Raw genomic sequence first — 144,179 nt, 5'->3', positions numbered from 1 at the left:
GTCCCTTTGCCTATTGGCTGACTTTGGTGACCCAATCATAAACTTTTGTTGTGGTCTATTGGTCATGAGAATTATTGGGTCAGTTTAATAAAATAAATATAGATTATAGTCCACAGTAGAAGGTAGAGTGATCCAACAATTTTATAATTCCTAGACCTTGTCGGATCCAATTCTCATCAAAATTATTTGGTTTTAATTATTTTGATGATATATGATTTTTAGATTGATTATTTGAATTTTTGTGAATCTCTAGATATTTTATTTTTACAAATTGAATTTATAAATCTAGAGATAATCTTTTTTTTGTATTTAAATATTCAAAAGAAAATAAAGCTTATTTCTAATATTCTAAAAATCATTTTAATAATTCATAAATATTTGAGAGGGCCCAGAGGGTCCCACCAAGTCCACCATTATGATGTGTGGGGCCCATGTAAGAGCTACATGGGTGGCACACCCTACTTAGTGGGGGTACTTTTTTATTTTCTAACCTTGTAAATCAAGGCAATCAAACAAGAGAAAATTTATAGAAAGTATTGTGTAGAGATTTTGATTGAAACAAGAAAAGAAAGTTTTCAAGATTAAGAGATTTGATTTTCAAGTTAAAATATGTGTAAAACGATTATGAAAAATAAGAAAAAGTATCATATTAGTTTTCATGTTTTATTATTTGGTGGGAATTAGGTTTAAGAAGCTGGATGATAAAGTTCTAGTACTTTCTTTTCAATCATGATGGCTTATTTAAGTAATAGATGTCTCATATCTCTCACCCCATAAGTCTTTTATGATCAATGGTCTGGATCAAATTGCATTAAAGGTGGCTAACCCCAAGGAAACCTTAGTCTTAGAGAAAGTCTATAAAATATATTTTCATCTTTGTGATAGCTTTAAAATATATTTTCATATTAATTTATAAAGTTTAAAGCTTCAAAAATAGTTAATATCGACAGATCTATAAAAGCTTGAAAAAATTGAAAATTGATGGTCAAAAACTGCATTACAAAATACACTATTTTCAAAACTTGAAATCTTTTTTTTTTTTTTTTTCCTCATGCCCATGCATCTTGATGTCGAGATGATCAATTTGAGGATATTTGGGCATCAAAACATACTCTTCTAGTGAAGTTTTCGAGGTAAGCTCCAATTTGATTGTTTAGAGCCTCGGCTCTATATAAATTGTTCCCATAAAATAAAAATTTACTATTTCAAAAAATTGGGTTGGATCCGGATCCGGATCCAGATATGTTCGGATTCAGCCCCGATCCGACCCGTTCTCACCCCTAGATATAATTTCTTGATGAGGGTATTTAAAGTCATTTTGATGTTCACACCCTATTCTTAACGTCACCATTGGGTTTTTATGGGTGTTAACAATAGAATAACCCAATAAAAAAATAAAATAAATAACTTTGTTATTTTAGTATTGCCCCCTTTTTCGCTTCACCATCCTACGACCCTTGGTAGCCCTGCCACAAACAATTGGTGGTGCTTGGACTTGGTTGCATCAATATCAAATGACATGTAGTTGTGTTCTAGTTTTGTTTCTCCTCTTATAATCAATTGGATATCGTTATGGTTTATCATTTACTGAGGTTCATTCTTTAAATATAATGTTACTTGATTTGTTATTTGGTAAGCTGATTCTTTTTCTTGATGTCATTCAGTGGTAGTATATATATTAAAGAAGAAAAAAAAAGGAATATAATTTATACGGTATAAGTAAAAGGGAAAAGTTTATTTAAGATTTCAACCTTAAAATGTAGAATCACAGATGTACCTCAAAAATATATCGAAAATATTGTTTTAATGTTGAAAAACACCTTAGTCGATCATCTCGACATCGAGATGTATGATTATGAAAAAAAAACGTTTTTGAGTCCTAGAAATAGTGCATCTTACAACAATTATATGGACCATCCATTTCAATATTTTCACATATTTATAGATCTATTTGATTTTAACTATTTTTGAGATTTAAAATTTTTTAATTAGGTATGAAAATAGATTTTAAGATAATACTAAGAATTTTTTACAACAAAATTACATGTTATGATAAAATTTTAAGATGCGCCGTAATTGGATTGTTTAAGGTTGCAACCTTATAGAAACTACACCTCATATATTGAGTACGTAGCATTAACAAAGTTTCGAGTACACAGAGAGAGGTTTTTTTTGGGTGGCGGGGTAGAGAAGGCTACCAAGATAATTGAGAGTTCTCCCCCACATAAATGGACGGCAATGCAGCCTCATATTACTAGCAAAAAATAAACAAATATCTAAACTACCCTAAATTACCCTCCTTTACTATGCAAGTACCAAATAAAAAATAAAAAATTACCTAAATTACCCTCTCTTACTTTTTACCTTATCTACGTCTCTCTCCTCTATCCTACTAATATAGGAGTTTCGATACTGTGTAAATGCAGTCCAATAGTAAGGCTACGACACTATGCAAATTATGGTTTAAGGCTCCGGTAATGTATAAAGTATGGTCTAGGGCTCCAGCAATGTGTAGAGTGTAGTCCGGTAGTAGAGCTCCGGCACTATATAAAGTGTAATCCGGGTGATTTGGCAGTACTCAGTTTCAATCTGGTAGTTGTCTTATGGCGGTCCAACACTTATGCCCTCCGACAATGTGATGGTGCATTGCTACTGGGTCCAAAATTCAATGTCAAATTTGATCAAAATGATTTTTGTGTATGGAAAAAGCATTTCGGTTTAAAAAAATTATCTTTTTCCCTTGGGGTATTTGCATAGAAAGTTTGTTTTGGTAAAAAAGTGAGAAAAAGTTATTTAAGTGTGTAAGGCATATGAATTTTTTTTTGGGCATATAAACTTACCAAACGTTTTATGTGCTTTCGATTCTTAACTTTGAATCACATACTTTTAATATGAGAGGCTTTGGAATATTTGGAATAACGTACTTTTATTGTGATAAGTTTAATTTTTTTTCTTTTTTTATGTTGTAAACCGTTCAAGCATTTCTTTATATAACTTCAGTTAATTTGTGAGTCTAACATTCAAAACCTAAAGATTGAATATTAATTTGTTTAACAAAGAAAGATTGTTCTTATGTTCGGATATTGGAGGAGACTAAAGAGGTATATTTAAGTGCTTTTTTTCTTTTTACAATATTAGTTAATATCATAATAGTTTAAATTCGATTGATCTGATAATATTTGAAAATTTTGAAGAAACAAATATCATATTCTCAATATAAAAGTAGCCTCAATTAAGCATTTTAATTTAGTTAATTACACAATACTTACAAGTTGAAAAGGTTTCAATTTATTTTTTATATGTTAATTATTTATAATTTTTTAGCAATATTTTAATAAATTTAGAATCTTAATATGAAAAATAATATTTTTTAATTATAAATATTCCAAGAAAAAGACCCGCTTGCGGATGTAACTTTTGGGTAAAATATAATCATAATGTAATATATGGGTGAGAAAAATATGTATATGTAATTTTTTCTAAAAAAATAAATTTTTTTCTCAAGTTTAATAATTATCATGTGATTTAAACCCACCCTAATAAAATTAAAAAAGAATAGGTATAGAAAAAAAAAAAAAAAAATACAATCATCCATTCATTCATCCAAGAGAAAAAGTAAAAATTGTAGAGTGAATAAAATAAAAAAAAAAAAATAGAAGAACAAACTTTTTTTTTGGTAATTAAAGAAAAAAAAAAAACTCATGATTCAAATAGGTGTCTTTCACTTATAGAATAAAATAGATGCTGCATCTTCACGTTTTTTACTTGCTTCATCGGAAAATTCACCTCTTCTACTTGCTTTTTGGCTTCTTCGGAAAAATCCACGTCTTCTATTTGGGTTCTTCGGAAACTAGATAGGGATTAGTTTATTCGGAAAATTCTATTTGGCTTCTTCAGAAAAATAGATAGGGATTAGTTTATTCGAAAAATAGATAGGGATGCCAAAGAAAATTCACGTCTTCTATTTGGCTTCTTATTAGTTTATTGGTAAAATAGATAGGGATGTCAATGAAGAGGGTAAGGTATTGAATATTGTAGGCAACCAGTAAGCCACTCGCCATTTCATCAGTAAAAGTAGGTGCTCACTCTCAGCGATTTCATTAGTAAAAATGGGCGCTCATTAATTTGATTTTCTTAACACGAGTGGTACTCGGGAGAGTTACTCGACTTGTTCGAGTAAATCGCCTGGGCCCTCTCCGAAACCGAATACTTTGGTTGAGCTGATTTTATGAACATTGATCTTATTAATAATTTTAATTTTTTTATTTTATAAATAACTTTAGTTATAAACCAATTTAATTAAATTGCAACAATAAGACAAGAGCATGTCATTCCCCATTCTTTGTACAAAAACCTTGAACTTGTTTGTCTCTTATAAACACATTTTAGCTATCAATGCCCCTCTCTTTGAAAACACTCCAAGAAACCCTATTTCCACTTCTCTGAAAACGAGCTTAATTGTTTCGAGAGGTATGAAATCTCCATCGTCTATGAATTATTTTTATTTTGATATTAGTGATTTTAATTTTTTCCTTGCATCATGACATTGCTAACGAACCGAACATATACATTACTTTGTAAACACTAAATGAATTCGATGCATTAAGATAAGAAGACTCATTTTAGTAAAATTTATAGTTATAATGCAAGAAACATGGAAAATATAAACAATTTTAAGACCATCTACTCTAAATTATCATGAACAAAAGTCTATGTAAAGCCGAGGCTCTAAACAACCAAATTAAAACCGGTAGACGGATGCCACAATACCGGAACAATCCACGTCTCAATTAGTGTAACAATATCATACTAGCCCGTGACTCAACCAAATAGAAAGAAGAAGAACAACCAAGAGGTGGAAGAAAAAATATTCATTAAAGAAAAAACATACAATACACAAATGCAGTACATCTTGACACCTAAGATTAACCTTGACATATGTGCCCCGGGGTACACAAAGGTGTTATAATCTTGACACCCAAGATTAACATTAATACATGTGACCCTGCCCAAGATTAACCTTAATACATGTGACCCAATTTTTTCTCCACACATGTCTCTTTAAATAGAGGTTTTTACAACCATACTTCCTATAATAACTACCCACTTGCAACAATAACTACTAACCACCTAGTTACCACCTCCTACTACACAAACTTACAAGTGCAACCTTAGAAAATATACTTTAATAATTTTAACTCACTCTCTTAAAGGGATTTTCTAAAAAGGAGACCATGCATACGTGATCATCTCCATCATTTCCCAAAATTGAAATCCAGCCATTTAGCATGCCACCAAAGAGATTCTCAAATTCCACCTAGTAAGGCTTCATAGCTCACCTTTGAATAGATGTAACATTGATAATATACTCCCTCTTTAACGTATGAATGATAAGTCACTTCATTCATGCATCCGAAGAGGTTCTTCCAGATCATCGAAAGATCTCCAAACAAAGCTTCTAGATCTTTTAAGAAAAATTGGGAAATAGAAAAACCTTGAGTTCCTAACTCAACATTAAAACCATTAAACCTTCTACCAAATCCATCTTCAAAAAGAAAATTGATCTTCTTAGCTCAACATTAAAACCATTAGACCTTCTACCGAATCCATCTTCAATAATCCATTTTCAAAAAGACAATTGATCTTCTTCACTAAGGGAGTCAATACCACATAAACATGACCCTTGTATCTCTGATACCATGTAGAGAAAGGCAGATGCCATAATATCGGAATAATTCACTTCTTAATTAGTGTAATAATGTCACACTAGCCCAAAACTCACAACCAAATAGAAAGAAGAAGAATAACCAAGATGAGGTAGAAGAAAAAACATTAATTAAAGAAAAAAACATAGAGTACATAAAGGCATTTCAATCTTGGCACCCAAGATTAACCTTAACACATGCGACCCCAGGGTACACAAAGGCATTACAATTTTGACACCCAAGATTAACTTTAATACATGTGACCCCGGGGTACACAATGGCATTACAATCTTGACACCCAAGATTAACCTTAATACATATAGCCCAATTTTCTCACACAGACCTCTATTTAAATAGAGATTTTTACAACCATATTTTCGACAATAACTATCCACTTGCAAGAATAACTACTAACCACATAGTAGTTTTACAACTTCCTACTACATAAACTTACAGGTGGTGCAACCTTACTACATCACTCATAATAAAACAACATAAAAACTAATATACTTTCTAGAAAATACGCTTCAACAACTTTAAAAGAGCCCACCTAAATTTTTTTACTATAACTGGTTGATTTGATGCCTAAATATCTTCGAATTGATTATCTCGACATTTAGATGCGTCGACATGAGGAAAGAAAAAGATTTAAAGATTTGGAAATAGTGCATCTTGTAACGCATTTATGGACCGTTAATTTTCAAGTTTTCATAGATCTGCTCGATCTACACTATTTTTGTAAGCTTTAAATTTTATAATCAAAGATGAAAATATCTTTTAAGGTTATCACAAAGATTTTCAGTACTGAAACCACATTTCTCAATACTATTTGAAGGTGTGCTCTACTTTGATTGTTCAGAGCCGCGGCTCTATAAAAACTGCACCCAATAATCATTAGTAGAAACCGATTGGAGGAAATTAACTATGTGGTAAACCTTCGGCCAATGCATAGTTGCAAAAAGGTGATATATCACGAGATAATATAATACGTCTTATAAAAAAGAAAAAATAGGAGAAAATAACTTGCACAATTTTTTTGTCAAAAGCCAAAAAGATATCCTACTCCCTCATGAGTATACCATCTATTTACTCTCCACCTAGGATTAATTTTAGATCCCCAAAATTTCCTTCAGAAATTCTCCAATGTTTATTTACTTAGGTGAATAAAACAAGTACTTTTAGGGGAAATGAATAGTAGTTTTCTTGAGGAATCTTTTAAATGTTAATGGTATACTTGCTAGTATACTAACTACGGTACAAATTTAACCAATTTCCCTAGCTCCCTAACACACAAAATTAACCAAGACTCATCTCTCTAGACTCTCTATGTCACATTAGTTGGAACTTCATCTCTATTAGGTCTTGTTTTTCTCTTTCGGGATAGTATACACTGATATCAATAACCTTTGGGGATATAACTATCCGATATGAAATCAGATAGCTTGCGGTCTGACAAAGTTCGAAAAAAAAAAAAATTGAGCGTTGAGCTTGGTTGATGGAATAAATGAAGTTACCCAATTTCACATTTAATAGTCAAGATTAATTGTGATCATTTTGTACCAAAGATAAATGGTCTCACTGTATACTTTTCCTTTTTTAAATTTATTTTACTTGGGTTCAATTCTTATTACAGGTAAATAAAAAGGAACCTCTTTTTTTCTTTTCTTTTTTTTTGTTTTTTAGATAACAATTTAATTACTGTGATGAACAAATGTTGTACATTGAGAGAGGTGTACAAAATTGTATTGACAAAATTAAAAAAGATGACTCTGTATACATTCTCAAGTGTGTAACTGCAGCATATACCCTAAACTTGCATTCATACACCCCCCATGTTCTGAACCATTAGGTTTAACTGTTCTAAGCTTTTGTGTCTCCACATAATAATTTGTTTCATGAGTCTCCATACTGTGAACCACCATGGTTGAGTACAATTGACTCCAAATCAAGCCCTTTTTAACCAGTAGCTAATCAGCTTCTTGATTTGTTTCTGTATTTGTATGCTACACTTTACTCCCTCTTATTCAAGGGTAGCTTTATCTCATAAAGAACCGCAATCAAACCCTGGTCATGTTTTTCACCAATTGATCACAAGGAGTAACCTCTTCTCACATTAATATTTTTTTTTAATGCTTTTGCAGGATTATTAATTTTGTGTGACCATGAAAACTCTCCCCAGGTGCCACCGCTTTAGCTAGGTTCAGATGGAAAAATTTTCCTTTCCACATAATGCTGATATCAAACCAAACATATTAATGGAAATTAAACTATCATAATTGTTGACAATTAAGTGTGAGGAATTAGAGGTGCAGCAAAATAGGAGTTTATCAAACTATCATAATGGTTGGCAACTAAGTGTGAGGACTTCAAGGTACAGCAAAATAGGAGTTTAGGGCCTCGATGTGAAGAATTAGAGATGCACCAAAATAAGGATTTAGAGCATAAAGATCCAGCAAAATAGAGGTTTAGGGCCTCTACAAGCAGTTGATCCTGTAGCATCCTGATGAATATTTTAGAAGAAATATATGATGAAATCTTAATAGTTCAAACTGTCTATCTCCTTGAGGCCAGTGACTTTGGAAAAGAATGGAATAATTCAGGAGGAAGTGATATGGAAGAGTAGTAACCTTTGTAGTATTTCTATATAGGATGTGGATGAGGAAAAGGATTATACCATGTTCTCACAAACCCTCTTTTATTATTTATTCATTGGAGAATCTTTGAATTATCTTATAAATTTATTGTTGACAAAAAAAAAATGATACCAGTTAAAATTAATTATTTTTTATTTTTTTAAAAAAAAATAAAAACACGATAATTGAACAGAAATAATTAACCAGACATGCGCTCGAAAGGGGTTCAACCAGCTTAATTTGTAAACCAGCAAATTCAACCAGCTTAATTGGTAAACCAGCAAATTCAATCATTCTAATTGGGCAAGTCCCTAGCGGTCAAAAAAGTGTTAAAATTATTTTTTAAAAAAATTTAAAATAAAATCTAATAAAATATGGAAAGTATATTTAAAGAATGATTATACAAAATGCATCCAAATGAAGTTTAAAATTAATGAATATATATATATATATATATATATATATTAAACAATTGATTTGTGCCTAGGGTTATTTTTGAAGTTTTCAAAAAAAGATGGAAAAACATAAAAGTAAATATTAATGACCAAAACAATTGTTAATCTTTGCCATTATATTAAAAAATATATTACAAACAAAAATTCTTATTTTTGATATTATATATATATATATATATATATATATATATGGGAAAAGATTATATATATGGAAAAAGATTTTGTACGCCCATGTGCGTACTGCTACAGTAAATGTCCAACGGCCCAGATTGAATATGGACCGATCTGAATGTCGCGACCTCATTTCATGTTTGAATTTTTTTTCTACAAACTCAATAAAATTAGAGCCTACTTCAAAATTTTCACTAGAAGATGTTTTGATACCAAAATATCCTCAAATTAATCATCTCGATATCAAGATGTATGGACTTGAAAAAAAATGGATTTCAAGTTTTGGAAATAGTGCATCTTGTAACGCATGTTTGAACCGTCAATTTTTAAGTTATTCAAGTTTTCATAGATCTACTCGATATACACTATTGTTTAAGCTTTAAATTTTATAATTAAATATAAAAATATAGTTTAAGGCTAGTAAAAGATTTCCAATATCGAAACCACATTTATCTACACTATCTAAAGGTGGGCTCTAAAATGATTGTTTAGATCCTCAGCTCTATACAAACCGCACTATATTAGACTAATCATCTTATAAGACCCTGCCACACTTGGTGGCGTGGGAACCCCAACAATCACCGTTAGATCTTGTACTCATGTCTCAAGAATAAAATTGAGAGGCAGGCGGGAGGACACTCTCTGTACATGATGAACTCTCTCTCTCTACAAAAGCGGAAACACCGGAGTTTGCTCTAAAAACTAGGGCAAAGGATAAAGAAAATCTGTGTGTGTAAAATTGGGCAAAGAAGGAAGGGGAATCTCCCTCTCTAAAAACCATGGGAAATGAGAAAAGGAAATCTCTCTCTTTCTCTAAACAGTAGCACGGCAGTTTTAAGGGAGCCTGTCTCTCTCTCTAAAACCAAATCTTGGTGAATTTGAATTGTCCATGTCTTTTCTATGGAAAAGGTTAATAATGTAGGGTTTCTCAAATATTGCTGAAAATTGTTGCTTTAAATTGGTCATTGGAAAAGGATTTCAAGCTTTAAAAATAGTAATTTTTTTTGGATTTTATTGAAATTCAATTACAAATAAAGATAAATTGCTGAAAATTGGATTTTTATGGAATTCAAAGCTTTAGTGATTATGTATTTGTATTTTGCTCGGTGATGATTATTTTACTCTTTAAATGCAGTTTGATGCAACCACAACATTTTGTTCCGGCCCTAATTTGAAAGGCGTCGTATGTGTGGATGGGTCCCTCTTTTGTTATAACGCTACATCATGTTAAGTTACTCTCAGTTGGATGCTCTTCCAGAAGAATTGTTGGTGAGAGTTCTTATTTAGAGAGACCTAGTTAATGGGAATGTGGTTCGTACTGGTATTGTGAAGCATTATAAAGTGTTTTATTCATGGCGAATCTATGCTCAATCACATTGGATCTCAAATATCATGAATGATAACCATTACTTCATCTTCATTCTTTTCTCTCAGACACAAACATATGTTTATTCATGGCGAATCTATGCTCAATCACATTGGATCTCAAATATCATGAATGATAACCATTACTTCATCTTCATTCTTTTCTCTCAGACACAAACATATTCACATACTGACGAAGAAATAACCAAGTTCTCTTCTCTTTATTTAAGACGCATTAAACTCATATTCTTTTTGCAATATTCTGATACAAGTCAAGGTTTTAATGGCAAATTTATAAACAGATACAACCTCCGATAACTGAAACTTTGATACCAAGAAGATACATTACTATTATTAGGGAGCCCTTTCTTTCAAACACTTTATACTTCATCCATGCCAAACACTGAGATCATTGTATACCCACTTTAAAATTTAAATAGACAGAACAGGAGCAAGATTTCCTTAAAGAAATCTTCAAGTGTTTCACTTAGAAGATCTTGGACCGAGGATTTGGAAGTGGAATCACTGATGAAAGCTGCATCAGAGGGCAAGTGTGCCTCTTCACTTGATAACTAAAGAGATGGTATCCATGATCAAAGGTCCTAAAGCTCCCTAGATTCAGGTCAACATGAGTTGTTTTCGCAATTCCTCTACTTACGGTAGAACAATAGAATATATCCATTGAAGGGTCTTGATCTCTGACCCTGATGAGATTGCAGAGGCTGCTGCAAAATGAGATGCAATGAGACAAAACAACCCTGTGTGCACCTTAAAAAAAAAAAAAAAAAAAAAAGAAGAAGAAGAAGAAGAAGAAGAAGAAGAGATTCTTGTTTGTTTGAAGAATCAAGAAAGAGGCGCTAAGAAATAAAACATATCGAAGCACCAACCCTTATAGAGCAATCCTAATAAAAGAGACTTAAAAGGAGGTAACATAGTAAGTAGCATAGAGCCACATCAATAGAACGTCGCATAAAACTAAACAAGGACAAAAGGTGTGTGGCCCACAGTAAGATGAAGAGATATGAATATAAAGGAAAAAGATGATGGTCCATAGAGATCACTAAATTAAAGTGGACCATCAAGCAAAAAGAATATAATAAATATTTTGAAACTAAAAACTTAAATTATCAATTAATTTAACAATCTCCACTAGTTTCAAAACAATTAAAGCTTAAAAAAAGATAATGAGCAAGGTCAAGAGAAAAAATGCATAAGTGAAAGTGTCCTACAGACTTGAACCTTCACATAGCGTTATGATATAACGCTTGTCAGGACATTGAGTGGACGAACCTTGAACTATATACATAAATGATAAGCCTCTCACGTACCATACATTTTTTTTCATAGACTGGCTGTGATTTTCTAAAAAGATTGCGCTTTAAAGGCTCTGCACATATCCTAGTTTTCATGAGCGTTCTAGGAAATCCTCAGTTTTCATAAGAAGCGGCCTCCACTTCCACACTCATATAGGTGAGTCCATGGAAGAAGACCTACAGTGCGACACCCCAGATTTTTAGATTTTACATCTAATGGCTAAAGGCGATTATGTACCGAAAGCTTGCAGCCCCTTAATAATATGTTATGCATGAAAATTGTTACATCTTCAGGAAAAAAAAAGAAAAAAAAAATGCAATCGTGTTTGTGTACGATTACGTATATCAAATATTGGCACATATGCAATTAACAAAAACAAGGAAAGTAATAATATCAATTCATTGATTAATATCAAGTCAGTCATTAAAAAGCCATCCCAAAATTAGGCAATTCCTCAAGTCTTTATTATTTCGAGAGACTAAATATATCTGGGATCTGGAAGCACAAGAAGAGTTTGCTCTCTTTGAAGTGTTCGACGCTCCCAACTTGATTAGAAAATCAATAAATGGTACCAGCTAGAACATTCCCACGATACAGTCAGATCAAGAATAAATTCATGAATCTCTGAATTGCATATTCAAAGACTCACACAAAATCACAGTACTATTGATCTTTCTCCCTAACCGTCGAATACGGTCTCCTTTCTCTTATTTTACTAAAGCTACTCTCTCTGGTTTTTCGCAGGAAAAATTATTTGTACTGACTCTTCTCTTTTTAATTTAAAAGCATCCTTTTTCAACTCTATGTTCCCTGTTCTTCACCTCTTCTCTTTTATATGAAAGGGAGAATAAACAATATAATCATAAATGAGACGAGGTGCTAGAAGAGAGTTAGCTATCATGTGAAGGAGGTAAAAGAGTAAGTAGCATAAGCCATATCAATAGAACGTGGCATAAAACCAAACAAGGATAAAAGGTGTGGGGCCCGCAATAAGATGAATAGATATGAATGTAAAGAAAAAAGATGATGGTCCATAGAGATCACTACATTAAAGTGGACCATCAAGCAAAAGGAATAAATAAATGTTTTGAAACTAAGAACTTAAATTATCAAGTATTCCCCAAAATAATGAAAAAAAAGAAGAAGTAACTTCCTTTTTCCTTCTTGTGGCGTTCTTTTATTGAGAATTGTGAGACGAGTTTTTAAAAAATAGAGACAAACTTTATTAACCAATGCTCCGGTTGTCTTGTCTAGCTGGCACCTCTTCATTCCTCTTGTGAAGAATTTCAGGTTTTTTCGAATAGACACAGTGTCCATTAATCGTATGAATATATAGACTTGTTTTTTATAGACAAATTACAATGAGAAAATATAGAAATAAAGCACAATTTTCTATATTATACCCAAACTTCCCATAAATACAAGATATTGTATCTACCCTTTCTAAATATACATATTATAATATATACCTTCCATATTAACCAGGTATATAATATATACTTTCTTTTCACACTCCCCCTCAAACTCAAAATGCTATGAAAGAGAGCAATTGGAGTTTGAACATCGAGCCACAGAAATGAGCAGTTGGATCTTCAGATGCATACTCAGAGCGCTTGATGAACAAGCACATAATGCAATGGTGAATCAACAAGCCTCGAGAATAGTGGCTTCAGGAATTCTTGGAAAAGATTAAACAGATCAGAGAGTCGAAACACGACTCGATAGAGAGGATAAATTAGATACTTGAAACACGACTTGACAGAAGCTGCACTGATTGTGTGAGCAACAGACTCTTCTTGAAAAATGGTGACAATCCTTCAGGGATGATGAAAGGACACAGCTAAGATGAACCTTGCTTTGATACCATATGAAGAGTCTCAGGTTTTTCAGAAGAAACTCAGTGTCCATTAGTCATATGAATATACAGACTCGTCTTTTATAGACAAATTACATATGAAAAACTATAAAAATAAATCACAGATTCCTATACTATACCCGGACTTATTATAAATATAATATATTGTATCTACCATTCCCTAATATACATATTACAATATACACCTTTCATATTAATCAAATATACAATATATACTTTCCTTTAACATGTAAAGAGTCTCATGTTTTTCAAAAGAGACTCAATGTTCATTAATCATATGAATATACAAACTTGTCTTTTATATACAAATTACAAATGATAAAATATAGAAATAAATTATATATTTCTATACTATACCCAAACTTACCATAAATATCAGATATTGTATCTACCATTCTCAAATATACAAATTACAATATACACCAAACTCAAGATACTATGAAAGAGAGCAGCTGGAGTTTGAACACTAATTACGGAAACGAGCAGTAGATCTTCAATGTCATGTTCAGATTGCTCGATCAATAAGCACAGAGAACATCGACAGATCAACAAGCCTCGGGTACATATGGCCTCAGGAACTGGGGAACATATCAGAGTAGGCTCAATCAATCAGACTAAAATTCTAGAGAGAAAAACAGATCAGAGAGACGAAAAAGACTCTACAGAGAAACATATCTGAGATTCGAAACACGACTCAGCAGATAGTTGAAACATGACTCGATAGAAGTTACATCCACTAGGTGAGCAACAGACTCGTCTTGAAAATTGGTGACAATGCTTCAAAGACGAGGAATAGACACAACTAAGATGAATTTGGCTTTGCTATCATATGAATAGTCTCGGTTTCTCTGAGGAGATTCAGTATCCATTAATCGTATAAATATACAGATTTGTTTTTTATAGACAAATTACATATGAGAAAATATATAAATAAATCAAAGTTTCTTATACTATACCCAAACTTACTATAAATACAAGATATTATATCTACCCTTCATAAATATGCAGATTACAATAAATACCTTTCATATTAACCATGTATATAATATATACTTTCATTGCACACCTTTCACTATTCAATTGCTAAAAGAACTGATGACTGACTTGGAAGGCCCTTGTATATGTTTATGTCTATCATTGCTTAGCAAAAGCACACTATTGCAATTGTACTTCTTGCCATGGCTTAGAAGCATGCCTTGTCAATATTGCTCTTGATCATACAATCTCTTAATCAGTATATTTCTCTCCCCAATCTGATCTATACCTTGAAAATGTTTCTTTCTCTCTCTCTCTCTCTCTCTCACTCTCATTGTTTACCTAATCTGGAACCATGAGATCACTTTTAAAAGGGACACAATTCAAAGTTGGTGTGAGCAAATTATTTTCAAGATTGGCATTGGTTTATGGAGAATTTTCTTAAGAACAATTCTTTGAATCGTTTGGAAGGAAAGGAACCTTCGAACTTTTGAGTGTAAGGCAAGAGGAGAGTGTTGGATTTGGTGCTATCCAAAATCACCAACATACGCAAATCCCATATTTTGTGGGATTGAAATATTATCATATTTTGTGGGATTAAGATTTATATTGATAAGTTTCCTAAAAGAAATAGAAATCTAAAAAGATTAGGACTCTTGGATTTATCTCGTGGTTTTGAGATATATATAGCATCAATATGAAGTTTCTTATTTACTATAGACTCCTAATCTTATATATATAGGATGAAAGTGTAGAAAATTGGTGCGCCCTATTTTAATCACCATATGAGAATGGTGGTTCCTCTAGAGAGAGAGAGGTAGATAGAATCTCCTGTGCATACATAAGATGCAATTTCCTCTTAGAGAGAAGAAAGCTTCATATTGAAGATAAACATTGATGATGCCTCATGAAGACTCCTGCAAAGTGAAATGTTGGTTTCTTGTAGAGAAGTGGTTCCAATGAAAATTTTGGGTTGTTTTATCTCTTAGTGAGATAAAGTCTCGTTTGCTCATAAAGTTGTTCTCTTCGTAGACAGTGGTGTAATTATGGATACTTATGGAATAAAAATGAGAGATCAACATAGTACCGTTTGATATAGCAAGTTTAAAAGGGTTTGCTTGATTTGAGTTTTTGTCAAGGTTTATTCACAAATCTTTGATGTAACTTTCATTGGTGTAATGGATTTCAATTTGCGGTGCCCATGGATGTAGCATTTTTTGGGTGAACCATGTAAATCTTTGTGTTCTTGTGTTATATGTATTATGATTTATTTCTCAATTTGCCAAAAATCAACACGTCGGGTTTAGAGCTTCCGCGTACAACAAGTGGTATCAGAGCACAACAAGTGGTATCAAAAACCTGGTTTAGGGTTTTCGGTAAGCTAATAAAGATTTCGAATACAAAGTTCGAGGTGGAGAAGTTTGATCGCAAACACTATTTTTCAGTAAGAATGATGAAGTAATTTATTTGGCAAAGATGAAGAATTCATGAAGCTATCTAATGGATGTTGGTATGGTGAGCAGGTGATTTTGATATCAAGGTGGAGATTGTTAGATTTTGTAATATCCAAAATCACCAACATAAGAATATCCCATATTTTGTGGGATTGAGATTTATATTGATAAGTTTCTTAAAGGAAATATAAATCCAAAAAGATTAGGAACCTTGGATTTATCTCGTGGTTTTGAGATATATGTAACATCAATAGGAAGTTTCCTATTTACTATAGACTCCTAATCTTACATATATGAGATGAAAGTGCAGAGAATTGATGTACTCTATTTGGATCACTCTATGGGAATAGTAATTCATCTAGAGAGAGAGGAGATAAAGCCTCTGGTGCATAAGACACAATTTCTTCTTAGAGAGAAGAGAGCTTCCTATTGAAGAGAAATATTGATGATGCCTCCTGAAGACTCTTGCAAAGTGAGATGTTGATTCCTTGTAGAAAAACGGTTCCCATGGAGATTCTGGATTATTTCCTCTTTTAGTGAGATAAAGTCTCGTTTGCTCTTAAAGTTGTTCTCTTCCTAGACAATGGTCTACTTATGGATACTTATGGAATAGAAGTGAGAGATTGGCATGGTACCGTTTGGGAGAGCAGGTTTAAAAAGGTTTTGCTCGATTTGGGTTTTTGTCGATGTTGGTTCTACAATCTCTGATGTAACTTTCATTGGTACAGTGGATTTCAGTTTACCGCACCCATGGATGTAGCCCTTTTGGGGTTAACCACGTAAATATTTGTGTTCTTGTGTTACATGTTTTATGATTTATTTCTCATACTTTATTTGCCAAAAGTCAACCCATCGGGTTTAGAGCTTCCGCACACAACTGAGAAGCCCTGTTACAAGTGGTTATCTTTAAGACCATCACATCTTGGGCACATGCCCAATAAGCATACATGTTTGTGCCAAAGGAACTTTTTAGTATTAATCTCAGTGATCGTTTAGTGTAACGAAAGGGAAGGTAATAAGAGCCAGTGGTGAGATTCCTCCAAGTGCAAGTTGGGTCAAACTAAACTTTGAAGATAGTGTCCGAGTGAATGGACATGTGGCTGGATATGGGGATTCCCTATGGGATTGTGCTAGGACGGTTTTATGGACCTATAATAAAAATTTGCACTTTGTTGATGACGCAGAATTGTGGGCCTTGCATTTTGGTGTTATGAGATTGACATATGTTAACACACAAGTGAACATTAAAGGAGATTCTTTAAGGGCGTATTTGATAACAGGAAGTGTCTTTTTGGAAGTTTAGAATTTCTTAATACTGTTCAAGTTTCGTGTTTGATAAAAAAATTGAACTTCAAACAAAACTTCAAAGAACTGTTCAAATTCCAATCTTGTTTTAAAAAAAAAGTTCCAACTCAAGGGTTGGAACTTAAACTTGGATATTTTTTTTTTAGGAACCCCCCATATATAAAATGTATATATTTTATTGTACAATATATAATATAATTTATTGTATAATATATAAGATATTTTATTATATATTATATTTTATTTATATAATAGATATTTATAATATTATATAATAAAAATATATACAATGTATAATATAATAATATATATATATATTATATAATAAAATAAATAAAAAATTATAATATTATATTATACATACATACATACATATATATATATATTATAATATTATTTTATGTATATTATATAATAAAAATAAAAATTAATAAAATAATTCACTATATAATATATCTTATATAATACAAATATATATCAATAAAATAAATATAAAATACACTATATTATATATTATACTATGTTATATAAATTATATAAAATATATATTCATATATTATATATTATATATTAATGTAATATAAGATACTTTCATATATATATATATATGAAATACAATATATTATATACTATAGTATGTTATAAATATTATAAAGTATAATAGATATTTATAATATTATATAACAAAAATATATTTTAATAGAATAAATATAAAATACAATGTACAATATACTATAATATTTTATGTAAATATATAATAGTAAAATAAATAAAAATAACATTATTATGTTATATATATTATAAATTTATGTAAGATAATATATTTTATTATATAATATATATTATATAATAAAATAAATAGAAAATACACTATATTATATATTATTCTATATTATATCTTAAATAAAATATATATTTATGCAATATAAGATATTTACCATATATCCCAAGAGTTATCAAACACATAAACTACGAACTTCTTAACTTCCCAGAGAAGTTATCAAACACATAAACCATAAACTTCTTAAGTAACTTTTAATATATAACTCTTCAAGAACTTCCAACTTACAGTGCATGAACTTGTTTCCAGTTATCAAACAAGCCTTAAATGTCATAGGGTGGTGCAAATCTCCAAAAACAACTTTGTGGTGGTGGACTCAAATTATAGATGATGTCATGATTAAGCTTGAAGGCCAAGAAATACTTTTCACTCACATCAATAAGGAAATGAATGGCTGACTCTTTGGCCAAACAGAGCATGATGCAATTGATGTCTAGGCTTTAGGCTTCAACCCCCTCTTCTTTGTTTTCAGTTTCTTTTGCTGTCCCTTTCACCTCAACACCTTTGTTGTTTTCTTTTCTGTCAGTTCTTTTTCCCTATATCTATCTATTTTCCTCTTTTTTTTCTATTTTTTTTCCATTTCTCTTGCTCACTTTATTGTACTTTTTATATATTCTCAATGAAAAGCTCGTTAACATTAACTAATAGTGATAATAAGACTATTTACCATTTGTTCAACAAGTCATAAGTAACCATTATGTGAAATAAATGCTTTTTTCAAAAAAAAAAAATAAATAAATAAATAAAAATAAAGGGACTTTGAGTGGAATTCGATTGCTTGGAGGGTACTATTGACCTTGGTTGGAGTCGAAGAATATTTCTTTTAATCATTGCATGAAGAAATGAGACATCCCAACCACTCATTTTTTACATACCATAGAGTTACTTGATATTTTATACAAGAGGGAGGTTTGCGTAAGGTGCCCACTGTACACCATATAAATCAGACGTGCCTTTAAATTTGTCGGAAGTTATGGTTTTGGTGTTAGAAACCTTATCATAACTTGAAAATTTTGAGCTCAATTATAAAATTTAAAATTTAAAAAAAGATGCAGATCGAGTGTATTTGTAAATATTTGAAAAAACTTGAAAATAGACTATCCAAATAATTTGTTATGATATGCACTATTTTTAGGATTCGAGATTTTGTTTTTTTCTTTATTTTTACACATCGCAAGGCCAAGAAGAGAAGGTTTCCAACTTTGGAACACTCTTTTATATTAGATTTTTGAGATTGCACCTTACTTTTATAGTATAAGGTTGCAATCTTGTATAAACTTGCTCCTTTATAGAATGCTAGAACGAGTTTAAATTCTCAAATCATTTGCAATTAAATACTTTATCTTAAAGATAAGCAGGCGAAATTGCATTGGTCACTATCCACTCTACCCATTTTGAGGGCCTAAGCGGCATTTTTTTTTCTCTCAAAAGTTGACACCCACTTCCTCTTGGTCATGGTGAAGAGATCCTAAAAAAAATAATAAGAAAGGCGATTTTTAAGAAAAATTGATCTGAATATAAATAGTTCGTTTTATAAATGAAACAATGATTTTAGATTGAGTCATTAGGGGAACTTGTTTAACCTCAAAATCTACAAGTGGCTTTATCTTTAGCAGATGAACTTTTATTTATTTGTCTTTAAAACAGTGATCTTGAGTTCATAAAAGCAAACCAAATAGGTGGCTTGTTCGATTTACCCCAAAAAAATAGGTGGTTTGCATTTATTGGGCACAAACAGTATTCAAAAAATCGAACCAGCCTAAAAAACCGGTCAAGGGCCGGTTCCGAGTAATTGGTAAACTGTGTTAATCGGACAAGTCCTATCTGGTCAAAAAAGTGTAAAAACAATTTAAAACAAATATAAAATATATGAAGTCAGATTGACTTAGGATTCTTTATGTCATGTTGGGTTATCTTTTTACCCAAAAAATTGGTTGATTAATAATATGTAGATGACGGTCGATATTGAAAATCCAAAGTCACTTTGATTTTTCAATTTTGAAAATCTAAAATCACAGCTACTTCAAATTTTTAAATCCAAAAGAACTTCGGGTTTTCAATATCTAAATTCACTTCAAGTTTTTCTTTTCACCCAAGGTATTAACTTTTAAAAAATATAGAGATGGTATTGAAAACCGAAGTCCTCAATTCGCTTTGGGACTTCAAATTTTCAGTATGAAGAGTGAGGGCAAAATTGGAACAAAAAAGACGTCAAAAAGATAATTCACATAATATGCTAATATTAAGAGAGATTTGCATAATTTCAAAAAGTTAATATGCTAATATTAAGAGAGATTTGCATAATTTTAAAAAGTTAATATGCTAATATTAAGAGAGATTTGCATAATTTAAAAAAGTTTATATAAAGTGTCAACCTTAGAAACAAGCAAACCTCAAAAACTCATTGGAAAAGGCTTTTTGGATGCCGAAAGACCCTTCAATTCGTCATCTCAACCTCGAGATATATAGATGTTAAAAAAAAAAAAAACAATTTTTAGTATTGAAAATAATGCATCTTGTAATGTATTATTTGCACTTTCTATTTCTAAAACTTTCAAGTATTTATAGATTTGTTCGATCTATACTATTTCAAAAACTTTAAATTTTATAATTAGATATAAAATTATATTTACTGAGCATTATAATTATTTTCGACACTTGAATTGCCTATTTTAGCATCATTTCAGGTGTGCCCACAAGAATTTTACAACATTTATATGAAGATCTAGGGGTAAATTTATCGAAGGACAAAGTTTATATAGGATGCAACCTTAGAAAAAGGTAATGTATAAAAAATCCATAAAAAAAAATTATTTAATTGTTAGTGATGGTGAAAACCTATTTAATTGATTATATCAACTTCAAGATATACATATGTGAAAAAAATAATTTAAAATATTAAAAATAATACATCTTATAATAAATGAGTAATGATCCTATAGAACTTTTTTTTATCCATGTGTACAGGACTTCAAATGATCATCATTAAAATTGGTACAAATCTATAAAAAATTATCACATGGGTATAAAACTTAACTTTTCTATAAATTTGTATGATGATTCTTTGAGATCTATCGGGGCAAGAAAGCATCATTTCTCGTAATAAATTATGTGAAGATTTTTTTATTTTTGTAAATACGCTTTTGTCTACACCGTGTTTGGAGTTGTCAAACCACAACACCCTTTTGTCAAATTTCAAACACACAGTTTTTAAGCGCCAAAGGCGAACACGTAAGAAGAAAACAAAGAACTCAGATCTCCAAAAACCAGAGTCATCTCATTAATGGAGAAGGGCTCTTCAAAGTTGCAGAGACCCCCAAATGATGCCATTTCTAGGGTTCGATTTGCACCAGAATCCAACAATCTCCTCGTCTCTTCTTGGGATTGTGTACGTTCCTCCTTTTCTTTAAAATTACTTTCGAAGTTCTTCTCTATCTTAAAGTCTTACCCAAATTCGTCTTTTTTATTTTTCTGAAACTATTGTTGATGTATTCATGACATTTCATTTGCATCCAATTTACCTTTTATTTTTTAGAGATTTTTTACCCTTTTTCCTTAATTTATGCAGACTCTGAGCTTGTATGATGCCAATAATTCATGTCTCAGAAATAGATTTAGCTCCGGATTCCCTATCCTTGATTGTTGCTTTGAGAGCGAAACTGTTGCCTTAAGTGTTGGGTCTGATTGCTTTGTTCACAGGTAATGTGTTCTTAATCCTAACATATACCTTTAGCAAATGTCCATTTGTTTTTATCTGCTCTAATTTTATACTTCCTTGATTTATCAATTATTATAAGCTGTTCGCCTTTAATTTTTGGTGTATTTCTTGTCTGATATGCCTTTATTTATTTATTCTTTTTGTTGGTTTTTTCTTGTATTGACATTAAAATGTATTCTCTCAATTGACCATGTTGGGCTATGTGGTTATGCACTTGCATAAGATGTTTAATTTGTTTTAAGGTATATTTTTTTGCTTTGTATACACTTTATATGACAGAATGATGTTTGATTTTGCCTAGTGTTCTTGGTGAATGAGTTAAAGTGAACTATGCATCAAGCCACACTAATTTAAATGGAGGAATTGTGCATTTCTGTGACTCCACAAATCTCCAAGTGCTCAATGGTGGTGTAGCTGCGTGGGCTCCAAAATTAAACTGCCACAGTGAACCACAAAATTCACATACTCTATGAATGAGTGTATTAAAGGTAATCGAAATCAATTGGTAAATTACAACCCAGAGCTGCTGGGAAGTATTGGTTTCCTGGATGGGAGACAGTCTGAGATGTTGTCCTATGCATACTCGGAGAATTAAAGAAAAGGATATTAATGCTAAGTTAAATGTATACAAATATGTTAGAGGAAACTACAGAACCCATTATAATTCTTATTGTTGGCTACCTTGCCACTATACCCCAAGAACAAGAAGCCCAACTAGTCCAGTTAAAACTCACAAAAAAGAATAGAAGAATAAACCTAATCTAAAATGATCACAAGATAACAATAAGAATACCAAAAGCAAAACAAAAAGTTAAATGGCAGGGGAAGTATTAGATCAAGCTAAGAATCGAATCCTCACATACACATACACATGAGTGCGCACAAACACTATATACACACACACAAACACACACGCACACTTATGTAGGTGCCACATAACACAACGACTTTTTGCTTTAATATGATATGACTATCTAGTACGTCATGTAGTTTTTGTATCCACGACTAATTGTTGTTCATATAATCACTAATCAGTATTTTATTCACTACAATGCGTTGCTAGCGGACACTGTGTCAAACATGCTGGCATGTCCTTAAGAGGTACTGAAAATTTCATTTTCCAAATTTGCTCCATAATTTCCATTTGGAAGGTACAAACACTTATTTCGGTCTTAATGATGGATTTCACAGTGTTTGCCTGTAGAAGAGAGTTTTGTTTTTCCTTCTTTTTTTTGTGTGTTACTGTGTTGATTACAGCAATTAAGGGTGGGTATGTGGGATAACATTGGTTAGCATGTCCATGTGTTATTTATTATTCATAGTACAAACATATTTTATATATTTCATCTAGTTTACTGCCGACTATGTTTTAAAAATCGAGTAATTTTTGTTTTGTACAAGTGATACTTTTGTTGATGACTAACCACTTGTGGAATTGTAATCCTGCATCTCAATATGTCTTTTTCTCCACCTCGAGAAAATCTTAATTTTGTCATAACATCTTCTTCATAGTCAGTTTTTTGTCAGCTTCCGTACTTTCATCAATCTAAGTTGTTAGCTAACTTCTTTTTAGGTATGACTTCCATATGGGAAATGAAAGCACCCTGGGGAATCATGATGATTTGGCCATTTGTGTCGAGTATTCCAAGGAAACTTGTATGTATTCCATTTCCATCTTTTGTCAAAATTTCATCCATTGAGGTTCTAGTTCAATTTCGCAAAATTGCATGTTTTTGAATGATTCTTGCCTCATGACCATTTGGTAAGTTGTTTAATATGTATAATATTGTAGATTTGTATCGTAAGTGTTTAGAATACTTTGCACTTTTTGTTTGTTTTAAGTGAAACTACTTTATGTTTTTATGAGGTGTATGTCACAATGTATGCCATATAAAAATATGTCTAAAAATGATGTGCACTGTGCTTCAACGTGATCATTATCAGATTGGATGATTATGGAAGCATATACATTACATTCTATGGCAGAACCTTCTTGAGGAATAGACGGCCATTCAAATTACATGGCTTATGATGATCCTTTTGTATCTAGACATTTTGATGGATTGAGGCAAAATACATTCATGTAGAAAATAATAGAAACATATTTGTGAGGCTAGAGTGTTAGATTTGCTATTTGATTCATGATATCTTGTTGATTGTGAAGCATGACACTCACAACTATAGTTACTAGAATTGTCCACCCTCCGTAGCGATTGCGGTTTGGAATTGCTATCCTACATTTCTGCGAAGGAATCACCACAGATCCCGTTTCCTGGAAATTAAGAATCACAATTCCACATTTTTTGGATCTTGTTCCGATTTTTTTGGAATCTAGATTACACCTCACCAAATTTTGCGATTCATAGGTGCACAAGACTGTGATTCAACCAATATGAGACCTTGCTTCTAATTTTTATTTAAGGGTACACGACCTTGTTTCTAATACTTGTGGAGAATTGTGATAAATAGCACTCAATACAACGACTCCAATGATAGGGGACCGATGTCAAAGACATTGATTCCAACAACAAGAGAGCTCTGAGTAAGCGTACTCCATTTATTGAATCCAATACTAGTGTATTTGTTCTTAGTGATAATCTAAAACCTTAAATATTTTGCCATTTTGAACTTGTTTCTTGATAATTTTTGACCTAGTTCCAAGTTATTTGGTGGTGATTCCTGTAAGTCAGGAATTTTGATCCCAAGTTGATGGGACCGCAATTCTAATGGGGTTGGAATCTCAATTCCTGTTAGATCCAAGCAAGATCCCTAAATGATAGGAATCCCGCTTCATGTGATATGCCTTGTGCAGATGGCAATTTCTAGCTATAGTAATCATTTGGCCACCAGTGATTCCATGTTTGCAATTCTTGAAACGATTCGGAATCACAAGATTTTCTAACGACTATACTCACAACTTGTTATTAGAAAGTGGAAACCACGCTAGTCAGAAAACAGCCATGGGGATAGGATTTACAAATGAACATTGGGAAACTCCAAAAAAAAAAAAAAGAGAGAGAGAGAGAGAGTGACCCTAGACTTGGTTGTGAAACCTTTCATCACTTCCACTTGGAGGCTATCCATTAATTTTTTTAAAAAAAGAATAAGAAAGTAGCTGTGAATTTTGTTGCATGCACTCTAACATGAATTCGTATGATGACAATTGAGCGTGTACATGGTAGTAACAAAAGAAGTGTAAAAAGAAATAGTTTTATGGATTTTATTGCCTTTTTCAGGAGATGAGGATCACCTGAAAGTTGTGTTCTTGGTCTACTTCGGAACATAAAGAGTTGAGGGAAATCTTCCAGAAGGTTTATTAACAGTTCTTTGGTTAAACTTTGCCCATGGCTAACTTCACTGGCTTGAGCTATGTGTGGCCAAAACTTCCCAGTTTGTGTCTAATTGCTGTAAACTTCTGCAGATCTATTTTCCTCTGTGCTCAACTTCACCAGGCCCTTATCTAGCCAGCCTCCAATCCCGTAAATCTCTCTGCTATCTGTGGTCAAAATCGTAGATGTTCTCTGCTATCTGTTGTTAACTTCAAGTTGCACTTTGCTTTTCCATTTGTGGGAGCTGAGCATGAATCTCCCTTAAGACTTACTCAGCTTTTAACTGCGGTCAAAACTAGTAACTGAAAATTAAACCAAGTCCGATTTTTGATCTCGATGGTGAACCAAAGTTTGAACGAAAGAGACAGAGTAGAAGCAAAGGGTAGGTGGAATCAGGTCTTTGACAATAGTGATAAAACTAGGTTCTCAGTTATCTTTAGTCAACTTCAACATGAGTTAGGTGTGATTTCTACTCAGGGCAAACTACAAGAGCCATTCCATACAATTTTATTCGACTTCTCCCACCCCTGCAATGCTCAAACTGACTACAAACACATTAACAACAAGAAGTGGTGTTAAAGTTTAAAAAATTGTTCTGTTAGTGCTTCCCAATGACTCACAGGCATGCCAATCCTTTTCCTTCAAGGTATTCGATACCCTTGTCTTGGTAACTCTGAGATGCATCTGACACTGTATACAACTGAGCTCAGGGAAGCACTCGATAGAATTTCCTTTGAGTTGCACTCTCTGGAGAAACTTCTGGGAAGTATGGGAATCCTGCTGACTTGCCACAATGTGGTTTGGTTTGGGTTATCAAGATGATTTCTAAATTATAAACAAGCTTCTCCGGGAAAGATCGAAGAATGAAGGAGAAATGGGCACAAAACAGCCAATTGCAGTTAAAAGTCCCAGAAATGTTAGAAATGAACTCGAAATGGGTAAGGTCATTAATTGTCTATCTACTATGGTTGGCATGAATTAGGTGAGTTTAGGTAAGAGTACTACAAAAGTACAAGAGTGGTTCAATGCAGAAGTTGAGTGTTGATCTAGTTCTCAAGATCGAAGTTCATCGTATTGTAGCTCTCTCAAATGGGAACTCACTCTGGTAAATGTTTTAAAGTTGGTTTGAAACACCATTAAAATTAACGATCTATAGTGCAATATCTCGTGCATGTGTCCATATGATCTTGTGTAGAATGCACAATTTGAATAATTTAACACAATTTTAATGTTATGATTGTTAGTTGAATTTTTCATTGGTCCACTCGTATGGATTTGGATGCCTCTAGCACTCCATTCTTTATTTGATTAATAACAAAGTAAAAAATGTCTAATTTAGTCCACTCTTGTACATGTCTTCTGACTTGTTGCATTGTGTCGTCTATCTTGTTGTCTGTCACAGTTCGGACCACAAGAGGAGCTTTCAACATTCCATTTCCTATTTTCCTCATGGTTTTAATTTTAAAGTTGTCAAAAACTAGTTACCTCTTGGATTATTATGTGGGGTACCCCATTCCCTACTCTAATATATCAGTTACAAAAAGCACTTTCTGAGTCTGAGATTATATCAAATTTTAAGCTCTAGTTTGAGCCTATATTGGTTATATTGGGCATTTCATGTTTTACCTAAACTTTTTATGGACCGTACTGTTTTCTGAAAAGAGTTAACAGAGTCTGCCTGATTGTTCTGTTTGTAGTAACTTCTGATTTCAATATTTCATTTGCGCGAAATGGATCTGGAAAGAGTTCACTGAGTGCCTTTCTACTAGTTTAGCTTATGGGTTCAGTGGACAAGTGTATTAACTTATGGGTTCAGTGGACAAGTGTATTAACTTATGGGTTCAGTGGACAAGTGTATTCTATCTTCCTTATTGTCTGTTGCATATTACATTAGAGTTGTAAATGGGTGTACTTTTTGAAGAAATAATTTATATGATTTATGAGTTGTTTTTTTATATCAACCTTGTGCGAAGCTTATTTTTGAAGAATTATCATTATTAAAGTAGTTTTGAACTTCTAAAGCTTTCTTTTACAGGTCAAGCTATTAGTGGTGGTCTGGATAACAAACTAAGGTTTTGGGATACTCGTATGGGATATGGTTGTGTTGGACATTTGCAAATAGCGGATGCTCAAGTGGAATGCATGTCCCTCATTGGGTTACATCTAACAGTTGCTGCTGGGGTTTCTGTACATATGTACGATCTGAGAAGCTTGAATGATCCAATTCAAATTAGAGAATCTTGTTCTATATATCATAAAAAGTGTATCCGAACATTCCCTAATGGACAAGGTAATTGCGTTCATTTTGAAGAATATTCGTTTCTTCCATGCAAATTGTTATGGGAGTTATTTTGGAAGTGCCTACATGTAACTGTTAGTTATCGAACCAGAAACACCTATATAGTTTGTGATATGCTTGGCATTTTTGTCCATTCCACTTTTTCCCCGTTCTTTTTCCAGTTGCATCATTGCTTCCTTTAGATATGGTTGCAATTCCTTTACTTGAAATAACCTGTATTATTCGTGGGTTTTTTTATCTCAACAAACATATTCCCCAAACATCATGAAATCTACAACCTTGATCTACCAAGCTACTTTTTGACAGTCACACTTCATGAGCTAATGTGAACAAGGCTTGAGAAGAACTCCCATAGAGGGTATTATTGTTTGCTACCTCCAGATGGTAATTCCTGCACTGACCATAGGTGTTTCTTGACAGGGACTGACCTTGTTTTCTCTAAAAATACCACGTAAAATTATTGCTCTTTGTGTAGCCTTTGAAGTTTGAAATGCCATCAATTTCATATTCCAATGTCCCTTTGAGAGAGATCCACTGTGATAAAGTCTCTCGAACTCAACCTCGTTAAAGTTGTGAATATCACACCAGCAATTATGTCTCGAACACCCTCCATCATTTGATGGACCTCAAGAAAGATGCCATACTTAGGCAATCCAACAAAACACCTAAGTTGAGGGGTGCTATTAGTGTAGACTTGGATTGGGGGTAAATGGCATAGAGTTCAAGACTTCAGGTTTACCAAACATTTTTAGAGCTCTTTATAAGAGGATCAACCAAACAAAAATACATGAAAACCTAAGGACTGCTGAAAAAAACTATCTTAAATACTGGATGTCATGGGTTTGAGCATATATGTTTGGAAAAGGAAAGAAGTTTTTTCTATATGCAATGTTAAAAAATTTGGCCGCCCAGCCACCTAGGCGTCATATGTCTAGGCTCCTGCCTAGGAGGCCAAGCCTCGATGCAAGCAGGCTGAGGGCGGAAAATAGGCCCTTGGCCAAGGGTATTTCGGGGATTTCCCCCCAAAAAAGTGGGGAAGGGTTTTGGGGAGCATTCTAGTCCCCCAAAGCCCCTTTTTTGTATTTTAGAGAGAGAAAAACTCTCCAAATACTTAGATTTTGAGATTTTAACTCAAGATAGAAAAAAAATTCGACATTTTTTATTTCTTGCAAAATCGAAGGATATAGTTCCTGATACTTTTTGGCACTTGGAGTGGCCCTATAAGAGGACTTTTGGCAACTAAAGATCACTGGTTTGGCCTGATATCGGTTTCATTTTAAAAAGGTTAGCATTACAATATTTGAATTAGGGCTTGGTTTTTTTTTTGTATAATTTGATATTCTTTTATTTTTTTCTTTTGTGATATTTTTACATGTTTGTAATTGAAAACTTGAAATATTTGGTAACTATTTCCTAGTTTGGTCCTATACTGAATTTTTTTTTGAAAAGGTTAGTGCATTACAATATTTGAATTAAGTTGGACATTGTTTTTGGGTATAATGTATTAATTTGATATTCTTTTTTTTTTTTTTTTCTTTTTTGATATTTTCACATGTTTGTAATTTTTTTTTTTTCATGGTTTTGGGGTCCTAAAGCTGCCCTAAGAACTCCCTTGCGGCCTAAACCGCTGCCCTAAGGACTCTTTAGGGGCCTAGCCTGTCCTTGTTCCTAGGTGCCTTCCTAGGCAGGCGCATCCGACTTTTTTAACATTGCCTATATGTATGGATATGTGTGTGTGTGCAATGCGCATACGTGCAAATGCGCACACACATATACATAAATGAATGATTTGTCACCCTCCTTGAGGACCAGTAACTACTTATTGGGTGAGAAGTTTGCTTTCCTTGAGTAGTTTCTTCTTCTTTTTTTATTTGCCACTTTCTTTTATTTTTTATTTCTTTACCTCTGTCATCTTATTACTTGTTGTTACAATGAAAATGTACAGTTTTAATATCTTATATATATATATATTGAAATGGCTTGAATCTTTGAACAATTATGTCAAAAATGTTTCAGATTTGAGTTTTAGGTGTCCTAGGACTCTTTACCAGGCACCTTGTTTTCTTTGTCTAATTAGGTGTCCAAAAAAAATCTGCCATGGTGGGACAATAAAATGAACTGATCTTATGGAAGTTGGAACTAAGAATGTTAATGATCTTGTTTGGTCATGATCGTACTGCATTTTGTAGACTTTGCAGCCCACATCAACTAAGACATGCATTGGCATCCTTAATGTAACTTTTGTTTTTGCTCATATGAGTACTCAGGCAGCTATAATGGAGGTTGTGGAGTTTAATGTGATAAGAGAAAACGATGCAATGACTGTATTTTATGTCGTCTGCAGATTATTCTTAACTGCTACTCTCTGACTGTATCTATTGGTGAAACTATCATGAGCGTTAATGATCTAACTGTTCTCAGGGAAATATATCGAACCACTTATGATTTGAACTATTTAACATATTACCCATATTTCTTTCTCTAATTTCAAATTGACATGACATTCTTTTGATCAATTTTCAAATATCCCATCAAATAACACATCAAAATTGTTTTTAAAATTTATCAAAATACACCTAGGGTAAAATGTTAAATATTTCATATGTTAGGTGTATTTTGATAATTCCCTAAAGTTTATGTATCATGCATTACCAGTGAAATGTTACATACTACATTAACCTAAAAAAGTGACAAATATGCGACAAACTTTCAAATTAATCATTTAAATCATGCTTTCATGTTAATCCTTCACTGAAATCAGGGATGTTTTTGCTTTGCCTTTATTTAATGAAAAAATTATTCCGTGCTTCAGTTCCAACATTCTGTATCCTTAATTCCATTGCCGGTGGGAGGTGAGTTGTTAATTTGCTTTTAGGTCTGCCCTTGTTTTAAATAGGAAGTTATCATCTCCACAATTTGGGGATAAGTATGGATATTGAATGTTGGGTACGAGTACCCAATATCAGACTCTTATGAGGTACAGTATATCATCCCTTTTCTTTCTCTCCTTTTAGTGTGTAGCAAAGTTATTGTTGAATAAAGTCATAACTGAATTCTTTTGTCAATATATTTTACTAATTGCTCACTTTATTCTGTAGGGTACATTCTTGGGTCAGTAGAAGGACAAGTTGAATTGGAGTTTTTCGCAATGTCTGAAACATCACAAGCCAATAGGTTCGTATTTATTTAATTGAAATTCGCTACATGCCTTCAACTTAAATTCAATCTGCTACATTCCTGTACTTGATGAAATATTCCTAGACTTGGCATTCCACAAGGAGTGAACTGTTCTACTTTACTGCTGGCTGTTCTTAAAGTTGTGACCAAGGTCGCAACTGCACCATTGGTGGGATATTTCGTTTTTACATTTTTATTTCTTTCAGTTTGGTTTTCTTTGTAATTTGTTTTCGGATTGATTTAATATTCCCATGACAGATATGCTTTCCGATGTCATCCAAAGTCTATCAATGGAAGACATCATCTGGTTGCTGTGAATGGGATTGATTTGCATCCTAGGTCTGCTCTGTTATCTTCTCTTCAGTTGTATGTTTCTTTATATGGAAATATTTAAGCTCAGTTCACCTTAATATTAGCTTGCAGCTACAATACATTTATCACTGGAGATAATGAAGGATATGCAATTGCTTGGGATGGTAAAAGCAGGAGAAGGCTTTATGAGGTAATCATATTTATAATTGTCATTCATATCCTTTGTTCCTTGAAATTTTGGTAGCTTCACTTCTTTTTTTATTCTCAATTGATTTTAGATGCTTCTTATACATATGGTTGAATGCTGGACAAATATACATAATACTCCTTTACTTGCAATTCATATTTGAACTATTGAAGTCGAATTGTCTTGGGTTTGATCCAAACTAGGGATGTAAAAAGGGCTGATTGGGTATGGGTCAGCCCTGACCCGATCCTACAAATCCAAGGTTCGACATGGACCCCACCTAGACCTGGTCGGCTCCAGGTCAATTCGACCTCAACCCAACTTGTCGGGTCGGGTTGGGTAGGTTTGGATCGAGTTCTATTTCTTATTTAAGGAAAATATTTTTATAGGGCTGCATCCCTATCAAAATAAGTAAAGCCTCACCTCAAAACTCACCCAAAATTGTATATTGTAATGTATTATCTAAGATTGTCCATTAATATTTTTCAAGCTTTGAATTTCATTGTTGATGTTGGAAATTGATTTTAGATCCATCATAGAGATTTCCAATGCCCAAAGTGCTTCTCGGATGCTTTACTTTTTTTCATAAAGTCTAGGACTTACAGAAACTGCATCATTTTTTTAATAAATTCATGTTTTATGGCATAAAATGGAAGCTTTTATTAAAACCTAAGGAGTCGGGTGGACACTCCGAAATGTGAATTGCCATAAGCAAAGGTGGTATTTGATGTTTTAAAAAAAGACAATATAGTTTAAAACATGCTGAGACTCCAATTAAATGCTTTGTCAGAGGGCAACACATTCGGGGTCAAATTCGCCCGTGCATTCCATATCATAGAAACACATGTTTTTAATATCATATGCTAGGAATGAAATAGTTCCAAGAGTTAAATCCCTTTTTACAATTATATCGACCCAATAATGCGATAAAAAACAAATAAAGTGAACTACCCTTGATTATAACCTCAAGACCTATACATTCGTTTCTAACAAAACAAGACGTACATACATATAAAAGGATATAACATCAAATGGGATATCAACCCATATAACTGATCTATGGCAATAATGCTAAACCTACGTCTTTGTCATTTTCAGAAAAAACGGGCTTCAAGCGGGTATTTTAGAGCACAAATCAATTTCTCTCTTGTTTTTTTTCTCTTTGCTCTTACTCTATCTTAGTACTTGATCAACTTATGAGATATATCCTCTCAAAGAGTACCTATCTCCAGGAAAAATATGCGAACCCCGTTCTCATCTATTCACCCGGCTTATTATAATTTTTTTCAAATGATAGCCTTCAATCTCTCTTTGATAACCAAAAAATATCATCTCCATCGTCGATTTCTGGATGATGCTTATACTCTTCCTCACCTTCACGCTGGATCTTCACTTTGTCTTTATCTTCTACGTGAATTTGAATATGTGAGCTGATCTTCTAGTTCAAATCAACGGATTTCGTGGATTTGAATTTGAACTCACACTCAAGGCTTCACACGAGTTTAAAATTGTGGTAAATCTCTTAACCCCAATCTCAATCACACATAAACTTGAATTTGTGTTTATCATATGTGGTCAACCCTTAACCATACGCGAATTCAAATTCACGCCCATCTGATGTGGCCAACCATCCCTCTTTTGAACTTTAAATTTGCAGCCTTGCAAGTTAGTCGATGTTTGATGAGAAAAACTAGGACATATCTTCCCTTTTCATTGCTCGTTGGTTCACCTTTCTCATCATCGTGCTGAATATACTTTATTCACTTGCATAGAATATTTCCACACCTTTTTAAGGGTAATAGGATCGAGGATCCAACGGTCCTCATGTCTTGGGAAATTCCTCAAATTAAGGGAGAAATTACAATATCAATAGTCGAGTGCTGTTATGTCTGGAACGCATGAGATATGTTCAACGAGCTATCCAACCTTCGACTAATATGAAACTTCAAGAAAAGGGTCACAACACTTCGACGTGGTTTCCTGATAGTGTCAATTTGGTCCCGAAGGCATCGATCTTCGGGGTGCCAGCTAGGGCATATCTGACCTGATGGTGGATACGGACATGGGTTAAGCTAGGTCTAAATATCGCCCAAGTCATATCACCCTTGGACCTTAAGGCACATGAGGCCTTAATAGATATATTTTAGGAATTCACCTCAATATATTATGATGAGGTTTCCTTTAAGCCCCATCGGTCAAAACCCCTTTATTTCAACATACGATGGGTCTTTTAAAGAATCACAACACATCTCACTTAGAACTCCTCCGCTATCTAATAGAGAGGCATTTATGTGCCAGGGAATATATGCATTCCGGAGTTTCGTCTCAAATAGAAACGTCTTCATGATCTCTTATCGTTGACTGTAAGTTATAGCACATGTGCATAACCAACAATAAATGCCAATATTAGGGTGTATCCGTTCTTCCACATATCGCATGGATAAGCGTACATACAGCTTTAGGAGTATATGTATCCTTAAACTTGTCACAAAAGGAGATGTCTTTACCATTTTATGTCAATCTTGAATATGTTTAGCTGACGGGCTTTTGGCATTATCAGTCGTGAGTTAGAACCTTTAAGGACTAACTGATGATGCAAGATTCCTTTAAGTATATCAAGCCTTTCATATGATGGATCTTGATCATATCATATATTTGCATCACATGGGGTATTTCATTAAGCCTCGTATGAAGCTTGGCTATTATATCAGTATCAAAATGCATCTGGTGCTCGTATATGACTGAAAACACACCCAACAGCGGGTCGGGCCCGACAAGACCTGATTAGGTCATGGTTGGACCTAAACCCAATCTCACTCGATTCTTGGGTCCATACTTCTGGACCCATACCCAACTTGATAGATCCAAAAGATGGACCCGAATTTGAACCTGATTCAGGTCAATCCCACCCAATCGACATCCTTAATCCAAACTAGGCAGTTGTCTTATAGGCCCCAAAGTTAGCAGTTTTCTCATCCTAGTTTTGGGCCTATGCAGGAATTTAAATTAAAAACTAAAACAGTTAAAAGATCTTCCCAACTTGCAAAAGGTTAAGAACTTTCTTAAAAGTCTCAGTCTCATTCCTTGTCTTTCCAATTTTTCTTTAGACTAGCTTGAGGTTAAACTGTTGAAAAAGTTGCTCAGCTTTTCTTCAATTTTCTTTTATTCTGACTTATAAGTTGAGACCCCCATGAATTGACTTGATTCAAACCACTTGAGTCCACTAATGCCTCCTTTCTAATCATCACTAGAAATATGTATACACTGTGTATGAGTAGTTTAAGGTAAATTATGAGGTGCGATAGGAATCGATGATTTTGACTCTATATCCATCTCATTTGTTTTGTGCCCATGTCATAATTGGTCGAAGGGCACTTTACAATTTCACTCCACAAAATAAAAGTCTTTTTAAACTACTGTTACAATATACTGCTAAAAATAGTAATGTTTTACAATTTCTATTCTACTAAGATATTGGTCTTACTGACACTGATATGTTGAGTAAGTTTTCCTCTTGAGTAGAAAGCAAAATATCGGTATTTCAGATCCTTGTCAAGCACTAATCTTTGAAAATGGGTAAGATTTACCAGTCACTATTTTTTTTCATGCAACCACTTTTTTATTCTCCTAACCAAAAGTTGCTTGGCGATATGAATTTATGGTCGATTTGGGCTTTTTCTGTTGATGATTAAAGAAATGAGTGGTTGAATCTTCACCTTTTTCCAAAAAGCCGAGGTTTTCTGGCATAGAGGCAAAATTGGAAAGTGCTCCCCTGCCATTCTAGCATGGATATGGATGGCTCCTCTTTAATCTCCATGGCTCATATAGAGGCTATATAAGGTGGCAACGGGTTGGGCCGTGGCGGCTTGAGGGGGCCCGACTTGGACTGGCTGAGCAGGGCTAAAGGGGTTCTGGCCCAAGCTTTGCCCTACTCTTGGGTTAGGTGGTCTAGCATGGCCTTGTTAATGGGTTGGGTGGATTTGGGCCAAGTCGAAATCATCATCATCACAGAGCCTGTTCCCAACTATTTGGGGTCAGCGGGCCAAGTCAAAATCAATTTACAAAAAGTATTAAAAAAGATAGCTGGGCTGGACTTGTTTGGACCTTCACCCAAGTTCAGCCCAACACAACCCTGGGGCCTACATTTCTCGGTCCAAATTTTGTGGCCGGGGCTCGGGCTTTCACCCTTAGGGCTGTGTTAAAATATCGAGTTTTTAAGGGCTCTTTCATGAAATGATACATCACATACTGGCTCCTAGGTTTTGCCTTAAAGATAGTTGTGTGCTTGTATATGTTTTTTGTTGTTGTTGTGGAATTAGGGGAATTGATATTCATCACAATTTCCAGAGCACTGTAAAAACCGGAATTAAGTGGGGCATTGCAAATTTAAAAAATATTTAAAAACCAGAATTAAGTGGGGCAGTTGCATATTTAAAAAAATGTTGTATGCTTCGAGAGCGAGAGAGAAGACCTCTATAGAGATTCGATCTATTATTCTTGTCTGTGAAGCCATGAGCTGAGGACTTCAAGTCCCCACTAGCAATCAGTAACTCAAATAAAAGTAGCTTATGTAAGTGTTGGATTACTAATTGGAAAGGACAGAAATACAATCTGCAATCTGGATCTATATCTTTAATTAAAAAGTAAATGAAGATTAGAGATGTTAAACCAATTGAGAAAGAATTGTTTTGATTTATTGTTACCAACAAATAATCTGATGAAAGGAACAGGAAATGTGTCTAGCATGGATTTGAGATGAACGTAACTTTGTAAAAGCAATGGATCACATCACTAGAATGAGTGCAACCTTGTTACTCGTATGAGGTTTACAGTCCCTTGAGACATACTACTATATGATATTCTTACAGCTTGAAGGCTAGATGAACCTCTCTATTGCTCAGGTTTTGTACTACTCCTTGAAGTTTCCTTGGAAAATTTAATGGGCAAACTAGTTTCTTATTGGTCTTTGTCAATGCCCGATCCACCTGATGAATCCACATCAAATAGGGACGTGCTGACTTCTCTTCTTTCATAGCAGTTCCCAAAGTTCCCAGCCAGTGTGGCCTCCTTATCTTACAACCATGATGGTGAGATGTTGGCTGTTGCTTCAAGTCATACATACCAAGAAGCAAATGAAAAGTGAGTTCTTACTAACCTCATTTACCACCCTTTCAAATCTCTCTCTCTCTCTCTCTCTCTCTCTCTCGCAGCTGTTTCACATAAGCTCAATATATAAGCATCAAAGAAGCATGTGTCTTTGTTGAACATGTGAGTCTGTTAAGGTTTCAAGCATGTATTTTCTTGTTTGTTAACTCATGGCATCTACTGGATTATCTATGTCACAGGGAGCTCCCTCCTGAGATATATGTATTTAATGTCGATGATGATTTAGTCAGGCCATTTAGCTCTCGCACTTCCAAGTAAAAGGGAACTTTGAAACCTGAATGCACTGATAATGGTTAGAGATCTTCTCTTTGGGATTCTCTTCTCACGAAACCTTTATGTGGTTCCCATACACATAATCTCTGTTTGTTTGGGGACCAACAGTTGTCCGGCCTTGGTCTGATAGTTGGCAGACTACTGGAAATTCTTCTTGTTAGGTTGCAATTAATGTCTGAAATTGTTTTTTGTTTGCAATCACTTCAATCAAAGCTCAGACGGCTGTCAGTCTAGTCACTGAAGTAATGTGTATAGGGACCAACAAAGCCTGCTTACTTCCCTTGCCAAGTGCTTCATTTTTTGGATTTCTTTTATTTGTTAGTTATGGCTCCACAACATCATATGTGGTCTACAACCTGCTTTACTGACTTCAGTGGAGAGCTCTCCACCCATTACAGGAACTGGAGCTGTAAGGATGGTCCGTACCTTGTGCTTTGATAGAATGGTTCACACTAATCTTCTGTGATTTAATTTAATTTACATGTGTATTAATACTAGGATTAAACCCTTGTACAATATGAAAGGATGCGTACATGAAGATAATGGTCTCATCACCTCATTAAGTTGTGCACTATGTTTTGAGAGGGAGAGGGAGAGAGAGAGAGGGGTCTAAGAAAATGGTTTCAAATAAGTCGGGAAAGGGATGGATGAGAAAAAACATGAGATTGAAATAGCAAAGGAAAAGTATACAATGAGACCATTTATCTTTGGTATGAGGTGGTCACAATTAATCTTGACTATTGAATGTGAGATTAGATGACTACATTTATTTCATTGATCAAGTTCAAACTTCAAAAGAAATTTTTTTGAATTTTGTGACACACCCAAGCTATCAGATTTTACATTGGATGGTTGCAAGTAATTGTGACCTCCTTGTATCAAAAGTAAATTGTCTCATTGTATATAATCCCAATAGTAGAAGACTTTCTTGATGTCGGTGGGGTTATTTGTGAGATCGGGGAAATGGGTTTTTGAGAGATGGTCTTTTGTCTTAAATGTGGGCACCATGAACATTTGGTGTGTTTGCAAAAATACGCAACTCTTCTATTTTATGTGATATTTATATGGAAATGTGTATGATTAGATCATTTACTTTTTTTGCAAAGAGGTCACAACTACTATTGATCATGAGATGTGAAATCGTTTGGTTGAGAATGTGTCATTTACCTAGGCACAATATCAAAAACAAAATTTTTTGAATATTATGACACTTCAATCCATTGAATTTTACATTCAAAATGGTTAACAATGATTGTGACCTTGCACAAAAAATAAATAGTCTGATGGTATATGGTTTGCAACAATGTGCAGCTCCTTGCATTTTATGGGATTGGATACAACAAGAGTACTTTCATACACAGATGTCACCAAGAGCCCAGGCCCTTGGATGTTGGATGTAAAACTAGATGGTTGGTGTTAGATGTTTGATAAAAATATTTTCAAAATTGAGTATAATTTATAACTGGACACGTTTAAGCATGTAGTCATGCCTGCACATGTAGAAATGCGGGCTTGGCAATAAATATATATTTTAAATGCAATTTCATTGTAATTTTAGAAAATATATAATCTTTAACATGGAGATCATGAATATGAATAAATAAATAAATTTTAAAAACTAAAAATAATAATTATATTAAAAAAACATTTAGAGCGATAGTTACGATTGTTTTTAGATGGACCATCCATTTGTATAAATCTTTAAGATGGATGCTTTAAACCTCTAGACCGTATATTGTACCAATGCGGTCCAGCCCGCATGAAACAATTGTTCTTTATAGTACGGAAAATTGTTTCATGCAGGTTGGACAGCATTTCTACAATATGCGATCTGGAGGTATAAAGCATCCATTTTAAAGATGGATGCAAGTAGGTGATCCATCTAAAAACAAGTGTAACTAACGGTTAAAATGTTTTCTTAATATAGTTTTTTTTTTTTTTTTCAAATTTCATATTCATGATCTCTATGTTAAAGATTATATATTCTTTCAAAATTACAATCAAATTATATTTAAAAAATATATTTATTTCCAAGCCTGCATTTCTACAATATGTGGGTTGGCTGCATAGAAACCGTGTCGTTATAGTAGAGCCCCCGGTCACCTGATGTTAGAAATGATTATAACATTTTTAGGCAAAAAAAAAGGGTGAAAAAGTATTTCTATTATATACTTTTCCTTTTATTGGGAAATTAAGGGTGTTTGTGAACTTTTTTGTTCTAGAGATAAATGATCTTGTGTTCCTTTTGTTGCAACGAGTATACACATGTAGGACAATGTTGTAATATTTGTCAATCATCTTGCGCAATTTGAAAGAAGTGGCTTGGTAGAATTTGAGGCCACAAAATTTAAATTTATTTCTTTTTGTTTTTTAATTGCAAGAAATTTTACTTTAGATGTCACAAATAAAGTAAAGTAAGCCTACAAGGATCTTAATAACTTATTGCCAAATAAACTTTATTCATACTGGTCACTCAATAATTTTCGGAAGCATAAATGAGACAAGAACAATTGAAAATAAAATTAAACAACTGAGGGAATAAATAAATAACTGAGGGAAGATTTAATGACTTTTGCCTAGGGTTACGCCTATAGGGCTTAGCACACCCGATCACTTGACTAATGATGCACTTGATCTTAGAACGTGTTGAATCCACCAATTTGAACTAAAAAATACCTCTGTGAAACTTTATTTGAAACTTATAGAGTGAGAGAGTTAGGGTTAGAATTAGAGTTTCACAAAAAAACCTTTTTTTTTCACATGGGGCATGTGAAGATGGCATGTCCTATAAAATAAAAAATTAGAGTTGGGCGGTCTCTCTACCTTGCGAGGTAGGTGGTGGGTGGCGTACCACCTATACCATCTTTCAAAGAAGAGAGAGGAGTTAGAAAGACATAGATGAGAGAATAGAAAGTTGTGTGCAGGAGAGAGAGTGGAGAAAGAGAAGTCTGAAAGGTGTGTGGAGAATACAAGGGCAAACCAGCTTTTATATAGGCCTCAAGGGCCTTGGGGAGTCCCACTCATATTATGATTCAACATTATCTAGAATATTTAGGTAATATGGGAGGTGAGAGAGAAAATTAATCTAAGCTATCAATCTCTAGAATCAATCATCATGATTTATAGAAGATATTTCGGAATCTTGTCCCTTGATATTTAACACATTATTCACTTACTAGCTTTATCCAGATCCGTGACCAATTGAACATATTTTCTAGAATAATTTAGGATAATCTATAATTCCTTTTGTCTCACAAAGAGATGATGAAAAATTCAAATTAATTTAAAGGATGTAGTTTGCATTAGGTTGCAACCTTAAACCATCAAAATAAGACGCACCTCTAAATTTTATCTTAAGATGTAATTTTGGAATAAAAAATTATGAGGATGACATGAAAATCTATTTTCATCTCTAACTTAAAATTTTAAGTTACAAATTTTTTTCAAATCAAATAAATCTATAAATCTATGAAAATATTGAAAATAGATGATTCTGAAAATATATTGCAAACATCTATATATCTTGATGTCGAGATTATCGATTAGTTCTATCATCAAAACAGCCTTTTTTGATAAATTTTTGAGGTGCACCTTAATTCTATAGTTTAAGGTTGCAACCTTACATAAACTTTTTCCTAATTTAGATTGGGCAAATATTATTTAGTATTTACATCCCAAAAAAATATCCAGTAAATGATTTCTCTAAAAAAATATTTTGAGATAAACAACTAGGATATTTCTAATTTTATTAAAAACTCAATTAAAAATAAAAATCCTGTGTGGCCCATGTAGACCCCACGAGCGACCTCATGTGGCTCCACATGTGTGGGGACTGGGCCCTTAGCCCCTCTACATGGGTCCCACCCAATTGTAATCTAAAATACCTCCAGATTTGTAAAATTACGGAAATACCTTTTAATGGTTTTTTATGCAAATACAATATTTTAGAAATCTAGAAGATATAAAAATTCGCAGGAAGACAATTATAATTAAAAAATATATTTTTGAAATCTTTAAAAATGTAAAAACAATCAGAAAACATTAATAAAAGTGGATAGGTACTATTTGGGGAAATTTTATAGGAATTATTTTTCCATTGGTTTCCGGATTGGAATCCTTGAACATGTCGTGCCATCAGGTTTGGTCTCAATTGGGTGGCTAATAATATTAAAAAAAAAAAAAATTTACTTAGTATCGGTGAATGATAATATTCAATTTTGTTTCTTTTTTCTTTATCAATATTAAAAAAAAATGATTGGTGGAATGGCTACACCATAAACCAGATGCTTACATTCAAAAGCTACAATTTTTATTTTTATTTTTCCTGTTTCTTCAATTCCCACTTTTCCTCATGGGTCATCCATACAATTTTGCCTATTTACTTTCAAGGGAACTATAATGACCAATTGAAGATGAAAAAGAATATGAAGAAACAGTGATTCTAGGTTACTCAACTTTCAAATGTCTAACTTTGACAATGATTAGCATCACTGGCTCTTAATGTAGCTTCAGATGACTCTATGGAAGTGCACTTGCATGCACTTCAATGCATGCTATTGACATGATTCTTCCTTCATGGCATTTGTTTAGGCTGCATTACAAATCATTAGACTTTGACGACTTAACTTATTTTCTTATGTTTGAAAATTACAGGTCAGATCTTATGTTAGTTGTTTTATCCAAATAGCCTCTCGAGCAAATACTCGATATGCGGGCACAATTGTGCAGCCTGGCTATTATCGATGGTGAGGAGCTAGGAGCTACTATTTTTCTTCTAGGCCTTATCCCCACCCCCAATATGTTATAAAAATTCATTTTCTCCTATGTTTTATATTATTTTTGTTTCATATATCAAGGAAACTATGTTTCATATTATTTTTTTAGTTATAAGTGTGTGCTTGAAGTGGTTAGTATGCATTGCCCAAACATGTTGAGGTTGCTGACATTCTCTTATTTTGAGAGCACTTCATTAAAGCAGTAGGCTTCTTTCAATAAGAGTGCATGTGAAAAGGGAAAACAAGGATTGCATCAAACTTGCCCATACTGTCCATCCAAAACAGATCAACATTGTGCTTAAGGGGATCTCAATGGACTCCTTCAAACTTGAGAAATGCCATATTTAAATCCGTTCACACGAAAGGAAATCGTAGAGGAAGGGAAAGCTTCTTTTTTTTAATGCTCTTAGTTCTATCCTTTTTCGTGCATTGAGGCCTCTCCCTGCCCTGATAATCATGTTTAGGTAAAATAGGCTTTCGAGCCAGTGAAGACAAGCAAGAAATTTAAGGACACGAACCAACCTTGGTTGAAGATTCAATACTTTCTCTGTAAATTGAACTTTTCTACAAAAACAAATTCAACTCAAACATTTTCAAACATTCACCATACCCAACACAACTTTAAAGTATCAATCCCAATAAACACTGCATTCATGGTCCACAAACGTAGCCAACACAAAAAGATCGAGTCCCTCAATGGAAGATCTTGACAACAAACATAAAGGAGAAACAGAAACACAAAAAACTACTACCCTGTGCGACAATTGGCACACAACCGAGACAAACACAATTTTCATTCAAGAGGCACAAATGCAATGCTGTCCTTTCATCAATAAATGAATCTACTGCGTGCACGAGCTCTGTAGAAGAAGAAGGGGAACTATTTTAAGTAGTGTTATAATATGCTCTAACTATTAAACCAAGCAACCTTCAAATCAAAAACAACCAAATACCTCTTTCACCAATTTGCATACCAGAAATATTTTACAAAAAGTATAATTATTTAAAAGTATAGAAATACCTCTTCACCAATTTGCATACCATAGTATTTTACAAGGTATAATTATTTAAAAGTATAAAAAAATATGCAAACTTCTTTAATCAAATTTGTACAACGGAAAACAGAGCGGTACTGCTCTCTCAATGGCCACCAAGATGAAGATAGCACAGCTGCAAAATAACTTGAATGCGAAAAGAAAAGAGAATACAGACTCAAAATTGGAAATTTAAGCCAGTTCATATCTCTATTAAGCAGTCTTTCAAATACTTTTGGGCTTATTCTAATTTTTCAGGGTTCTCTAAGAATTGTTAAATTGGTCTGATTTGGTGTAGCCAATGGAGAATCTAGAATTTCAATAAAAGCACTAGTTTGTTGAGTTGCAGAGATGAGTTAATATGGAAGGAAATAACTGCCCACAGTTGCATGAGTTTCAACAAATTTGACAAATCAGCAGAGAATTATATTCATGGTACCAAGCACAAAGAGAAATCAAAGAGAAGATGGATTTGTTTGAGGGTGCGACACTCGATATTCTGAAGAAAATTCAAATCATAGAAACCAACATTGTTAAACTCGGTTCGGGCCGCCGAAGTCGCCCTGGCTTGAGCTGAGTCACTTAGTCATGCTCAGCTGAGTAGTGTGCAAAACAAAAAAAGTCAAAAAGTTATTAAAATTAGAAGAACTAGGAAAAAGTAAAATGAGTATAAGAAGTCCTTAAAAAGTAGAGAGAGAGAGAGAGAGAGAGAGATGGATTATTAAAATTATGATTTATACGATTAAATATTCAGAAAAATCAGAAAAGTGAAATAAATGATTATTTTTAATCATTTTTAAAAATATGTCTTTTTTAATATTTTTTATAATGGCAGGCCAGGCTTATGTAGACCCAGGCCCGGGCCATCAAGCTAATGGGCCACAATTTTAGAACCGAGAGGGCCCATGAAAGAGCCCCAACACAACCTATGTTGGGGCAGGCCTTTGAGCACCGTCAAGCTGGGGAGAGGCCCGAACCTGGCCATCAGGTTGGGCCTCTAAGGTGCGCCTGGCTTGCCCCTGGCCTTTTGCAGTTCAAGCTATGCATATTCTCCATTTTAAAAAGAAAGTGGGATTTAAACGTTAGAGACGTACCATTGAGTTTATGGGCAGCAGCTCTCCTACACAAATTGGTCAAAGACCTTATTGTTTCCGAATCCAAATAAACGGGATGTGTCTGACTTTGTCATAGTCTTTGCCTGGATATTGCAGCTGCTCCAAAAACTCCGGAGACATGTCAACAATATCCAAGAATTTAAGGGTAGTAAGGTGCTGGAAGCCATGAGGCAAGCTCCTCAAGTTCTTGCAATCCTTGATTTGTAGGGAAAAGAGGAATGGCATGCCTCCCTTCTCAACCTCCTCCCACTCTTCCAGTTCATTCAGATGTCCGAGTTGGAGACCATAAAGTTTAGGAAAGCCACCTGCACTGCATTTGGCTATACTCCTGCCAACGTATGATTCCGTATGTAGACTGATAAAGGTGAGGTTGGGCAATGTTTGAAGGATCACAAATGGGTCTTGGCTGAGTTTGGTCTGGTATAAGGTTAATCGCATGAGGCAGAGGAGAGATGCAATGCAATTGGGGAGCTTCCCACCAGCTAGAGGCCCTCCTAGACGTAGCTTTTGCAGAGTGTCGTGGGGAGGTTCCAGGGTTTCGATCTGTAGAAGGGAGTGGATGCCTAACGATGAAACATGTAACTTCCGGAGTGACTGCATCCTTTTAATGGATTCACACAATTTCTCTCCATCTTCACTGCTCTGTAGCTGAACATATAATTTTGTAAGCAATGTTAAGTTCCCCAAGTCCTTCGCAATATTTGAATCAGCTCGTATGAATTTCAGTATCTGGAGGTTTGTCAACCTGATGATTTCATTTGGAACTCTTAAGCCATTTCGAAATAACTTGTGAGATGCACTCAAATATATCAGAGTATCGACTTCTGATATTCCACTAGGCAATTCTCCGTGGAATCCTTCCAAGTCTAGAGTTTGCAAACTTCTTAATTTCGCCAAAGACCTCGGAACTTCTTTAATACCAGTATATCGCAGCCCAATGTACCTTAGATGAATGAGGTATCCTATTTCATCTGGCAAATGCTCAATATAGATGCCTTCTAGGTCCAACACCCTCATATATCTAGATTTAGAAAACAAGTCAGACAAATATGAAGGTGATGAGGCTCTTATACCAAACATGAAAAATGTTCGAAGATGAGACATTTTCGCTTCTATAGGCACACATGGCTCAGCATTTTGGACCGAGACACGTCGACATCTATCGCCGAGTTTACTACTTGTGGCAACACTATATGCCCCAAAATTCTCTTTCTCAAACAAAGAGTGACCTAGCTTCCGCACCACATCATGTACTCGACACAGTTTGACTTGCCCAGTTTCACCAATTTCTTCGACATGAATCAAACTCCTATCCAATAGTTCTCTAAAATAAATTCCGGCTACCTCCTCTTCTTTCATGCCCTGCCTTCTTTCTATGAATCCCTCTGAAACCCATAGCCTAATCAGTTTCGATCGAGGAATCTCATAATCCTCCGGAAATAAACAGCAGTACAAGAAACAATGCCTCAAGAAAGGTGGCAGATCTTTGTAACTTAGCGCTAGAACGGCTCTCAACCCTTCATGGTTGCTCAACTCCCATCCAAGACTACGGTAAGCATTCACCCAACTAGATATTGTCCGAGGTTGCTTAGACATCATACCACCAATGACGACAATCGCCAAGGGAAGTCCATCACATTCCTGAACTATGAGTCGTGCTTCCCTCTCCAATTCTGAGGGACAGGCTTGCCCATCTTCCATCCAAAATGCCTTCTTGCAGAATAGAGACCATGCATCATATTCTGATAGTCGTCCAAGCCTGTACACTCTGCTCATTACATGAATTGGAAAAGCAATATCTCCTTTACGGGTTGTAATAATAAAACGCCCTTCATTCTGTACATTTGGAAGCGAACTATGAACCACTTTCCATGCATCTTCATCCCATACATCATCCAATACTACAATATATTTCTTACCACTTACACATGTGTGGAGTTTCTCATGTAAATCCCTGTCTTCCATCTCTTCCGCACCTTTGAAAGTCTCCTTATCATCTTTGAGAAACCCTCTTAGGATAGTTGTTAAAATTTTCTTCGCTGTGGAAGAGTGTGAAACAGTAACCCAAGCACGGCAATGAAAATGGTTCTTAACAATTTCACCATTATAAATTCTTTTGGCAAGAGTGGTTTTACCTAATCCTCCCATACCATATATGGAGATTACCTGGAGTTGTGGCTCTTGTAGCCATCCTTCTATTAACTCTACTTTATTCTCTACTCCAACGATGTCGACTTCCTCAACCAAATCAGAAATCGCTTGTAAATAAGCACTTGTTGAAGCACTGACACTTGAAGAGCTGCCTTCTTCTCTCATTCGAAGGTCAAGTCTCTCTCTTCTATTTGCAATGTCATCAACACGTGATCTAATAGTCTTGATCTTAGTTGCAACATTGTGCTTGATGTATAGCTCCTTGATACAAGAACAAGGTCGGCACATGAATCCTCTCCTCCTTTGTAACCTGGCAATTTGAATGATGAATGTGTCAAGGACATCCTCAGCATCGTAGGCAACATCTTGTACTTGTTCGACCCAAGCATTCACAGATGTATTTGTCTCTCTAACATTATCAGCATCATTTAGGAATGCTTTGATGCTACGGAGCTCATCGTTGATCCATCGAACATCATTGCTCACTCCTGAAAGGAGCTGAACTTCTTCAGTGAGAAGTTGGTCCAATTTTGTCAGCAAAAATGATACAACAGGCTCTGCCATCTCTCTGTGACATACACTCTACTTGGACGTAGTTTTCTCCATGGAATATCAAATGCTAGGTTTCTTCTCTCATGTTCTTACCCCTACACCAACTATTTATCGACAGGAGTGGCCAGTGACATTGTTTCGAAATGATTCCAATTAAAGAGAGGTGAAGCTTTTTCCATGAATTGTTTGTTTAGCTTTACAGTTGTGATTCCACTCCAAGGATTTGCACTCAAAACTCCTGATGCTTAGGCCTCTCTCAAGTATCTGAGATTGAACTTGAAGCCTTGAAACTACCTCAAAAAGATGGACTTGTTCAATCTAGGGCCCAGTTTAGAAGGATTAATAATCATGAGAGGAAGTATCTTTTCAATTTATGGTCATTGACCAAGACATTTGCTCTCCTCCATTTGAGCAACTCATTTACTGACTACCATTCAAATGTCTCTTTTCTCTCCCTACTTATTTGAAAGGAGAAGTATATAATAAGACCATATGCTTTTTAAACAAGGCCACAAGCAACCATTGCCGTTGGATGTGAAAGAAAGTGGCAGGGCGTGTCCAACTGACTAGGCTCAAAATCTAAAAGAAGATTTTTAAACTTTATGCCAATACCCCAAGCTGTCAGATTTTACATTTGATGGCTATAAGTGATTTTGATATTCTTGTATAAAAAATAAATAGTCTCAAAAGTGTACATTCCCTATTTAAAAAATGAATAAATGTTTATGCCCGAAACACTTATGCCTTTATTCATAAGTAAGGCATTCATCTGCTGAGCTTCAAAAGTATCCAAAGAAGCTTCAAAATAAGTCCTTCTTCTTTTTCCCTTTTTCTTTTTTTAATCGTAGCACTTGGCTTCACTAACATCTTTACAGCTTGGATTCCTTCAATTTGGTGCCCCACCATTCTTTACAGCTTGAATTCCTTCAATTTGGTTTCCTTTTATATAGCAATTGTATGTACATCCCATAGACAGGGATGTCCATTACCACAATGTTGATAGAAACATCGAATACCATGTAGGGACCATTTTTAGGGCTAGAAATCTTGCTTAAGTTACGATCATCTCAACAAAAAAAGAAAAAAATGATTTTGAATTCGTAAAACTAGAGATCTTATCGTCACAAAATGAATAATACAGAGTCTTAGCTCGAGCAGGAGCCACCATCCAACAAATAGACAGGTTTTGAAGCTTCCATCAAAGATGTAAAAGACAAGACTCATGTGTAGGTTGATTCTTTATAACAATTTTAACATGTACATTATTCTCCCATTCCAATTGCTCTCGTGAGAAAAAACTACTTAGGAGGACTTTTTTTTATCCGAAATTATGGGATCAACTTGAGAATCACTAATGATTATTACAATAACATAGATTTTTTAGTTCTTTAACACTTAGATTTGGTCGTCTAAAACCTGGACCTTGTACATTCAGTTTTAGGACATTATTTTTTTCGGTCACATTTTTTTTTTTTTTTTCAAAAATTAGTCCCTAATTTGAAGATGGTCATTCCCAGAAAACTGGGTTCCTAAAAATACACCTATATGAAAATTTTCTGAGGGAGCAAATGAACAGTATGCTCCTACGAGAGCAAAAACTCATTCAGGTATTCATTTAGGCCACAATGCTAATCATTCGGTCAACACCTTTGTTTTCTTGAATCGCCATTCATAGACCATTACACTAAAGTATGAGCATCAAAGTGATTAGATGTGAACATTGAATAATTAAAGGCAAAGGAGAAAAGAGAAAGTTCTTCCAAGATTGTGATCAAGCTTCTTTATTCAAAGGAGAAAAGAGAAAGCTCTTCCAAGATTGTGATCAAGCTTCTTTATTCAACTTTAATTCATGATGATGTTTATTTAGAGAAGTGCTTTAGATCATGTCTCTACTGCCCACTGTGATGCAAGCATAAAATAGACCTCTGTAAACCAATGAGAGAGATCTTGTTTTGAATACGGGTGCGGTTTATAATAAAAGTAAGGCGCACCTCCAAATTTTATCTAAAAATATAGTTTCAATGCCGAAACTTTTACAATGGCCTTGAAATCCATTTTCAACCTTAAATATAAAATTTAAAGCTCAAAAAATAGTACAGATCGAACAGATTTATAAGTGTTAAAAATGAATATGATGGTGCACTACGGGATGTACTATTTTGATACTCAAAATCCTTTTTTTTTTATGTCTAACATCGAGGTCGAGATGATCAATTGAAGTGTTTCTAGTTTGAAACAACCTCTTCCAATAGGTTCTTTATATGCTCCCGACTTCCAAAATATAAATTAAATCTTTTTTATTTGAAAAAACGATTATCTACTGCATGAATCCAACAGTGTTGTTACTAACCCCACTGATTACCCAATAAAAAATGAAAAACAATAGCCTGTGATACAAAGGGTAAAGTTCTCATAAACGTATATTATAGTGAAAATATCTCCATAAACCTCATTTTCAACTTAAGGCTGCAAAACGTATCTTACTACAAAGAAGTTCACACTATTATATCTTTTAACCTCCTTATCATATGTTATTTATTTTTTATTAATTTTTTTTTATCCAAACAAACTTAAAAATGACTTGGTTTCTAAACCCTTCTATCTTAACGTGATCCCTTTCTCTCCCCCATCAACCTCCCAAACCCCTCTCTCTCTCTATCTCCCCCCTCACCTGCTCGTCGGAAACCATTTTTGGCAGGCCACTATTTTGGCCGAAATCTTGATCGGAATTTGCAGGGAGAACCCACGAATTTAATATTTTTGGCCGGCCACCATTTTGGCCAGAATCTTGATCGGGATTTGCAGGGAGAATCCACAAATTTCAGGTTTAGGGTTTCATGGACTGAATCTTTTTGGCCGACCACCATTTTGACTGGAATCTTGATTGGGATTTACAAGGAGAACCCACAAATTTCTGGTTTAGGGTTTCACACACTGAACCTTTTTGGCCGCCCACCATTTTGGCTGGAACTTTGAACAAGATTTGCAAGGAGCGCCACACTCCAATGGAGTAAACCAGCGAGGAGGGTCATCAACATTTTCTGTGAAGTCCCTGTATCTTTCCAAATAATCTTGAAAATTCAGTGGCGTTATCACTTCATCTTCCAAAACTAGCGAAGATCTAGCATCACCTTCCGTCAATACCTTCTTCAACTCAGGCCTATCAAAACCATAAGCCAAGGAAGCTTCTTTCAAAGATGAAGGCGAGGTTCTTGTTCTTGCTGTAGCTAAGGATGAAAGGTTGAATCCCTTCATCCGAGATCTCAATCCATGAAACAATTGATTTTCCACAGTGTTGGTCCTCGAAGAAACAACAGAGCAACCTACGACCGCCGCCATTAACGATTGGGTTTTTAACCTACCTGGAGAGAGGTTTTTGATGAAGATTGTGGCCAAAACGCAAGGTTGCCAGCCACAACGCAAGGTTTCCCTTGAGCTCCTGGACAGTCTAGAGAGAGAAACACATGAGGAAAGAGAGTGAACTGAGGAGAGAGTTAAGAAAAGATGTCTTTTTTAACTTGTTTGGGTTAAAAGATGAGAAACGTCGAGTAATATGCTATATTTCCAAGGAACCGATTTGCGGTTATGGGGATATAGTGACACTGATTGGGCAGCAGACCTAAATGAGCGTAAATCGACTTCAGGTTATGTCTTCTTGCTAAGAGGCGATGTAGTCTCATGGTGTAGCAAGAAGCAGTCATGTGTCGCTCTCTCAACTATGAAGTCTGAATATATTGCTTGTAGTGGAGCAATACAATAAGTCGTATGGTTGAGAAGGTTCCCAAGGAACTTGGGTGTCATCGCAACTAGTAATGAGCATGTCACTGTATTTTGTGATAATACAGCAGCACTTGCTTTTGCAGAAGATCCAAAATACCACGGAAAGTCAAAACATATTGATGTTAGATATCATTATATTCGAGATATTATTACACATGGACATGTGGTACTAACTCAGATTCTTACAACTAAAATGGTGGTGGATCCTATGACTAAGGCAATTGTTAGGACCGCACATCAGACTCATGTAAGAACTATGAGACTCAGAACCCTATAAGTTTATGTTACACTTGGTACCCTGTTATAATTGAATATGGATGTTATTTATGGATGGTTTGTGTACTTTAATACATACAGAAGCACAATAGTGTGAGATTATCATTTAATTTGTTGGCAGGCCAAAGCTCACTACTCGCATTAGCAACCCTCAATTTCTGGGATATTCGAGGATGAGTTATACACGTGGTGTATTTATCGCCTCAACCAAGGGTTTGAGATGAGATTCTATAAGGGATTTGACATGATCAATTCAAATTGACATCCCGAAGATCATATAGCCTGTAAGTAGTTAGGGATGAACATCAAGGATGTTCAAGTTGACACATGGATGTGATTGTGGGGTGTTGGGTGGTGACCAGTTGCATGGCTGTGAAAAGACTATAACCTGCATGGTGTTGATTTTGACACATATTTGATGTGATCCATCATGACGTGTGATTCATACCACATGTGTTATATAAGTGATTGAAAAAGAAGATTAGGTTCTTTTTTTGCCACTGTGTAAGGCTAATAAGTAGGTGATCCATGATGCCCTTATAGACCTTAGACTGCATTAAGAAACTTTACTTCGATCATTCTCTTTGGCATGTATTCTTTAGGGTCAAGTATGAGACTCGTCAGAGACATTGTTGAGACAATGATCGGAGTCAGAGTAGAATAATGTATGTTGTAAGGGAAGACCATTTGATATCACACTTTGTTTTGGTACCACAAAAAAACAGTACACATTACACGTGCATTAACAGTGATTGTGTACGTATGGGCTAAGTAATCTTTTGAGCTGGGCTCATAAGGGATTAGTTGAGAACTTAGTCCGATGTGGTCAAATCGGATCTAGGGAAAGTGGAGCAGTTTTTTATTTCGTAGGTATTGAAGAGATGAGGTATTCCCTGCCAGTTGATTGGAAACTTGGTATGGTTCTCTCTAACAGAATGTTCGCTCCAGTAGGTCGCACACCATATTTTTCCCTTTATATGAAAGAATACTCATGATGCGATAATGAGCGACAACTCTTGTTTCGGCCTATAACCCTCCCACATACGAGATAAGTGGGAGTTGTAGACATGAGTGTGCATCCCTAGTGTGAGGGAATACCGAAGTGGACCACACTTCCTTCATGTTCGACTTATAATATGAAAGGAGGTGAGGAAATGTGATACCTCTTCATAGGGTTCCACCTCTTCATGAGGGGGTTATACCTCTTTATAAGGAGGCACTTTTTCTCATTATAAAAGGGGGAGGGGTGGAGGTTTCCATATACATGACAACACACACAAGAAATGTGTGAGAGCTCCTCTTGAGAGATAGAGAAAAAGTGTGAGAGAGAGTACAATCCCCCTTCCATTTGAGATCTAAGTAGAGATTTGGCCCTGAGTGATAAAGAGTTGTGCGTGAGAGTCGAGTTTGGACTACTCTTATCGCATCAGTTGGAGTGTTCATGAGTTTCCACCTTGCTCGAAATTTGCAGTGTGGAATTGATTTCAGCAACTCTAGTAGTTGTCGAACGAGCCTACGTGAGTTAATCATTCCTCTCCACGTTTGTTCACCAAAATTATTGTACGAGCACTCAGATATGATACCCGATTTCCGATTGTTTTATTTTTCTTTCGCTTTAGCAGTTAGACCGTATTTTTTCCAACAGCATCAAAACTGTCTGGAATGTAAAATGCAAACACAGAAGAGTGTATAAGAATGCATATGAGGAATATGTGCAATATTTAAGTCAGTTGCATCAGTTTTATTATTGACCAACAAAAAAGGATGTTGCAATATGGGAGCCAAGCACCAAGGGAGTGTTTATTGTGGGATATGCTTATAGGCTTCCTTTTTAATGACAGGAGAAAATGGAGAAATTTATAATTGGCTTGAATACAAAAGCTACCTATCCCTGCTAAGGTAAGAACTTTTATTTGGATTTTGTCCTTGGAGAAGTTTTTGATAGTAGTTGTATTGCGAAAATGATGAAAGATTTACCAAATGTGTGCTTATTATGTAAACAAGATGAGGAGAAAGCCAATCATTTGCTTTTACAATGTAATTTTGTTCGATTTGTTTAGCGTTGGGTTGAAAACCTCTTAGATATCCATATGGATGTTCTTGTGCAGGTGGAAATATGATTGTACAAGGGAATTTAAATTGTTTGTGGGGTAATTGTAAGATACTGTGGAAAATTCTTAAAGAGTCAGTTGTTTGGGAAATATAAAAAAGTAAGGAATTGAAGGTATTTTGAAAATATTATAATAACCAAGGAAGAATTGTGTGAAAAGTTCAAGTTATCTATGTAGAATGGTCATCAATTGAAGAAGATTGGTGGGGTGTTTCTCATATTGATTTAATATATAACATTAAGTATTTGACTCAGGAAAGGATAGAGAGCAGGAAAAGTCACATGAAATTGGGAGGCTCCTATGCATGGATGGAATAAGTTAAATTTGACAAAAGTTCATTTTGGAACTTGGAAAAACAGGAATTGGCGTGAGCTATTAGTGACCATAATAGAGATATGTTGGTGAAGTATTATGGACATGTAGGTCATATAACGACAAATGAGGCTGAAATGAGGCCTGCAAAAAGCTTTGGTATTGTTGTTGAAGGCGATTCTTAAATGTGATAAGATAGATAAAAGAAGAGATGATGATACCATGGAGAGTAAGATGCTTTGGGATAAGATGAAAGAAGATGTGTTGATTTACAATATAATTTTTGCCATGTATATAGAGAGAAAGATGTGGTTGCTGATGAATTGGCAAATATGGGAGCTGATGAGCTAATAATATATTGAGGCTTTGTGTTGGTAGTTTTGAAAAGAGTGCGCATTGAAAGAATGACACATGTGATCTAGCTGGAGTATATAAATAAATAAATAAAATAAAAAAATCATTTTTTTCTTTTCTTCACGATCTAGAACTCTTACAAGTAATCATTTTACAATATAATAACTTCAAATAAAATAAAATAAAATAATACAATAGGATCTCAAGAACTTAAAGCCATTCAAAACATTTCTTTCAATAACTATGCTTGGGAATAAAAGACACAATAAATAAATATAGAATAAACAAAAGATGATATCAAATATTACCTCAACCGAGCTTAGTACACCCCATACCGAGTTTCCTCTTAACGATGGTACTCGGGATTTTTTATTTGTCTCTTGATTTCTCCCTCTTATGGCAAAACCCAAACAATACACGTGGATCTCAATCTAGAACCATCCACATAAAGCCTCAATGCTCTAGCTTAATTCAAGCCCCTTGGCTTGATCCTTATGAGAGACAGAAATCAAGAACAGAGGAAGAAAACTACTAGCAAGCGATGAGCCCTTTGCTGCCCACAAAATCACATAATCTAAACTTAGTTTGATTTAGAACCTATGAGAGAGATTCTAGCTTAACCTAGCCTAGTTTGGGCGTGTCCCCTTTAGGATAGTTTGTGAGAGAGAGAGAGTAACTTATATGGGGCATACCCCTTAGAGAGACTAGAGAGAGGTTCTATTTTAGAGAGAGAAGAGAGAGTAAGTAAAAAGCATAAAGACAAGGGAGGAGAATTATCTCTTTTATAGATTTTTCATACATTACGGTTTATCATAAAATCGTAAGAGCAAATCTTGACCGTCAATCTAAGGAGACTTGTGGGGTGAGAGATATGAGCTATCAATTCCCTAATCTACCATCAAAATGCTTCTAAACCTATTCCTATCAAATAAGTTAAATAAAGAAAATATTTATTTACTTTCTCCAATAGTGGATATTTATTCCTTATTTCTCAATCAAACCTTCTTGATTCTCAAGATTTTCTAAAACCATATATCTCATTCCTTTATTGTAAGTAGGCTTCTCTCCACAAAAAGAAAGCCAACTAGCATGAGATGCATCTCACAATATTTAGCAAGAAAAAGACAATCCCTTGGTGGGGCGTGCCACCCTTTGGTGGCCACTCATGGGCCCCACCCAATTATCCCATGTGTCTTAAATGGGCTTCCAATAATTATGGAGGTCCCACATATTTTAGTAACAAAAAAAATTGATTTTCAAATTTTTCAAACCTCTTAGTTTGTTTAAAACTTTAGAAATGAATTTTTCTTTATTCATAAATCCAAATGACAAAAATAAAATATCAGAAGATTCATAAAAATTCAAGTAAACATTCTAATAACATAAAATTAATTAAATTAATTTTGATGTGAATCAGATCCAAATAAGTCTATGATATAATCAACACATAGAAGCACTCCACCTTCAACTATAGATCATGATCCACACTAGCTTTATCAAACTGACCCAGCGGTTCATATTACCCACAGTCCACTGAAGGAATTCATAATTGGACCACCAAAGTCAAGCAATGGGATAGGGGACGTAATCTCAATATATGGATTTTCGGTTCTACCCTAAAGACAAACCATGATCCGCCAGACCATGATGCAACCACGACTTTATGGTGCATACGGGTAATCTCTCACACATGTACTTACTTCATTCTCAATGGTGGATGACTATATCAACACTGCTATCTATATATATGTCATGTGATGATATAACGATGATGTTTTTAGTCATGTCTATATAGACTATTCATCACACACAAGGATCACACAGTCCCTCGGCTCTCTTCCGGGCATACTCTGATATCGTTAAAGGCTAACCCACTAAACCCTCATCGGTTTCATCTCTGTGCCCAGGTATTTTGGATTTTCCAACTCGGCTGGCCTAGCACGTCAAGCCTAGACCGCGTATCTGCAAATTGCATTTGTTTAGTATGGTTCACAAGAGGACCACACTCCCACTGAGTTTATGATTCATTTATTCAAATGTTTATACAATCTCTCTTAAGGCACTTAAAGATTACATAAATCCAACATGCACTCCTCTCTCTTGCCCTCCCTCCATTGACCGTTCTCTCTCGCTATCTCTCTCTCTCTCTCTCTTCATTGTTTTCTTGTTCTCTCTTCTTCATTTATCTCTTTTTCCCTTATTGATAGTTCTCTCCCTCTCTCTCTATCTTCTCTATTGTCATATTTCTCTCTCTCTCTCACTATTATTATATCCCTTTTCTCCATTGCTAGAAACCCACCAATGTACCGGATATGAAAAAAGATGGGGAAAATAATATATATATATATATTTACCGTTACTATGAGATTACCTCTAAGTTTTTGTTATTACACCTAGTCTGTTTTTTTCACCATCTTAATAATTGTTTTTTAAAAGATAGAAATTCTCATTTTCAGTTCTTCAATAACCGAAATGAGACTGAATTCGATTTTTCAAAAATTAAAATTTTCAAAATTTTCACGTGAGAGAAAAAAGAGAGGAGATAGAGGGAGAGAAAGAGTTGGGTTAGAGAGAGAGCTTTCCTCTAACTTCATTTTCCCCTTGTGAGGCAAAATAGCAAGCGAAACTTTATAGTAGGATCACAGAGCCTCAAACAACCAACTTTTCCCAAAACAATTTTAGGTATAGAGAGAGAGGTGCGAAATTTTTCTAGAGAGAGAGACTCAATTATGGAAAACCATGGTTCTCTTCCAGGGAGAGGGAGAGGGAGAGAGAGAGAGAGAGATTCTTTTTCACATAAAGATAAATGTCTTGGTTTAAGTACAACAAAGAAATCCTTCAAATCTCACATCAAATATTTAGTGCTTATCAAATGGACAAATGACACAGTCAGAGGCCTCTGAGGAGGTTCAGAGATCATTTATCATCGTTTCTTCTATAGCGTTAGAGAGAAAGAGCCCAAAAGAGGGGAAATGTGGAGACGAGGGAGGAGCTTGACATTAACACAACACTCCAAAAGAAAAGAAAAAGCTTATTGCTCGCGCCGGTGTTCTTCAACGATTTAAAAAATGGAACAGAAATTCAGTTTTTGAAAAACCAAATTCAGTCCCATTTGGGTTTTTGAATAACTGAAAATGACCATTTCCAATTTTTCTTTTTTAAAAAAATTAAGAAGGTGGAAAATTCGGGTACAGGTGTAATAACGGAAAATTGGAGGTAATCCCATTATTCGATCAATATAACAAATATATACATCATTTTCCCAATAAGATAAAAAAAAAAAAAAAGATAGGTATAATAACGGAAAATTGGAGGTAATCCTATTATTTGATAATTATAACAGATATATACATCATTTTCGCAATATGATATCTACAAAAAAAAAGAGTAAATATGTAACACAATATAAAAGATAACCAAAATACTAATAATAAAAGTACACGACGACTTCACTCCATATCAAAGTTAAACTAAAGGATGCGTTAGCATGCGGCCAGTCCGCATAGTGTATAAATCCAAGCAGGCAATAAATGTATTTTTTAAGTGTAATTTGATCCTAATTTTTAGAGTATATATAATTTTTAAAATGGAGATCATGAATTTTAAAAAAAGAAGAAGTGAAAACTATAAATAATAGTTATACTAAGAAAACATTTGAACCGTTACAATTGTTTTTAGATGGACCACCTACTTGCGTCCATCTTTCCGATAGATATTTTATACCTCTGGACAGCATATTGTAGAAATGAGGTCCAACCCGCATGAAACAATTGTTCTAAACTAAAAGATAACAAAAAACAACAATTAAAATATTTGTGACTTCACTCTATATCAAAGTTAAATTGATATTTTACTCTTATTGACATTTTTTCTCTGTTGCTCCATATCAATTTTATTTTTTTTTCATACGTCATAGTTTTTTCTTCTTTTTTTATTGCTCATGTAACCTCGATTCATCAATGAATTATATTGTTCTGAATTTCCCAGCATGAATACTCTCGGGAAATTTTAAAAATTTTATTTTACGATATTTTTTGGAAAAGCGAAAAATTGAAACAATTAAAACTATAACCGGAAGGCATAATAACAAACCTATATTTACTAAGAGTTTAAAATAATTTATATTAAGAATTCATTTGGTTATTTAATATCCTTAAAATTATTAATAGCTATAATGATTATATCAATTGCACTGAAGTAAAATCTCTTGAGACTTACGAGTAAATCAAGCAAAACTTGCTCCATTTTAATACTCTGCTCTGTACAAACCAACTCTTTGAATATGTGAAATCCTGCATCTTGTTACTGGTTTTTGTAGAAAGCGGAAGAGGTAGAGGGTGAGAGCCTGAACTTTTTAAAGAAGGGAGAATTTTCAAAGAACACGGATAGTTTTGTCCTACTTTGTTATGGTTGTTGGAGATCTGTTGAACTCTATTTGCTGAGTCTTTGGGAGAGCGAAGGTAGGGCTGCCAGGCCTGGCCTTCAAAGATGATAAAAATGGGAGGCCTAAGCCATTGGAAGAAAGGCAGAGTTTGGTTGTCTTTGAGAGATGAAGGGAGGTCATGAGCCACTGTTTCAAGACAGAAAAATGCTACTAAAACTTCAATAGAAACAGATTAGAGAGAGAGATACAAGAAACAGGGAGGAGAAAGAGGGTAAAGCAGAAAGGAGATGAGGGAAAAGCAAGGAGGAGAGGGAAGAGCGTGACGCTTAGAGAGAGAGGGTAAAGTTTTAAGAGAAAAACGACTCAAGCCAAAAAAGATTTAAGTCCGACTTTAATATTTTTTGTTTGTGATTTTGGGGGCTTGAGGATTTGGGACTAAAGTGATATCTTTTTTTTTTATGAATTAGAAATTTTTATTAGATTATCCAAACGGTTCTTACCATCTATTTTAATCTTTTTTTCTTGTGATTTAAAAATATTGCAATTTTGGATACATCCAAACTGAAACACTTAAATATTTAGGATTTGTTATTACTAATTTGCCAATTTTTATGAACTTTTAAACATTTCGTAAAAATTTAATTATCATTATTCGATTTCCATCTTTCAAAATAGCAGCAGTTCGGAAATTGGTATTTTTGTAGAAACATTGGTATACGTTTTGTGAAGTATTTAAATGGTTATTACAATATATAGGGAAGATAAAATATTTTAAAACAAAAAAATCAAAAAAATAGTTTTAAATCATATACTATAAAATTCCATCTAAAATAGGTTAATTAGTCACTAATGAAATCGAAAAGTGGTAAAGTCACAAAAAAATAAAAAAATCAATGCTCTTTTAAATATTATAATAAAAAAAGGAAGTTTAAAAATATTAGAAAAAAGGAAAAAAGAATGGACAAAATTTTGTGGAGTTGGAAAACAAAGTACAAAAAATTGGAAATAGAAAGCAAAATGAACATATTTTTTAACATATGAAGTATTTAATAATTTAAAAATAGGAAAAAATAAATTGCTCACAGCTATGAAATTACATAGCTTTACACTTGAAACTATGAATTTTTTAAAATATTTAATAATAAAAAAAAATCATGTTCCTATCTCTTTTAGTTAGACATGATCAATTTTTCCAAATGTTGAGAATGATAATGAAAAATTTTTAAATCAGCTAAATTCATTCATAGAGAAAAAAATATAAATTTAAAATTGTTAATATTAGAAAACTAGTTGATCTTTATAATCATTTGCAATTTTAATAAATATAAAATATGAATAAATATATTTAAGAAGCATGGAACATACAAATAAATTTTTTCTATATAACCTTTTTTCTAAATTTTGTTGGTCTGTAAGATTTGTAAGTTCAATTAAAAAACCCAAAATTTTCTCAATTGAAAAGTACAAAAGTTAACAAATAATTTTTTTGTGAACATGAAAATTGATATTATTAATTTTCAATACATTAGTGAACATTAGAGAAAATTGATATTATTTTATTTCATCATATTTAGTAACTAATTTGTAAAAAAAAAAAAAACAATTACATTGTCCTTTCTACAAATATAGATACCAGTTTTAAGAAAATTCATTTTCTTAGTTACATAAAACTTATGATCTTGAAAATTACTTAAACTTTATTTTTTGATTTTCAAAAACTATTAAAAATATTTTTTAGTTTTAAATATTTAAATGTCTCACATATGAATATTTTCTTATCTGTTTTATTATTAAACTTTATTTTTAATATTTTCATATTTAAAATTTATGTATCTGTTTTTTCAAATATAGAAAATCAAATTCCCTTAGTATTTAATACATGATGCAAGTTTTAATATTTGGTTTTTTTTTTTTTCATTTTAAGAATTTCTATTCATGGATAAGTTTTCCTACTTTTAATGAAGCCATAAATAATTTTTTAAATTATAACAAATTGTAACTAAAATTATAAAAGTTATTAGAGTTATTGTTTTATTTATGTATAAAATATTACATAATGATTATTAAAAAAATTAAATTTGTAATAAAATTTAAAGGAAAATAGTTGTAAATCTATTTTAAAAAAAACTGAAAGTTCAATGATACATGAATCTTAAATACTAAGTATATTGTGTATAGTGAGCAACAATATGGAGAACAATCCTAATTATAAATGTGTAGACATACAAAAAAAAATATCAAAGTAATAAATCTAAAAGTATAACTTAATGAAATGGACATGCATATAGATTTGTATTTGCTATTGTAAGGTAACTTACTCTCAATTTCTTATTTACATGATTGCCTATTTCCATCCCATGTGCCATGCACGTATTCCGACTTGTAAATTTTGTATAGAGACTTTACAAGTTGTTTTAAACATCAATTAATTCGAATATTAAGTTTAGGGATTTTTCTGCTTCTATTTTAGGTGGTAATAAATTTAAAAAAGACAGCGCTTTACGAGGGATTTTTTAAGGGGCAAGCTTTCAAAGCTTCCCCTACAACATAAAACTTAGATACTTCTCCTTATCTAACCGTCCATTTTGAATGGAGAGCTAAGATTGTCCCAATCGCAATATCACGTCTCTACACTGTTTTATTTTAAAAAATTTTCTATAAACTATTTTGACACCAAATTTTGTACGTCCAATCCTCTATTAAACTTACACTAGCAGAAATAAAAAATATATATATTCAATAAAATAAATGACCAAAATACCCCTAAATGTTTAAAGGGTATTTTGGTCATTATATTTTATTGAAATTTTTTTTTTAATATTTTTTATAGGTGCGCCCCAATGAGAAGATGGTATGTACTAAATTTCATATTCATACAATTTGTATAAAATAAACTAAAAATAAAATACTTTGAGACGTCGGATCTAAGATCAAAAAGCGAGTGACTCTCTTGATCAAAATTGGACATTTGGATGGTAGAAGAAGCATGGATCTTCTATGCTATATGGGAAGTATAAAAACCTTTCCCAATTTTTTATCACTCAACATTTCTTAAAGTACAAAAGGAAATTTCGTGCTTATAAAACATTGGAATGATAAATAATTATATATAAAAAATAGTTCATCATAAAATATAAAGTTTAGGGTATTGGAATGTGGTGAGAGAGATAAGGATGAGGGTGATATATGAAGAAGTCGAAGCTTGGGAATCTCTATATATATATACTAGTAATATGTATGTATGTTACACATGATATTTAATATTAATCCTATTTATCATTGGAAAATATTTTCAATAAAACATTTAGGGAAGAGTTTATTTAGAGCCAAGGCTCTAAACAATCAAATTTGAACGTACCTAAAAAAATTTAACTAGAAGAGGTTGTTTTGATGCTCAAATATCTTCAAATTGATCATTTCGACATCAAGATGCATGGATATGAGAAAAAATAGATTTCAAGTTTTGGAAAGAGTATATTTTGTAACGCATTTTTTTTATCGTTAATTTTCAAGATTTTCATATATCTATCGATCTACACTATTTTTTAAGATTTAAATTTTAAAAATAAATATTAAAATATATTTTATGGCTATCACAAATTTTCAGTATTGAAACCACATTTCTCGACACTATTTGACGGTAGGCTCTAATTTGATTGTTTAAAGCCTAGGCTCTATCCAAACCGCACACAAACATTTGTAGAGTTAATATTATCTATTTTTTTCCCTTTCATGTAGCAAGGTTTTGCGTTTTATTTTTTTAATTTTTTCAATTACTTTTGGGAACAAAATTTATTTAAAATTATACAAATTCAAACAAAAAATAAATTATTTTTACCAATATCTAATTTTTATAATTATTATAGAAATATATGTGTATAGTTTAGGCTGAAGAATTATAAAAGTAATATTCTAATAATAATAAATGATTCTCACATAAATTTAATTTATTTTACAATAATTACATTATTTTACAATTTTTATTACAAAATATTGAATGTAAATATCATATATATCATATTCATTACCTAACCCTGAAGATAAAGAGGATAGAGAGTACGTATGGAAAACTAATAAATTTTTAAATAAATTTTTTTTTTAAAGTTATATATATATAGGAAAACACTACGCAACGTCTATAGGCGAAAATGAATAGTTATTTCGCCTATTTAGGAAAACACTACGCAACGTCTATAGGATAAAATGAATAGTGATTTCGCCTATGCTCATCACTGTCCAAAGTTCATTGTACGGTCACAACTGTCGGGTAGTGTTTCAATTTTCATTTTTTTTATACAAATCGAAATGATTTGAAATTTGGAGCGTGTATTCCTAAAAAATAGAAGAATCTAGTAAAAGATAAAAAAATAATTCAAAAAATATAAATTAACCAAAATACCCCTGAAAAATTATGGGGGTATTTTAGTCAATTTATATTTTACGAAATATTCTTTTTCATATTTTTATTAGGTGCATCTCATTAATATGTATACATGCTCCAAATTTCAGACCATTCTGTTATTAGAAAAAAACGTACTAATATGGACACATGCTCCAAATTTCATATCATTTTGTTTTATCGAAAAAAAAAATGAAAATTGAAATACTACTCGACAATCGTGACTGTACAATGAACTTTGGATAGTGATGAGCATAGGCGAAATCACTTTTCATTTTCACCTATAGGTGTTGCGAAGACTTTTCCTATATATATATATATATATATATATCGGAAAAGTTGGGATTAGCCCACTAGCTTATATGAACATATGAACCCAACGATCCAGATTGAATCTGAGCCGATCTGATGATCAAGGATGTTTGGTAGTGTTTGAATTTTATTTATTTTTCTACAAATTCAAATCACTTGAAATTTTAGGTGTGTGTTATTCTCATCAAGACGCACCTAATAAAAATATAAAAAAAATTATTCAAAAAAAATAAAATAACCAAAATACCTCCCGAATATTATCGGGGGAATTTTGATCATTTTATTTCATGTAAAATATTTTTTTGATATTTTTCGAAGATTCAACTATTTTTTATAAACACACGCCTAAAATTTCAAGTGATTTGGATTTGTAGAAAATAAAATAAAATTCAAACACTACCAGACATCTTTGATCGTCAGATCGGCAACGTTGAGCTCATATGTTCATATGAATTAGTAGGCTAACCCCATCTTTTCCATATATATATATATATATATATATATAATAAAGCCTCACCATATAACTCATCAAAAATGCAATTCAAGTGTTGAAAAATCTTTAAATCAATCATCCCAACTTTAACATTATGGTTGTGCAAAAAAAAAGAGGATAAACTCTGAAAATAGTGTATATTGCAACAAATCATTTAGACCATCAATTTTGCCCTAAAAATAAGTGTTAAAAGATTCGCAAGATTAGTACCATTTTTTTAGTTTCAAATTTTATTGTCGGTGTTGGAAATTAATTTTAGAGCCATCTCCAATAGCGAAAGTGCTTCCAAATAAGGATTTGAAGTGGAGATTTATTTTGTTTTCATACCATATACATTTTTCCTATGTTTGCGTTTCTTTTTAGCTCTTGTAATGACTATTTTTTAATGATATCCCATGTTGATATTGTTGTTTTTTTTAGAAATATTGGATCCTTGATGTTCAATGATTGTATGGTTTTTCGTTGAAAAATTTGGATTTTTTGGTGATTGTGTTTGTCTCTATGTCGATCAATGATTGTATAGGTCGATAATATATTTACCTCAAAATGTAATTTATAAATATAATTATAACAATATTGTGAAGTTTATGTTTTTTTTTATACTTTTATTTTTTAAATTTTTAAACTAATATTTATTTATAAGCCAATAACATATTTATAATATAATTAAAAAATATAGTAAATCCCTAGTTTCCAAAAAAGCAAAAAAGTCCATATTTATCTGCTTTATCTTTCCCAAACGTGAAGTTCGATTTACTAATTTCGAATTGGTATAGAAATTGGGATGATCCTCGCATTACAGCCGTTGAATGGCCATCCCATCGAACGGTCCAGATTCTTCCGGACGCGAACCGCAATTAGGGCGAGTTCATAAACAAAAACCCACACCTACAAATTCTCGTCTCTCCAGCTCTCTCCTCTCTCCCTCTCTCTTCCCTTCAATCCCCTCTCTGCAACTTGTTCCTCTGTCTTACTCTCTCTTTTGATTCTTCTTCCTTCCTCTGTCCTCAACCATGTCTGATGAGGAGCACCACTTCGAATCGAAGGCTGATTCCGGAGCTTCGAAGACCTATCCTCAGCAGGCCGGAACCATTCGTAAGAATGGATACATAGTCATCAAGGGCAGGGCTTGCAAGGTGAACATGTTTTTCTTCTATTCAAACTTTGAATTGAATTTCTTATCTTCTTTTTGTTTGAATTGTTCCCCGAGATAATTAGATCTGGAAGCTGTAGGCTTCTTTCCTTCCTCTATGAGTTACCGTGGTTGGTTTTTTGTATCGAGTGATGCATGGTGTAAAGGGATTGGATGTGTGATTGAGAATTCCCTGGAACGTTTGATTTGTTAGTTTTGATCGAGTGATTTATGATGCATGCCTCTCTGATTTAGGGTTTTGTGTGATTAATTACTTCTTAATTATATTGGGTTGAGCTATTTTATTATGTTTGATTGAATCTTGCCGTATGCTTTTTTTTTTTCTGAATATCAAGGTTTCTTGCATCAGCTATAGTTAAAGATTTGTTGTTTGAGTTTTGTAATAATTTATGAAAAACAATTAAGTTTGAGTGAAAATTTTCAGTTTAGATATTAAAGATTTGTTGTTTGATTTTTGTAACAATTTTTGGTTTAGATATTAGTGGAGAATTATAAATGGTTGGTGAAAATTTGAGCAAAAGAATATTTATGAAAAGTTTGAGTGAAAATTTTGGCATGTTTTCGTAGGTTTTTATGAACTCCCCTTAGATGAAATTGAAAACCTATACACTGAAAAAAGTTCTAATTTTTGTCAGCCTGAATTGGAAAGTTTTATCCTTTTATTTTATTTTTCTGATAGATTGTTTGGATGGCTGTGAAAGGATTAGAAGTTTATTCACTAGATGTGTTTAATTGGCTGCTTTACAATAAATATTGACTTTACAGATTATATATGTGTGTGTGTATATATCATTATCATCATCATTGTCAAAGCTTTTCCCAACTATGTAGGGTTGGCTACGTAAATCCTGATTTGCCATTCTGCTCTCTTAAGGGCCATACCCCCAGTGAGGCCATAAGTCCCAATATATTTTCTCACTACTTCCAACCATGTCCATTTGGCTCTACCCCTTGCCCTTTTTGAGCCTTCCACTCGAACTAACTTGTACCTCTTAACAGGTGTTGTATTGGGTATGCGCTACACAGAGCCACAACCCACTTAAGTCTACTCTCTCTTCTCCTAAGCCATATATATATATATATATGTGTGTGTGTGTGTGTGTGTGTGTGTGTGTGTGTGTGTGTGTATGTACTATTTGATTGTGAATTTGAAATATTAACCCCATGGTCCCTGATGCAAACAAATGCCCAAGAGTCAAAAACTCGAACCATTGCTGGAGAGTTAGAACCAGAACTGAGAATTTCTCTCTATCGACTCAATTTTCTCTGGCAATTTCTCTCTATCGACTCAATTTTCTCTGGCCATTGATCTGATCGATACCAGGAAAATCGATAGGCCTAGCCTCATAAAGAAGAGCAGGGATTTCCTCCCTCGACACAACAAGATCAACTAGATGGCTTAAAGGACCATCGGGTACCAAAATGGCAAAGAGCTCACGGTCATAGCAATTACAAGACCCAATTGGTCTATTAACCAGTATGCCACAATGATCCCAATAAAAACAAGAAGACTATGTGATAAAATTTGGGATCTTCTCCATAGAGAAACTAACAGTCCGTAATTGAGAAATTGAACCAGAGAACCCCAGATGTGATGCAATCTTTGGGATATGATAGGGATCAAATAGGAAACAACAAAATTCAACCATCCATGAAGAACAAAAGAATGAAAATCAGGAAAATCATGTAATATTTGAGAAATTGGGTGCTCCTACAATGGAAAGTTGTAAGAGGAATGTAGTGATTGATGCAAATTCTTCAAAAACTAGAGATTTTAAATTTTTAAGAGCGTCAATGAGTTTGGTCCAATCTGAAATAGTGGTGTTTTTACCATTAAGAAAATGAAGTAATGATGCATACCAGTAGGACTAAAAGGAACGTGCATATATAAATATGGGTAGCAGGAGAGCGCATGGATATATAGGGTGAGAGTTTTTGTGAAAGGAGATAGTGAGTGGAAGAAACATGGGGCAGATTGAAACCTTCTTTGTATATCTAGGTTCAATTGTTTCCCTCATTCATGCTTATCCAAAACACGTCCAAATCATTGCACTCTTCTCCCAATAGATCTGTGGTCCCCCCATTTTGATTTTCGTCAGCCCAATATCGCTTCCAAAGATAATGCACATATCTCTTCCTGGCCTTTCTAAAATGGATGGATTGAGCCACCTCTTAATCTCTTTTACATGATAAAATGCAACTACAAAAAAGCCTTTCTTCTCTATTTAAAAACAGAGCAGGCTCTACTCTACCTTCTTCTCTCTAAATAGGCTAGTGTGCCCTAAAGAAAACCCTCCTATCTCAAAGAACAATCAAACCTTTCCTTCCCCTCTCCAAAATGATAAAGTGGTTGGTCTCTCTCTCTCCCTCCCCCTCTGCCCTCCCCCCATGACTCTCTCTCTCTCTCTCTCTCTCTCTCTCTCTCTCTCTCTCTCTCATTGACCAGGAAGAAGAATGAATCCAAGGATGGATGGACAAGGTGGCTGAAAATAGGAGCAGCAGTTGACCTTTGGAGCCTGTTTTTGAGCATGGGCGAGGCTTGGTTATAGCAGGTTGACAAACCCTAAGGGAGGGAGGGGGAGGAGACAATGTTCTTATGGGGTGGAGGAAGGTGCTTGAGAGATGGGGCCTAATGAAACAAGCCAAATATCTATTGATAAAATAATTTTTCGTCTTCCATCCAATTTCGATTTTTTAGATGGAACGTTTTGGGATAGACGTAAAATTTTCTAGATGGATGAAGACACCCCTCGAAATTCTGGCTAAGGGAATTCCTAAGAGCTTTGATTCTGAATCCAAAGGACCACACAAACTCTAGTAGACCATAGGTGACCTAAACCCAGTAGAATTATCCCAAAGCTTATCCCAATACCCTCACATAGTGACCGTAGACACCCATGGGCCTTATGAACCCAGAAAACTGACCCAAACATCGTTCAGATACCCAAAAACCTGAAATCGAGACCCTAAAGTCAGCCTTGTAGATCCCCCCAAAATATTTCAAATTTAACCAAATTTGATTTCACATTGTAGAGGAGATCACAAGCTTTCCAACGGTCCAAGAATCGCATGAATTGGACCTAAGAATGACAATTTGGTCCTTGTGTGACCCTACAAGTGTCGGGATGCAGGGCAGGCTGTCGCGCGCCCGATGATTAGAAAACACGTTTTAATTAAGATAAATCTAAAACAAAATCCAAAAAAATGTGGAAAATTTTGAAAAAGTTAAAGAAAAAAGTACCTAAACCTAATCGTAATCCTAATTGAACTAGGAGATTCCCTACCTCAAACCTGTAAATATCCCTTCCAAAACCCAAAAAATACATCAGAAAAATATCCAAAAATCCCTAGAAATTCCTTAGAAATCTCGAATTAGGAAAAATAGCCCAAAAATACTCAAAATTAGGAAAAAGCCCTAGAAAATTCCTCAAAAATTAGGAAATTTCCAAAAAATCCAAAAATTTGGATTTTACCTTTGACGTCCCAAAACCCTTAGAAATATAAAGAAGACCTTCTCCAAGTCCTAGAAAAGTCTAGGTAGAATCCACCTAAATTTCCCGAGCTTTTTCCTTAGCCTTAGGAACGCTAGATTAAGATTTAGGTCAAAGAATCTTAGTTCTACCAATTCCAGCAAGCATAAGGCATCCAAAAAGGAGATAGTGGCATAAATCAGAAGAACGGCTTGATCCAAGCTCGAAACTCCAGGTTTCGGGTTTTTAGAGCTAAATATTTATTTATGTGCTTTATTTAATTTATTTTCTTCATTTAAATTATTTGTTTTATTTTATTTTTGAAAATTAATTTATTATTATATTTAGTTAAATTTAGAAGCGTTTTTAAGTCAAAATACATATTTGGAGCTAGCGTTGTCTGTGGACTCAAAAAAGACAGAATATGTATAGATCTACGATTTTTTTGAGCCCATAGTTCAAGCGACCCTAGTTTCTCTACCTTTTCCAAATTTAACTCAGTTTTGCAAAGATTTGAGTTGATCTCACTTAGAGATCGGCGTAGATTGGAGCGTAAACAGTTTGGCGCCCACTATGGGGCCCTTGTGCTTAAAGGCTTCTTATTTTTTCTCATATTTATTTTCCAGCAAAAAAAAAAAAAAAAGAAAAAAGACAAAAAAAGTAAGTTAGATTTGAAAAGATTTCCTCTTATTAGATTCTATCTTCTCTTTTTAGATTTTTTTTTTTTTTTTTTTGTTTTTCTCGATAAACATTTTTTAGGATCTTTTTCTATCAATCTTTATCATCTTTTAGATATTTTAGATCATCGTTTGGATATGTTAGATCATCTTTATCATCCTTGAGATCATTTATTTTTTATCATCTTAATCGTCTTTAAACATATGTTTCTTCTTTAGAAGCATCTTTCTCTTCTTTAGCAGCATCTTTTTTTTCCTTAGAACATTCTTTGTCATTTTTGAAAAGATTCTTTATATTCTTTTGAAGTATTTTGATATTTTGGGATTGTATACAATGAAACCATTTACTTTTGATACAAGGAGGTCACAATTACTTACAACCATTTAATGTAAAATCTGATAGCTTAGGTGTGTCACAAAGTTCAAGAAAATTTGTTTTGAACTTTGAGCTTGGTCAATGAGATAAATTTAGCCACCAAATCTCACATCCAATAAATTGTGAACACCTTGTACCAAAGGTGAATGGTCTCATTGTATACTTTTCCTTGTCTTTTTTAGAACATTTGTTATCTTCTTTAGAACATTCTTTATCTTCTTTAGAGCATCTTAATCTTATTTAGAAGTAACTTTTTATCTTATTTAGATCTTCTTTGTCTTTTTTAGAGGCATATTTATCTTTTTTTAAGAGAGTATCATTTAAAAAGCATCTTTATCTCTTTGATAAAATAATAAATTAAAAAAAGGGGAAAAAAAGAGAGATAAATCTAGGTTTTCTCCTCAAATGCTTATAAAGAAGAAAAAGATGTTTCTAAAGGATGATCTAAGAGATCCAAAAGATGATAAAAAGGATCCAAAAATATTTTTATGGAGAAAAACTGTTTACAACCCAAATTGGAGTAGATCTTCGACTGAAGATCCCTCAGATCTGAACACTGCAAACTGATTTTAAAGAATAGATAGAGGGTGGGATCAATCGAATTCTTATCCAAGGGCAAATCTATCCAGTAACAAATAGATTTACTCTCGGATCAGTGGTTGAGGTATCATCAATCTTATGCACGAAATATTGAAATAAAAGTAATGCAATGGTTCTAAATCTAATAAAGTCAGTAAAACAACTGAGAATGGCAAAGAGAGGTTACCTGGCCGGGCCAGTTGGCCTAGAACACCCAAGGCTTCGAGGCCTTGCTCGTATTAGGATCGCATCTTGTTTTACACCATGAGTCATTTGTGTCTCTCTTTAAATTTGACCAAGCCTTGGCTTGGTTTAACTAGGTTTTCTAGATTTGATATGAGGGTGGAGGTTGAAGGTGGTTGATGGCTTAGGGTTTGTCTCTAGATTTAGAGTTTTTCACTCATTTTTTTTGGCTAACATGCTTTAACCTTAAAAAGGCCGTCAAAATGTGTTTTTATAGACCCAAAAGCGGATGAAATGGATTATTATTAAAAACCAATTGATCTGCCAGCTCGGAATCAATTTTTGTGGGTGAGAGAAGTGTCACCCAGATCAGACCAGGGCTTGTGTCGCCCTACTTAAATAGTCAAAATCAATTTTTTTTTCAATTCCTAGCCTGACCTCGAACAGATTCAATGCTTCCAAGCCAAATTTGGGCCAGATCCAGTGCATCTGGGTTGGACGACACACCTTATGTCGCTTAAGCTATGGTCTAGTCTGGGCGACGAAAGGTGTGTCGCCCAGCCCTTTAACCCCCAAAATCTGACTCTGGGCTGGCAGATCAGTTGGTTTTTAGTAATTATCCATTTCATGTGTTTTTGGGTTTATAAAAGTGCATTTTGACGATCTTTTCAGGGTTAAAGCATGTTAGCCAAGAAAAATCAATAAAAAATTCTAAATTTAGAGTCAAACTCTAAGCTATCAACCACCTTCAACTTGCAACCTCATATCAGATCTAGAAAAACATAGTTCGACGAAGACAAGGCTTGGTCAAATTTAAAGAGAGACATGGAGGACTCACGATGTAAACATAGTCATGGTCTTAATACGGGCGAGGCCTCGAAGCTTCAGGGGGCCAATTGGCCTGGGCAAGTAACCTTTTTTTGCCATTTTCAATTGTTTTATTTTATTTTATTAGATTTAGAACCATTTCATAGCTTTTATTTCAGTATTTCGTGCATAGGATCGATACTGGCTCGACCACTGATCTGAGAGCAAATCTATTCGTTACTTGATAGATTGGCCCTTGGATCGGAATTCGATTGATCTCACTCTCTATCTAGTCTTTAAAGTCAGTTTATAATGTTCAGTTTTGTGGGATCTTCAGTCGAAGATCTGCTCCGATTTGCGTAGTTAACAAAAAATCAAAAGAGAGGATAAAATCTAACAAGAGGTAATATTTTCAAATCTAACTTTTTATTTATTTATTTATATTTTGTTTGAAAATAAATATGAGAAAAAAGAAGCTTTTTAAGTGTAAAATACAAATCTGAAGCTCCACCAAACTGTTTACCTTCCAATCGGTGCCGATCTCTGAGTGAGATCAACTCAAATCTTTGCAAAACTGAGTTAAATTTGAAAGGTAGAGAAACTGGGGTGTCGCTTGAATTATGGGCTCAGAAAAATCTCAAATCTCTATAGATTCGATCTTTTTCTAAATCCATTGTCAGCGTCAACTCCAAATCTGTATTGCCTTAAATATGCTTCTAAATTTAACTAAATATAATAAATTAATTTTTCAAAATAAAATAAAAAAGATAATTTTAATGAAGAAAATAAATTAAATTAAGAATTGAAATAAATACATAGTTCTAGAGATCCAAAACCCAGAGTTTAGGGTTTGGATTAGGCCACTCTTTTGATTTGCGCCACCATCTCGTTTTTGGATGCTTTATGCTTGCTGGTATTGGTATATCTATGGTTCTTTGACCTAGATCTAGGGTTCCTAAGGCTGAGGAAAAGCTTGGTAGGGTCTACCCAAGTTTTTCTAGGATTTGGAGAAGGTTTTCCTTAGGCTTCTTAAGATAAAACCTGAATTTTGGGATTTTCCTAATTTTTAAGGCTTTTTCCTAATTTTAAATATTTTTTTGGCTATTTTTCCTTATTTCTAGGGATTTTGGGATATTTTTCGGATGTATTTTTTGGGTTTTGGAAGGGGATATTTATAAGTTTGAGATCAGGAATTTCCTAGTTCAATTATGTTTTTTTTTTGGATTTATCCTTATCATTTTGGATTTATCTGAATTAAAATGTGTTTTCTGCATCACTGGACTGCACTTGGGCCACACAACACAGCCCTCCGTGGCCCAACACTTGTAGGGGTGTGCAGGGACCAAATTGTCATTTTTTGAAACAATTTTTCTTGGGCTTTAACTTTTTAATTGTAAGTCCGATTCAGGCGGTTGTTGGACCATTGAAAAATTTATCTCCTCTACAATTTGAAATCAAATTTAGTTAAATTTGAGATATTTTTGAGGGGTCTACAAGGCTATGACTTTAGGATCTCGGTTTAAGGTTTTTGGGTATCCGATCGATGTTCGGGTCAGTTTTTTGGGTTCAGGGTTCATAAGGCTTGTGGGTGTCTAAGGTCTCACTATGTGAGGGTAATCGGATAAGTTTTGGGATAATTCTCCTGGGGTTAGGTCAACTATGGTCTACTAGGGTTTGTGTGGTCCTTTGGATTCAGAATCAAAGGTCTTAGCAATTCCCTAATCAAGAATTCATGATCCCATCATTTCTTCTAAATTAGACTCCCATTCGATTGGAGAACCAGACCTCAAGAAAAAGTCTATAGTCGATGATGACTACACTCGCAGCATCCTAGGTAGCATTGGAGTGACTATAACACTGGCGGCATCCCAAGTAGCACGATTCCTTTTGTTTGTCACTTCGGATCCTGATCGTTGGAGGCCTCTCAACCCCAACTGACTCAAGGATAGTAGTGTCATTTCAATGTCTTACGGATCAAAAGCATATATCGGCATATCGCCTACCCAAAAGGGTGTTTTGGTCATTCAAAAGAATGATCCCTCAGAAAAAAGTTTCCTTCCGTCGTGTCACCGTTGTCTACTTCTTTGCCACTCACTTGTTGCCCCAGGTGAATGCCAAAGAGGGGTAACAACTGTATACACCCCTCAAAATTCTTGCTAAGGGAATCCCTATTACCTTTGATTTTGAATCCAAAAGACCACACAAATCCTAGTAGACTTTCGGTGACCTAAACCCAGTAGAATTATCCGAAAACGTATCGCAATACCTTCATATAGTGACCTTAGATACCCATGAACCTTATAAACCTAGAAAACTGACTCAAACGTCGATCAGATACCCTAAAACCTAAACTTGAGACCCTAAAGTCATAGCTTTGTATACCCTTAAAAAATATCTCATATTTAACCAAATTTGGTTTCAAATTATGGAGGTGATCACAAGGTTTGCAATGGTCAAAGAATCACCTGAATCAGACTTATAGTTAGAAAGTTATTCCAAAAAATGACAATTTGGTCCTTGCGGACCCTACAAGTGTCAGGCCATAGGACGGGCTGTGTCGCGTGGCCTGATGATGCAGAAAACATGTTTTAATTCAGATAAATCCGAAAAATGGGGAAAAATTCAAAAAAATAAAGGAAAAATACCCAATCTTAATCCTAATCGAACTAGGAGATTCTCTACCTCAAACCTATAAATACCTCCTTTCAAAACCCAAAAATTACATCAGAAAAAGATTAAAAAATTCCTTAGAAATCCCAAAATTAGGATAAATAGCCCAAAGATACTCGACATTAGGAAAAAGCCTCTAAAAAATTCCTAAATAATTAGTAAAAACCCCAAAAAATTATGGAGAATCCCACAATTCGGATTTTACTATAGGAAGTCCCAAAACCCTTAAAAATATAAGGAAAACCTTCTCCAAATTCCAAAAAAGTCTAGGTAGACTCTACCTAAAATTCCCAAGCTTTTCCCCCTAGTTTTAGGAACCTTAGATCTAGGTCAAAGAACATTAGATCTATCAATTCCAACAAGCATAAGGAATCCAAAAAGGAGATGGTGGTGCAAATATGAAGAACAACTTGATTACTGCTTGAAACTGCATATTTCGGGTCTCTAGAGCGAAGTATTTATTTCTGTGTTTAATTTAATTTATTTTCTTCATTTAAATTATCTGTTTTATTTTATTTTTGATGATTAATTTTTTTAATTGATTTAGTTAAATTTAGAAGTGCTTTAAGTTAAAATACAGATTTGGAGTTGGCGCTGCCATTGGACTCAGAAAAAGACCGGATATGTATAGATTTGGGATTTTTTTGAGCCCATGATGCAAACGACCTCACTTTCTCTATCTTTTGAGATTTAAATGTTTTTGCAAAGATTTGAGTTGGTCTCACCTAGAGATTGGTGTAGATTGGAGCGTAAACAATGGAGAAGGAAAAAAATAAAGACACCAAACTTTGTTGAGTTTGCAGTAGTAGCTTTTTAGCTTCTATTCCAAAAATCTCTTAAATTTAGGTACATCTAAAGTAGCTCTAACCTTGTTTGTTAGGGATAATTATGTAATAGAATAGTTTTAGTTAATGTTTATTTAGTAGATTATATAATCTCTGTAAAAAATGGTGTGTTTTGTTGAATAACTCGTGATTTTTGCATCTACAGTAACTTGAGCTGTTTGATTGACTGTTCATTTCATTTTCATTCTAAAATCTATGAATTTGCAATGCTCTATCTCTCTTTTGGGGCCTATTTCAATTTTGCATATTATGATTTAAATCGCTCACCGACGGCAAGGCTTTCTTTATGTGCCAGAATGAATTTCTATGACTGTTATTGGGTGCTTTTATCCTGGATTTTGAGGAACTTATTATTGGGGTTTGTTTTTAGACTCTATTTTGCCTTGGGATGTTATTTGTTACATCATCTGTGGAATGTTGTTATTTATACATTATTTTCTCTATTGAACTTCAGTTTGTTTCTGCCCTTTTTATGAAAGTTTGTGCTATCTACATGATTGATTTAATATGCTGTTTAATGTAGGTTGTGGAGGTCTCAACTTCTAAGACTGGAAAGCATGGTCATGCAAAATGTCACTTTGTTGGAATTGATATTTTCAATGCAAAGAAGCTTGAAGATATTGTTCCTTCATCCCATAACAGTGATGTGAGAAGCCTTCTTCTTTTTCTTTTTCTTTTTTTAAAATAAAAAACACAACATGAACATAAATATGAGAATATTTTTATTATTGGAATTTCGTTTTTGATAATGGTGATCAAAGCATTATTGTTCATTGGTCTATTCGTATTATGTCCCAAATTCTGGCATCCATTATATGATTCCCTATGGATTTATTGTTGTTGTAGGTTCCCCATGTTACTCGTACGGACTACCAGCTGATAGATATCTCTGAAGATGGATTTGTACGTTCTTGATGCCCTTTTTGTTTTGGTTATATATGGGGGAAACCTTTCTATGGGTGCCCGTACATATTTAAATATTTATGTTTGGGGATTGATAGCCATCTGAACCTAATTAGACGATTGGATGGTTGGTGGTGAGCTTACAAGAAAAACAGATCAGCACTAGTTCTTCTTGTCTGGTTGCAATTCATGTATGAATTGTTGTCTGCTCTTTACCGGCCATTGATCAAAATCAGACAGTTGTAGGTCCCCAGGCACATACAAATTCTATTTGTATAGGGGGGCTTACAGAAACCTCACCCTGTGCGAATTGTTTGTGTTTTGTCATGTCCAATGTGGTGATTTATCATATTTCGCAGGTGACTCTGTTGACTGAAAGTGGGGGCACCAAGGATGATCTCAGGCTCCCAACAGATGAGAGTCTGTGCTCCCAGGTTAGTGTTGCAGTCTCAGTTGGAATTTAATGAGTTGTACTTTTTATGGTTTCTTTTCAAAATATAATTGTGCAGATCATGTGTGATAGAAGATATGTGCTAGGTTAAGAAATAAAAGTGGTTATGAAATGTTCTGTAATTACAAGTGTTAGCTTACTTACCCAAAAAAAAAAATTTGTTTTGGCTGACTTTTTCGCCCTTAAAATGATTCGATCTAATGACTCCATACTCCTAAGCCTACGAAAGGGAATCTTTAGTTTAATAAGCTAAGATGAGCTTTATTATACTTTTTTGTGTGGGTCTTCTGTACACATTTCCATCTGTCAAAGCCTCTGATTAGAGCAGTCTCTCTCTCTCTCTTTATCACACACACACACATGCACATGCACACGCACACACACACTCTGCAAGGTAATTGAGTTGGTATCTTTTCCATTGGCATTGGGAGGTGAGGAACAAGGGATCATGTGCATGTATTTCAACAAGTAGAAATAATTAAATAACGTGCTGAAGTCTGTACAGTCCGAGACTTATCTGTTTCAGGATGTCTTAACTATAATCAATATTCTATTGCGAGTCATCCAGATAGGCCCTTCTCTGAACTTTACTCTCTCCCAACTGTGCAGTACCAATCACTAGCAAGTTAGTATATATCATCGTTTTATTCATCTCCATATACAGTAATACTCCTGTATCTTTTCTTTAAAACCAGATGGTCTTGGTCCCACATTTTTGTTTCATCTCCAAATACAGTAGTACGATCTTGGTCCCACATTTTTGTTTCATTTTCCTCTGTCTAATCCTGCTGGCGTTTTATAGAAGTATCTGATTTGTAGATCCAATTGTTGGCTTCTATAGCTAATTGATTTTTTTAAATTATCAAATATGAGCAACAAAGTGATTATCTTTCTGTTCATATGAACCTGGATAACCACATTTACTAATCATACTAATCAATGACAAACCAGAGTCATTGGATCAGCTCATGATTTAACATTGATGGTGCGAGAATAATCTGATTTTTTTTTATTGAAGCAAAAAATTTATGACATTGTTTTCATCATGCAGATTAAGGATGGTTTCAGTGAGGGCAAAGACCTGGTTGTAACTGTTATGTCAGCCATGGGGGAGGAGCAGATCTGCGCTCTTAAGGACATTGGTCCAAAGTAAGTCTGCGTCGGGTAATGTGTGGCTATCGTCTCTAAGTCTGTGTCGGGTAATGGGTGCTATCGTCTCAGTGCCTTTGCTTCTTTTACTTTTCGCTTTTCCAACCTTTTATGCCAAATGATTTCCTTTTTGTAGTGCTTTTAGTTTCAGTTATCAGGGACCAAAATACAAAGTTTTACCCTGTCCCCAAGAAAATAGCCTCTACTCTTGTTGGTTATTGAGAGGTTTAACTGACAGGGCCTGTAATAGAAGAAGAAACAAACCAGCCCATAGGGCCTGAACAAACTTCCTCTGCAATCTTTTTTTTTAATTATTTGATATTTTATTTGAGTCATGGTTGGTTGGTTATGAAAAGTGCATACAATGTTTCAAACTGGAATATACAATGGCAATTAGTTTCTTTTATCACCTGATCCTTTGTATACTTGTTTCTGCCTTGTGCCGGTCTTTGCATCTATGCACGAGTGGGGTAGATCAATTTATTAAAGTAATGTGGACTTGACATTTGCTTACTTGATAACCATTTTACAGTATTATTACTTAGGCACGGACACGAGTATATGAATTTGTGCCGGTCTTTGCATCCCCGCATGAGTGGGGTAGATCAATTTTCATGAGTAATGTGTACTTGACATTTGCTTACTTGATAACCTTTTAACTGTATTACTTAGGCACCGACACCAGTATATGAATTTGACTTCTACTAACTTCCTTTGAAAGCCAGTATGGCATGGCAGCTTGGTCATCGAGACTGGGTGACCCAGTTTTGGCCTATTTGTTGGTCAAGCTGGGACTTCAAAAAAAATATTATGGAAAAATTTTAAAAATTGAAATTAATTTGTAATGTGTTTTTAATGTTGTTTAGCAATTTGGCAAAAAAAAGGTGTGGCCATGTATTATATATATCGGTGTGGTTTCTCCTTTAAACAATCCAATTGAGGAGTACCTCCATATTTTATTATAACAAGTAATTTTGGTATAAAAAATTGCAAGGATTATCTGAAGGGTATGCTTTCTTTAAGGTTGCAACCTTAAAACAGTCCAATTGAGGTGCACCTCCAAATTGTATCAAAACGTAGAAAAAAATTATTACGATTATCTCTAAATCTATTTTTATATTTAATTATAAAATTTTGAACTCCAAAAAAAGGTTAAAATCAAGTGGATCTATAAACATATAAAAATCTTGAAAATATACTGTTTAGATGGTGTATTGTAAGATGCATTATTTTTTAGACTAAAAATCCCTTTTTTCCTGTAGTCATTCATCTTGATATTGAGATGATCAATTAGAGGTATTTTTACATTTTAAGGTTGCTATTTTATATAAATTTTTTTTTTTTTTGAAAATTTATTTTTATATTTTATTATAAAATTTGAAATTTCAAAAAAGGTTAAAATTAGTTAAATCTATGAAAATCTTGAAAATGGGCTATTTAAATAATGTATTGCATGGTGTATTATTTCTGGGATTCAAAGTATTTTTTGTACATATTCATGCATCTTGGTATCGGGGTGATCAATTAGAGGGTTAATTTTTTGAGGCGCTATCTTTAATTCTATATTTTGAGGTTGCAACCTTTTGGTCACATGGGTTTTTCAAAATTTCCTTTTGTTATACTTTTTTTCACACTCATTTATGTTTAGTTATATTTCAAACATAATTGTCATGTTCTTTAGATTTGGTTTTTTATTTTATTTTTTAAACAGTTTTTTGGCCTCCATTCCCCTGTAATTTCGATCTTGGCACGCGGCATTTGGGTTTCAATTCTGTACATGTTATGTGCTATAGATGTTTTTGGAGTAACCTGGGGTTGACACACTTGGCGATGGTTGTGAAAGGCACACTTTGATTGATATTGTCTTACTCAATTTATGCCTTTTATGTATCGGTTTCATATTTGCTCCATGCGGTACAGTTTTAATCAGTACACTTGTCTTGTTGGTACCTAGTACATGTTTGAAAGTTTAGTATGAGGCTAAAATCATTACTTTCTTGAACACCTTGTACGATGAATGTTTTGAAAGAATTATAGTATTACATAATATAAAGGGAAAATTACAAAACCCTTTATAAAGTCAACTTTCTTTGCATTCTTCCTCGAACCAATTTTTTATTGCAATTTTTATTCCAAAACTAATTTTTATAACTAATACTTCTCAAGAGAAAAAAAAATTTATAGTTTGGAAGATGAAAATACTCGTCTGTACAAAAAAACATCACATTTCTGTAAACGCTCAATCACCAAAGAGGATCTAATACATATTACTACCGGATCGAAACCCATACCACATTAACCGCTAGACCGAAACAACATGCAACTTATGCCAGATTGAGGCGTCATAATGTCGGACCGACAAAACTAGATTGAGGAATCATAATGTCGGTCCGACAAAACCAGATCGAGGCATCATATTGTTGGACCGACAAATTGTTGGACCAAAGCGGCAATTTACTGGCCCGCATTTACAAGTGTCGGATCGAGGTTCATAACTGTCGAACAACAATAAAAATCTTTCGGATTGCATTTACAAGTGCCAGATCAACAACATTCAATGACCAAAGGGAGGGCATTTTAGTTAAAAAAACTATGATTTTTTTTACTTAAAAGGGTATTTGTTATAAAAGTTAATTTTGCGATAAAAGTTGGGATAGAAAAGTTCGTTAGGAGGAGGTTGTAAAAGGAGTTAAGTCAATGGGGATCTTTGGAATTTTTCCTAATATAATTGAGTAAAATCAAAAGGGTATTTGCTATAAAAGTTAATTTTGCGATAAAAATTGGGATAGAAAGGTTCGTTCGGAGGAGGTTGTAAAAAGAGTTAAAGTCAATGGGGATCTTTAGAATTTTCCCTAATATAATTGAGTAAAATTGTTCAACTTTTTTTCTTTTCTTTTTTTGCAACGTTATAAGCTCTTTATCGAATATATGCTTAACAAGCATCAGATTATATCAAGGAAATTAATGCGTTAGAAATAAACAGAAAAGATAAAGAGACTCCATGCTTTGCAAAATGGTCTGCCTCATGATATGTATGAGAGAAAGAAATCCTCATACTTGGGGTAGCACAAAGATCAGTGATTTTCAGCCAAAAAAATGCAATGACCAAGGTACATTTTACTCTTGCCTACAACATTTAATGACATTAAAAGAGTACCCTTCAATCAAAATATCCCTTGAGAAGCCTCTAGCAATAATAATACGTAATCCTTGTAGAAGAGAAGATATATTTTGTTGATTATATCTTTTTTTAAGAAAAAAAGAACAGTACCATAATGGTTCCGAAGCATACCACTAACACCAGCAAGCCTTGGATTGCTTGAGGAAACTACTATTAAAGTTTAGTTTTAGACAACCCATTGGGGGCAAATTCCAAACCAAATGAAGAAGGACTAAATAAGAAAATGATGAAGCTAAATTCTCTAGGTTTACAAAGATATCAGCCCGTAAAACACTATGACCCTCTGAAGTGGAAGAGAACCAATCCCATAGTGACTAAAGAATCCGATATTTAATTCCTTTCGAGCTTAAACAAATCCCATCAAATGTTCTCCTGTTATGTTCCAACCACATTATAGCACTCTTGAAAATTTTCCAAATGAGGACACCTTTTTGAGGTAAACCTATAGTACATAGATGATTAATAGTTCCAAGGAGATTCTCTAGTAGCTAAAGAATAGTCCCATGTTATTAAAAGCCTAGTTTCAAATATTGAAAGAAAAATTGCAATGCAAGAAGAGATATGACAACCAGTCTCCTCATCGCAACTTGCACATAAGACAGACATTCATAAGAACTTTACCCTTTCTATGCAAATTATCAATAGTGAGGCATTTATCTTGCATAGCTACCCATAGGAAAGCGTGGATTTTGACCGGTCATTTCCAAATCAAACCAAGGGTACAATTGGTCCAACAGACACGGTCATGATAAAGAAGCTTTAAGCTGATTTAACATAAAAAAAGGCCATCAGGTTCATATTCCCAAATAATCTCATCTACAGTGTTGTGAGAAACATAAATATCCTCCAAACTTTTAAGTAACTCTTGCATATGCAAAATGATATTATCTGATAACCTGTTATAAATGCATGAAAAATCCCAAACCAAACTTCCTATAGTATGTGTAGCAAGATCTAAAATCTTTGCAGCTGGACGTGTAACCTTAGCAAAAAGATCTGGAATAGAGAAAAAGAGATCCCACACCCAACCATCGTGGTGATGGAGTTAGCAATGGAGTAAAAATCATGAGAAAATCATTGGCTTTTCTTGTATTTACTTTCCAGTAAAAAAATCAACAATATTAGAACTAAAATGCCCTTATCCTCTCTATCTCTTTACCCTCCCTCTCCCTTTTTCCCAATCTCTACATAGTTGAAAATTAGCTTTTTTCTATCTCAATCAGCAGTCTCTCTCTTTCTGTCTCTAGCCACCCTCTCTCTTTCTCTCTCTACCTGCCATCTTTCTAACAAGAAAGCATCCAGCAACTTCAACAGAGCAGGCAAATTAATATAGAAACCAGGGAAAGAAAACACCACCCAGAAAACCCAATGCCAAGAATATGAAGAGGAGCTTCGCATGAAGTTGAGCAATACAAGAATAGAGAGAACAAAGAGTAGTGAGAAAAGAAGTTTGAAACATCAAAATATACATTGGAAAACCAATCTAAAAAAATCCCATGATCAAAACCAGCAGGCTCTATGCTATTTTCACAGCTTTTAGCTTGTGGATCAATGGCGATGAAAACCCATGAAATGGAAAAAGTTGAGAAACCTCTCTCAAGCCATTAAAAACCAGAGTTTACACAAAAAGGTAGTTTGCAAAACCGCTGCAAAAAATGCAGCTTTAGATGAAGATCTTGATTATTTTAGACGAAGATATTGATTATGTTGAGGATTAATATCTTGTATTTTGAGGAAATAAATCTGTCAAGGTGGAGTAAAAAAAAAATTACTCCGGAAGGCCGTTAAAAGCCCGAACGGCTGAAGGCCTATAAGGCTTGAGGCCTGGAGGAATCATCCTGATAGGTTGACTTGGCCCCTACGGGAGGTTCGGAGACTACCCGAGGAAAAATTCGGATATATCCGTACATGGGATTCGATATATCTGGAACTTGATATATATCCATACAAGGGTATTTCGATAATTTGTACCATTTATCTGAGATAGATATATATTGTTATGATTAAGGGTTAAGAAAAAAACGCAGATTGCTTCGTAATCAGAGAAACGTGAGGAAGAGAGCGTTTGTAACCCTATTATCCATTACAAGTAAAGAAGTTCTCATCTCTAGTAGACGTAGGCACATTACCAAATCATGTATATCATTGCATTGTGGTTGGTTGTCTCTTTCTTTTGTGTTTGTTTCTTTTTTTTAGTTTCGTAGATTGCCTTTCGTTTCTTCAGATTATTTGTCTAAAAATCTATGATTTAGACCCCCTCAACCAAAAGATGGGAGGATATTTTAGTGGGAATATTGTGGAGAGGGCACAAGAAACCATAATTCCGGTGATTGAATTGAGGCTCCAATGGTTGGTCGAATAAAGGGAGAGAGAGAGGCGGTAGAGAAAGAGAAAGAGAAAGCGCGAGGAGAAAGAAAGGGCTGGTAGAGAAGGAAAGAGAGTGATGACGAGTAGAGAGAGTAAGAAAGAGAAAACGTTGATTTTCAGCCATGTAGAGATTGGGAGAAAGAGATAAAGGGAGTAGACAGAGAGAGTAAGGGTATTTTAATCTTAATATTGTTGACCTTTTTATTTGATTGAAGGCTAAATCCAAGAAAAAATAATAATGAGATATAGGGTGTCATACAAAAAATATTGCGGGTAAGATGTCCATAAAGTTCATTTTGATGATATTTATAATTTTTTCTAAAATCGTTAAACTTAGCCAAAGCATCATGGTGACAGAGTTAGCGAACTTGTTTCAAGTATCTGCTTGATCCATCCCATGGCGTTTCCTTGTTAAAAGTTCTATGAGAATAATATATACAAAGAATAATATTGATTTTGTGCATCAATGTTAAGCGTGGGTGGTATGGTAGTAAGTTCTTTTTTGCCCAAGCGCTCTAGGGGACGTTGGTGCATCAATGTTAAATGTGCCTTATTTGTCCCCGAAGCGCTTTAGGATTTAGGGTGAGTTTGAGTTTTTTTTTTTTTTTTTTTGTCCTCTTTTTTTTTTTTTTTTTGTTAACTAGATATTTTATTTAAAAAGAGCAAAAGTTTAGAGTTACATAGTGTTAACAAAAGAAAATAGAAGAAAGAGAGGAGGGAGAAGAATAGAGGACAGGGAGGGGGGAGGTTAAGAGACAAGACATTTGCGTCCTTCTTTTCTCTCAATTGACATGGCAAAAGATGACCTCTTTGCTAAAGATGACCTCTTTGCTAAAGATGGCTAACTGAATTTTGTCTATGATCGAAGTCCATTACCATGTGGTCTTGCGAGGATGGTTACACCAGTTAATCACATTAGCATAATCATCCTCCACAATAATATTGGATTGGTTGCAAACGAGCCTAAAGACTCTTTTCTTTCACTGGCTGAAGCTCAACTTCATTGATGTCACGGAATAACAGACTACCATTGTAAGTAAAAAATGGTCTCTCTACTGTAGATTGTCAAAATACCCCCAAAGCTAGCCTCACCATCATTTGATCGAACAGTTCCATCAAAGTTCAATTTCAGCTGAGCTATTAATGGTTAAAAAAAAAAAAAAAGTCAAGCAAAATAAATGAAAATAAAAATGTGCATGGGTAGGAATCAAGCTATCCCATCGGTAGATGCATGATAGGAATCAAGGTCTCCCATCCTTAGATACTCAACTCTAATGGACCTTAAGGCTTATTATACAGTTAATGCATCCGCACGTACTAAAACATTGATGGCCCTTCATATATGTACGGTCAATCGGTAATGCATGTTGACATGTGTTTTAGTATCAATAAGTGATAACACACAATACCGAGCCAAATGCAAAGTCTATATCTTTTCCATGTTTGATATTACATGTCTTTAAAAATTAAGTCTTAAAATCCATCCAAAAAATAGATTTATTAAAAGGCTGTCTTTATAAATTAAGTCTTAAAATCCATCTCAAAAATAGATTTATCAAGAGGCCCGCATTTTTACATATGCGGGCTTGCCCTTTGAAAAATGTGTTCTACAGTGAACACAAGCTCGTGAGCAAAACTTGTTTTACATGTGTCAAATGTGTTTTTTTCATGTGCCTACCTTCTAAAGATGCCGCAATGTCACTTTCGTGTCACACTTTAATGAGTTTAAAAGGGGCCAATGATTTCATACAACTGATGCAATAATCTTAAAAAATCGTCTCATGGCCATTTGTTTGATTTAAATTTTGAAATATACACTCTTTTCATTTTAATGAATAAAAAATAAAAAATTTAAAATAAAAAATCAAAAACACAACTTAAAAAATATTTTTTCAATCCAATTAACATAGACTGTTCATTTTGACGAGATGCTTAGATCTAAGCTTTAAAAGGATTTTTTCATTTTCCAATTTTTTGGTATGGTTTTATTATCATTAGATGAACAATGTTAAAAAAGAAAAAAATGATTTTAAGTTTATAAAAGCTAAGATCTTGAAATTCACAAAATAAATGGTCTAAATTCGTTTTTGGATAGGACTCATTTTGACCATATCTAGTGTTCAAATTGAACTTTTTTTTTTTTTTGATTGATTATTGAGATGAAAAAAGTGTCAAATTGGGAACATACAAATACCACAAACATGGTTTTCTAAAAGTGTCGTTGTATTATACTAATACAACTGTTGCATTGGTGTTCTATTTTTTTTTTCCATGTGCTAATTTTGGAGTTCTTGACACTTTCGTTGTGTCCGGGATTTCTGCATCTTAATAACATAGCTTATATGGCACTTGTCAAATCATTTTTTCTTAAATAATACATTGATATGTCATGTTTGAAAAAACAAGTTTAAATAATTTATAGATGTGTCATGTTTGAAAAAGACAAGTTCAGATTTGAATGATTATATCATTCACATGTGCCAATAGCACTTGTCATCAGATCTTTATAAATTCCGTTTTTAAAACCTGGTGATCCAAATTGGTAATCACCGTTTTGATCGCCCATCCATCTCCCTCGAAATCACTCAATACTATTACTTTAACAATTTTTATTACGAATTTTGACGATTCAGCCATACCTTGAATTATAGATCTGGATCATTACAGTAAGTTAGGCTTCCAAATCCGATTTGAAATTTTAAAACATTGTTCTAAATGTAGGCCTTTCCTCACTTTTTAATGTACTTGTTAAGCAAACATTTAAGGGTTTGCTGTTTATAAGAGCGTAGCATCAATTTAGGAGTGACATAGTTAATCAATGGTCAACTGAGAGACATTTGAGAGATTGGCATTTGTTATTGATCTTGTTTAAACAAGTAGACAATTACTATTAAAAAAAGAATAAAGTGGTGGGTTCACACCAAGTGCATCTAAGTCAAATATGGACCATTCAACACATGTAAAGAACTCAAAAACACTGCAACACTTTTTCTACATTACATTCTAACATTGTCCAATTATAATTTCTCCAAAATTATCCCATCCTGATTAGATGGTTTGGTGCATTTCAATATTTTATTTTTATTTTTATTTCTTTATGTAAGTTGGATTAAACTAAAAGTTTGGTCATCCACACCTCAAAGTAAGGTGCATCCTAAATGACCAACATACCCCTAAAAAGTTTAAAATGCACCCTTTTATTGGTCATTTTAAATGATTGGAAATATTCTTTGGTATTTTTATCAAGTGCACCTTAGTAGCATCGATATAAACATGTAACAAATATCAAAATTCAAACAATGTATGCAATCTCAACCACCTTATCAAAGATCGAACAGTCGAGAGTGTTGTACTTGAAATAATGCTTGTAGTTAAATCCTTACTATGCACATATCATAAATAGTCTGTTAAATTATAATAGGGAGTGGTTTATATAAGGCGTCAACCTTAAACAATCTAAAGTACACACTGCCCAAAACCTTTACGATGGTCTCAAATTGCATTTTTACCTCTTAATTAAACCAGTACAAAGCAAGATCATCTACTTTTTTTTGAAATTAGATAATCTACATAAAAGGTTACAAGATGAACTATTTTTAGAACTAAAAATCTTTTTTTTTTTCTTTTTACATCTACATATCTATTTACATCCATATATCTATAAGTCAAGATGATCAATTCTAATGTTTTTTGACATTGAAATAAATTCTCCAAGTGGATTTCTGATGGCCACCTTACTTTTATAATATAAGGTTGACACCTTACATAAATATTTTCAATTATTATAAGGGATTGTATACTTGGAGACCATTTATTTTTGGAATAAGGCCTAGTCACTTTAGCCATAGAATGTGAAATTCATAATGAAAGTTTGTTACAAAATTCAAAAAAAATTATATTGGACTTTGTATCCAAACAATGACACATCCTCAACTACCTAATGTCAAATCTAATGGTCAATGATGATTGTGACCACCTTATATAAAAAAATAAATAGTCTCATTGTATATATTGTAATAATTGCATTGCATGCACGCTGGGCTACACCAAACACATAAACATCCGTGGGCCGTAACATTCCATTAGCTTGGGCATGTCATATAAGTGATTTGCACTAATGCTTGAGAAACATATGCCTTGAAAACATATAATGGTTTCTTCCAAAACTTCAATTCTTCTTTGGCTAAACAGGGTTAGTGACACTTCCTTTTGCGAAATGTCTATTGAGTAAACTTTGGCGTATGAGACTCAAGGCCAATGCATATTCTCATCATCTTCATCATCATCATAGCTTTATTCCAACTTTTCAGGTCTCGCTACACAAATCTTATTCCACCTCTACCAAGAGCTATACCCTTAATCAGACCATAGTTGACCATATCTCTTCTCACTACTTCTTTTGATATCCTTATCTCCCTTCCCCTTGCCCTTTTAGAACCGAACCAAATCACTCTTCCTAATGGTTTTATTCTAGGTTGACACAAAAAAAATCCACAAGGCCAAACCACCAAAAAATAATCCCTTTTAATACTTCTTGGTCATCAATCTTAACTAAATCCTCATTTCTTCTTCTATTATTACTAAATTTGCATTTCCTATATTCTATCTTAATCCGGCTACTTTTAAAACCTTTAGTTTCTAGAACATCCCTCCAAAGTTCTAACTTTGAGTTGACATTACCTCTATTCTCATCAATTAAAACAATATCATTTGTGAGCAACATACACTACAATACCTTATCCTGTAGATGCCTAGTTAACTTGTCCACAACCAAAACAAAGAAATATGGACTCAACAATGAGCCTTGATGTAGGTCTACTTTCACTAAAAACTCACTTGCCTCTCTACTAGTTGCCCTGACTCTAGCTAGTGTTCCCATGTACATATCTATCACCATGTCAAAATATATCCTCTAGAGAAACCTTCTTTTCTAAGGCCCACCAAATTAATTCTCTAGATACCCTATTGTATGCTTTATCTAAATTAATAAAAACCATGTAGAGACCTCTTCGCTTCCCCTGAACTTCTCAATCCAAGTAGAAAAATCGCCTTAATTGCTTATGCATATATTTTTAATCTTACAGCCCCTAATTGATGAGATGTAGAGTGTGATACATACTTTGATCTAATCAATACTTCCATCTAATTATCATTTTTTCAGTATAATAAGGCGTGATGTGACCTGATACTAGCAAGTCAAGATGTAGATGGACAGAGAGAGAGAGAATGTCCCCCATTGCACCACCTTTTAAGTGGTTTCTTGCATATGGGACACATTTCATATAGGAATAACTAGTTCCATCATTTCATAAATGAATACCTAATTCCATCACCAATGAGCCAAGGCTTAAACATCTGAATGTATGCATTTTGAGGAGGATCTGACCATTGTTCCCAACCACTCATTAGAGATGTTGCTCACTTCACCCTTTAGAGCTTTCAACGAGTGATCTGTGCCAGCCTGCTTTTAAGATCTTATTTAGTGATGAAACTTGGAAAGAAATAACAAATAATAAAGATTTATAATTCCTCTTGAATTTGACTAAAAGGAACCTTGGTGCTCCCACCCACTTTAGAATCATTTTTTAAGGTGTTGTGGGGTACCTAAAAAAATTCCAAACCCTCTCAAAATGAATCTCCTCCAAGATATAGTTGATCGAGGCTAAAAGAAAACCTTCAAATCCCCATGACCCATTTTTTACAATGTGAGAGCATGATTTGAACATTTTCAAGTCAATCCCACACCTTAAAAGTGAGTCTTAGGTGGGCAAAGCAACAGGTTTGTTGTTCTGAGGAGAATTTGCCATCTTACCCCCTTAAATTAGAAGGAAAAAAGAAAAGTGATAGTTACTTTACCTTCACAATATAGACATCAATTCCAAGTTTTGCAATCGTTGCGGCCTCCGTTATCTTGGTCATCATTCCACCAGTTGTGTCATGGGCTCCCACCGTGATTTTAACTGTTGCGGAAGAGAAGTCAATAATCAGAAAATAATGAATTCAATTATACATGCAAGAAAACTGAGATTAGAAGAGAAAACTAGGACACTGAACAAGCCATTGAATTATGGAAAAACGTTTATATAGAGCTGAACCCCTTCGCAATAACTAGGGCTGCACCCTCCTACATTGTCCGTTTATTTTGGATGGTGTAAATATTTTGGCATGGTTTAATAAGGAACACCGGGTCAAGGGAAGCCCCAGTTGCCCATTAATATGTATTCTTCCCTCATTCTCTTCAAGTTTTCTTGATGGCCTGTCTCTTCTCTCTCTTCTTCTAAGTGTTCTTGATGGCCCGTCTCTCTCTTCTCTCCCTCCCCCCCCCCCCCACCGCAAGGAAAGATCTGCTTACAAGCCCTGACCCCCATTTAGAAGGTGGTTATCAAATACGCATTGCTCTCTCTTACCCTGATGAAATACCTGGAACCCATGTTCTCTAAACCCACTCTCTCTCTGGCCTCCTAAGAAAGTGCACCACCACCACCAAAACCCATTTTAGGAATCAGGCTTGGGCTTGGGTAGTTAGCAGTTGATATTAGCAATCCTGCATCTGAAGTTCAATTCCGAGAGAATACAGCATTTTGGCATCTTACAGAGAGAAAGAGGATGTGACAGGTGCTTAAGGTGGGTGAGAGAGCAAGATATTAAAGAGTGAGATGGAGCGATGGTTTGTTCCGAATGGTAATGAAATATGCATATTTGAGGGTACTCCATGACCTTGAAGAGAGGAGCTCAAGCTCTAGAGTGCTCCAACCCCTCTTTCTCCCACTGCCGCACTTCTATCCTTAAAAATCTACCCAGTCAACATAGCTTAGGTTAGCGTAACATGCGCACACATCTTTAACTCTACCCCCACCCCCAACCCCACCTGGTTCATTAAACTCATTCCCAAATTTGGTGACCTTCCTCCAAAATTGACCTCATTTATACAGCAACTCTCTGCCTGGTTCAGTGTACCCATCCTTAGCAGCCATTTTCTTGCTTTCCCTCTCTCTATCTCTACAACAAACATGCTTTCCCTCTTTATCTCTACAATGAGCGTAGAATTAGCACCAAATCAGCCAAAAACCAGGTCCTTGAGATCCCTATTCTTGAAAGATTAGCTCTCACAACCTTGGACTAAAATTTGCACTAAAATTACCATCAAATTCAGCTCCAGATTTAGCTAGAGGCTGACTTAAAGAACCTTGCTCAGAGCAAGGCCGTGAGAGCAAAAGAATTATGAGTTTCCATCTTAACAAAAGCCTTTCATAGATTTGAGCAAGATATAGATGGAGAGGTTCATAGCAAGAGAGAGAAAAATGAGGTATTGAGACTTGGCAGAGAGAGAAATGAGAAATTGAGTGACAGAGAGAGTGAACATGGACATGGAGAGGAAGGAAAAAGAGAGCATATTAGGTATCTATCAGGGAATAGATAGAAAGTGGGATTGGAGGGGACAAGGGGGCTATTGGAAGGAGAGAGGATGCGAAGAGAGGAAAGAAAAATAATAGCACTGTGGTTTGAGAGGTCTCGAAGGGATGCGAACAAAGAGGAAACCGGGTACCGGAAGCCCCGATTTCTCTCATCATGCAGTGTTCAATACCTGCACCGTCCAAATAAATGGATGGTGCAGATGGTGCAGCCCTGCTTCAATAAGTAGGTTGCAGCCTTATAGATACTGCATCCTTTAATTATTTAAAATCAATTATTTAAAGGCAAATTGTTTCACGAGTAAGGGAAGGGGATGCACTTCTACATGTGCATCCCCTCATGCATCCCACATCCATCTTCTACATGTGCTTCCACTTAATATGGATGTGGAGATATGGTGGCCCCACCTAAACTCAAAATGAACGGTGTTTATAAAACATCACAAAATTTATTATTTATCTTTTAAATTTCTTTTTCTTTTAAATTCATATTCACAAATGTTGAGAATCTCTAATAGGGCTGAGTCATATTCACCAATTCGTTACCCGAGCGACCGAGCCCCTTCGGCTCTATTTTATCATTTCTACAAGACATTCAACATATCAATAGACCATGTTTGCAACACTCATCAGCAAATATTCTCAACCAGGGCTGAGTAACAAACAAATAAAGGAAAAAGAGAAAAAGATAGTTGCAAAACATGACAAATGATCCTAGCAATTTTAGCAAGTTTAATAATTACTCAAAAGTGTAAAGAAGAGGGCATCTCAAACTTACCTTGTTTGTTCATGTGTGGTAGCATAGGTTTGACAATTGACCAACTACCATCTTCATCAACAGCTGCCAACCCAAGATTCAGTTCAGCAGAGCGATTATGCTAATGAAATTTAAGCTTAAATATATTCACATCATAAGCTATGGTTCTTATTGGAACATTCAAAAATCATATGACAAATCCAAGTGATACTTTAGAATAGAAAATAGAAGCTTAATAAATTTTATAGAAAAATTATGTATCATCAATCACGACAAGGAATTGCTCACCTATCTCTCTTAAAAGTATAGCATTAGGATCTGATGGAGGGCGGTCATAAACTCCAAGAACATCTGTCTTATTCAGATTATAGAAAAACAGAGGCTCATACATGAGTCCTAACCACTGCTTGAAAATGCGGACACAGGCTCAGACTCGCTAGAATCCCGAACCTGAGACAGTCAGGAAACTGGCTGAGTTTGAGGTTCGAATTGGCGAATTTTCTGGGGAAATAGCAACAGGGATCCTAGGCTTGGGAGACTCGCCCCATCTTTGGGGGTCACCCTCAGGAATCGCTTGGGTAGTTTTAAATCACTGCTTCTAAATAATATCCAACTGACAAAATGGAAGATCAAATGGGATATGAAGCATATTAGTCGAAAACTATCAACTATCATCCAATCAACAAAAATGCCAATGAGCTGATACATAACTTTGGATACAAGAAACACAACATAGTGAGGTCTTAATTGTTGTGCAAGATAGCGAATGATGACATCTCCACTTAGAATGGTGCATCCCTGCACAAATAAGCCATACTACCATAAAAACGGATTCTTATCAGTCAGTAATAATGAATTTTTTCTTTGTACTCATCTTTTCAAGATTTTAATGTTCTAAATAGCTTCTCTATGATAATATTCTTGAGGCATTTCCTTCTGCACAATTAAAACAAACAGTATAAATTTGGATGGGAAGATATAAAATAAACGAATGGCCTATGGAAAACCCATAGTCCAGTGAGTCAAAACCTGATCATCAAAACTATGAACATTCAAGGATGGTTAGCAACCCACTAGAATGTGATTTGACCACAATGGAGGATCCAACTCTCCATCATTGCCCGCAATCACAATGAATGATGATGATCCAGTGGACTATGTTTTTCCATGGTCCATAAGTCTATATAGTACTTCCCCAAATTGGATAGTCCAAGACATGTACCTGTGAGTTATCAAGCACTACATCACCATGTAAAACCTGGAAAAGTTGATGCCCGTTAACAACTTCAAGTGTTCCACTAAAAAAGAAAGTAGAAAGTAGTACAGGGAATGTTCAAGTGATGCATATTATAACCTACAGGGATTAAACCGGAATCAATAGCGTTTGCCACCTGGGAAATATTTGCATCTGTAAACTGCAACAATAAGTGCCAAAATTCAGGTCAGCCTTCTGGCATTGAGAAAATACTACGAATACTGTAAGATCTTCTTTTGAGAATACACATCACAGATGACAAGGCTAGTATGAAGAAATCAAAGAGCACATACAATTGATGTTCACAACCTAAATACATAACAAGTTCTTAGATAACTACTAACATTTCTTCCAGCAGTTGACCATCCACAGGCAAATGGAGACATCCCAACAGATGGAATACCTTCTACAAAACCATAATCAGAAGTCCAATCAGTCACAAAATGTGTGGGTGAATTTGACAACCTGCAACCTCATAAGACAACAATCCATAACCCCATATGACTAAATGAAGGGGTTTTTGACCCATTGGTTATAAAACATTCCTAACCATTTACAAAAAAGAAAAGGTTAATCTATTCACCACAGTATTCCCAGCTCTGTTATGAAATAAAGCAGGCTAAGTTAAGGTAAGCTAATAAGTGCCAAAAAAAGCTTATTATCTTAGCTTGTTTCACTTCTTGGCCAACCTAACACTTGGTATCAAGCAAGCGATTAGCTGTTGCGCTTTTGTAGACCAATATTATATTAAGTAAATGAAAGATACTGTAGCTGCATTGCATAACTTGTCAATTAGTCAAGTATGCACATGCTAAACGCTTTTATGGCAATCATAATGGAAAGTTGAAGAAGTCAAAGCAATTTATGGATATAGAAAGCATACCACTTGCAAGTGCTCTAACAATTTCAAGATTGAGTGATGTCACCTATAGAGAGTTGAGACAAAAGGAAAAAACAACTGATAAATAATTACGAGACAAATTGATTTGATGGACAATCAAATATCAAAGAAACATAGAAAACTGTAAATCGTGATCATACAATTGAAATGGAGAAACAATAGAAGCAGGATAAAACCAAGAAAGATATACACGGCAAAATGGACCCTTCATCCATTCATGACCACCCTGCTTGTGTTGACAAAGATATTGTGATGCAGGGAAAAAATAGAATCACAAAAATAACAATAAAAAGAAAGAAATGTTGAGAGAATATACCCTCTTTCAAAGGTCTGCAAGGGAATCCACCCCAAAACAATCTCTTTACATGACCAAATTCTATTCAACTCAAATCACTTTCACCGATTTACAATGAAGAGATATATCCCTTTAAATAGACTAAAAAGAACATAAACAATAACTACATAAAATCCCTCTCTACACGGGCTTTCATATCTCTCCTCCCTATTTTCTCTCAACCTATTTTCTCTCTCTTAACCTCAATAGATAACCCACGTTTACCCAAAGCCTCCCCCTAAGGAAACGTTACCTATTGTTGAAAAAGATAAACCCCTTTAGATTTAACCTTATCCTATTTACATTCATCTTTCTTAGAAACTAACCAACCCAATTGATCACTATCAATTCACGCACAAAATAAACTCATGCCCACCTAATTATCCTTGCACACGTCCTATTCCTAAAATTAAAAGATAAACTAAAAAATTAATGATAATAAAATTGTATTTTGATTTTTCAATTTTTTTTTTTGCATCATTCTCCCGGGGTTGGGAGAAGCTCGACCTCGAGCTTGAAGCCAATCACCATTTGCTAATTGGTGATGTAAGCCCACCATGCTCCTCGGCACCTTTTCTTCAATTTCTTCAAGACTAATGTAAGACTCTTGCCTGCAACTATGTTCCAAGAGTAATTGTTGAATACGAGCTTGGGCTGATTATGATTATTCCTAATTAGGAATGGGTCCAGCTCCAAAGACACACCATATGCAATCGATGAACAACTTTGACCGTGAAATTTTTGGGAGATCAATTTTAATATTAAAATCTCTTGGTCGCTCTATAGGACGTGGATTTGGCCCGTAAATTTCTTCATTACGCTTGAAATTAACACCCTGGGTCTGTCGTGGAATTACTGGTGCAAGATGAATGTGGCTGCGAGCACCTTCCTCACGATGAAGATTGTTCTCCAACCGTTGCATTCTTTGATTCCTCTCCTGATTCATCTCATGTACTTCAGTTCGAAAATCCTCTATGGCTTTAGTCAAATTTTCTATAGCTTGTCCCCAACGATCATCCATAGCAAGAGCGGGATTAGCTTTTGGTGGCATTGTCAAACAAACCGAATATCTCTAGATCTAACTTGCTCTGATACCAATTGATGCAGGAAAAAAATAAAACTAGAAAAATAACAATAAAAAAAAGAAAGGTTGAGAGAATATACCCTCTCTCAAAGGTCTGAGAGGGAATCCACCCCAAAACAATCTCTTCACGAGACCAAATTCTATTCAACTCATTCACTTTCACCGATTTACAATGAAGGGATATCTCCCTTTAAATAGACTAAAAAGAAGATAAACAATAACTAAACAAAAAATCCCTCTCTATACGGACTTTCATATTTTATCTCTCCTCCTTATTTTCTCTCTCTTAACCTATTTTTCACTCATCCCTATTTTCTCTCTCTTAACTCAATAGATAACCCATGTTTACCCAAACCCTCCCCTAAGGCAAAACGTTACCTATTGTTGAAAAAGATAAACCCCTTTTAGATTTAACCTTATCGTATTTACATTCCTCTTTCTTAGAAACTAACCAACCCAATTGATCAATATCAATTCAAGCACAAAATAAACTCATGCCCACCTAATTATCCTTGCGCACCTCCTATTCCTAAAATTAAAAGATAAACTAAAAAATTAATGATAATAAAATTGTATTTTGAATTTTGAAATTTTTTTTTTTTTTTGCATTATATTGTTTCTTCCATGGACTCCACCTATTCATGACCCCCTACTTGTGTTGATAAAGATAATTTGCTCTGCTGGAAGAGAGCACATCCGCACTTTGCAAAGATTTATCTATTATTTAAGTAGCATAGATTTAATTTCTTGCGCCTCAGTAATGTTTCATCATTTTGAAATCTCATTACAGTATTTATTAGAACAATGTGTATGTACTAAAGTATTGCCATTTGTCTATAAATATAAAGGTTAAACAAAAAAAAAAAAAATTATACTACTGTATATCATGAATATAAGTGTATGGAATGGCATTAGCATAGCAGAAGCCGAGATATTATTGATTAATCATATTATGAGAGTCGACTTTGATATGAACTCTTGTAATTTTATAACATAAAATGCTGAAGTGGCAATGTCCATCTCACCAAAAAAGGAAAAGAAGCAAACATTGAGAAAACATCAAAATCTTCAATATGCAGAAAACCAAAAAATAAGTTGATAACTAATAGACAAACATCTGATTCTATCTGATTTATCTTACAGAGATGCGCGTGGCCACGAAACCAGCCCTCACAAGGGGCAAGTGAAGCCCTCCCTTGTGAACCCCAGACCTACTTGCCTGGAAGTGCCCAAATGATCCTACAGAAAATATCCAGTGAACACCTTAGATATGAAATTTTACAGGAGTTGCAATGTGTTGGAAGTACAGATGTAAAGAAGGAAAAAAACAAAAAAACTTAGGTCCCATTAGACGGACCAAATTTTGGGAACAAGCCATATTCTTCCTCCATCTGTTTGGGAGTGAAAAATGGCCCAGCTTGGTGCACCCCACTATCAATGGGTAAATTCTTGACCCCGCTTATTATGAAAGCACTGCCAAAATATCCGTAGCTCTGAAAAAAGAAAATTATGTTTTACACTTAATTCTTCCTTCCTTGTTGGAGTTGTTCTGCCACTCAAATGATGCCTTAATGTGACATTAAATAATAAGGTATTACTATACATCAAAATGACTCCAATTATTACAAAGGATGATGAAGATCCACCTATAAAGAAGGAAAATCATCTAGAATGGGTATCATTCCAAATTTGATGAACTCAAAATAATATTAGATACATATTTGGCAGTTAAGTGTGATATGAACACAAACTGAGATATGGGTGCTTTACCCAGGTGAAGCTTTGAACATTCTTAAAGCATTTGAAGATCAATTTAGGTCCTCTTGTAGTGAAGAATACCACATCAATGCAATTAAATGAGCTCGAATAGATAAGACAATTGCTAACAAGCTAGCAAATATCACCAGGGACATTAGAGAATTGTTGAGTATTCTTCAGCATCTTTTAGCTGATACATAAGGAAACCATTAATTGATCAGTTCCCTAGGGAAAAACTTGAGTTTCAAGATTTTTTTTTGTTTTTGGGTCCCCAATCTAAATGGACCATTAGGGCCAGTTTGGATATCTGAAAATAGGTATCTAGGAGACTCATTGCCATGGAGACCAGGCATTTCCGCAACTTGGATGCCATCTGGAGAGAGAATTTCACTCTCCACGTGGATATCTGTGTCCACATTTTGAGGCCAAAACATGGAGATCTGTATTCCACCGAAATAGGTGGAATACACATTTTGGTCTTGTTTGGACACTAGGAGAAGAATGCCTTGGGGAGATGCCATGCCTTGGGGAGATGCCTCTCTTGGTATTGGCATCTCCTAGAATATGGGTGTTTGTTGTTTGGATGGCATCTGATAAGAGACCTAGAAGATGCATGTCCACTGTTTGGATTGCCTGGAGTATGTGTTTCTCATAAATTTATTACATCCTTGTTTTGCATTATTCCCATCATATTGGCTGGGGAAAACATGTGATTTCATAAAGCATGTGAGTTAAAATCTTGCCCTAGTCAGTATGATAGGAATAATACAAAACAAAAATGTAATAATTTATGAGAAACACATCCTCCAGACAATCCAAAAAGTGGACATGCATATTCCAGGTCTCTTATCAAATGCTATCTAAACAGTAGAGCTACCATACTTCAGGAGATGCCACTCCCCAGCATTATTTTAAAATGCGATCGCATCACCGCATAATGCGCTATGTGCACCGAAATCCCGAGCATTGTTTTAAAATATGGCTGCATCGCCACATATGAGGCCGCATAATGAGCTATGCACCCCAAAGCGTATCGCATAGGGGGGCATATGTGCTTTGGTGGGATGCACCTGCATATGCGCCACATCCCACCGCATAGTGTGGACAAAAATAGTGCCCACAAGCATGGCATTTTTTTCAATTCCCCACCTCCAAAAAAGGAAGGGAAAGGGTTTTGGGGATATTAAACCCAACACACCCCCGCCCCCCCCAAAAAAAAAAAAATGAAAAATACAAAAACCAGCCACAAATATGGTTGTTTTTGGATCAAACGAAGAGAAAAAAAAAAAATTGGCAGAAATGCTTCTTGAAAAAATTTCTCAATTTGCTCTGGGTGTTGGTTGGGTTGTCAATTGGGTTTAGCTTGGGCATTGTTTTGAAGAAGTTTGAGCATATATTCATCAACATATCGAGAGTTTCAAGGGCCAAGAAGATTTGAAAATTTTATTCAGTCAGTCAGTAAGTGTTTATTTCCTAAATCGTACACTTTGTTTTGGGGGCAATATCTTTTTTTCACAATCTTAGAGTAACAAATATCCGGCTTGGAATTATGCAAAACTCAAAAATCCAAAAAATCGAAATTGATGTTATTTGTACACTTTGTGGAAATACTTATGCAAGGGGTATTTTTTGCCAAAAACAACACTCATCCGGGATTATTGAGAAAGGGAAAGCATTCCCACAAGCTGCAGAAGAGATTAAAAGGGAGATTAGAGAACACATGGATAGCTTAAAAAAAACAAAAAGATTATGAATTATGATAATACGATGTCTTCTAAGTTCTAATGTTTTCTATAAAGTTAGTTTCAAGTTTCTACTTTCTATTTCTAATGTCTTCTATAAGGGAATTTAGAGTCCTCGACAACTGATAATATTGGAGTTAATGAATAAATTAAATACCTACTATCACATCAATCACCGCCATATTTTTTCCATGTAATAACCTATTCTTTGAGTTTTTTGGAATTTTTTATATTTACCTCCCCATGACCTCATCAGGACTGCATCCCGCATTTTAAAACACTGGTCCCAGGAGATGCCAATTCCAGGATAGGCATCTCCCCAGGACATGCATCTCTAGGTATCCAAACAGATCCTTAGCGTGGTTTAGTTAGTCTAAAATTTATTTGTTAATTGTGGCCTTGTAGTTTCTAGTCTCCACTTTGATGGAGATATTATCGACCGGATGAATAAAGACAGGAAAAAGGGTATGAAAAGAATACAAATAGTAATGCTAGTAGTTATCATTCTTATCATCAAAGTTAGAACAATTTGAACAAAAATTTTGACTGGCATAATAAACAAAACAAGTTGACTAGCTAAGAACAAAATGAAACCATATGTCTAAAGGGACATGTCACCTGCTCCATGAACCACAACGAAGGCACTTGAATCTATTTTTTGATCCCCAAATTCATGTGCAAAATCTTTGTGGTTATTTTCAATACGTTTGCTCCAATCCATCCCGTGCCCATGCCATGAAGAACCCATTATTGCTTCTCTCAATTGTGAGGCAACTAGACTCAGATTTTCATTGTTTCTCTCCTCAAATTCATGTTTGTGAGTAATTGCAGCACCACCTGAACAATTCAATATCAGAACTGGTTAAAAAGCTTTGCACATTACGAATGTCATGAATCCAAAATGGCAGACGCTGATTCTATGGGAACGGGACTGATTCCATAAGAAGTTAAGCACTAGTTATGATGCAGGATGTGAACAATTCCACTATAAAAAACAAATCGATCATAAAATAATTGAAAATAAACTTTTCCAAACAATTTGGGTTCTGGGGTTAGTGGGTTAAAAGGCTTAACTCGATACCAATGCCACGAATCCAAAATTGTGGGCACTGATCCTATAGGAAGGAGGACACTGATTCCATAAGAAGTTAAATACCAGTTATGCAGCTGGATAATGGTTTAGAAACTGATCTTAATTAATGAGAACTTGCTCATGGAAAACCCCATCTCTCTCTCCCCAAACCAATGTGTGAGAAACTACATGATTCTAAAACATGTGTGAGAAATACAAACTCCCACTTGATCATCAATGAGAAAGATAACATAGTGCACATCGAGTGATAAAGAGACACTCGTACAGGGTTCCCATCATGAAAAAACAAAAACTGTAATGCATAATGACTAGCTCCTTAAATCTCCTACAAATACATTAACAAGTACAGTGAAGAGGGGAGAGAGAGAAATAGAGAGAGAGAGAGAGAGATGAAAATGGGAAATGGGTTTTGCTAACCGAGTTTCACGATGCACTTGAGCCCATAATCAGCGCTCTCCGCCATTGATAGCAGAAGCTCGAGCTTTAGGGTCGCGTTCTCACCGTTGCCATAGAAAAGGTGAGAAGCAGGCGCTTATTCATCAGTATATAAGTCTAATATTTTTCCGTACTCATGTGACCTTTGCCTTCTCGCCCGCAGGGGTCTCAAACGCCTCAATCGGCAAGATGTATAATCGGATGGCTGTGGAGTGTGATTCTACGTCCGAATTCCCCAAGCTGTCGGATTTAAAATTGGATGGTTGAGGTGACTCAACTCTACTCAAAAGTTCCCTGGGTGTCTTTTTTTGAGAAAAAAATTTCATGCTGGAGGCCCTCATTTCTACATTTGCGGTCCCGATGTATAAGGCATCCATTTTAAAGGTGGATGTCAAATATCTTCTTAATATAATAATTATTTTTAATTTTCAAAAGTTATTTTTAATTTTTAAAAGTTTCTTTTTTTTTTTTTTTTCATATTCATATTCATGATCTTCATATTAGAGATTACATGTCCTTAAAAATTAGATCCAAAAATCAATCTCAAAAAAAGATTTTTAAGACGTGCCTCATTTCTACATGGACTTATAGGAACCGTGTTATTTTTTTCTATATGGACTTATAGAAACCGTGTCATTTTTTTTGTTTTTTAGGTAATCTAGCAAAATCCCCTAGCCCGGTCAGGAAGAGTGGAACACGTCACATTGTAGTATCTGCCATCTTGATCATCTAGCCTTGAGCCCCTATTGGATGTAAGAGGTGCAAAAAATGTGTAAACTAACAATTATTCTAGTTTGTTTTGTAAATTCAAATGAGCTACCTACTTTAAAACCTTCTTAAATCATATTATTGATGTGATGATGAGGTTTTGATAAATGATGTCTTCATTAATATATTAAAAAAAAATCAAAATTTTTTGGTGACCTAACTAATTCTGTAAGGTATGCTTGATGACTTGATTGTCCTCTCTCCCCTTAAAGCACAATCCAAACATATTTCCTCACTTTGAGGATACCAACTGCCTAGTAATCACCAACTGCCAAAGCATCTAATAATCATTTCCCAACAGAAGGAAAATTGTTTCATGCGGGCTGTACTGCATTTTTACTTATGCCGTCCAAAAAATGCAAACCATCCATCTTAAAAATGGATGCAAGTAGGTTCTCTATCTAAAAACAATGGAAACTAACGGTTCTGATGTTTTCTTATTAGAATAAGTATATATAGTTTTAAGAAATTATTAATTCTTTTCTATTTATATCTCTATGTTAGAAATTACATGTCTTTAAAAATTAAGTCTTAAAATCCATCTCAAAAAATAGATTTACTAAGAGACCCGAATTTCTACATAACGGGCTTGGCCACATAAAAACCGAGCCCTAAACACAATGGCTATACTAATGGCCATGCATGCTATCCAATGTGACTTGGAAATCAAGTATGCATCGCAACTTGCGAAAGATGTGAGTGTGTGAAGTGCAATTCATGTGTCTATACCCATTTTATGTGCTCCAAATAAATTCTATCCACATAAATATGCCACTTTTCTCTCTCTATTATTCAATATGGGATTAAAATCCATACCTTTTCTCTTTCCATAAAGAAACATTTTTGAAAAGTTATTGTCTTAAATCATATTATTTTAAAAAATTACGTAGTATTTTACAAAATCAAGTAGATATGAAAGAATGTAATTGAACCAGTGATCGAAAGAGCCTGGAGTTCTAATGAAATTATTTTTCTAGAGAAGTCATTCACTTAGAGAGGAGAAGTTCATTAGAGCGCCAACTAGTTGATTGTACTTATCCTGAGCTTAATATGATCACCAGTCCAATGACATTATCTTGCAGATATACTTGGTGCTTCTCTCGAGCTTAATATTTTGCTTTCATTGGCAATTAAATTTTTCGTTTTCCTATGTGTTTGGGGTTTTTAATTTTAGAATTATTTATTCAAAAAAGTTTATATAAAGTTGCTATTTTACTCGTAGAATTAAAGTTGCAATAATCCACACCAATGTTATCAAAATCATTTCACTCCAGCTGTAAAGGTTGAAGTCTTCGAATTTTCAGATAAAAGTGAAGTGAAGCTCAGGTGCATCCGTTTTGGCTTGCTTTGAGCCGCTTCGGCCCACTTTGGTTTGATTCAGCCTCTTTGGCCGAAGCACAAAATTGTCTTTTTTAATTTATTTTATTTTTTTTAAAAAAGTATATTAATATATTTTTATAGGTAAATGTATATTTTATTTATATTAATTTTTAAAAAAAATTCTAAAGTCATCATCTGAATCAGCCAAAGCACTGAATTGCTTTCTTTTGCCAAGCAAACCGAAAAAGGCTCCAAAAGGAATTTGACAACATTGATCCACACTATCAATTTTATTTAGATGATGCACATTTGACATCATTTTAAAACACATTTAACTTTTCAATATTGTATTAAAAACCATGTCAAATCTATATTTTCCAACTAAAATGGACTATGCAAACCATCACAACTTTACTTCTATAAGTAAGGTAGCTTGAAGTGCGATTTTAATAAGAGCGCACATACTACTATGTTCCCATTTTAGCATGGTGCACATCCACTGCCCCAGTTAGAAGCCCCTACTTGGATGTTTTTTCTATCTTAAATTTTGAGAGCCACCTAGGAATCAATAGATGATAATTCTTAATAGAGAAAATTTTAATTTTGATATTCTAGCACTTAGATCTCACCTTTTACAAATTGGATAGTCTCTATTCAATCTTGAAACATTATTCTCTTCAAGTACATAAAGGGTCGAATTATAATTTCTTTTATTGAGGTTAATATATGGATTGAAGGTGTTACATCCCTAAATTTTGGGGTCTTGAAATTAATCCCAAATGGATTTTACCTGAGGAAGTACATCAACAATATACTCCTTCAATTGTATAATCATTATTCATATATATTTTTTCTCTCGAGTACTCTCCCTCTAGTCCATTAAATCATGGAGGGGTATCTTCACTTCCTCTCTTTCACACCTTTTGCCCAATAAAACTCTCTTTCCAAATTGCAAGCAATGTGCGGTAGGAGAACAACTTGGGTATTCGAACTAGATGCCCTACAAATATTTGGTAGCTCAAATTTATTTATTTGTACTAGCAAAATGCACGTGTATTGTACGTATATTTTAGAATTAAGATTCATGTAGCCGATCCTAATTAATTGGAAAAAGGTTAAAATGATGATGATAATGGTCAGTCGTGCTTAATTTGCTAAAATTCGTATAAAAGAGCATACGATGGTTTGTTGTAGAGAGAGATTGAATTGCCTACTTACAACATTAGAAAATCACCAAATTTCACATGATGGATATGATATCATAAAAGAAATAGTTTCTCATTTTAATAATGTAAGTTGACGAAGTTACTTGTTTGTAATTCATTTACAAATCAATCAAAGAAAACCAAAAAATGCACTAAACAATGTTGCAAACGTATTATACTGCGCAATAGGAGCATCAACATTGAAAGTGTTATCCAGGACTTGTCCATTTCAAACAAAGGAGGATTACAAAAAGAGCGGACAATAGCTTGATTATATGTGAACTTTCCATTTATTGATTATATCTTAACTTTCCATTTAGTTTTGAGCAATGAAAACATGCGTTTAAAATTGCTTTTACAACTGCGAACAATATCATACTTATGTCATGATGTGAGGATTTCTCAATATTAATTATATAAAAGGATTGTATACAATGAGACCATTTACTTTTGATATAAGGTGGTCACAATTACTTACAACTATTCAATATGAAATTTGATAGTTTGGGTGCGTCATAAAGTTCAAAAAAAATATTTTGAAGTTTAAGTTTGGTCAATGGAATAAACATAGCCACCCAATTTCACATCCAATGGTCAAGATTAATTGTGACCACCTTGTACAAAAGGTAAATTGTCTTATTCTATTATTTTCCATATATAAAAAAGACCATGTTTCTATGCGCCCAATCCCGCATACGTAGAAATGAGGGCCTCTTAATAAATCGATCTTTTAAATGTATTGTAGAAATGAGGGCCTCTTAATAAATCGATCTTTTAAATGCATTTAAAGGCTTAATTTTTAAAGACATGTAATCTCTGACATGGAGATCATGAATATGAAAATATAAATTAGTTTTAAAACCTAGAAATAATAATTCTAGTACGAAAACATTTGGACAGTTAGTTTTCATTGTTTTTAAATAGAAAATCTACTTGACAGCATATATAGAAATACAGTCCAACCCACATGAAACAATTTTCCTATTTAAAAACTTCAGTCAAAGTTCAAAAAAGATAGCCCAAGTGGATTATAAATTATCCAACGAAGAAGATTATTTAATGAAAACATTGCCAAGTAGGGCGCTGCTACCGTGAAATTGCTAAGGAGCTAAATTGTACAACGCATGCATAAAAGAAAGGAAGAAGTTTATATAGAGCTGAGGCTCTAAACAATCAAATTAGAGCCTACCTCCAAAATTTCACTAGAAGATGTTGTTTTGATGCCTAAATATTCCCAAATTGATCATCTCAAAATCAAGATGCATAGACATGAGAAAAAAATGGATTTTGAGTTTTAGAAATAGTGCATCTTATAATACATTTTTTGACTGTCAATTTTCAAGATTTTAACGTTTTCATAGATCTACTCGATCTACATTATTTTTTAAGCTTTAAATTTTATAATCAAAGATGAAAATATATTTTAAAACTATCACAAAGATTGCCAATATTGAAACATTATTTCTTGACGCTATTTGAAGGTAGGCTCTAATTGATTGTTTAGAGCCTTGGCTCTATACAAACCGCACCTAGAGTCATATAAAAAAGGAAAAACTTCACAATTTCCTTCAAAACATGATCTAAAAATACTAGTATATTTTATCGCTACAGTGCATATTGTCAAATTCTATTGGATGTGGGTTAGTAGTTTCACATCTTATCAATCACTGCTCTTCACAAACACACTTGTTCAACTATATATGCAATACTTAATAATATGTTAAAAAAAGGTTCCAAATGCTCATATTGGGATAAGAGTTCAAATTTATGCCAACCACATAAAGTTATGTTTCCTGTGTAAACACTATTTCTTTAGACAATAACCCTTAATTTGGTCAATATTTTTTCTTTTTGTAAATATCTTAGTCTGTTTCATAGAGATTCCTCTAAATGATGCTATATAAAGTTGGCTAACTAAATACATCATCAGATAATTAAATGCCCAAATTTCATATGATTTGTCCTCGCCATTTATTGATACTCATTGCAAATGCAAATCAAATGGAAAATTGTTTTGCCTTGAAGTTTGTTGGTAAGCTTATATCTTCATATGGTTGTACTTAAATTATTGGAATAAATACTTTATTTTCATAATGAGTTCCTATAATAATTTCGGCTTTTATGACATTTATTTTAAATGATTTACTTACAAGTCTTGAACGATTGACCATTCCATGTTTTGAATTAAATTTGTGTTTTTAATTAAATTTATTAAGAGGACTAATGACGGTACACATTTTTCATACTATATGATGTGGCAACCCACTTGGGTTCAATTTATTGATAACCTATTCTAAAATGAATTGTATTTGTTATCTACAATGATGAGACCGGCATTGCTCTATGAAACGGGGTGTTGAGAAGATAAAAAACAATATACCCATATAATGAGTGTAGCGGAGATGAAGATGTTGAGATGGATGAGTAACAAGATAAGAAGGAATAGAATTCGGAATGAATCTATTCGAGAGAATTTAGACGTGTCATCAATAGGTAATCAAATAAGAGAGAGTAGACTTAGGTGGGCTGGTCATGTGTGGCACCGATCGAGGTGCGAATTAGTTCAAGTAGAATGACTGAAGAGAAAAAATGATAGGGCTAAAAAGACGTGGTTGGAAATAGTCCGAAAAAATATGGAGATTTATGGTCTCACTGAGGATATGGCTTTTAATAGAGTAGAATGAAGAACCAAGATTCATGTAGCCCACTCCCAAATAATTGAAAAAAGGTCAAAATGATGATGATGATCTATAGCATAATCAAAACTATAATAAATTTATTTTTCTCCTGAAAATCTAATATCACAATATCATTTTAAATTAACAATAATATCATTTCTTGTTGCTAATATACATGATTCCATAATGTCTGCAAAATCTATAAAATCTCTTGTAAAATCATACATTTCATTTTTGTCACTGGTCACATTTCATTTAGTAATTTGACGAAGTCCTTATTGTAACTTTTTCTGTCCCATCTCCAACTTGAATTATAAATGAGGTAAACTATGGGTCATGAAGTGCTCTCATTTTATTTATTCTTTTAATTTCAAATTTGTATTCATTGGCCATAAAAAAGATTTCGTCAAACATGAATTGATTATTTCATCTCAGGCATCTCCAAGGATGACTACTACTATTTGTCTAAAATCACATTCGAGTACAATAATTTTGCCTCCAAATATGTCATTGTTTGACATAATATCTTGCAATAATCGATCTAAACATTCAAACACATACTTGGATATAATCGGTGTTTCATCCCATATGATTAATAACTTTAATATAATTATGAAATAAGTCATGTTGTTTCACTTTATTTTGAGATTCTACAAACTGATTTTTTTTTATAGGATATAAATGTATTTTAAATCTTGAAAGAGCTATAATACCCTCCCAGAAGCTTAGTTGTAGTTGAAACAACATCTCCTTTTTTTTTTTTACAGATGTTAATATGGCTAAGCATAAGCATGTTTTTCCTGTTCCTCCAGGTCCATCAATAAATAGATTTATATTTATTTATTTATTTTCTATGGCATCAATGATTGTTTATGTTCTTTTATAGTTATTGGACGAGGTCCTCCAGGTCCATAAGCATGTTTTTGTTCTTTTATTTTCTGTTGCAGTGATGATTGCCCATATTGTACTTGTTTTTACTCCCTGTGATTTATGGTAAACCAAAAGGGATTTTTAATTTTTTCATATATTGTGCTCGCATTGTTGAGTGTTGAAATCCATTAATTTTCCCACTCCAATTTTGAAAAAGTATATATTATAATTTGCATTATTGTTATTCTTTATACCTAAAATCCTTGTGTCGATGATCCAATTTTTAGGAGTCTAAGTTTGTGGGCTTTAGGTATCAACTTTAAACAATCAAAGCAAGGTGCACCTCTAAATCTTGCTAAATGATTAAAAAATTGTGCAAGAAACTCTTTTGGTGGCTTAAAAATTCCAAGGAAAACCTCATGCCTACACAATGTGAACGGTGGAAGGATGCATGTTTTAGATTAAATATGGTTACATCCAACGGCCGCTAAAGAGCTTTATTTTTTTACTTAAAAATGATGCTTATTTGAAATTTGTTGTGTATGTTTTTAGGAAAAAATTATATAAGGATGCAACCTTATAATGTAGAACTACGGATGCACCTCAAAAATTTAGTTTTAATGTTGAAAAACCCTTTGATTGATCATCTCAACATCGAGATGTATGACCATGAAAAATAAAAAGATTTTAAGTCTCAGAAATAGTGCATTTTACAACATATTATCTACACCGTCAATTTTCAAGATTTCATATGTTTAGAGATCTACTTGATTTTAACTATTTTTGAAATTTAAAATTTTATAATTAGATATAAAAATAGATTTTGAGATAATCCTAAGAACATTTTATATCAAAATTATATAACATGATAAATTTTGAAGGTGCTCCTTACATCTACAGCTACGAATGCATCCGTATGCCAACTGCACCCACGTTTTTATATGGCACATCAAATAAAAATGATAAAAAATATTTTAAACAAAAATCGATAAAAAATATTTTAAAAAAAAATTAACCAAAATACCCTTAAATTGCTTTAAAGGTATTTTTAGTCCAACTTTTTTACAAAAAATTCCACAAGCAAGAAATATTCTTACAAATAAATTTTAATACGATATTTATTATAATAAAGCTCCAAATAGGATCACCAATAATAGAAAACAAAATCACAAATAGGTGAAAGCTCCAAATAGGATCACCCATAATAGAAAACAAAATCACAAATAGGTGGGATTAAGTGGAATGTCTCTTTATTGTTCTTGGATATAAAATAAGAGAGTTATGCTTGGTCTCTTCGTCTGCGCCTTTTCACTCCCTTTTGCTTCATTTCGGCTCCCCTTCCTCCTCACTATAAAAGTGGAGGTGAGCGAGACGCATGGGGGACGAGAGAGAAGGGGTAGATCTGACCTTTGGTTTGGGTATGGATCCAAATTATGGACTCGAAAAGATCGGGTTAGAGTCCAAAACCTGGTCTCATTTACTATTTAACTTTGCATCTAGTTGGTCCCGATTTGAATAATATGGGTATTCATAATTGTTGCCAATATGTTTGTATTTTAAGAATTTACATTTATTACATGAAATAGTAATAAATGTGGGCATATGTAAATATTCATAAATATTGTGCAATACAGTAAATATCGTCAATAATATGGATATATGATAATAATATTGATATATGACGGTAAAATAAAAGGTTAAAAATAGAGGTGCGGTTTGTATAGAGGTGAGGCTCTAAACAATCAAATTAGAAACCCACCTTCAAATAGTATTGAGAAAATCCATTTTTTTCTCGAACAAATTTATGAAAACTTGAATAACTTAAAAATTGACTGTAAAAAAATGTGTTATAACATCCACTATTTTCAAAACTTAAATCTATTTTTTTCTCAAATCCATGCATCTTGATGTAAAGATGATCAATTTGGACATCAAAACAATTTCTTCTAGTTAAATTTTTGAGGTATGCTCTAATTTGACTGTTTAGAGCGACGCTCTATATAAACTTTTCCCAAAAAAATCATAATCATAAGATATGGCAATAGATCTCACCAGATCGGGGACCCAACGAGTAGACCTTACCTAAGTCCTGCTATGGGTTTAAATTTTGGACTCCAAAGGGTGAATCCTAATCCAAAACTTGGACCCCAACAGTATTTGAGTTTGGATGTGAGTCCGGGTCAGGTTCCGGGACTGACCCGTTCGCACCACTACTCTGAATTGTAAATTACCCTCCCTCTCTTTCTCTCTCTAGATTACCTTCCTCTGTCTCTACTGTAGACTTCCCCCCTTTCTCTCTAGATTGCCCTCATCTCTCTCTCAGTGTAGAGCTTCTCTCTCATCGCAGGGCAAAACTCTCGCTCTCTCTCTCTCTCTCTCTCAGTGTAGAGCTTCTCTCTCATCGCAGGGCAAAACTCTCGCGCTCTCTCTCTCTTTCTCTCTCTCCCCCCTTTTTAGACAATTTTATCTTTTTCTTATCGAGAGCCTTCAAGTCCCGGTCCCCTCACTGCACAAGCTTTCTCTCACTACTAAGTCCCCGCTACGATGGCCGGTCGAGCTCTCTGCAACTACCAAGCCATCCCCCCTCTCTCTTCCTTTCGCTCCTCTTCAAAAATATTCCCCATCCATTGTTTGCCATTTTCATTTCGTCGATTCTCACCTTCTTCTTCTTCGGCGATAAGTTATTGCAGCATGTCTGAATCCTCTGGCTCAGCTTCCGTGAAAGCTGAGCCCTTTGTTCTCACGACTCCCCTTTACTATGTGAATGCCCCTCCTCATATGGGAAGTGCTTACTCTACCATAGCAGCTGATGCCATTGCTCGTTTTCAGGTTCTTTGTCTCCTCGGCCATGGACTGTAGCTTATCAATCTATGTTGTTTTGGGAAGTTTTAGTGTTTATTCATTGCTTTCATTTTTTCCGGTTTTCAGGTTCGCTTTCTCCTTAATAGTAAACTGTAACTTTTCAAATTTTGTTTTTGAGAATTTTTTTTTTTTAGTCACTGTTTAATGGTGGTAAGTTTGAGTCTGAGACCTAGGATTGAGACTTGGAGCTTCTTACCAGTTGGTAGCATTTTTTGGATTGCAATCTTTGTTCGGGTTTAAGGAAGCAATAATTCCTTGTTTCTGTCTTTAGTTTAGTTTGTGGATTCAGTAGTTTGAGAGGGATTATATCAGTAAAAAAAGGGGGATTTGAGGATTACTTTTGGTTTGATAGATTGATAATTGGAATCATTCAAGCGATTGTTTACTGTTTGGAGATGCATGCGTCACCAGTCCACTTGTTTTCTGTTTTCTTTTAAAGCAGAAGAGGAGAAAAGAGCTGAAAAAATCATTTGCTCTGTTTAGTTTTCTCTTTGCCGTAATTGCTATAATTATAATTTAACAAAAGATAGTTATTTATTTAATTAAGTTTGATCTCTGCTTTCAATTTTTGATTGAATGGTGTCAGTTGTAAGCAGTGTACTTTCCCTCTTTGCTAGTAGTAATTGCATTTGGAAAATGAAGAAATTTAATCAATTCTGATCTGTTCAAGGTATGATTTTTGATAGTCGATTGCAGCCTTCGCAGACTCGCCATGATTTGTGATAGTCGATTGCAGTCTTCGCAGACTCGCCTCAACTAGGGGACTCGCACCGTGGCTGAGGCAGATTGCTTGGCCAAGTCCATCACAGGTCCAAAAGGCGCTTGAAAAAATATAAAGCAAATTACAAAAAAAAGTTGAAAATTAAAAAACATGTATTAAAAATAAATTCAAACCTAACACACCTTTAAAAAGTTAAAAGAGGCTTAAAAAAATAGAGAAAACATGGATTTAAAAAAACCGAATTTACAGTTGGGATATTTAAAAAAAAAATTAAAATAGAAAATATAAAAATGTGATTATGGCAAAAAGCACTCACCACGCTTTGCCAACTACATCCAAATCATGTAACAAAAATTGTATAACATAACTTGATTTTACAATTTTTCCTTTCTTTTTTTATTTTTTTAAATATTCCTAGTGGTCACACATCTCTATGGGCGAGGCCGAGTAATTCGGCTGAGTTCGAGTGGACTCGGCCAAGTCCTGGTACACCGGTTGATTGAATGTGATCAGAGGCAATGGCGATTGCCACACTTTTAAAATAGACACGAGTTCTATCTGGGAATTATTGGCCGGCTTTGTCATTTTCACATCGTCTTTTAAAGTTTATGTCATTTTCCTTTAGTAATTGGACTGCTTTTCAATATCATGTTTGATTTGAGGTTAGCCCTTTTTCTGAAAAACCCTTGTCATTTGAAGAACTTGAATTGGAAACTCATTTATTCAGTTTTATTGAACCTAGAATTCATGAGCACATGGTAAATGATTTGTAATTGAAGTTGAAACAACAGGAAGCATATAGTTTAGTTCCCATTATTGTGCCATGAACTCATTTGCAGACTTATTTGATAAACTCTTTTAAGTTTTTATAGTACGAGTCAGTGTTTTCAACATCGGTCTCACCCCTGGACTTGGCTCTGGGGGGAGTCGACTAGGCGAGTCTCATCGTTAGAAAACCATATTCTTTGTAGAATATTCACTGGATTCTCTGAAGTTGGAAATACTCAGGTAGATTCTGGTCAAACTCAATCATAGTCAGATCATCCAAGTCTTTCTGTTCCGGAAGGTGCCGGTTCTGACCTCTGAGTCACTTGGGAGAGTTTGAGCCGGACATGCTGAGTTTTCAATGACTGTTACAAGTTTGTGGTTGTAATGCAATCCATGACAAAACAACATTTATAACTTTTTATGTTCTATGCTGTTTATTCATACAGATGTACTGTTTGTTTAGTTATTAAATGATACATAGATTGGTACTGTGTGCTTGACTAGCTAATAGCTTCCTTTGTGATATGCTCGTATCAGTTATTCTTTATTGTATTAGGATGTACTCAGATCAGTTATTCTTTATTGTCACTTTTACAACCCCTTGTGTTTCTCCCCTCCTTTTGGATATATACTCAAAATCAGACCTTCTTCCAAATTTTTGTCATTATCATTCCTCATTTCTTTTTCTGGATTTCCATGTGTTTCTAGTCCCATTATGAAAAAAGAGAAGGTTCTTCTTGTACTGTTTTTTTTTTTTTTTTTAATTGGTAAGAAAAGTCTATATTATTGATATAAAGATTGCTCTCTGAATGCATTCATATGATCATACCGTTGATTGAAAAGTTTACCTCTGTTTCAATTCTAAAGAATGGGAATTTACTATTTAACTCCCCCCCTTTTTTTTTCGTTGCCAGAGACTACTGGGGAAAAAAGTAATATTTATTACGGGAACAGATGAGCATGGGGAGAAAATTGCGACAGCTGCAGCAGCTCATGGGTGCAGTCCCAAGGAACATTGTGATACTATATCACATGCTTACCAGATGCTTTGGAAAGATGTACATTATTGTCACATGTTTCTTCTATTCATATAGATGCATGAAAAAAATAATAATTTCTGTTCATATTCACAATGTGCGTATTTCTTGTCGAGTCCTTTGAGCCACATTTTGATGCATCCTCATAACTATATTATTTTTTGTTCTCTACATTTGCCACTACAATACAAACAAATGGCTCCTTGTTTTCATCGTTTGAGGCATTTTTATATTGTCTCCTTTTGTAGCTTGACATATCTTATGACAAATTCATTCGCACTTCTGATCCTGTGCATGAAGAAATTGTGAAGGAATTCTACTCAAAAGTTTTCAGCAAGGGTGACATCTATTGTGCAGATTACGAGGGACTTTATTGTGTCAATTGTGAAGAATACAAGGTGTTATTTTTACTCTTGACACTAGGTTAGAAGATTTGTTAGAATTCTCTTTATCTTTCAATGGTATTTCACTTGATTCATTGACTTCTTGGAATTGGGACATTTTATCCACCATGTTATTGTACATAGAAGATAGTCTTACCGATACAAGATTGCAATGTTTCAAGATTTCATGTTCAATGAATGATTGTTCTTTCCTTTTATCTGAAAAAGGAAGCAATGAATAATGTATACTTCCATCATCTGTTTTGAACATCAGTTTCTGTCTTTAATTTTGATTCTAATTGGTCCAGGATGAGAAGGAGCTGCTTGAAAACAACCATTGCCCTATGCACTTAAAGCCGTGTCTTTTACGGAAAGAAAACAATTACTTCTTTAGCTTATCTAAATACCAAAAACAACTGGAAGATATTCTTGCCGCACAGTCTGATTTCGTACAGCCCCCCTTTCGCTTGAATGAGGTACTTTTTGTGAAGGCCCATGGCGTTCTCTTCTTTGTCCTATTTGGTGCAAAGCAACACACTTTCTGCCAACCGCTTTGACCAAAATGGTTACTGTTTTTTTCTTGATTTTTTCATGGGAAAGTATACAAGGCGACCATTTACTTCCAATACAAGGAAGTTACAATCACTCCTGTCCATCAGATTTCAAATTGGTTGGTTATGAGTGTCATTGATTAAATTCAAAGTTTAAAAAAGTTTTTATTGAACTTTGTGACACACTCCAAGCCATCTAATTGTACATCTAATGGCTAGTACCAATTGGGACCTCCTTGTACCAAAGATAAATAGTCTCATAGTATACAATCCCTTTTTTTGTTGGGATTATTTATTTATTTATTTTTCCCCTCTATAGAGCTTTCACATCTTTAGGGCTTGATGCATTACAATTTGCTTGGCAAGCCACAAAGCTTATGTCTTTTACTAATGGGAATGTGTTTGAAAACTTAAAACACAATTGTCTGCTGTATATGGAGAACCCTCCTTTCATATGTTATTAGGGAATTTTCATCTTTTGAGCAGTAAACTTTTGTCTCTGATTGGAGATATTCTATTTTACTTGCAAAAAATGCTTTAAGCTGAGTATTTTGTTGAATTTGTCTTAGGTAATTGGGTCTGACTTGATTAAGCCTAATGTCTTATTGGGACCTTTCCATGTTTAATTCTATAACATTAGTTTAAGAAAAAATAGGGAAAAAGAAAAAGAGTCGTTTTATGTAGTATGGCAAGTTTACCGACCCATGAATTAGTAATTACATGTATCAAAATTCATTCTAGATGTCAATACTCCATTAAGAAGGGGCGCATCATATCCCAGTAAGAATGAGAACATTATACGATATTACATTGCATTTTTTCCTTTCAGCAATTAATTAACTTGTTTTCTCTTTGGTAATTTCTAATTTGATAGAAACTTTTGTCTAGGTATTGGGCTGGGTGAAGAATGGGTTGCGGGATTTCTCCATTTCCCGTGCATCAGTAGAATGGGGTATTCCTGTGCCAAATGACAATAAGCAAACGATCTATGTTTGGTTTGATGCTTTGTTGGGGTATGCTCAAAGTTCGATACTATGCAATTTGGAATACCAGCAATTATTACTATTCGCTACGATGCATGGATAGCTTTATATGCCCAAGGCACCACATTTGATATAGTGTGGTACCTGTTCCAGTAGAGGATAGTGTGGGGAAGCAGTTCAGCAATATCCTGTTTGGTACTTTGAAGTTCTTTGAGTTTTTGAATCCTTGTGTAATGTTAAGGATGATGTGCAAAATAATATTAGAACACTTCAGGATGATGAATCCCTATTTTTCATGCATCTTGTTTGTTAACTAGGTCACATTTTCAGGTAGAGTTATTGTGTTATATATATATGTATATATCTATATATATCATCATCATCATCATCATCATCGTCAAAGTCTTTTGCCCAGTAATTGGGGTCGGCTTGTAGGTTCAGGATTCATGATAAATTTTGGCAAAGTTTTGCATTGGTTGCCTACTTAACACAACCCAACTCCTTTACTCGGTCATGGGATGGGTCAAGGGAAAGTTTAAAGTTATATATATATATATAGAAAATGCTGAGGTTAGCCCACTAGCTCATATCAACATATTAGCCCAATGGCCCAAATTGAATTTGGGCCGATATGACAGTCATGACCTCATTTCGTATTTGAATTTTAATTTTTTTCTAAAATTCCAAATAACTTGAAATTTTAGGCATGCATTCTTTACAAATTGGAGAATCTAATAATTTTTTTTTAAAAATAAGTTACAATAAATAAATCGATCAAAATACCCCCCAAAATTTTCAGGGGTATTTTGATCGATTTATTTTTTTTTGAATTATTTTTTTAATATTTTTATTAGGTGCGCTTTAATGAGAAGAATGGATGTTTAAAATTTCATGTAATTTGGATTTGCAGAAAAAAATATTAAAATTCAAATACGAAATGAGGTCGTGACCGTCAAATCGGCCCAGATTCAATTTAGGCCGTTGGGTTCATGTTGATATGAGCTAGTGGGCTAACCTTAGCATTTTCATATATATATATATCCCGCATTTTCAATGTGTTAAATAGGATACCATATGCCTGTATCCTAGTCCTGGATTTTTGAGAAAATCTGAGTCGTGTATGTGCTACTGTATTGGTACTGTTGTCTGTATCAATATATTGGTACTGTTGTCTGTATCAATATCTATGCATCATAGGCTATTAGCAAATCCTCATACAATTATTCGAAGTTTTGCAAATGCAAAATTTATGTTTATGGTGTTTGAGGACTCAATGATACTAGTATGTTATACATCATTGTTTTTGTCTTTTTAGAAGTTTCAGTTTTCTCTCAAGTATAATGTTTTCATTTATCATCTAATAATGTTTCTTTCTCATTCATCACCTAATAATGTTTCTTTCTCAATATCTTATTTCTTTTTTATCTACAGATGTTATGCTCAAAATCTATCTCTTTTAAGGATTTGGTCCATTTTTAGTTAAATTTAATAAACATAATATTCTTGTACATACATGCATGCCTAAACTCTTGCATACATTTATTTCGAGTGCTCTACTTTTCCGTAAACTTGTCTATTTTTTTTTAGTTATTTGAAATCCTATTTAAACCTTATAATACTCTTTCTACAGTTCCATTTAGTTGATTAGTGTGATTAACTATGCTTCCACATAAAAAGCATTGATAGCACATCCCCAAGGCTCATTCTCCTTTGAAATCCCTATAGTGGAAGATCATCTGCTGGGGAGTTGGCCTCCTTATGAGCTTGTTCTTTTTCACATATCGCATTGAGTGCTTTTGCTGAGTCCGATATCTTATATAGATACCCATGAGTCTCCAAGGAGTATGGTACTGGGAGGCCTTATAAATTTTGAGATGGCTATTTCTTTCCTTAAAGAGCTTTTCGCTGGAGGATAAGTTATAACAAATATTCGTATTATGTTTTTTTCATACAGTGAATTCACCCTGTTCTAGAATCTATTATGTATATGTGTATATATTTTATTGCTAGTTGATCATTCATTTTTAATTTTCTTCGATATTGAATTGACATATTTATCTTCCATCTGACTGGAAGGATTTTATTCCATTTCTGAGTTTAATTGTTTTGTTATGATATTTGTTTTTTTTTCCCGCTTCTTATGTCAACTGAAGCTTGGGAGTGTGTCACAAATGTCTACAGTTCTCCTTTATGAGATGCATGGTCCTTTGTTAGTAGGAGGATAAGCCTTAACTAGAGTTTCTACCTATTCCCAATATATTAATGATTTATGACATCACTATAGCCACTTGATTTGTTTCCTGATCTCTACTCCAGCACCTCTAGTTGGCTTTTGTTCTGCAATTCCTTATGGAAGAACTACATGGAAATCATATTTATATTGCAAGCAGTTTTTTATGTCTGTTAGTTGTATCTCACATTCTTCCAAGTTACATGTTTATGCACTTATTGTATTTTGTTGTCTGCCTGGAGCAGTTATGTTTCAGCACTCTTGAAAGAAGGGGAGGAGCCAACCTTGCAAAATGCACTTTCTTCGGGTTGGCCAGTTTCACTGCACCTGATAGGAAAGGTATATTGTATAGATGTACCTTTTATTGAATGCATCCAATTGTCTAAGTCAAACTACTGGCCTGTATCTCTAAAAACCATGTGGGGGAGCATTAGGGACACATAATTTTAATAGAGATTGGGATGCTTTTACTCAGAGATGTCAAGTAGAATGATAAAATTGCTGTAGGAAAATCTATATGAAGTTTATCATTTTTATTCAGAAACATGATAAACTTTAGCGTCATCATCATCAGAGTCTTATTCAACTATTTGGGATCCACTACACGAATCCTATTCCGCTCTATTAAGGGCATACCTTTTGTAAGACCATAAGTCCCTATATCTTTTCGTACTACTTCCATGTTGTCCTTTTGGGTCTTCCCCTTGTCCTTTTAGAGCCTTCCACTTGAACCGAATCGCACCTTCTAACAGGTGTTGTATTGGGTCTGCGTTGCACATGGCCAGCCCACCTAAGTCTACATTCTCTCATCTTGTCTCCTATTGGAGTCACCCCTAAGTTCCCTCGAAGTAGTCATTCTGAATTTTATCCCTTCTTGTGTAGTAAAATTTCAAAATTAGGTATTAGTAATAAAATTGGATAATCTAGTTGAATGTGTACAATTATCGGTTTGTTGTTTCTGTGTTTCACTACTGGATGAAGAGCAGTGAGAGAAAAATGTCTTATTGATGCTATCGTCAACCATTTATTGTCTTCTATAACTGGAGTCTCAATTGCCAAGTTCTAATTTATCTATAATTTTGTTAGTGTGAACTTTTAAATTTCGATTTTTAACCTTCTCAAGTTTCTTTTTTGAATGACAATGGTACGTGGAGTTTCCGATAATTGGACCCTATGAGGACTATTTCTAAATTATGGTGGAAAACGTATAGCAATGCCGTAAGTTATCTGGATCCCTTTGTAACACTCTCAAAAAAAAAAAAAAAAAGTATAGCAATGCCTTATTGCATACAATGTCGTCCAATGATGGATAAGAAGTTTTGATGTCCGATAATTATCTGTTATGGCACAGACTCTTTCGTCAATGGCTGAGCCTATTATCTGAATGGTTTTGAAGGCTGTATATGCATTCATGGGTGTTTGACTCTTAATTTGATTCCCATCATTGGGTGTTAAGCTATCTATGGAAAGAGAACCATTGATCTTCTACGAAGAGTTTCCATCCTATTCAGCTAGCCCTCTTTCCAGCAATATATGTTGAACTTGTTATATATTATAGCCATTTTTTTTGACAGTCCATCTCATACATTTGCAGGACATCTTAAGGTTTCATGCTGTTTATTGGCCTGCAATGCTAATGTCAGCAGGTTTGGATCTTCCAAAGATGGTGTTTGGCCATGGTTTTCTAACAAAGGTATTGCTTCTCATCTGGATTTATTTTCATGCAAGCTCTGCTGTTCTCAATATTTTGGGCAATTTCACCATGTTAGGAACTTCACACAACTGAATTCAATTTTAGAAATGAATATTCTCATTGGCTCATTATTGTGATTTGTCATCATGTTAGGAGCTGTGTATAGCTAAATTCAATTTTGTAGATGGCGCCCCGTGCAGTTTTCATGAGTAGGAATTGATTCCATTGCTTGCTTTGTACTTTGTTTTTTTAACCTTTTGTCGCATCAACATACATGAAATCCTTGGATTCAGTTTCCTTTTTTTCCCCTGATAAATGACCTTTTTCATTGCATACTGTATTGTGTACAATTGTGGGCCTTAAGCCTGTAAGAGAACAAACAATGGAGTACTGAGATAAAATTGTGTGTTCTGTTTGCTATGCAAAACTGGGGTTAACACCATTTTTTTCAATTATGGTAAAAATCTTTGAGAGGTCTAACACATTCTAAGTAGTTTAGGATGGGGAGTATAGTCCTGTTTTTTTTGTTGCGCCTTGCACTTTTTGGTGAGTCATCTCCCAAGTTCCATAAATTGGCTTTTTGATTTGTTTCTTCTAGGAAAATAGTTTACTTAAGTTTTGTTACTACATTAATCATCTTCACATAACCAATTGTGATGAATATTACAAGAAATTTAATAAGAGCTTGAAAGTTAGAGTAGAAAGATTGGTGTCATAGTTGTTACTTGAACTGAAAATGTTAAAAACAAAGCAACAAATGAAAGCCCTATTACATTGAACTGAATGGGCTACCAACCCATTTCTTCAGAATTGTCGCATGTGATATACAGTTTGGGTGATATTGCAGAGTTATGTGAATGAATAGCTGGAATCTCTAGTTTTAAGAGGAGCTGTAAACTATTGCTAGATAGGAAAACATCAAGTGTGAGGGAAATTGTTTAAATCAGATGGTTGAGACACTTGGTAAACCCCCAGTTGTTCTCCATTTGGTGGGCATTATAAAAGATGTTAAAATGTGAACCTCCATCAGCTGTACTATCTTTTGGTATGTTTTTCACCAGGTAGGACTGTACCAAACATTATTTTAATTTTTTTTGTTTCTTTTGAGTCACATAAATTATTTCATGGGGTTATGGAGCTGTGGACTTAAGAATACCATAAATTAGAAATATTGCATTTGTTATTACTCATAAAAATAGTTGCAAACTGTTAGCATGTTTAGAGAATTATTCTATCTGGTCTGTTAAGTAAGGTATATGATATATCAAAGACTTCTTGTAAGTCAGATTTTGACAACGAAAAGAACAGATGTACTGATGAACCATTTGGTTTAGTCAAGATAGTTTCTTCTGCGAGCAGTTAACCAAAATGGTTGGTTTCATGTATGAATCAGTCATTTTCATGGCTATTTCAACATTTTGCTTATTTTATTAGTTGTATAGTTCTAATACTAGCATGATGAATTGTCAAGTGGGTTGTATATTCTACAATTGTGTTCTAAAAGATAGATAATCTGTGAATCAAGTGATCAATATGGCCTTATGTTTTTCGTTTTTGTACCCTGTCCTTCAAGAAATTGGAGTTGTATACAAATGTGGGTTCATCTTGTTTTCTCAATATTTAAAAAAAAAATAAAAGATTCAAGAATGCCATTGCAGAGAAATTAAATATACTCACAGTCCATGAAGCATTTGTCCTATCTAACAATTGTTTAGTCCGTACTCTGTATTAAACAATGTTTATAATGCCTTGCATTATCTATCTCATTTTTCGATTTTCATTTTATGCAGCAATGCTTTTATTGTGAAAATTTTTAGGATGGTATGAAGATGGGGAAGTCTTTGGGAAATACACTTGAACCAAAAGATCTCTTGTTTGAATTTGGATCTGATGCTGTCAGATATTTTTTCCTGCGTGAAGTGGAATTTGGAAATGATGGTGACTATTCGGAAGAGCGTTTCATCAACATCGTCAATGCACACCTTGCCAACACAATTGGTTACGCAATTTCAACATTTTCCTTTGTGACTTTATCTTGATGTGTCAAAATATTATTTTCAATCTGATTTACTTTGGTTAACAATTTACTGATACAATTGTTAGATACCATGAACTCATTGTCACTGGATTCTTGCATTTTTGTGCAGGAAATCTTCTTAATCGTACTCTTGGCCTTTTGAAGAAAAATTGCGAATCTACCCTAGGTTTTGATTCCGCTTCTGCAGCTCAAGAAATTCCTCTCAAGCATAATGTGAAGGAATTAGTAAGTACCATTTTTCTCTTGAAATTTTGTTTTGTGGTCCTCTGACATATCTATCTGCTCATAGTATGATTTATTGTTAGGTTGAGAAAGCCAGGATCCATTATGAGAACCTTTCCATATCTTCTGCTTGTGAATCTGTCATGGAAATTGGAAATGCGGGTAACTTATACATGGACGAGCATGCACCCTGGTCTCTTTTCAAGCAAGGTGGTGCCAGTGCGGAAGCTGCTTCTAAGGTATTGTTTTCTTTCATGTTGATTATTGTGTCTAATTAGAGACAAACTAAATTTCTCGTTTGTTGTGCTGGGGTCTCTTTTGTTCTTTGTGTTATATTTTGTCTTTTACAGTAAGGAATCACAATTTTTGGCATTTTTGCTGTGTTGGACTTTGATGTGTTGGTTGGACATGTCAAAATAGTGTTGCTTCATGTCTTTGAAAATTAAACCTGCTGTGACACTTAAAGTTTCCACCTTCCTACACAAGATAGCCAATACAAAACTCAGATGATGGGGATCACTGATGATGATCATTTTATTATAGAGGTTAGGAAACAGTGAATATCCTGGGATCTCTCTTTTTTTGAACCCCATTGAATTAGAAAGCAAGCCACACTGCATGTGTTTTTTTTGCATGGTAGTTTCTTCTTTTGATTGGTAATTCTGATAGATAGATTTAACTGAGAGTCTCCCCAATGACTCAAATACTTGCTTCACATCTCCCTTTATATAACAATCTCCTGAATAATGCCTAACATTTCAACTATATTTAGAAAACTTGGGTGAGCCCACTGGGATTTGCCTGAGCTGCGTAGGCTTGGCAGGTGCCTCATCCATAACCCGCCCAACAAGTGGGTGTATTACATGTGCTACAGTACTCCCGTTTACTGTATCAAATCACCTTGGTACTGTAAAACTCCACGAGTATTTATGTGATTCGGTGAGTCATGCAAAACTCACCGTGTTCAATTAAAATACAGGAATATCAAGGGGGGAAAGAAATCCGCCCCTCTTTTCCTTTAATTTTCTTTGTAGACTCAATGAATTGCGTCCAAATTTTCAGTCCTAAACTCGTCTTTACATGATCTGTCAATTAGATTGATCAGATTTGAGAAGAAAATAATATTTTACAGATTTGGGAGATTGAGTATTTCGAGTTAGCTTTACCAAATCTGAAAAGTTGTGAATGCTTTTCAAATGTTTGGTCAATCTTCAACGAAAATTGTTCTTCAAGCCTATTTTTGGGTTTTTCATCAAATCATAGGCTTGTTAAAAGAAATTTTTTTTTATCAGATTTGCCAGATTTTTATTTTGGATTTACTATTTCACTCAAAATTTCCAAGGGCTTGGATCAGCTAGAACTGAACTAGGAAACCAAATCTGGTTTTGGGGATTTCATTTGGGTGGCTTGAGGATGCTTTGACAAAGGTTGGAGGCATCAATTAACTCTGAGCTCAAAGATTGGAGGATTGGCTTAATATTTTGGATAACTTCATTTTTTTTCACTTTAAAATTTAAATAGGAAAAAACAGAAATAATGTCAATTTCTTATCGTTTCCATGTTGTATAGATTTTTTTTTTCTGATTTTTCTGAATTTCCATATTTTTCCTGAATTTTCAGTATCCTTTCGGGCTTCTCAACGACTTGGAGCAAACTTGCAAGTCCACTTGGACTCGCCTGGATCGCTCAGACCAGTCAAGGCCCGAGTTCTGCCGCCAAGCTGTTTTTACGAATGCTGAGCTCAGCTATTCTTCTAAGGGATTATCTAGAAAGAGACCATTTATCTTTTGTACATGGAGGTCACAATCATTCCCACTCATTAGACATCAAATTGGATGGCTTGGCCATGACTTACGACGTCTGAGATTTTGTTTTTGGAACTTTGTGTCCATCCAATGACATTCTTATAACCACCCATTTTGAAATTTAAGGGATAATAATGATTTTGACTTCCATGTACGAAGATAAATTGGTCACTTTATAGAAAAGCCCTTCTTCTAATTCTCCCCATAAATTGCCTTGCATTGCACCAATTTTTAGAATTGGTGAAACAGGTCTTGAGGGCCTCCTTACACCTCTTATTAAGTCAAAAATGTCATCTATCTCCATATCCTTCCATTGTTACCAGTCCTTTGACTTTAACTAGCACAATTCATATTTTGATTTAGGGTTAATTGCAAACATGCTACTGGTTCTGTAGTGTTTTAGGGGACTGTGAGCTTTTCTTATACTTTTACTGGCTTTCAATAGCCATCTTTAAAAGAACCAAACCTTCCTCGAGTAGTTCAGGTAATAATTTTGCCTTCAGTATTTACCACCTCCTTAAGGTGGTCAGAGGGCAGTCCGAAAGGAACGTACCAGCACCTACTCTCTCTCTCTCTCTCTCTCTCACACACACACACACACACACACAGTTTCAATTATTCTAAAGTACTGGTGCCAACTTGTAACAATTTCCAATTGAAATCAGAGGCATGGTGGTTGCTTTCCCTGTTTGATTATTTTGTAATAGGATAAATTGCATCAATGCTTCTGGAGAAATCTCATCTGGATCTGTCACATGCTTCGCTTTTCATAAAGTTTTTTAACTGAAATGGGGTTTTTGCAGGATCTTGTGATTATATTGGAAACAGTGAGGATAATAGCTATTGCCTTATCCCCCATCACTCCAACCTTATCTTTCAGGATGTATTCACAGCTCGGATATTCAAGGGCACAGTTCGAAGCTGTCACCTGGGTATTTCTCTGTTTTTTAATATCTTCATTTTCCCTTATGTTTTAGTCCTTACATGATGTGCTTTTCTCTGTTGGGAGCTTATATACGAGTGATGCTGGGATAGAACTCGTCATCATTGCACTAACAAACATGCAACATTTGTTTTATAGAGTGCCTCTTTGTTCTTGGGAGAGTTATGATTTAAATGTGGTTTTTTACCCTAGGGTATCTTTCAATGGTATTTTACACAACAAATTGCATATTATACCAAATTTCTAAACTGAACTTTGAACTGAAAACCATTATCTCTTTCTACATTCTATGTATGGGTTCTTTTAAATTGGTGATGCAGATTTTTTGGTCCTTCTGAATTCTCAGATTAAATTTGATATTGTTCTCTTGCTCTTCTGGAAAATTCAAACCCCCAGTTGAGAATTTTTCTGCTTTCTTTGTGGTTATTTTAGTTGGAGGTTAAAAGCACCTATTTGCTTGTGGAAAGTCTAGATCATTTGTTTCCGATTTACCTACTCTATTATGTGTCACCTTTCTAGCACTCTTACAAACTAAAATAGAGGAGTGTCTGATATATAAATATAAAAAGAGCAAGAACATAAAACCAGTGTTTAGAAACATGTGTTCAGGCTGGCACTCGCCATGGTCCTGATCCCAAAACAACTGTTCTGACTTATGTGAGTCCTGAGTCGGACTGGTGACCAAAAAGGAAAAAAAGTAATTTCTTTTAAAACAGGGGGGCGTGGGGCAGTCCCAGGCTTTGCCGCAGCACTTGCCAGGGTGCCAGGCTTTACTTGGCCAAGCCTCGAGCTGAGTTTCTCATTTCTCGAACACTGCATGAAAGTATTAATCTGCTTCTTTGTACTTGGTTATATTTGGTCAAGACTGTTCGTGGTCACTGTGCAGGATGACACCCGATGGGGGGGGCTTAAAGCAGGGCAAGTAATGGCAGAACCTAAACCTGTTTTTGCTCGAATTGAGAGAAAAGGGGAAGAGAAAAAGGATGGCGGTGTACCTCCAAAAGGAGTCAAAGAAAGAAAAAGAGCACCTCAACCTCAGAGGGTTGCAGAAGCTCAACCATGAAGTGCATGCTAAATGTGAGGAAGCATCCCCTTAGGTTGTAATATTGAGTTGTTAATTTATTGATGCAATTTTATTAATATTATTATCCAATTTGGCTGATCATTGTGAAGTTTGACACTTGACAATAAATTTCAGCAAAGCAAGTGCCTTTTTCCAGTTGGATTATATGCTTCTGCAGTAGTAAAACATACATTTCCTCCCTTGGACAAAACCTTAGCTAGGAGTACTTTTAGCACCCAAAGTTTTGGGTAGGACATACTCAGCCCAGCTGCCTACCTAAAGGGAAATACTCTTCAATATGCACCCAGAAGTTCTTTCAGAAATCGTGCCCTAGATTGCACCCAGAAGTTCCTTCAGAAATCGTGCCTTAGATTGCACACATGCAGTGGATTGCACACATCATCATCATCATTATCATAGTCTTTTTCTAATTAATTGGGGTCAGCTGGTGGACTGTACACATGTTATCTACATTTTATGCCGTTAGATCTAGTCGTTTAGATAGCTTTTTCTTTTATTATTATTTTCTTATCGTTTGAATACTCTTCTGAAGATTCCCAAATGGTTTCCTGAACTTGAGATCATGGAAACCCCCTAAGAGGCATTTTGCCCAAGGGAGCAAGTGTGCGATATGCTCATGTGGGAGCACTATCACCTCTTTTAAAAAATAAAAATAAAAATCAAGGGCCATAGCTGAATATGGGCATGTATAATTGCATGCGACCTGGTTCAAGTTATCAGTTCCAGTTAGACACTGGAGTCAAGAGCTTATTGGCCATGCAATTTTCATCGTTATGAAAGGTCTCCTTTTTTTTAATGAGGAAAGTTGAAAGAAATATGTTGAGATGATACTTGATGCAGGTAGTACATCTGCGTTACGCTATTTTTCCTTTTTGCAATTTAAATTTAATTAGATTTCAAATCAGCAAAGATGTCCAAAAAAATGGGTGAAATAGAACAAATTGGTAAACATTATTTGGTGTGGTTCATCGTTGGTAATCGCCATATATATATATATATATATATATATATAGAGGTAAAAATGAACAAGGATTTTGTCTGTTCTCATCACCGTTCAAAGTTTATCGTACAGTCATGATTGTATGGCAGTGTTTCATTTTTTATTTTTTTTCTACAGATCGGAATGATTTGAAATTTGGAGCGTACGTACATCTTAGTGATGCATACCTAATAAAAATATAAAAATAATAATTCGTGAAATTTTTTTAATCAAAATACCCTTGAAACTTTTAGAGGGAATTTTTGTCAATTTATTTCATGTAAAATATTTTTTTTGATATTTTTTATAGATTCGCTTATTTTTTATAAACGCACGATCTAAATTTCAGATCATTTCGATTTGTAAATAAAAAATAAAAAATGAAACACTATCGGACAATCGTGATCATACAACAAACTTTGGACAGTGATGAGGGTAGGCGACATCACTGTTCATTTTCGCCTATAGGCGTTTTGTAGTATATATATATATATATATATATATATATATATATATATATATATATATATATATATATATATATATATATGGTGAGGTTAGATATCGGCTCAGATTGAATTTGGGTGATATGATGGTCACGACTTTATTTTATATTTGAATTTTAATTTTTTTTTTACACAAATCCGAATTACTTGAAATTTTAGGTGTCTATTCTTTAAAAATACCAGAACCTATTAAAGCATCAACAAAATAATTTGTAGAAAATAAATAGATCAAAATATCTCTAAAATTTTTCAAGGGTATTTTAGTGAATTTATTTATTTTTCGTATTTTTATTAAGTGCGCATTGATGAGAAGAATGGACGTTTAAAATTTCTGACTGATATTGATTTGTTTTCTACAAATTAAAATCTAAATACGAAATGATGTCATGATCGTTATATCGGTCAGGATTCAATATGGGCTGTTGGGTTCAGATGTAGCTGTGAGCTAGTGAGCTAACTTCAACCTTTTCTTATATATATATATATATATATATATATATATATATATATATATATATATATATATATATATATATATATATATATATATGATATGAATTTTGAACCACATGATGAAAGATGTGATGGCTGGGAGCTAGTAGCTTATACTATTCATTATAGCTAGTAGCTTAGGAATTTTTTTTCATATATATATATATTGAAAATTTTATATAGAGCTTGGGCTCTAAACAATTAAATTAAAGCCTACCTCAAACATTTCATTAGTAGAGGTTATTTTGATGCCCAAATATCATCAAATTGATCATCTCGACATCAAGATGGATGGACATGAGAAAAAAATGGATTTCAAGTTTAGAAAATAGTGTATATTGTAACACAGTTTTTGACAGTTAATTTTCAAGATTTCTTAGATTTGCTTGATCTACACTATTTTTTAATCTTTAAATTTTATAATTAAACATAAAAATATATTTCAAGACTATTACAAAAATGTTTACTATTGAAACCATATTTATCGACACTATTTGAAGGTGGGCTCTAATTTGATTGTTTAGAGTCCCGGCTCTATATAAACCGCACCTCTCTCTCTATCTCTCTCTCTCTCTCTCTCTCTCTATATATATATATATATATATACATATATATATATATATATATATATAACAATGAAAAAAACCATGTTAGAGCCATTTTCTCAACACTAATTTTTAAATATACACTATTTTCATTCTAAAGAACAAATACAAAAAAACAAAATTTGGAAAAAATACTCTAAACCCAATCAATATTTAGTGAGATGCTTGTTAGGGCCTAAATCGGTCGATACACCCATATATTCAAGTTCCAAACTTTCAGTGGATATAGGCGTTTAAATTCACTAAATGGACGGTCGAAGTTTATTGTTGGAGAGCATTAATTTTGACCATATTTAAGGTGCAAATTGAATTTTATTTTTTCTCGGATTGATTATGAGGATACGAGAGTGTGCAAAATTTGAGGTTATAGAAATGCCAAAAATATGGGTTTCTAGAAGAGTGGTTTCATTTTAAGGAAAATTGCAAGACCCCCCAAAATGGACTTTTTGCGGACTTTATCCGACCCAACTTTTTCTAGCAACTTCCCACAAAAAATCAAGTTTCTAGCAAATACCCCCTATACAAAAAATTATTTATTTTTGATGAAAATACCCTTCCTTCATGTAACAAATAATTTTGCGGATCCCAATAAAAGGAAACGCCGGACAACACTTGTACAATGTTGGATTGCTTACTTCAAAACGCCAGATTGCCCCTTCAAAATACTGGACCACCATATCAAAACACCGAACTGCCCCTTCAAAATGCTAGACCGCCTTCAAAATGCCGGACCGCCCATTCCAACAAAAAATAATCGCCGGATCGCCACCATGAAATGTCGAACTGCCACCATGAAATATCGGACCGTCACCATGAAACGCTGGACCGCCACCATGAAATACCGGACCGGCCATTTCAGCAAAAATAATCATCGGATAGCCTGTTCAAAATGCCGGACCGCCCTCTCCAAAGAAAATATTTTGTTACGTAAGGGAAGGGTATTTTCATCCAAAAAAAAGAACTTTTGTATGGGGGTATTTGCTAGGAAAAGTTATGTGTGGGGTAAAAATATAAGTGCGTAAAAAATCATTTTGGGGGGTTTTTGCCGTTTTCCCTTCATTTTATTAGAATGATACAGTGGAATGAAATCATTTCTCATAAACCTATTAGCCTATAACTACATATGAGCCCAACGACCCAAATTGAATTTGGGCGGATCCAATGGTCACGATTGTATTTTGTGCTTGATTTTTATTTTATTTTATTATTATATATAAATCTAAAGCAGTTAAAATTTTGGGTGTATGTTATTTAAAAATATAAGAATCCAATAAAAATATCAAAAACATATTTCGTGCGAAATAAATTTACCAAAATGCCTCAGAAACATTTAAGGGGTATTTTAATCACTTTATATTTTATGAATTATTATTTTTTAGTATTTTTATTAGGTTCGACTTGAAGAGAAGAATAGATGCCTAAAATTTCATGTGATTTGGATTTGTAGAAAAAAAATTAAAATTAAAATAAAAAATGAGATTGTGACCGTCATATCGACCTAGGCCGTGGGACTCATATGTAACTGTAGGCTAGTAGGCTTATGCCATTATTGCCTATATATATATATATATATATATATATATGAAAAAGTTTATATGAGGGTGAGGCTCTAAACAATCAAATTAGGGCAACATTCAAAATTTCACTAAAAGATGTTGTTTTGAAGCATAAAAATCCTCAAATTAATCATCTCGATCTCAAGATGTGGACATGAGAAGAAATGGATTTCAAGTATTAGAAATAGTGCATCTTGTAATGTATTTTTGGACCGTCAATTTTCAAGATTTTCAAGTGTTCATAGATTTGCTTGATTTATAGTATTTTCAGAGTTTTAAATTTTATAATTAGATATGAAAATAAAATTTCAATCCATCAAAAAGATTTCCAGTATTGAAACATCTTTTGACACTATTTGAAGGTGTGCTCTACTTTGATTGTGTAGAGCCTCAGCCTTATATATGCCCTAAACAATCAAATTAAGGCGTACCACAAAAATTCATTAGAAAAGGTTGTTTCGATGTGATTCTCTAAATGTGATTAAGTGGTGTAGATTGGAACAAAAAGTTCCTTGGGAACTTCGGTCTTTTTGGTTGCATGTCATTGACTTAGCGACAAGTTTAACACTATTCTTCTTGCATGTTTATAGGGAGGCCAATTTTGTGGCTGACCTTCTTGTCAAAGGGGGTACTTCTTTATCCTCTCTAGTTGTTTCTGATGATGTCATTTCCTTTGATTAAAATCTAATAAAATTATTGATCTTGCTCAAACAAAAGATTGTTTCGATGCTTACAAACCCTCAATTCGATAATCTCAACCACAAGATGTATAGACATTAGAAAAAGTAGATTTGAAGTCTTGAAAAAAGTACATCTTGTAATGTATTAGCTAGACTGTCATGTTTCAAAATTTTCAAGTGTCCCATAGATTCGCTCGATCTACACTAGGTTTTAACTTTAAATTTTATAATTAGAGATAAAAATATATTTTTAGGCTATCATAAAGATTTATAATACTGAACAATATATTCCAGCATTATTTTGTCCCAATATTAATTCATAACTATCAATAACAATTTTTACCACAATAAGCAACATAAACTATTTTTTTCTTGTATGCATGGATTGGACAAATTCACAAACCTTATTATAAATCTTAGAACCCTAAAATTCTACAAGAAATTGAAATTAATGCCAAAAACACTAATAACTTCACCCCAATCAAGTACTCTGAACTAGCCACTGTTATTCATAACAAATCCCACTAGTTGAGAAATCATAACACAGGAATCATAAAACCCGTTAAACATCATTTGAAAGAAATCAGAGGACCCAATATAAAAAGACAAAATAAGAGAAGGATTATATAGGAAGAGTGCGTACGTCAAAGAATGAGGGGAAATGTTATATATATATAGGCCTTGTGAATTATTAATGAGATCTCTACTCAAAACTACGTATTGAACCAGTGTGTCTTTTTTTTCTTCGATTTTTGATGGGTTTTTCTCCCTCTTATGGTTTGGTTTGATAGAATTCATGGCCTTTATAATGAAAACCCTAGAAAATTTTAGGGGAGAATAATGGAAGGTTACCTTCACAGGCCTGCTAATGGGGTGAGAATTAGGAGGAAAAAAAAAACAGACAGAACATTGACTTGAGGAAGAGAGACATGACGGCTTGGCATTTGGGATGAGAAAGATAGAGCAAAGGAGGGTGTAGCATGTGGGATTAAGGAGAGAGAGAGCAAGGATTGGAAGCCTTTAAATCGATGATCTCGACTTATTAAAAAAATTAGGATTTCAAGCTAAAAAAATAATATATATTGTAACAAAAAATAAGTATTCATAGATCTACAAGTTCTTTACCATTTTTTTAGTTTCAAATTTTATTCTTGGTGTTGGAAATTGATTTTAGAACCATAGAGATTTTCTTTGTTGAAAGTACTTTATGGAGAATTTGAAGTGAGGCTATATTTTGTTTTCATAAAACCCATAGGCCTTATATAAACCTCATCCTCAAAAGAAAACTCACAAAGGTGCTACAGTGGGTATTTGCTCCCTCAACTAAAATTAATTTATCGAATGGTTTTAAAATTTTGGTATTTCCATTTTTAAATGCTCATTTTTATGAATTAAAGCGTATCTTGAAATCTAAAAAATAATTTTTATTAGGTCTTTGTCATGACATATTATGTATGATTATGCTTTCACATGACCATTTTTTAGGTATCTCTCTATGCAGCAACGAAACTTTGGCGGAAACTTTATAGTTTCAGCCCACTATATGCAAACACGTGCTACTGCATTAAAACGTGGACTAAGGCTGTCAAACGGGGCGGGCCGATCTGACTCGGGTCTGGGTCCAAACCTATAAAATGGACTCGGAGGGTCAGGTTCATGTCGTTTTGGCCTCATCATCATCATCATCAAACTTTCAACAATTAAGCCTGGATTTTTCAAAAGCCATTCAATGAGAAGCTTACAAAGAGACCATAAAAACATGAGGAACTATACCATACACCATTTTTTGGTACTATGAAATCCACTACAAGAACATCTACCATCTATTCCGATCACAAATTGTGGATATAAATAAGGGTTATATTAAGGTGCTTATGTTATAAAGCATTTTATAATTGTATTCAAACAAATTTGATAAGAAGGGTGTTATATCATCCACATAAAATATTAAATATCATTTATTTAATTCATATAGGTTACATCACATCCCATACAGATGATATGACACCCCTTTTAATGGTAAAAAATACCCTTATTAAAAAAATATTTAATGTATAAAACTAAGATATATAAACGTCCAAAATTTATTGAATATAATTATAAAATATTCTATAGTGTGAGCATCCTAACCTAACCCTATAACTAACATGGAACATGGAATTCATTAGTTACAGCTAACCACAATCGATCTCTACCATTCGTCATGAAATTAGGACGAACACCCTTATTGTGTACCATGAAACATAGTGGTGCTTTTCCCTCAAATTTCTATCCATCACCTCTGCACCTAAAATTCATGAGGTTATAGATTGGCCCGAATGGGGCCAAGGGTCAGGAGGAACATGCACCTCCACTGTGCCCTCTAAAATCAAGACCACCTTCTTCATGGATGGCCTCAATGCAGGTTCTTCCTGAATACACCATAGCCCCACCATGACCATCCTTTCCAGTCTCTTCGTCTCCTCTTGAACCTCCAATTCTTCAGGAGCTATCAGTTTCTCCAAGCAACCATCTTGAACGCATTTGTAAACCCAATCTGAAAGTATTATCTCATCTTCAGGGGCATCCACCATCAAGCTTTTTCTGCAACAAATGATTTCCAGTAGCATTGCACCATAGCTATACACGTCCACCTTAGCAGTGACAGGAACATTCCTGTGCCATTCTGGGGCCACATACCCTCTGGTTCCTCGAGCACCCGTTAATGTCCTCGTTTGATCAGGCTTCAACCGCTTTGCCAACCCAAAATCTGATATCCTAGCCGTTTGAAACTCATCCAAGAGTATATTTTGAGGCTTTATATCACAATGTATTATCTGGGTGTCACACTCTTCGTGCAAGTATAAGAGTCCTCGAGCTATGTCAAGAGCCATCTTCACTCTATCCTCCCAATTGGGTTGGTTTTCTCCGTTAAATAAGAGCTCTGCAAGAGATCCATTTCTCATGAACTTGTAGACTAAGAGCCTGTGAGAACCCTCATCACAAAAGCCAAGCAAATGAACCAGGTTTCTGTGATGGGTTCGACCGATCACATTCATCTCGGTTCGAAACTCCTTCTCTCCTTCTTCTCCGAGTTTATCCAACTTCTTTACTGCAACTTCATCATTGTTACATAAACTCCCTTTGAATACTGTCCCAAATGAGCCTTTTCCTAGTTCTTCTGCAAAGCCCCTAGTGGCTTCATAAAGCTCACCATAAGCAAAAGATCTCAAATTCACTATGTTTTTAAGAGAATGGTTACTCGAAAGCCTGTAGTGCCATCCCATTCTTGTTCGGTAGGCAAGAAAACCAGAGAATGCTAAAGACAACACAAGAGCACTTCCAAGCACCAAGCTAATGGGGAACCACTTATTAAAAGGCCCACCTAGATTTCCCCCTATAACTGAACCATTTGAGTTTCCTGAAAAATAAGGAGGATGAGGAGGGTTTTTAGGCGAAATATTGGATGAACCATTAGTGGTCACATTGTGTGGAACCTTGAAGAAAGCCTTCATTGAACCAGAAGTTCTTCTTCCATATCTCAAAGAGGATTTCATTATAGCACACTTTTGAGCATCAAAGAAAGCGGCCATGCATGTGCATTCCTCAAGACAAGTTTCTTTGCAATCATCTTCAGTCACAAAGCCATTAGTGTATTCAGGGCCTTCCCATATGATGTTTTCAATAGATTGGATGGTGAAATTAAGTTTTCCATCTTCGCATTCCCCATCTTTGAAGCTCCTTGCGCAGTCGAGAAATGTTCTCTCAGGGCCAGGCGCACTAAAACCAGGAGCACATCTACAGGTTGGGTATTTCAATTCCTTCAAAATACAGTAGCTATTAACCCCACATATCCCCTTCACATCACAAGGCGCTCCAATAGCTGCCCAAATGATAGAGGAAGTCAGGCTACCATCTTTTTCAGGGCCATGAGAATATAATTCAAGCTTACCCTCAGAACTTAATGTCATCCTATACATAAAGCTTGAATCTTTGCTTTCTGAGAAGTTTCTTGCAAAGTAACCAGAAGAATTCATGAGATATAAGCGACCATCTGGGTCTAAATTCAGTGTTAAACTGTTACCTTGGCCATTGGTTGCAGTGGACCAGTAAGAATTATCAGCTGTATCAGTGGTGTTTATCGGGTAAAGCACAAGATTACCATCTTCTTGCATTTTGAGCCTGAACTTACCAGAGGAGAAGATGGTATCAGAGTAAGAAGAGAGGAGCTCATAGCCATTTAATAGCCTTTGGCCGCTCACGATAGTATCGGTTGGTACATCAAAGCTCTGCCATACAACCTTGGTATAACTGTAAAGAACAAAGTTGCCATTATCGAAAAAGGCAGCTGAAGTTACTGAAATTGAATTGTTTGTGATGGATCTTTCTTGGATTCCTCTGTTTCTCAGTAAGAGTTTACCATTACCGGTTAGAATGATGGAGGTTCCATTGAGAAGAGGAGGATCATCTCTATTTGCAGTCCAAATCAGTGTTTTTTCAGGGGTTCTAGGCATCCAAACTCCTACCATGAAGTGTTGGGGCTTGCTGACAGGGTAGAAACCAAAAGCAAAGGTACCAGAAGGGGAGAGCCAGTAACTATGATTATTACCAGTTGGGGTTGTAGAAAGAGAAGAACCCAAGCTTATTCTTCTGAATGGGTAAGTAGAAGGAGAAGGCATGCTTAGAATTCGAGTTGGTGAAGCCATGCCTGTGCTTTGGAGAGAGGAGGATTGTGCTGAAGAGAGAGAAACAATAAGAAACAATGGAACAAGGAAATAAAGAAGAAGAGGAAATGTGGCCATTGAGGACACCATTAAAGACTCTGCAAATTTCCTGCACTTGGTCTACTGGTTCTTTGGAGAAAGAAATGGAGAGCTGGCGTTAGAAATGGAGAGGTGGAGTTTACATAACGGACACATGGTACTCCATCCATTCTGGACGCGTCTTAAGGGGGAAACGACTTTGAAAAGCATCTTCAAGACTTTGAAAATGTACAGCAAAACCGAGTGGGCATTGAAGGAAGTCGCTTTTAGAAAGATGCAGATCACAGGTAAATAGGGGTGGCAACGGGTCGCATCCTGCTGGATCCGGACCTGGACCCAAATAGTATTTAGGTCCAAAATTTGCACTCATCTTCAGATCCGTTGGGTATTGGGTTTACCCGTTAGGTTGAGTATGGTCAGATCCATTGCCACCCTATCACTATATTATATGACTATGAGTTTTTTTATCAATAATACTGTAAATGTTGTAAATATTGTGATAATATGAACACCTCGTTAGCACCTAAAAACATAAATACCACCATATACCCTATGACTATAGGTACGAGTCGGGCCCGATTGAATCCTGACCTGAACCCAGATCCAAATTCGAACCTAAACCTAAATAGTATTCAAGCCCAAAATTTAGACATGCCTAGATCCGGTCGGATATACCCGTCAGATCCATTGCCACCCCTATAAAGTACACTCTTTTAAGGCTTCGCTTTAAGCTCATTGTTGTCCGCTAGAACACTCTTTTAAGGCTTCACTTTCAGCTCATAGTTGTCTGCTACGTTCTGGAATGTTTTAGAAGCTCACATATATGTCATTGGTTTGGGACCACATGGCATTTATAAAATGGTTTGGGACCATGTGGCAATCATAAAAAGCATTTAGATGTTTGGTACTTAGGTTTGGATGGAGGTTTGGTAAAATGAAAAAAACAAGTTAATACAAAAAAGAGAAGGGATTGTATATAATAAGACCGTTTACTTTTGCTACATAAAGAACACAATTACTTACAAGTTACAACCATCCGATATAATATTTGATAGCTTGAGTGCGTCTCAAAATTTGAGAAATTTTTTTTTTAATTTTAAACTTAGACAATAAAATAAATACAACTCCCAATTTTACGATCAATAGTCAAGATTAATTATGATTACATTATACCAAAGGTAAATGATCTCATTATATACTTTTTCAGAAGGATAAGGTAGGATAGTGAAAAAGAGTTCCACAACATTATTATGCATCATGAAATAACAAAAATTAGAGATTCTATAATCCCTGAGGTATACGCTTTTAAAAATTTAAAATTTTACTTCTATTTTTAAATATACTTTTATAATAATATGGAAAAAGTTTATATAGAGCCGAGGCTCTAAACAATCAAATTTGAACCTATCTCAAAAGTTTTATTAGAAGATGTCATTTTGATGGTTAAATATCTTCAAAATGATCATCTCAACATCAAAATGGATGGACATGATAAAAAAATGGATTTGAAGTTTTGTAAATAGTACATTTTGTAACGCATTTTTGGACTGTCAATTTTCAAGATTTTCATAAATCTGTCGATCTACATTATTTTTAAAACTTTAAACTTTATAAATAAATATGAAGATATGTTTTAAGGCTGTCACAAAGATTCCCAGTAGTGAAACCACATTTCTCGACGCTATTTTGAAAGTAGGCTCTAATTTGATTGTTTAGAGCCTAGGCTCTGTACAAACCGCACCCTTGTGATATATCTCTAAACTTTCTACTGAAAAACTGCCCCTTCGTAAGTCCTTAACATATAATTTGTTCCATCGGTCACCAAAAAAAGTGTTTATGGTATTTATTGTTGAGAAATGATCCTATAGGACCCTCACCCACTCATGTGTGTATGACATCAAAGGATCCCCATTAAATTTGGTACATATCTATAGAAAAGTCAAGTATCACACCCATGTGATAACTTTTTTAGAGATCCATGTCAACTTTAATAGTGATCCTTTAGGGTCCTATAAACATGGGTGGGGGAAGGTCCTATAGGATCATTACTCCTTATTGTTATGGTATTTATTGAAGTAATATGCCTATGTGTCCTACAATCAATTTTTGTATTTTTTAAAAAATACGAGCATCTCATAACCAAAGGGCAATATAGCCTTTTATCAATTTTAAAAAATATATCATTGATTTGATAATCTTTTCAAAAAACTACATACTATGAAAATAATTTGAATTGCATAGTAAAAAATATATTATTCAATTTAGATAAATTTCAAATCCAGTTTATTTATCAATATTTATTAAAAGGCTAGAGGTTAATATAAAAGGTTTATTCTTGAAAATTTAACCGAAACAATTTTGTTTTATGAAATAACTTTAAAAGCTCACATTTTTCAAATTTTGATTAATAAATCTTAATAATTTCAATATTATAAAATAAAATTTATAATCAAGAAATATTGTATTATAATATAAGTGTCCAAAATTTGTTAAGTACAATTATAAAATGCTTTATAGGGTGAGCACCTACACCTATATAGGAATAGACTACGCAACACTTGTGGACCAAAATGAACAGTGTTTTCGCCCATAGGCTCATGACCGTCCGAAAAAATCGGACAGCGTGCGTTTTTTGACTACTACGGACCTAACATGTTCGTGACGGTCAAAAATTCATGTGGAACCGCAACAGAAGGTGTGTCATTCGTTGTGGGTCCATTCAATAAACTGTTGTGGGTCCATGGCGGTGGCGAAATACTGTAGCACTTCGCCTATAGACGTTTTTAAGTTTTTTCCATATATATATGTGTGTGTGTGAAACACTTTCCAACTCTTATAGGCGACATGAATAGTATTTTGCCCCCTGCAATAGACATAATATGTATGTTGCGGTTTAACGTGAAAAATAGGCCGCAACAGACATACTATATCCTTAGCAGTTGATTTTTTCTCATCGTTTACACAAAATGAGCTTATAAGCAAAAATACTGTTCATTTTTGCCTATAGGTGTTGCATAAGGCTTTCCCATATAGAAAAGTATATAATGAGATTATTTACTTTTATACAAGGTGTTCACGTTAATCTTGACTATTGGATGTGAAATTGGGTGGTTGCAATTATTGAATTGACTGAGCTCAAACTTCAAATTTTTTTTTTTTCGAACTTTGTGATACATCCAGGCTATCAAATTTCACATCAAATGGTTATAAGGAATTGTGATCACCTTGTATCAAAGGTAAATGGTCTCATTGTATACCATCCCATAAGTGTGTATGTGTGTGTGTGTGTGTGTGTGTGTGTATATATATATATATATATATATATATATATAGTTCATTATCGAATATAACTGCTTCTACCAGTACACTACGTGTTAATAATAAAGAAGAAATTATTATCGATAATATTGAAAAGCAAATCCAAAATTGGCACATCCCAAAAGTACCTATAACAGATGTTTATAAAAAAAGACTTTTTATTTTAGAATGAGTTTTTCAATTAAAATTATTAAGAAAACTATTTATGTCATGGAAACTCAAGATAATTTCCAACTTCTATCATCAAGGATTGTTGAAAAATACAAAAAGAAAGACTTCAACTACCTGCATATTGGTCTTGTCCAAATAGCCGTTAAATCCCTAACAAGGACAGGGTTAAATAACTCTATTTTGCTTCTCTTAAGGGATAACAGACATACAAGATTTCCCAATTCTTTACTAGGAATTGTCGAGTCAACCCTTTGCAATGGACCTATGTATTTTAAATGCTTTCCAAATTTTTTTCTAGCCTTATCGGATCCTAATCTATTAAAAGTTCTAACTTTAAACCTTAAAACACAAGGTTTTGATATGGACCCTGGATCTCAAAACTTAGCTTTTGTTTATAGGATCTGTTATAAAGTAATAGCTCTGTGCCCTAATGCTAGGCAAATGAATACTAAGGGATATACTATTTTCTTTCAGACTAATATGAATAAATCTAATTTAGTCATACCAAAGTTTGTGTCTTGGAAATAGATTAAATTACTAGAAAAATGGTCTCTCCAGTCTAAGACTCAGACCAAGATCCCTGAAAATAGAGAACCTAAACAAAGATAGAAATACAATTCTCATCTTCTAAAAGGACTAGGCTCAATATTGCAAATACACTTCCTAGAAATCCACCTAGGACCTCAACCTCCTCTATTCCTCAATCTGATTATGAAAAGGCCCATAATGAGAGAATAGTTCTTGAAGGACTTAGAAAGGCTCCAAATCAAGTCCACCATCAAATATATAAGATTGACACTCCCGGTTCTTCCCCAACTGAACTTGAAGAACTAACCCTATCTGAATTTGATTTCGAAATATTAACAATCCAAAAAATAGACAAATTTATCATTGATAAAAAATGGATTAGTGAAGATTTCCTCTCAGACGAAAATAAGCATATAAGAGAATATCTTTTTCAAGAATTTAAAGAAGAACTAAGAAACACTTTTCATATAAAATTTAATAAATTTATGACATAGAACAGAAGAAATGTAAAATTCTTTAAATGGCTTAAATACATCATTAAAAAAGAAGGGATCAAACTTCCTGAATTTAAAATAAATATGGCTCAAAATGCCTTCCAAACCTTTCATGCAATCAAAGGTGAAAAAATAGAATCTATCCATCCCCCTGAATCAGGTTTACACTTAAAAGGAGAAAAACATGAAATAAAAGCTTCACCTTTTAAGTTGGGACCTAAAGCGTCAAAAAACCAAATGGCCAAACTTGATGGAATACCACACATTATAGAACATAATAATTACACAAATCTCTTCCTACAATCAATAGGAAAACAAACTACAAGAATTGAAACTGTGTTAAATAACTGGAAACCTCCACGACTAGAGAAAAATGTAGAAAAGGATAAGGAAGAAGTTTTATTCAAACCACCACCAAGTATAGAAACAAGAAAATTCAGCCTACAAGGGATCAAGAAGAAAGAAGATAATAGAGAATTGGTAGATGAGCTAATTAAAAGGCTTGCAAAATGGAATATTGATGATAAGGGAAAATTAATAGTTGGTGAACTGCAAGTTCTTCAAGAAGATCCAAAGTATATAAGTCAAGATGTATCTGAAATAAAAAAAGCTTTTAAAACTGAGAGCTTAGATATTAGCAAAATAGATTATGGGAGGAAAACCAGGCATGTTGCTCTAACTAGAATATATTATCCTAGACCTACTCATGTAGATCTTCAAATAGAAGAAGACCTTATTGCTAGTTCTGTGTCCTATTCAGGAAAATCTATAGTAAATTAGAATATAGATGGCATGTCTGAAAATCAGATTCTTAACCTTATGAAACACATGACAATGTATGCCACCGCTTGCAAAGCAAGTAGAAATAAGAATCATGAAATTGCCAAAGCTATCATATGCGATTTACAGGATGGCTTAGAGGATGGTGGGACTTTCATATATATGAAGCTGCAAATGATCAAATCTTAAATGCTACCAAGCAATGGATTATTAAAACTGAAATCAGACCTGGACAGGTCCAAGAAAATATAGTTGATGAATGAGATGCAGTAAATACATTAATCTATACAATCACACTCCACTTCATGGGAAGTACGACTCTCTTATCAGCTAGATCTGATGACCTGTTTTCAAATTTACGTTATCCAATTCTCTCTCACTTTAAATGGTATAAAGATATTTTTTATTCCCGATTATTATCTAAAGACGATAGTAAGACTGATCACTAGAAAGAAAAATTTATAGTTGGACTTCCCCATCTTTTTGCTGAAAAGGTTAAAACAAGACTTAAAAATAAACATGGTGGAATGATTTCCTATTCCTTTTATACCTTTGGTGAACTATCAGCGGAAATCTACACTGAAGGACTTGCCTTATGCACAGACCTAAAACTGCGAAGACAATTAGAAAAACAGAGAATGACAGGGAAAAAAGAGCTTGGAGATTTCCGTGAACAATTTGGGTATAATACTTTACCCACTTCTAAACTTACTCACAAAGAAAAATACAAAAATTTACGGAAATCAAAATCTAGACATTCACATGAAAAGAAAAATATTTTTCCCAAATTTTTTTTACAAGATCACTTTTTCAAACAAAGGGGAAAAAGAAAGATATCAGTTTGCTACAACTGCGGAAAGGTGGGTAATTACAAAAATAAATGCAGAGTTAAAAAGAAAATTAATGCACTAGAATTAGACCTAGATATCAAAAAACAATTATTTGATATTCTATTAATAAAAAGAGATGACTCCGACGAATCATCTAACTCTGATAATGAAATATTAATTGGAGAAATTAATGACGAGGATTTGATCTTCACTAGCTCGGATTCTGATTCTAAACTCCGAGAATGCTCCTGAAGATAACTGCCAATATAAATTTTTAAAAGCCATCATTGATATGAATGGTTTAAATATAAATACTTTGATAAAAGAAAAAAATCTTATCATAGAACTGATTGATAAAATTAGTTCTATGATTTTATCAATTTGGCTAATGAGATGCAATATATCAACATGGTTAAAAAGCTTTCTAGACCCACAACTACTAAACCTTCTCTCATACCTTCAAGAGAATATTATAGTTTTCACGACATTCTTAAAAGAGTTCAAAACAAAACTCAAACTAATAGGGAACCTTCGATTCCTGAGCTAAAAGGTGAAATAAATGAAGTTCGTAATGAACTAATAAATTTCAAAAATAGAGTACAAATCTTAGAAATGGTTGATACTACTTTCAAAAACGAATGTAACAATGAGGAAAATATTGAAGAAGAATTCAGTAACTTGATAAAAGATTATAGCCATAATCTTTCTTCTGCCTCCTGAAATTGAAGACACTATGCCAAGGGTTCTGGAAAATGATGACCCCGAAAACTCGACCAAATATAATATGTTAGAGAAAATTCAAAACTGTGAATATATTAATATGTTGGACAAAGTCATAACTCAAAGATGGTTTACTATCGTCAAAATCGTTGTCCAAAGTTAATATACTTTCCAAACCACAACCCTTATTGATTCAGGAGCTCATTTGAACTGTATAAATGAGGGCTTAGTCCCATCAAAATATTTTAGTAAAACTACACAGGTTCTAAATACCGCTGATGGAAGTAAGATGATAATAAACTACAAGCTTTCAAATGCAGTTGTTTGCAATAACGACACTTGCTTCAAATTTCTTTTTATCCGTGTTAAGGATTAAGTCAACTGGTTATTCTTGGAACTCGATTCCTAAATATGCTTTACCCTATAAAAATTGATAATACTGCTATTGAAGCTAACATAGAAGGACATGAGGTAAAGTTTACTTTCATAGATAAACCCAGAGCTCATGAAATAAATAATATCAAAGATAAAATCTCTACCAAGGAAAAAATTCTTTTTCATCTTAAAGAAGAAATCAAATTTAAAACCATAGGGGAAAAAATACTATATCCTCAAATACAAAGTAAAATTAATAGTTTCAAAACTATTCTCGAAAAAGAAATATGTTTTGATATCCCTAATGCCTTTTGGAATAGAAAACAACATATTGTTGAACTTCTTTACGAACTAGGGTTTGATGAGCAAAAAATTCCTACAAAAGGTAGGCCTATTCATAGTTGGCTCCTTGAAATTTGCAAAACTGAAATATAAGATTTGCTTGATAAAAGGCTTATCAAAAAAAGTTCCTCACCCTGGAGCTGTTCAACTTTTTATGTTGAAAAGGATTCTGAAATAGAAAGAGAAGCTCCTAGTCAGGTTATAAACTACAAACCTTTAAATAAGGTTTTAAGATGGATTCGATATCTCATTCCAAACAAAAGAGACATCTTAGATAGATTGGTTAATGCCTGCATATTATCAAAATTTGATTTAAAATCTGGATATTGGCAAGTACAAATAATATAAAAGGACAAATATAAAACCGCCTTCAATGTTCCTTTCGGACATTATGAATGGAATGTTATGCCTTTTGGTTTAAAAAATGCTCCTTCTGAATTTCAAAACATCATGAATGACATATTTAATCCTTATACCAGATTTATGATTGTATACATTGATGATAGTCTTATTTATTATGAAACTATAGATCAACACTGGAAACATCTAAACACATTTTTTGAAGCTGTTAAAAATGTTGGGTTAGTTGTATCAGCAAAAAAGATAAATATTTTTAAAACAAAAATAAGGTTTCTTGGACATAATGTTTATCAAGGGAGAATAATCCCTATTGATATGACGATTGAATTTGCATCAAAATTCTCAGATATTATTAAAGACAAAACCGAACTTCAACGATTTCTCGGTTGCCTGAATTATATCACTGATTTTTATAAAAACATTGCTTTAGATGCTAAGCCTTTGTTTCAAAAGTTAAAAAAGAACCCTTCTGATTGGACTAACGAGCATATCATGGCGGTCAAAAAATTAAAATTGAAAGTTAAAGAACGGTCTTGCTTAGCATTATATAATCCTACAACGTTTAAAATTGTTGAAATTGATGCTTCAGAACAAGGACTAGGTGGCATACTCAAACAAAAATTTCAAGAGCAAGAACATTTGGTGCTTTTTATTTCCAAAACCTGGAATCCTGCCCAACAGAACTATTCCACGGTTAAAAAATAAATATTGGCTATCGTTCACTGTGTGACTAAATTCCAAAGTGACTTACTAAACCAAAAGTTTCTTATTCGTACTGATTGTAAGGCAGCCAAAGATATTCTTAAAAAAGACGTAAAAAATATCGTCTCAAAACAAAATTTTGTCCGATGGCAAGGTAACATTTCATCGTTTGAATTTACAATTGAACACATTAATGGTAAAAATAACCATCTCCCTGACTTTTTTACCCTAGAATTTTTATAGGGAGGACAAAAAAAGGCAAAATCATCCGATGGATATAGTTCTCAACCCGGGTAAAAGCCTAGCTCCGCATAATCATCCAACGAATATAGTTCTTGTCTCAGGAAAAGGCCTGGCTTCACCATCAACTCCAAGAGCTTTAATAAGAAAGCAATAGATTGAGATATCTCCCAAAAAATCCCCTTTAAGCACTAATAACCCGAGTGTTAATAGAACTTAGTTTTTGGAAACAACATATATACTACTCATAATTGTTGAGAATAATCACATGGAAAAGACCCTACCTAAATAGCAACAATATATTTACGAAATCATCTTCATCCCAATATGGGAGAAAAATGTAGAGAATGGTATGAAGCCATACTCATGGAAACATGATCTGTGACAATAGTATACCACTATAGAAAAAGAGTTTGTCCTTTAGTATCCATTTGCCTAATATTAGGGCACAGAGTGTTCATTACCTTATAACAAATGCTATAAACAAAAGCTAAGTTTTGTTGCTATAAACAAAAGCTAAGTTTTGAGATCCAGGGTCCATATCAAAACCTTGAGTTTTAAGGTTTAAAGTTAGAAATTTTAATAAATTAGGATCCGATAAGGTTACAGAAAAATCTGAAAACCGGTTAAAATATATATGTCCATTGCAAATGGTTGACTCGACAATTCCTAATAAAGAATCGGTAAATCTTCTATGTTTATTATCCCTTAAGCAAAACAGAGTTATTTAACCATATCCTTGTTAGTGGTTCAACGGCTATTTGGACAAGACCAATATATATATATATATAAAAGAAAATGATCCTGTGAGCCAATGGGCACACAAGAAAAAATGAGTCCAATGGTCTAGATTGAATCTAGGCCGATCTGACGATCATGGATGTCCAGTAGTGTTTAATTTTTTTTTTTTACAAATCAAAATCACTTGAAATTTTAGATGTGTGTTCTTCTCATCATGTCGCACCTAATAAAAATATAAAACAAATAATCAGCAAAAACAAAATTGACCAAAATACCCCCAAAACTTTATGGGGGTATTTTGATCAATTGTTTTCATGTAAAATAGTTTTTTGACATTTTTCGAAGATTCACCTATTTTTGATGAACACACGCCTAAAATTTCAAGTGATTTGAATTTGTATATAAAAAAAATTAAAATTCAAACACTATCAGGCATCCGTGATCGTCAGATCGGCCCAGATTCAATCTGGGTTGTTGGGCTCATTTTTACTTGTGAGTCCATTGACTCACAGGATCTATATATATATATATATATATAGGAAGAGACTGCAAAACGCCTATGGGGAAAAATGAACAGTGTTTTCGCTCATAGGCTCGGCATTGTCTGATTTTTTTGGACCGCATGAATTAAAGACTGTCACAGACATAACATGCCCATGATGGGATTTTTTCACACAAATTTGATGCAAAAAATATAGGGAAACCACCCATAGGTCCGTGGTGGTTTTTAAGCAAAACCAGAGCGAAACAATGTAGCAATTTGCCTATAGGCATTTTTAAGACTTTTCCATATATATATATATATATATATATATAGGCGAAAATGAACAGCGATTTCGCCTATCCTCATCACCGTCCAAAGTTCATCGCATGATCACGATATATATATATATATATATATATATATATATATATATATATATATATATATATATATATATATATATATATATATATATATATATATATATATATATATATATATATATATATATGGGGAAGAGACTGCAAAACGCCTATGGGGAAAAATGAATAGTGTTTTCGCCCATAGGCTAGGCATTATCTGATTTTTTTGGACGGCATGAATTAAAGACCGTCACAGACATAACATGTCCATGATGGGATTTTTTCACGCGATGCAAAAAATATAGAGGAACCGCCCATAGGTCCGTGGTGGTTTTTAGGCAAAACCGGAGGCGAAACACTATAGCAATTTGCCTATAGGCATTTTTAAGATTTTTTCATATATATATATATATATATATATATATATATATATATATATATATATAATACTACAAAACGCTTATAGGCGAAAATGAACAGTGATTTTGCCTACCCTCATCACCGTTCAAAGTTCATCGCACGATCACGATCGTCTGTTAGTATTTTATTTTTCATTTTTTTTTCTACAAATCGGAATGACCTAAAATTTGGAGCATGTATTCATAAAAAAAATAAAAATTCTCGAAAAATATCAAAAAAATATTTTACATGAAAAACATGGACCAAAACACCCCCAAAAATTTTTGGGGGTATTTTGGTCAATTTATTTTAGCGAATTATTTTTTTATATTTTTATTAGGTGCACCTCACTAAGATGTACACACGCTCTAAATTTCAGATCATTCCGATATGTAGAAAAAAAATAAAAAATAAAACACTACCAGACAATCGTGACCTTGCGATGAACTTTGAACGGTGATGAGAGTATGAAAAATCACTGTTCATTTTCGCCTATAGGAGTTGGGAAAAATTTCTATATATATATATCTATATATATATATATATATACATATATATATATATATATATATATATATATATACATATATATATATATATATATATATATATATATATATATATATATATATATATATATATATATATATATATATATATATATATATATTGGGTGCAGTTGGCATATGGATGCATCCGCAGTTGTAGAGGTAAGGTGCACATTCAAATTTTATCATGGTATATAATTTTGATGTAAAATGTTTTTAGGATGATCTCAAAATCTATTTTTATCTCTAATTATAAAATTTTAAATTTCAAAAATGGTTAAAATCAAGGAGATCTATAAACATATGAAAATCTTGAAAATGGACAGTGTAGATAATATGTTGTAAAATGTACTATTTTTAAGACTTAAAAATATTTTTATTTTTCATGGTCATACATTTCGATGTCGAAATGATCAATCAAAAGGTCTTTCAACATTAAAACTACCTTTTTCGATGGATTTTTGAGGTACATCCGTAGTTCTATATTATAAGGTTGGATACTTATATAAACCTTTTCCATATATATATATATATATATATATATATATATATATAAAACAAAAGATCACTAAAAGAAAAGAGCTTGGTGACTTTTGTGAACAATTTGGATATTACCTTGATAGAAAAAATATGCCAGAAAAATTGTATAAGAAAAAGAAAAAATGCAAAAAAGACAAAAATAAATCTAAAAATAAAGATTCATATAAAAAGTTCAAAAGAAAATTAATCAATAAAATTTCTCCTAATACTAAGAAGAAAAGAAAATTACCTGTATGCTATAAGTGTGGCAAAGTAGGACATTATAAACACCAATGTAAATTAAAAAAGAAAATAGAGTCATTACTTCTAGAAGAAGCAATAAAGGAAAAATTATATAAT

The 144,179-nt window shown here is 34.0% G+C and overlaps 6 protein-coding genes across 33 annotated transcripts; 3 read left to right on the top strand and 3 right to left on the bottom strand.

The window, feature by feature from the left end:
* The first annotated feature begins 21,060 nt into the window (after positions 1-21,060).
* Positions 21,061-41,465, top strand: LOC18434723 (Transducin/WD40 repeat-like superfamily protein). Of its 15 annotated transcripts, none has more exons than XR_016043361.1 (10): positions 21,061-21,482; positions 21,663-21,793; positions 23,386-23,468; positions 27,177-27,431; positions 30,337-30,417; positions 30,539-30,614; positions 30,876-30,956; positions 31,041-31,119; positions 36,155-36,255; positions 41,209-41,465. XR_016043361.1 is itself a non-coding variant. In XM_088850409.1 (9 exons), exons 1-9 carry the CDS (start codon positions 21,378-21,380, stop codon positions 41,240-41,242), a joined length of 945 nt encoding a protein of 314 aa, XP_088706535.1. In that variant the 5' UTR covers positions 21,061-21,377; the 3' UTR covers positions 41,243-41,465. The 15 variants fall into 15 exon arrangements, 6 of the variants coding, with proteins under 6 accessions (XP_088706535.1, XP_020523298.1, XP_088706536.1 ...); XR_016043359.1 differs by lacking the exon at positions 41,209-41,465 and adding an exon at positions 36,462-37,114; XR_016043360.1 differs by lacking the exon at positions 41,209-41,465 and adding an exon at positions 36,462-37,114 and having other exon boundaries at positions 31,034-31,119.
* Positions 41,466-41,853: 388 nt separating this feature from the next.
* On the bottom strand, positions 41,854-46,265 carry LOC18434724 (disease resistance protein RPM1). The gene is made up of 2 exons (XM_006844787.4): positions 43,459-46,265; positions 41,854-42,190 (listed from the first exon to the last, which is right to left on the bottom strand). The coding sequence occupies exon 1, from the start codon at positions 46,192-46,194 to the stop codon at positions 43,507-43,509; it is 2,688 nt and encodes an 895-aa protein (XP_006844850.3). The 5' UTR covers positions 46,195-46,265; the 3' UTR covers positions 41,854-42,190; positions 43,459-43,506.
* A 17,261-nt stretch (positions 46,266-63,526) lies between these two features.
* On the top strand, positions 63,527-76,275 carry LOC18434726 (eukaryotic translation initiation factor 5A). The gene is made up of 5 exons (XM_006844789.4): positions 63,527-63,739; positions 73,887-74,009; positions 74,210-74,266; positions 74,626-74,700; positions 75,769-76,275. The coding sequence occupies exons 1-5, from the start codon at positions 63,617-63,619 to the stop codon at positions 75,868-75,870; spliced, it is 480 nt and encodes a 159-aa protein (XP_006844852.1). The 5' UTR covers positions 63,527-63,616; the 3' UTR covers positions 75,871-76,275.
* A 10,258-nt stretch (positions 76,276-86,533) lies between these two features.
* Positions 86,534-98,269, bottom strand: LOC18434727 (Amino acid kinase family protein). 11 transcript variants are annotated; one of them, XR_016043352.1, is made up of 12 exons: positions 98,168-98,269; positions 97,276-97,494; positions 94,299-94,396; positions 91,722-91,764; positions 91,183-91,244; positions 90,942-90,998; positions 90,806-90,841; positions 90,295-90,519; positions 89,872-90,196; positions 89,605-89,667; positions 87,271-87,374; positions 86,534-86,875 (listed from the first exon to the last, which is right to left on the bottom strand). XR_016043352.1 is itself a non-coding variant. In XM_020667594.2 (12 exons), the coding sequence occupies exons 1-12, from the start codon at positions 98,211-98,213 to the stop codon at positions 86,762-86,764; spliced, it is 1,005 nt and encodes a 334-aa protein (XP_020523253.1). In that variant the 5' UTR covers positions 98,214-98,269; the 3' UTR covers positions 86,534-86,761. The 11 variants fall into 11 exon arrangements, 3 of the variants coding, with proteins under 3 accessions (XP_020523253.1, XP_006844853.1, XP_088706534.1); XR_016043350.1 differs by having other exon boundaries at positions 89,872-89,938; positions 90,304-90,519; XR_016043351.1 differs by having other exon boundaries at positions 89,872-89,934; positions 90,304-90,519.
* Positions 98,270-107,276: 9,007 nt separating this feature from the next.
* OVA1 (methionyl-tRNA synthetase / methionine-tRNA ligase / MetRS (cpMetRS)) lies at positions 107,277-122,490 on the top strand. 4 transcript variants are annotated; one of them, XR_016043344.1, is made up of 13 exons: positions 107,279-107,855; positions 110,292-110,435; positions 110,663-110,812; positions 111,106-111,273; positions 112,237-112,361; positions 114,807-114,900; positions 116,156-116,254; positions 118,072-118,252; positions 118,402-118,517; positions 118,598-118,753; positions 120,135-120,313; positions 121,123-121,251; positions 122,149-122,265. XR_016043344.1 is itself a non-coding variant. In XM_006844791.4 (12 exons), exons 1-12 carry the CDS (start codon positions 107,571-107,573, stop codon positions 122,323-122,325), a joined length of 1,824 nt encoding a protein of 607 aa, XP_006844854.2. In that variant the 5' UTR covers positions 107,277-107,570; the 3' UTR covers positions 122,326-122,490. The 4 variants fall into 4 exon arrangements, 2 of the variants coding, with proteins under 2 accessions (XP_006844854.2, XP_088706533.1); XM_006844791.4 differs by lacking the exon at positions 120,135-120,313 and having other exon boundaries at positions 107,277-107,855; positions 122,149-122,490; XR_016043345.1 differs by lacking the exon at positions 120,135-120,313 and having other exon boundaries at positions 118,045-118,252; positions 122,149-122,490.
* A 6,605-nt stretch (positions 122,491-129,095) lies between these two features.
* On the bottom strand, positions 129,096-132,162 carry LOC18434729 (G-type lectin S-receptor-like serine/threonine-protein kinase LECRK2). Its single transcript, XM_006844792.4, has one exon. The coding sequence runs from the start codon at positions 131,955-131,957 to the stop codon at positions 129,459-129,461; it is 2,499 nt and encodes an 832-aa protein (XP_006844855.2). The 5' UTR covers positions 131,958-132,162; the 3' UTR covers positions 129,096-129,458.
* Between the last annotated feature and the right edge of the window lie 12,017 nt (positions 132,163-144,179).

This window comes from Amborella trichopoda, chromosome 10 (genome assembly GCF_054954075.1).
Source record: "Amborella trichopoda isolate Santa Cruz 75 chromosome 10, AtrichopodaSantaCruz75HAP2 v2.0, whole genome shotgun sequence".
Taxonomy (NCBI): domain Eukaryota; kingdom Viridiplantae; phylum Streptophyta; class Magnoliopsida; order Amborellales; family Amborellaceae; genus Amborella; species Amborella trichopoda.
This window is presented reverse-complemented; position numbering and strand designations above follow the sequence as displayed.

Excerpts from the sequence above, each read along its gene's own strand:
- OVA1 (XM_006844791.4), top strand. The coding sequence starts at position 107,571 with ATGGCCGGTCGAGCTCTCTGCAACTACCAAGCCATCCCCCCTCTCTCT. Across the intron at positions 118,253-118,401 it reads ACACCTTGCCAACACAATTG|GAAATCTTCTTAATCGTACT; the intron begins GTTACGCAATTT and ends ATTTTTGTGCAG. Across the intron at positions 118,518-118,597 it reads AGCATAATGTGAAGGAATTA|GTTGAGAAAGCCAGGATCCA; the intron begins GTAAGTACCATT and ends ATTTATTGTTAG.
- LOC18434724 (XM_006844787.4), bottom strand. The coding sequence starts at position 46,194 with ATGGCAGAGCCTGTTGTATCATTTTTGCTGACAAAATTGGACCAACTT.
- LOC18434729 (XM_006844792.4), bottom strand. The coding sequence starts at position 131,957 with ATGGTGTCCTCAATGGCCACATTTCCTCTTCTTCTTTATTTCCTTGTT.
- LOC18434723 (XM_020667639.2), top strand. The coding sequence starts at position 21,378 with ATGGAGAAGGGCTCTTCAAAGTTGCAGAGACCCCCAAATGATGCCATT. Across the intron at positions 30,615-30,875 it reads GAAACATCACAAGCCAATAG|ATATGCTTTCCGATGTCATC; the intron begins GTTCGTATTTAT and ends TTCCCATGACAG. Across the intron at positions 31,120-36,154 it reads GCAGGAGAAGGCTTTATGAG|TTCCCAAAGTTCCCAGCCAG; the intron begins GTAATCATATTT and ends CTTTCATAGCAG.
- LOC18434726 (XM_006844789.4), top strand. The coding sequence starts at position 63,617 with ATGTCTGATGAGGAGCACCACTTCGAATCGAAGGCTGATTCCGGAGCT. Across the intron at positions 74,267-74,625 it reads ATATCTCTGAAGATGGATTT|GTGACTCTGTTGACTGAAAG; the intron begins GTACGTTCTTGA and ends CATATTTCGCAG. Across the intron at positions 74,701-75,768 it reads ATGAGAGTCTGTGCTCCCAG|ATTAAGGATGGTTTCAGTGA; the intron begins GTTAGTGTTGCA and ends TTCATCATGCAG.
- LOC18434727 (XM_020667594.2), bottom strand. The coding sequence starts at position 98,213 with ATGGCGGAGAGCGCTGATTATGGGCTCAAGTGCATCGTGAAACTCG. Across the intron at positions 91,245-91,721 it reads TGTTAGAGCACTTGCAAGTG|AAGGTATTCCATCTGTTGGG; the intron begins GTATGCTTTCTA and ends ATGGTTTTGTAG. Across the intron at positions 86,876-87,270 it reads TTGATGTCTATATTGTGAAG|GCTGGCACAGATCACTCGTT; the intron begins GTAAAGTAACTA and ends TCTTAAAAGCAG.